The sequence below is a fragment of the Pan paniscus genome, chromosome 15 (assembly GCF_029289425.2).
Source record: "Pan paniscus chromosome 15, NHGRI_mPanPan1-v2.0_pri, whole genome shotgun sequence".
Lineage (NCBI taxonomy): Eukaryota > Metazoa > Chordata > Mammalia > Primates > Hominidae > Pan > Pan paniscus.
Genome location: NC_073264.2, coordinates 24,458,074 through 24,595,680, shown reverse-complemented (window position 1 = coordinate 24,595,680; position 137,607 = coordinate 24,458,074). Strand labels below are relative to the sequence as shown.

General features: G+C 48.8%; 9 protein-coding genes, 1 long non-coding RNA gene and 1 other non-coding gene across 29 annotated transcripts in view; 7 read left to right on the top strand and 4 right to left on the bottom strand.

Moving 5' to 3' along the window:
- The window catches only part of SLC7A8 (solute carrier family 7 member 8), a 58,543-nt gene extending 20,651 nt beyond the window's left edge, over positions 1-37,892 (top strand). The window contains exons 4-12 of one of the 4 annotated variants that reach the window (XM_034937291.3): positions 19,986-20,111; positions 22,561-22,714; positions 23,638-23,761; positions 25,162-25,265; positions 26,337-26,393; positions 31,651-31,747; positions 33,410-33,559; positions 35,014-35,191; positions 35,866-37,892. In XM_034937291.3, coding sequence (XP_034793182.1) covers positions 19,986-20,111; positions 22,561-22,714; positions 23,638-23,761; positions 25,162-25,265; positions 26,337-26,393; positions 31,651-31,747; positions 33,410-33,559; positions 35,014-35,191; positions 35,866-36,032 — 1,157 coding nt within the window. In that variant the 3' untranslated portion in view covers positions 36,033-37,892. Of the gene's footprint in view, positions 1-7,775; positions 8,003-8,710; positions 8,898-19,985; positions 20,112-22,560; positions 22,715-23,637; positions 23,762-25,161; positions 25,266-26,336; positions 26,394-31,650; positions 31,748-33,409; positions 33,560-35,013; positions 35,192-35,865 lie in introns of those variants that run through there. The other 3 variants (XM_034937293.3, XM_063596463.1, XM_003808091.6) reach the window with 3 other exon arrangements.
- LOC112437020 (U6 spliceosomal RNA) lies at positions 6,757-6,862 on the top strand. The gene has a single exon (XR_003025696.1). It is a non-coding gene; the product is annotated as a U6 spliceosomal RNA (small nuclear RNA).
- A 6,020-nt stretch (positions 37,893-43,912) lies between the features above and the next one.
- On the top strand, positions 43,913-45,825 carry CEBPE (CCAAT enhancer binding protein epsilon). The gene is made up of 2 exons (XM_003808097.6): positions 43,913-44,586; positions 45,308-45,825. The coding sequence occupies exons 1-2, from the start codon at positions 44,077-44,079 to the stop codon at positions 45,641-45,643; spliced, it is 846 nt and encodes a 281-aa protein (XP_003808145.2). The 5' UTR covers positions 43,913-44,076; the 3' UTR covers positions 45,644-45,825.
- An 8,766-nt stretch (positions 45,826-54,591) lies between these two features.
- Positions 54,592-59,040, bottom strand: LOC134729039 (uncharacterized). Its single transcript, XR_010109882.1, has 3 exons — positions 58,751-59,040; positions 57,511-57,603; positions 54,592-54,717 (listed from the first exon to the last, which is right to left on the bottom strand). It is a non-coding gene; the product is annotated as an uncharacterized LOC134729039 (long non-coding RNA).
- On the top strand, positions 57,661-63,728 carry CIROP (ciliated left-right organizer metallopeptidase). The gene is made up of 16 exons (XM_063596461.1): positions 57,661-58,252; positions 58,373-58,466; positions 58,557-58,608; positions 59,033-59,176; positions 59,298-59,375; positions 59,463-59,558; positions 59,794-59,919; positions 60,132-60,216; positions 60,356-60,501; positions 60,579-60,753; positions 60,934-61,003; positions 61,080-61,176; positions 61,281-61,553; positions 61,766-61,995; positions 62,164-62,343; positions 63,353-63,728. Exons 1-16 carry the CDS (start codon positions 57,937-57,939, stop codon positions 63,558-63,560), a joined length of 2,370 nt encoding a protein of 789 aa, XP_063452531.1. The 5' UTR covers positions 57,661-57,936; the 3' UTR covers positions 63,561-63,728.
- Positions 63,729-64,244: 516 nt separating this feature from the next.
- On the bottom strand, positions 64,245-67,419 carry C15H14orf119 (chromosome 15 C14orf119 homolog). The gene is made up of 2 exons (XM_003808103.5): positions 67,217-67,419; positions 64,245-65,186 (listed from the first exon to the last, which is right to left on the bottom strand). Exon 2 carries the CDS (start codon positions 65,183-65,185, stop codon positions 64,763-64,765), a length of 423 nt encoding a protein of 140 aa, XP_003808151.2. The 5' UTR covers position 65,186; positions 67,217-67,419; the 3' UTR covers positions 64,245-64,762.
- Positions 67,420-67,549: 130 nt separating this feature from the next.
- ACIN1 (apoptotic chromatin condensation inducer 1) lies at positions 67,550-104,613 on the top strand. 15 transcript variants are annotated; one of them, XM_003808100.4, is made up of 19 exons: positions 67,550-67,861; positions 69,289-69,354; positions 72,210-72,321; positions 72,744-72,863; positions 81,013-81,101; positions 82,046-83,305; positions 83,814-84,032; positions 84,586-84,701; positions 93,539-93,680; positions 97,154-97,196; positions 98,681-98,811; positions 98,945-99,061; positions 99,589-99,730; positions 100,092-100,237; positions 100,643-100,750; positions 100,891-100,998; positions 101,544-101,868; positions 101,982-102,082; positions 103,704-104,613. In XM_003808100.4, the coding sequence occupies exons 1-19, from the start codon at positions 67,550-67,552 to the stop codon at positions 104,028-104,030; spliced, it is 3,984 nt and encodes a 1,327-aa protein (XP_003808148.2). In that variant the 3' UTR covers positions 104,031-104,613. The 15 variants fall into 15 exon arrangements, with proteins under 15 accessions (XP_003808148.2, XP_054953307.1, XP_054953308.1 ...); XM_055097332.1 differs by having other exon boundaries at positions 98,909-99,061; XM_055097333.1 differs by having other exon boundaries at positions 98,678-98,811.
- Positions 104,614-104,748: 135 nt separating this feature from the next.
- Positions 104,749-107,169, bottom strand: LOC129393878 (collagen alpha-1(I) chain-like). Its single transcript, XM_055097998.1, has 3 exons — positions 107,131-107,169; positions 105,138-105,799; positions 104,749-104,895 (listed from the first exon to the last, which is right to left on the bottom strand). Exons 1-3 carry the CDS (start codon positions 107,167-107,169, stop codon positions 104,811-104,813), a joined length of 786 nt encoding a protein of 261 aa, XP_054953973.1. The 3' UTR covers positions 104,749-104,810.
- On the top strand, positions 105,649-116,081 carry CDH24 (cadherin 24). Its single transcript, XM_034937290.4, has 13 exons — positions 105,649-105,789; positions 107,334-107,658; positions 107,838-108,132; positions 108,324-108,443; positions 108,517-108,684; positions 108,862-109,049; positions 109,441-109,694; positions 110,581-110,717; positions 113,246-113,367; positions 113,451-113,562; positions 113,875-114,123; positions 114,671-115,688; positions 115,775-116,081. The coding sequence occupies exons 2-12, from the start codon at positions 107,458-107,460 to the stop codon at positions 115,168-115,170; spliced, it is 2,346 nt and encodes a 781-aa protein (XP_034793181.2). The 5' UTR covers positions 105,649-105,789; positions 107,334-107,457; the 3' UTR covers positions 115,171-115,688; positions 115,775-116,081.
- A 3,002-nt stretch (positions 116,082-119,083) lies between these two features.
- On the bottom strand, positions 119,084-121,216 carry PSMB11 (proteasome subunit beta 11). The gene has a single exon (XM_003808120.5). The coding sequence runs from the start codon at positions 121,049-121,051 to the stop codon at positions 120,014-120,016; it is 1,038 nt and encodes a 345-aa protein (XP_003808168.3). The 5' UTR covers positions 121,052-121,216; the 3' UTR covers positions 119,084-120,013.
- A 6,481-nt stretch (positions 121,217-127,697) lies between these two features.
- On the top strand, positions 127,698-137,100 carry PSMB5 (proteasome 20S subunit beta 5). Of its 2 annotated transcripts, none has more exons than XM_003808118.5 (3): positions 127,698-128,248; positions 129,260-129,566; positions 136,581-137,100. In XM_003808118.5, the coding sequence occupies exons 1-3, from the start codon at positions 128,051-128,053 to the stop codon at positions 136,865-136,867; spliced, it is 792 nt and encodes a 263-aa protein (XP_003808166.1). In that variant the 5' UTR covers positions 127,698-128,050; the 3' UTR covers positions 136,868-137,100. The 2 variants fall into 2 exon arrangements, with proteins under 2 accessions (XP_003808166.1, XP_034793179.1); XM_034937288.3 differs by having other exon boundaries at positions 127,702-127,820.
- The last annotated feature ends 507 nt before the right edge of the window (positions 137,101-137,607 follow it).

Below are 137,607 nucleotides of genomic sequence, written 5' to 3'. Positions count from 1 at the left end.
AGTCATATCAGTCACTGGGGGTGGGCAAGATGCTGGGGCCACTTTATCCTTGCATCCTAGCTGGATCCAGAGTTGAGATGGGGAGCGGGGAAGAGCGAGGGCGTGGGAATGCAGGAAGAGTGCTGTTTCTGCCATCAGATCAGCTAATGGGAGGGTGGGAAGCAAGGCCGCAGAAGTGCTGGCAACTGCTGTTTTGGTGTTTCTTTGCACACAGACAGCTTCCTTTTTCCTGCTGATGCTGCTAAAGTGTCTCAGACAAGAGGCCACCCTTACCCTTCTACTAGAAATCAAGAACCCCCGAGGCTGTTCAGTTTGCACCCTAGGAGAGGAGCCAGGCCACAGGTTGAAGAAGTTCCCAGGCAGCCAGACCCCATGGCTTTCTTTGCATTCCCCAAATCTGCCATGGGTTTGACCTCTTGCACAAAGACCCTCCAAAGTAGTGTAGCCTTTTTGGCGTCCCCTCGGACCAGAAAGGTCCAAACTCTCCTAGGAGATAAGAACGCCACCTGCCTGTAGGCCTGCTCCAGAATGACATGTTGCACAGTCCTCTCCACAGCCTTCCCCTCACCTAGACACTGCTAGCACCAAGCCAAGGAGAAATTTAGAAACTGGCTGATGACAAAAATGACAAGACCCCCCTCCTCTATTCCTGTAGTCAAAGATTCAATAAAGCTTATCTAAGTTTGGCCTCTGCCTTCTCAGCAGAACTGCAAGGAAATTATCTCCAACTTAACAGTAGCCAATCTTGTCCTCTAAAGACAGGAATTTTCAATGTCCTTGAAATATGGGTTCAAATATTTGTCTACCTTCATAAGCAGAAAAATCTTAAATCCTTCTTATTCCCAAGCGTATTCTTCCTTATTTCCTTTAGGGGAAATGGAAACCAGCTCCACACCTGTCCCGCTGCAGTGTCCCTTTCCTCCTAGCTGTGAAGGCCATGTGGAGCTGCCATCCCTCTGCCCGGCAGGGTGCACACGTACATGCATTAGCTATAACAAACTTCCTCTCTCCCTTTCCTTATGCCTGACACTCCCAGCTGCTTTGAGTCTGTGTACAGAGGTTCTGTTTTCCAGTTTGTTTTATACTTTTTTTTTTTAATCCACTTCTATAGGCCCCTCAAATCCTCTCTTTTTTTTTTGAATTTTATGGCAGGCCATACCAGATAAGCATCCAATCCTCTCATACGGTATTCAGTAAAACAAGAACCAAGCTGTCAGGAAGGCTTGGTAGATGCTTTTTTTTTTTTTTTTTTTGAGATGGAGTCTCACTCTGTCACCCAGGCTGGAGTGTAGTGGCGCCATCTTGGCTCACTGCAACCTCCGCCTCCCGGGTTCAAGCGATTCTCCTGCCTCAGCCTCCCAGGTTGCTGGGATTACAGGCATGAGCCACCATGCCCAGCTAATTTTGTATTTTTAGTAGAGATGGGGTTTCCCCAAATTGGTCAGACTGGTCTCGAACTCCTGACCTCAAGTGATCCACCCGCCTCAGCCTCCCAAAGTGAGGCCACTGCGCCCGACTGGTAGATGCTATATTTCATTAAATGCTGGCACTTTTTATTCCAGCACCCCTCCCACCCACCCACCTACCCCCACCATCATCCAGCCCTCCTCATCCTCTTAGCAGGTGCCCGGCAAGCCAGCTACATAAAATAAGCCCAGCCTGTGTCTCTTTTGAGAGACGCAGTAGAGAGTTCGGGTGTGGCATAAACATATGCACATGGGGAACTCTGCTTCCTGCTGTCCTGTGGCGACATGCTGATGACTGTGAAGCGAGAGGTTTTGAGGAAAGGCCACCCTCTGTGGAGAGGTCATTGGTGTATAATGGAGGGCACTGGAGGACAGGGCACAGGGCCCAGCAGGGAGAGCCTGTGTGGTAAAGCCCGTGGCGAGGGTTTGCTGGGGGAGGGAGGAGATGAGGCCAAGTCTGGTTCCATGGTGGGGCTGTTTTGGAGGAGAACTGATGAGAAATGAAGTTGGGAGGAGCCAGGTGGTGGGGGTGGAGAGGTGGAAAGAACCTGCTGAAACTGGCTTGCCTGCCTGATCCTGAGCGGGTTGGGGAGAGGAGAGGGAGAGGGAAGGAACTGCAGACTTGGATCACACTTATGCAACTGCAGCTGCCGCTTCGAGTTATTCTATTATTTAGGTCAAAGCTGATTACTCACTGCTGAGTCAGCAGAATATCCCTAGCCACCCAGCAGTAAAAAAGAAAAGAAAAAAAGAGAGAGAGAGAGAGAAAGTATTTTACATTTTAATTAAATAAAAAGCCTTTCTCTCTTCTCCAGAACAAGTATATTAGTGGGAGTGGAGGGAGTTAGGAGGGGACTGGGAAGTGTTAGAACTTGGTTTTGATACCTTTTGTGATTTGCTTGTGTGTTTTTCTCCTTTTGTATTATTTCATGAGTAAATGACTATATTCCCCATATAAAAGATCCAAGTAAGATATAGAGCCAGCAGCGATAGCCGCCCTTATCATCAGCCCCTGGCCAGTAGCTGCAGTCCTAGTGGATAGTTCTAAATAAAGTGCATCTATTACTGTACAACTCTGGCTGCATGGACCTATGTATCGACAGGTTATTCCTACAGCGTGCCCTTTTTTTTTTTTTTTTTTTTTTAAGACGGAGTCTCCCTCCGTCACCCAGGCTGGAGTGCAGTGGCGCGATCTCGGCTCACTGCAAGCTCTGCCTCCCGGGTTCACGCCATTCTCCTGCCTCAGCCTCCCGAGTAGCTGGGACTATAGGCACCCGCCACCACGTCCGGCTAATTTTTTGTGTTTTTAGTACAGACAGCGTTTCACCTTGTTAGCCAGAATGGTCTCAATCTCCTGACCTCGTGATCCACCCGCCTTGGCCTCTCAAAGTGCTGGGATTACAGGTGTGAGCCACCCCCACCCGGCCTACAGCTTGCCGTTTTATCCTGTAGCCACATCTTTTGGCTGTTACCTGGGTCTCTAGTTGTAAACAAAGCGTCCACAATGATCCAGAGGAAGCACTGGGTCCAGGGGACACCCTTTCCCAGGCTTCCATCTGTGCATCTGTGCAACTCTGCATTTTCCTTTGAGATCTGTTTGCCCCCCATTCTCTTGGAGACTGGATCACCTTTCATTCAGTCAGCTCCTGGCCTCCTTCCTCTCATTTGGGGTTGGAGTCATGTCCAGCACCTGAAGTGGAATCAATTCTTTTTATTCAAGTTCCCCACTTCTCCCTGAATGTCTTCACCTAAAGAAGTTCCTTCTCCTTCCTCACCCTCAGGAGAAAGAAATATCCTGTATGCATCTCTCAAGGAAAAAATGCTTCTAATCTTGTTTTCTATCTTTCTACTGAGATTCCTAAGAGGCTAGCTTTTTCCAGGGCTTCAGATAGCTCTTCTTCCTTGAGCTATTTGGAAAGGAAAGGACTTCATGTGTTGCTTCAAACTCCTGAGTTGCTTTGCAATTCCTCTGCAGAAAGCCTCCAACTGCCTGGTGCAGAATGCTGTCACAGAGAAACTCGTGAGTTGTTTTGCAAGTCTCTTGCAAATTTAATCAATCCCTTGACCTCAGAGCATTCAATAATCTTTCCTATCATCTAAATCCCTTAACCTCAGTTTATTTTCCCTTGAGCCTTCACATTCTCTACCCCCAAACTGCTCCTCCCCAGACACTAAACATTTTCCTTCAGATACCTGGGCAGCACTGCCTTCTTGCCCTTCCCTAGTCCCCAGAGAGTTCTTCGGGTATCCGATCAGCCTTGTTTATATGAATTCAGACAAATACAGACTGGCCTACATTTGATTCCCATATATCCAAGACTCCATTTTTCTCTGTACGCCTTCTAACTAGCCAGCATTTAAAATCTAAATGTATTGAAAATCTCTTGATTTTTACTCAATGGACAGTTTGACTAACATCTCATTTTTCATTTTTATGATGCATTAAGATGAAAATTATTCTGTAAGCAGATTTTTTTTTGGAAAAGAGAAAGAAACTAAAAAAATCCATCAGCTAATTACCATACTGAACTCCTACACTAAGAGGAGATAAGGTATGATTTATAGAGTCTTAGAAAAGATTAGTCTAGTGAAGAGAATCATATGCAAAAACACGTCATTACAATACAATGTGATGGGGAAAAAATGTGGGCAACACAGAGAAAGGGGCTTCAAAGTTGGGAAGACAGTGCTTGGAAAGGCTCCCAGCTTGAGCTAAATGTTGAAAGGTAAGTAGATTTTATCCAAGGAACAGGGAATCACTGAAAGATTTTGAGCAGAGGAGTCACATGATTAGGTTCACATTTGGGAAAGAAAAGACTGAAACTTGAAGCAGAGAGACAAGCAGGCTAGGCATTTGTCCAGGCCAGAGAGATGGTAGCCTGAACTAAGAATGAAGTAACAAGGATGGAGAGGTGACAAAAACAAGAAAGATTTAGGAGTAGAATCAGCTGGACATATTGATTAATTGACTACTAAGGGAAGGAATCAAGTTTGTCCCCAAATCAAAATGAAATACGTTTCAACTTAAATGTTCCCAGCATTGATGACAAGCAGTTAGAATGTGTTCTATGTCAGCCGGGCGTGGTGGCTTACGCCTGTAATCCCAGCACTTTGGGAGGCTGAGGCGGGTGGATCACGAGGTCAGGAGTTCGAGACCAGCCTGGCCAATATGGTGAAACCCCGTCGCTACTAAAAATACAAAAATTAGCTGGGTGTGGTGGCGGGGGCCTGTAGTCCCAGCTGCTCAGGAGGCTGAGGTAGGAGAATCACTTGAACCCAGGAGGCGGAGGTTGCAGTGAGCCGAGATTGCGCCACTGCACTCCAGCCTGGGCGACAGAGCAAGACTCCATGTCTGCCTTCCATGTCCTCCCTAGAGCCCCGAGGGGTGCTGAGCAGGTCTCTGGTTAGAATCTTCCCCAGGGTGGTGTTCCCAGGATCCTGCTCAAAATTTTGCCTGCTCTAGAGCAGTATAACTTAGAAAGGGATTGGGACTCTTGGGAAATGTTATATAAATGCAACACTTTAGTCACTCAACAAACATTTATCAAGTGCCCATGATGGGCTAGTTACTGTTCTTGGCACGGGGGAGACAACAATAAACTGAAAGACTCTCATTCTCATGTGAAGCAGCAGCAGCAGATTTAGCCTTCTTTCTTAACACGTATTATACTACACCCACCTGTGTGTCCTCTATTGATGCCGCAGGTAATACACAATCAGTCATACGTTATTAAATATTTGAGTGTCTGTTCTGCTCCAGGCACTGTGGCAGGCATGGGGATACTTAGTTTTTGTACCAAGGAACTCACAGTCCAGTGGATGTTCCTGACAAGTATACAGGGAATTTCAGTTCAAACTGGAGTTCCAGTTCCCCAGGAGGACAGCATCCAGGCAGCTCCTGCAAGAAAAGTGAGGATGGGACTGGGGTTGAAGAAGCTCTTGGAGAAAGTGACATGTAAATTGAGACTGAAAGACCCGTTGGACATAGTCAGGCAATATTCAGCATGGAGGGAGGGTGGAGTAGAATGGGGTGGGGAGAATGTTCTAGCAGAAGGAATTAACATGTGTCAAGGTCTGAGGACAGGAAAAATCACAGCTGTTTGTGGGAACTAAACGTTGTTCAGTATAGCCACACCATAGACTAGGAGGCAAGAAATATATAATAGAAGCAAGGACCCCATCATGAAAAGCCTCATGGGCCATAAAGAGATTGGGCTTTCCCTTAGGAGGAATGAGGTTTGAAGGGTTTCAGACAGAAGACCGACATGATCGTATTTGTATTTTAGGAGAGTCATGCTGCAAAGCTAAAGGATGGATTGGTGAGGGGAATAAGATCAGAGGCAAGAAAAGATTCAGTTGTAAGGATTCAGATTGCAGATGACTATCATGTGCATCTTGGGGCAGTGGGAGTAGAGAAAAGTAGATGCCTTTGGCATTTAGGAGGTAGAATTGGTAGGCCTTGGTGATTAAGGTTGAAGGAGTCAAGGACTGCATGGTCTTGTTGGGGATACAGGTGAAGTAAATCAAGGACAACACTGGGTCGTATTGTCTGTATGTATTGTTGTATCGTCTGAATTGGTGTGGTTCAGACTGGTCAAGTTGACCCCTCTGTCCTTGTCACCCTTTCTACTCACTCTTCAACACTTAAGACTTGCTGGGACTTGAGAAAGCATCCCCTGTGCTTTTGGACTCTATGTCTACAATGGCAGAGTAAGTAAGTTACCTGAGAAGTCAGTCTTCTTCGTTTCAATGTGCTTCAACTGCTGGCCCAGATCACCTCCTCTTTCCTGATTCCCATAGTGTCTCTTCTGCTCTTCAGCTTCTACTCTCAGACAGAAGTTCTGCTGTTCAGAGAGTGTGCGTGCCCACACCCTGGAAATGGAGGAATGAGGGGCTTGTTCTGGGAATATGTCTACTTCTGATTGGGAGAATAGTGAATGAGATTGAGGTTTCCTGAAACAGGAAACTGTTTTGGAGTTCAGCTTCCACCAGGTGTGGTAGAGATTTGCCTACTTTCTTGTACCAGCCTAGAAACTTAAATTCTCTGGCCTTTTGTTGCTGACTGTCAAGGATCACTTTGTTTTTCTCAGAGGAGCCAGGGCTCATGGTTTAAATAAAGTCACCCATTAATCGTGTCTGGTAAACTTTTAAGGGTTAATGTGACACACCAAATTTATATCACATACCTAAGAACATAAAATCAGAAGGCTTATGGGAGTGAGGCCCAGTGGTACTTGGAGCTTTGGGGGAAAGAAAAAAGGGCATCTCTGTTATAAGAGTTCAGCAAGTTGTGCTCACTTTAGCGGCACATATACTAAAATTGGAGCAGTACAGAGAAGATTAGCATGGCCCCATGTACAGATGACATGCAAATTCACGAAGTGTTCCATATTAAAAAGAGAAAAATGTCCGGGCGCAGTGGCTCGTTCCTGTAATCCCAGCACTTTGGGAGGCCGAGGAGGGCGGATCACCTGAGGTCGGGAGTTCAAGACCAGCCTGGCCAATGTGGAGAAACCCTGTCTCTACTAAAAATACAAAATTAGCCGGGCGTGGTGGCACATGCCTGTAATCACAGCTACTCAGGAGGCTGAGGCAGGAGAATCGCTTGAACCCGGGAGGCAGAGCTTGCGGTGAGCCGAGATTGTGCCATTGCACTCCAGCCTGGGCAACAAGAGCGAAACTCCGTCTCAAAAAAAAAAAAGAAATGAAAAAAGAGTTCAGCAAGTTTAAGTACAAGCTACCCTTGGAATTGGGTTATAACTGAACCGTTTTGGGGGAATTTTGCAGCCTGGGTCCAGGTTTATAGAATTGGGTGAACACCAACAGAGCCTACAAGCCTTCTGGTCCAAGAACCAACTAAACCTCACAGGATCCACACCCTGTCTTCCAAGACTGAAATATGATGGAGGGTCAGGCTAGCCCTCCTGGGCTCAGTGCAGACTCAACAGAACCCATTCTCATCCACCTTGCTCCATGTCTGGGGGGACATCAGCCCTGAGAATTGGGGTGTGAAACAGCAATTTTTCAGGCCCAGGCTGAAAAAGTAATGAGTAGGATTAAAATAGGGTTCCCCAGGGTGGCATGGCAGGCCACCCTGGATTTCTTGGTGTCTTCAGTTTTTCGCTTCTCCCCGATCCAGGCCAGCTGAGGAGCCATGTTTAGCTCATGCTGAAGAGAGAACTACTCAGCTCTTGGAAAATGCTGAGCTGGGTATTCCTGCCTCTTGGCTGAGCTAAATACTGGGTGGTGATTCAGCAGAAACCCCAGCTCCAGCAGCTGGCGCAGGAGCTAACAGGATAAGAAGGAAGGGGAAGAGAGAGCCAGGAAGGGAGGAGGGGAGGGGATGGGGCAGTATGGGCAGGAGCTTAGCTGGAAGTGTTTGGTAAAAGCTGTGTGCCTCCAGGAGCACTCACAGCCCTCACAGCTTCTCTGCACCCTCCTCCTCTGCTGGTGTGTCCTTGGAAGAGAGAGGCCCTTCCGGAAGGCTCAGAGCACCTCCTCTCCTTTGGAGGGGGTTCCGAGATTTCTAAAACGTTGTAAGTGCTTCGAGATGAAAAGGGCTGGAGAAGGGGAAATGTTACTATCGTGCGATAGGCAAGATCTGTTTCAAAACCACACTCCCCACTGTGCACTTTATAGAAGCTGGGATCAAAGCGCAGTTTATGAGGAAGGGCTGCTTTGATATTTTTTTGTCTGTTGTGTGGCTTTTTGTGGGTTTTTTTTTTTTTAACGTTTTTGTCTTTCACCAGTCAAGTTATATGTATAACTTCATCAGACAAGTTATGTTACATGTACAATAATCCAGGTGCGGAAGGACTTTATAATGTGGCCCCTCACCCGCTATAAAAAATGTCTTGAGGTGGGGGTGGGCGGGGAATAGAGAAGGATTCTAGGAGGGTTCTGTGAAGCTGGATCCGTGTCTGCCCACTCCCCCACACCTCCAGGCCTCTCTGGGTCTTTGACGAGGAAAGACTGTTCCGTGTGGCCTGCGTGGGCAGAACTGGAACCTTATCAGAGCCTTGGGTTGTGTGCGTTAGAGGTCAAACAGGCCTCCGTGTTTTCTTTGCCTATCAGCGCCTTTTGGCAGCCGGCACTGCTTACCTCCTAGATCTGGAAACGCCTGCGGTTGGACAGGCCAAGCCGAAGCGGCTTTTCCACAATTAGAAACACGTGCTCAGTTCCTTCCACAAGCGGGGGAGGCGGCCAAGGAGCTCGGTGCAGCCAATCACAGAGCCGAGCGTAGCCACACCCACGCCCCCACAGGCCCGGCTTCCCTGCCCAGCGGCTCCAACCTCCAGCCTGGGCACCCAGACCCAGAGGGCTGCTGGGAGGGACATGCCTCACCCCTTTTGCTCCAGCTGGAGGGGAGGGAGTCTGTGGGAGCTGGCCAGAGCGTGGCAGAAGGCAGAGAAGTGCACGCCCCAGCAAAAGGTGAGGCTGAGAAGCCAACCCTTCTGGCAGGCCATGACCCAGGTGAAATTTATGGCGTTTCAGAGGGCTGGGGAGCTCCATCCAGAAAGGTGCCTGTTTTGCAGGTTTGGAGAGGAACAGGGCGTTCTGATTTCTACAAAGTGGCGTCACTGCTTCCTTTTTCAGCAGCCCTCTGCTTAGTACATTCCATCTTGCTGTTTTCAGTCCTGGCCTCTCTCTGTTCTGCTCCTCTCAAGCCCTTTTTCTCTCCCACTCATCTGCATTGTCCTCCCCTTGCTCTCTCCCGCCCTGTGGTTTCTTGTGCTCTTTCCCTCTCTTCTTCACCATCTGTCTTTATGGACTTTGGCAAGTCTGGACATTTTTCCCCCTTTCTACTGCCTGTTTTCACTTATCTGAACAGACGAGGAGGAGTGGCCTGGTTCTGGAAATGTTAAAGGAAAACCAAGCCTTTCCAAGCCAGTCCAGTCCACTCCTGAGAAAGGTGCAAGCCAGCGAGACCGAGAAATCCAAATGGAGTTCCGGGAGTTTGGAGGGAACATGTGACTGTGACATTGATTAAGGGGGCTGGTGGGAGGGGACCCAAGGTGGAGATCCCTGTGGGAAATGACTTTCTAAAGCCCTGGGAGCAATGGATGCACCTTTCTTGGTTTCTGAGGCATAACTGTCAAAGTCTTCCCCTTTTGCCATATTGGCACCTTCCTTCCTGCTGCCCAGAAAGCAGTCCAGGCTGGGGCTAACCAGTGTCTTGGTGACAGACCCAGAGTCCCAAGTGGCACTGGCAGTAGTGACCATGGGTACCACTGACCCAAGCAGGAGGAGAGATGATGTGGGAGCAGCCAAGGGAAAGCAGAGTGATGTGTGTATAATGAAGGAAGGCGGGGCAGAGGCAGAACAAGCAACTGGGAATTGGGCTGTCCCAGTCTGGTCTTTGCTGCGAATTAGCTGGGGTCTAAATTCACTCACATATAAAATGAGGTTCTGGGGCCACCATGGTGGCTCACAACTGTAATCCTAGCACTTTGGGAAGCCGAGTCAGGCAGATCGCTTGAGCCCAGGACTGGGAAGCTGCAGTGAGCTATGATCATGCCACTGCACTTCAGCCTGGGCGACAGAATGAGACTCCCATCTGTAAAAGAAAAATAAAATGAGGTTCTGGGTCTCTAAGGTCATTCCTGCCTTCTGATCACCCATGAGGCTGGACACAAGCCTTGGGTGGTAGGGCGCAGGCTTCAAATATTTACCTCTAGGGCCAAGAGTTGACTATAAGGAGAGTCCCAACTGGTTCATTCTTCTTAGCACTGTCCTTACAACAACCAATCCAGCCCCGTATCCAGGTGGCCCTATCCCAACCTTTACCCTGTCAGACCAGAATAGTGTGGCTCATCGAGTGGCAGCTGGCTTAGTAGAAGAAATGAGATTGGTTCAGGGATCCATGTGGGAATGTTCATTGGCTCCCTGAGGAAGGCACAAAATGACCCCCTGCTGGCCCAGCTCAATGAGAAGCCAAAGTCCTGTATCCAAAGCAAGGGAGCACCTGAAAACAGTCATCACCGGGTGGGGCGGCTCACGCCTGTAATCACAGCACTTTGGGAGACCAAGGCAGGTGGCTCACTTGAGCCCAGGAGTTCTAGAGACCAGCCTGGGCAACCTGGCGTAACCCGTCTCTACAAAAAATACAAAAATTAGCTGGACCTGGTGGCACACACCTCAGCTACTCAGGAGGCTGAGGTGGGAGGATCACCTGAGTCTGGGGAGCTTGAGACTGCAGTGAGCCATCATCATGCCACTGCACTCCAGCCTGGATGACAGAGTAAGACCCTGTCTCAAAAAAAAGAAAACATTGGTGGCTCATGCCTGTAATCCCAGCACTTTGAGAGGCCAAAGTGGGCAGATTGCTAGAGCTCAGGAGTTCAAGACCAGCCTGGGCAACATGGCGAAACCCCATCTCTACCAAAAATACAAAAAATTAGCTGGGCGTGGTGGCACATGCATGTGGTCCCAGCTACTCAGGAGGCTGAGGTGGGAGGACTGCTTGAGCCCAGGAGGCAGAGATTGTAGTTTGCCAACATCAGGCCACTGCATTCCAGCCTGGGTGACAGAATGAGACCGCTCTCAAAAAAAAGAAAACAGTTATCAAGTAGTCTCTCTCTGGGAATAACATGTACTCTTAGTGAGCTTTTTTTTTCTTTGCTTTTGTTTTGTTTTGTTTTTGTTTTGTTTTGTTTGAGGTGGAATCTCTGTCACCCAGGCTGGAGTGCAGTGGCACAATCTTGGCTCACTGCAACGTCTGCCTCCCAGGTTCAAGTGATTCTCAGCCTCCCGAGTAGCTGGCATTACAGGCATGCTAATTTTTGTGTTTTTAATAGAGACAGGGTTTTGCTATATTGGCCAGGCTGGTCTTAAACTCCTGAACTCAAGTGATCTATCCGCCTCAGCTTCCCAAAGTGCTGGGATTACAGGTATGAGCCACTGTGCCCAGCAAGCTTTTTGCTTTTTTTTTTTTTTTTTTTAAGAGACAGGGTTACCCAGGCCAGCATGCAATGGCACAATCACAGCTTACTGCAGCCTTGAATTCCTGGGCTCAAGTGATCCTCCCACCCCAGCCTCCCTTGTAGCTGGGACTACAGGTATGTGTCACCACATCTGGCTAATTTTCTGTTATTTTTTAAGAGACAGGATCTTGCTGTGTTGCCCAGGCTGGCCTCGAACTTCTGGCCTCAATTGATCCTCCCACCTCAGCCTCTACTGTCACTGGGATTACAGGTGTCAGTGACTGTGCCTGGCTGTACTTTGTGAGCTTTCCTAGAGGAAGGAGAGACAGCCACAATATGTACCCTCTCCCCACAACTCTGTCTGGCATCCGGGGCACTTGCTGGCCTTGCTTCATGGGCCATCCTATGACATATTAAACCTGATATTTATTCCCTAGAGCAGCACGGTGGCTTCTATGTGCACCCTCCTTGAATTTTCTGTGTAGATGTATCTATCTGTCGTTTCCATTCAGTAAGCTTTAGCGCCTACTGTGTGCCAGACAGGACCTCAAGGCCACACCGGCCACCAGGGGATTGTTTATGGCTGCGTGTGCACCGCTGGCTGTGGACAGTCTCCGCAGGGCCTGAGGAGTGGGGCAGCATGGGCAGCAACCGCGCAGCTCTTCAGCTTTCTGCAGGGTGTTCCTCCCTAGCAGACAGAGGCACGTGACTTATAAGACCTGGTGGTATTTTCTTCACTAGTGGAAACTGAGGCACGGGAATATGTTTGACCATCTGGGCTTCTGGTCCAGTGCGTTAGCCTGTGCTCCCCAGCCCCACAGCCTGTACCTGTGACCCACTCCCAACTTCCAGACAGCTGGGTTGAAGGACCCCAGAGCAGGTCATTTGTGAAGGAGCATCCTCCAGAGAAAAAGATGAAACAGATTAGAAATTGAGAAGGGTCAGGGGCACGATGTACAATGTGGTCTGATGCATGATATGGTCTCTAAAATCCTTCAAACCATTCCCATTCCCCGCCACTCTGCTTTGCCTGTGAGTGTCAGCATGATCCTGAGCAAATCACATGCTCTTTTTGACTTTCTCAGTCTACAGTTTCTTAAGATGAACAATAAAAATAATCATTTAACATTTTATGCAACAATACACAGGATACAGAGTATCGTCACATGATTCAAATGGACCATAGGTTTTACATGGAGAAAAGGGAGGCTCAGAGAGGTTAACTGAGAGTACGTGACTAAGCTGGGAAGGGCACCATGGCCGCTGAGTTCCTCAAGTTCAAAAGTTCTGTGATTCTCAGATTCAGACCTGCCAGGTCCCTCTGAGAGAGTCGACTCTGCCTCCTTCCCTTCATGCTGCTGGTGATCCTCCTCCTCATTCTTACCACTTCACACCTTACACAAGCTCCTCTGAGCTCTGCTCACTTGTTCCACGCCCGAAAAAGACTCCAGAAACCCACATCATCCTTCACTTACCAGGTGCTACTAGGTAGAGTTGAGGGGAAGAGTGATAAGATCACAGCCTCAGCTCTGGACGATTGCAGGGACTTAAAACCAGCTCCACGACTCCCCAACCCATCCTTAAAACCTTCTAAATGAAGATTTATTTGTTTATGCTAATGATTCATTGGTGTTCTATTTCAAAAGGCACTAAAGAAATTAATTTTAAATTGTCTCTTTTACCTATAATCTATAGTACTGTCATGCATTGCTTAATGATGGGGATACATTCTGAGAAATGTATCCTTAGATGATTTAGTCATTATGCAAACATCATAGAGTGTACTGACATGAAACTAGGTGGCATAGTCTACTACACACCTAGGCTACATGGTGTAACCTGTTGCGGCTAGTCTACAAACCTGTACAGCATGTTACTGTACTGAGCACTGTAGGCAGTTGTATTTGTGCATTAAACATATCTAAACAGAGAAAAGATACAGTAAAAATATGGTCTTATAATCTTATGGGACCACCAAGGTATAAATAGTCTGTTGTTGCCCAAAATGTCATTATGTAGCACATGACTGTATATTGATTTAGGGTTAAAAATGGGTTGACTGAGCCCGGAAGGATACAGGACAAGCTCTTCCAAGGTGTTTTTGGTGGTGTCTACCACGGGACAGTACACGGTGGGGCCACTCTGTCCCCTCTGATGTGAAGAGTGTACTCAGACTCAGGACTCTTGGGATAATAATCTCGTAGCTTTCTATCTTGACTTCTTTTATGGCCTTTGATTGTGGCTTCTGGCCGGTGAAATAAGGAGACCAACAAAATCATGGGGGCAGAAAATAAAGGATTCGTGTCTGTGAACATCCTGGCACTCCACTCGCCTTGCAAGAAGTTTGTGATTCTTGGGCCAGTGTTTGCGTATCTGGGTTGTGTGGGTGGCCCTGAAGTTGTAAGGAATACAGGGGAGACTGGAGGAGAACCTGGATTAGATGAAGGAGGGATATTGTATCTTTTGCTCTGGATTTCTCTAAAAGGAAAGAGGAAAAACACTGCTAGAGTTACAAGGCAAGGCTGTTTGCTACTGTATTGAATTACCAAATGGAGGAAGAGGAAATAGGAACACTCTAGCTGTGGGATCCCAACTAGGGTTGGGAAGCTGGAAGAAGTGGGAAGTGGCTATGTGGTGTGGAACTTTGCTAACCAGGTGAACACACTAGTGACCTCACCTTCACTACCCTCTTCTAGAGAGCGCCATCCCTTCCCTCCATCTGGTGTCCCGCAAGGCCTGTGGACAGACACTCTTTTGGGCTCCTGGTGTGTGTTGCCTGGCTGCTGTTTAAAAGCTTTTCTCTTTAAGGGTATGTCCCTGCTGTCTGGTCTTTCTGCATAATGTCTGTCTGGTATCCATTTCCTATTGCTACTGTTACAAGTAACCACAAACTTAGTGGTTTAAAACTATGCAAATGTACTATCTTAGTCCTGAAAGTCAGAAGTCCTAAACTCTAGCATCAGCAGGCCTGAATTTCTTCAGGAGACTCTGGGGAGAATTCCTTGCCTTTTCTAGCTTCTAGGGACCTCCCACATTCTTTGGCTCATGGCCCCATCTTTCATCTTCAAAGCCAGCAGTGTAGCATCTTCAAGTCTCTCTTTCTTTCTGTCTGATGTTTCCATGATCACATGTCTTTTTGTAACTCTGACCTTCTTGCCTCCCTCTTGAAAGGACTCCTGTGACAACACTGGTCCCTCTGGATAATCCAGGATAATCTCCCCATCTCAAGATCCTTAACTTGGCTGGGAGCGGTGGCTCAGGCCTGTAATCCCAGCACTTTGGGAGGCCGAGGCGGGTGGATCACCTGAGCTCAGGAGTTCGAGACCAGCCTGACCAACATGGTGAAACCCGTCTCTACTAAAAATACAAAAATTAGCCAGGTGTGGTGGCGGACACCTGTAATCCCAGCTACTTGGGAGGCTGAGGCAGGAGAATCGTTTTAACATGGGAGGCAGAGGTTGCAGTGAGCTGAGACTGTGCCATTGCACTCCAGCCTAGGCAACAAGAGCGAAGCTCTGTCTCCAAAAAAGAAATCCTTAACTTAATCACATTTGCAAAGTTCCTTTTGTCATTTAAAATAACATAGTCACAAATCTCAGGGATTAGAACGTTGATATCTTGGATGGCCATAATTCTGCCTTCAACTGCCCCCATCCCAAAGAGATCTGCTGTCATTGCCAAGGGGAGGAAGTGAAGGAGAGACTTCTGTAATTCCTGGAGATCAAAGTCTGGGATCAGAGCTGGGATGGGGCTGAGGGCACCTTCTCTGCAGGGAGCCCAGCCCTCCACAGTGAGCAAGCCAGTTCCAGGTCTGCAGCAAGGACTCTGAATCCCTCTGCCAGTCCTGCAGAAAGCATTGAGCCCATCTCTCCTGCTTGGCAGCTGGGAGGCCCTGGACTCTGGGCAGTGTTCCAGGTTGCTAGAATCTGAGTTTTCCTCCTCCTGGCTGACTCATTATTTGTATCTCTTCTGTCACCTTGATGTTGAGTTCTTCGAACTGGGTGGATTAAGTAACCAGCCCCTGACTTCAGCATCTTCTTGAACTCTTGTCTTCTTAATAGTCTTTCATCTTATTTTTTACCCAGGAAGCAAGAAAGAAAGAGGGGAGGAAATGCCCAAAAAATACATACAAGCCTGGAATTCCATGAGGGCCTCTAAAGAAGCAGTAACCACTCCCGCAACTAGGTTACAATGGACAAGAACCAGTCTTATGACTTTTTATTTTGTCCAATTGGACCAGGATTATAAATTTCTCCATGTTGCCAGGGTCTCCTCCTCCTATAGAAGGCATCTCTGATTCCCTTGGGCTGAATTAGGGGTTCCTCATAGATGCCCACTAGCTTCCGTGAATAGCTTTGCCATCACCTCGTTGTTTTGTGGGCATCTCTTACTTCACCCGTCGTCCCTGTTATACTGCCAACTTCCTAAAGGCAGGGACTTGTGTCTTATCAATAACCTCCCCACCAGCTAGAATGCCTAGTACATGTAGGCCCTGCATGAATGACGGATGAGTAGATGGGTGGATGGATAGACAGATGGATGGATGGATAGATGATGGATGGTTGGATGGGTGGGTGGATGGATGGGAGATAGATGGGTAGATGGGTGGGTGGATGGATGCATGGATGATGGATGGCTAGATGGGTGGATGGGTGAATGGATCTATGATGGATGGATGGATGGATGGCTGGATGGATGGATGGATGGATAAAAAGCCCCTCACATTTCAAAGCTGCTATGGCCAATGATCCTCATCTACATGTGGCTTCCCTGAGGTCACTGTGTCTCAGGAATGCGGAATTCAGGGTCTAGCCGAGAAGAGAGGGTTCTAGAATATCATCGTCAGCAACACACAAGTGCCAAGCAGTAGCTAGCCAGCAGCAGGGCTCCTGACCGGGGCAGGAGCTTGGCGAGCACCCACTGACCTTTCCTCTCTGGGTGGAGGCTCAGGTTTCAGCCTGCTGTGAGGGAAGCTGTCTTGTGGTACCAGGAGACTGATACCCTCTTTCCCCTCAGTCACATGGTATGATCACCCAACTGCAGGGTGAAGGGCCAGATCTGGGGCCTGCAGCCATTGTTCCAAGGAGATTAGGTGTCACAGGCAGCCTGCCTATCCCCACCTCATTCTCAGAATTTCTTTTTGTTTCTGAAAGATTACTGTGAAGGTGAAAGGTTAAATATTAGTCAAGGGCTGAGTTCTTGGGAAGTGATGGAGATAAGGTTAGGCAAGACAGAAGATAGCCACAGATAGGTTATTTTACAAAGCATCCCTATCTCTGTTACCCCAGGAAGACCACAGAGCTGATAGTTTGAAGGTGTCTTTCTGTGACTCAGTAAGGTCCATCTTGTAAAGAGATGATTTCATGTTTTCTTTCCCAGCACACAGGGAGGTGGTCTGCTTGGGGGAGGAGGAATTTCTTTGAGTTGTCCTGCTCTGCCCTTATTTTCCTCAAGCACTTTCTGTCATTTCCTCGCCCTCCCCTCTCCTCCCCTTGGAGAAGGATTTTCTTCCCTGAGATCAAGATCCAGTTCCTTGTTGTGTAATCCTTACCTATCCCTGAGGCTTATGGGGTTTGTTTCCTAACCTTCCTTCCTTCCTTTTATCAATCTCCTTTATCCTTGAGTTACTGCTGTGTCTGCCTGAATTCCTGGGTGAAGGGGCCCAGCCTTGTACCTTGCATGCCTTGGGGCCCAGGGAAGAAGCTGAGATCACACACCCAGTTGTTTAGAGTGACTTAGGTTGGCTTGTCACCAGGCACATGATCCTGAAATCCTTATTGAATTGAGTAAGACAAACCAAATGTGTATTTATCAGGATGTCAGTCCATCTGGAACATTTGAGTATTTACAAAGTGTTCTCCCTGCTCGGGCACTTAAAATCCTTCCTCTGACAACATGTTTTGCTTCTCCTTGTATGACATCATCTTGGATAATAGCTCTTCCATCAGGAGTCAGGAGCTTCTGCTCTTGAAGTCAAGTTTCCTGTTGCCCTTTGGCAACATGAAGCCAACTAGGGATTGTGTCTCCTTTTGATGGGGTTCCTGGGGAGCAGAAGAGGTTGATGTGCATTGTGGAATGTGTAGACTGAGATGATATTGGAAGGCTAATGAATTGTGATATTTTAAAATTCATTTATTAAATACTTGCTGAGCATCTACTATTTGCAGGCGCCAATGATAAGTCCTGAGATTTAAAAACATGAAAACATTTACTTGCCCTTTAAAAACATGAAAACATTTACTTGCCCTTGGTGTCTTAAAAAAAAAAAAATTTTTTTTTTTTTGAGATGTGGTCTAGCTCTGTCACCCACGCTGGAGAACAGTGGCACAATCTCGGCTCACTGCAACCTCCGCCTCCCGGGTACAAGTGATTTTCCTGCCTCAGCCTCCCGAGTAGCTGGGATTACAGGCGCCCACCACCACGCCCAGCTAATTTTTGTATTTTTGGTAGAGACGGGTTTCACTGTGTTAGCCAGGCTGGTCTCGAACTCCTGACCTCATGATCTGCCCACCTTGACCTCCCAAAGTGCTGGGATTACAAGCGTGAGCCACCATGCCCGGCCAGAAGCAGGTCATTTTAATACAAAGAAATACATCCCGGCCGGGTGGTGGCTCCTGCCTGTAATCCCAGCACTTTGGGAGGCTGAGGATCACGAGATCAGGAGATCGAGACCATTCTGGCTAACACGGTGAAACCCTGTCTTTACTAAAAATACAAAAAATTAGCTGGGTGTGGTGGCGGGTGCCTGTAGTCCCAGCTGAGGCAGGAGAATGGCGTGAACCCAGGAGGCAGAGCTTGCAGTGAGTCGAGATCGCGCCACTGCACTCCAGCCTGGGCGATAGAGTGAGACTCCGTCTCAGAAAAAAAAAAAAAGGAAAAAGAAAAAAGAAATACATCCCAACATTAGATATAAACAAAGTGGTCTGGGATTGTTCTAGAGAGAAGGAACAAACTTTGTTCCTCGTCTACAAAACACAGCTGATATATCTTCCCTTGCAGGCATGTTGTTAGGAATAAATAACATGCTGAATTATAGAGATTCACAGAACAGGTGACATTTAAGCTGGATCTTGAAAGAGGAGAAGGGGTTTGCCAGGTGGAGACGGCGCACAAAGGAAGGTTACAGACGGTTAATGTCAGGACCATCCTACCCTAACCAAATGTTCTCAGCATCAAGTTAAGGTTGGGAAATACTTGGAAAGTAGAAGTACCATTTAAGAATACGGTATTGATAAAACTTGATCAGCCATTCAAGTGAAGTCAGAACGACCACACCACCCAGCTTATTTTTAAAATTTTTTGTAGAGAATTACAACTCCCCATGCCACCAAAGAAGATTTGTAAATGGATGGTAAATAAGCACATGAAGAGTTGCTCAACATCATTAGCCATTAGGGAAATGCAAATCAAAACCATAATGAAATACAACTACATGCCTATTAGCCAAAAAAAAAAAAATTTTGTGTTTAAACTGACAATACCAAATGCTGGGAAAGATACTGAGCAACAGGAACTCTGACATGAGAGTAGGAATGCAAAATGAGACAGCCACTGTGGAAGACAGTTTGGCAGTTTCTTATAAAGTTAATCACATTTACTCTATGGCCCAGGATCTCATTCCTGGGGATTTACTCAAGAGCAATGAAAACCCCACTCAAAGATCTCTACAATCCACAAAAAGAAAAAAGACATCTACACAAGTATTTATCACAACTCTATTCATAATAGTCCCACACTGTGAGCAACCCAAATGTCTATGGAAAAACAAACAGATACCTTTATATCATAGAATGCTATTTGGCAATAGAAAGGAACAAATTGTAATAAATGCAACAACATGAGTAGATCTCGAAAGCATTCTGTGAAGTGAAAGAAGCCAAACACAGAAGACCACATATTATATGATTCCATTTATGTGACATTTTGAAAAAGACAAAACTATAGGGACAGAAGTCAAAGTAATGGTTGTAGAGGTAGGGGAAGAAGATTTGCCTAACTGACTACAAGGGAGCATGATGCAAAAGGAAACTTTTTAGAGTGTTGGGAATGTTCTATATATGAAGTGTTGAAGTGATTAAGCCATTAAATGCATTTGTCAAATCTCATCAAACTGTACACTTTAAAAAGGTGAGTTTTAGTAAGATGTAGATTATATCTCAATAAACCTAAGTAACATAAGATTCCCCTAAGCCTCTGTTACCCCAAAATCAGGCTCAGGAAGGTGGCTTCCTGAATCCCACCAGCTGCTCACAGCTTCTCTTGCACAAATAATAACTTGAAGACAAAGCCCATACTTGTGCCCTGATCAGATGTGATTTTACCCCAAAGCCAGTGCCTACACTTCCATGCCTACTTCTGGCTTCCAGCCCTCAGCAGGGCATGCTGGGCCCAAGCTCTAATTTGGGACATATAATCCCCATTTGTAACCCATTAACCTAGCCAAAGTCTCTGGTCCCTGGGGTTGAGCTTGCTGGATGTCTGGCTCACCTACTACAACCTCATCATCAGGATGAGGGAGCACTTCTGCTTGTGTGCCTTGGGCATCATGCAGCCAGATACAGCCCCTGAAGGTCTGTTTGGGGGTCTTTCATTTCAGTGCTCCTCACATGGGTCAACTGTTCCAGTGTGCGGTGGGCCACCCGGGTTCAAGACATCTTCACAGCTGGGAAGCTCCTGGCCTTGGCCCTGATTATCATCATGGGGATTGTACAGATATGCAAAGGTGAGTATCACAGGAAAAACAGGTGCTGCCCAGCTTTCCTCCCCTTGCATGTACACACCCTCTCAGCCCAGCTTTGGAAGTATGCACACCCTGAGATTTCCCCAATCCTAGCCTTGAGTGACTTCTCTTCTTCCCTTGCTTGACAAAAGGGAAGGAGAAACCATTTTCCCCAAGGTGGCTGGGAGTAGGGAATGCTCCCTTTAGGCTGCAAAGGTCACCTCTCCCATGCTTACCTCAAGGCTGTAGCACAGCTAGGTAAAGACCCCACATATTGGCCGAGTGTGGTGGCTCACACCTGTAATCCCAGCACTTAGGAAGGATGAGGCAGGAGGATCACTTGAGCCCAGGAGTTTGAGACTAGCCTGAACAGCACAGTGAGATCCCATCTCTACAAAAAAATTTAAAAATTAATGGGGCATGGTGGTGCATGGCTGTGGTCTCACTTACTCTGGAGGCTAATGTGGGAGGATCACCTGAGCCCAGGAGTTTGAGGCTGTAGTGAGCTATGATTGTGCCACTGCACTCCAGCCTGGGCGACTGAGCAAGACCTTGTCTCAAAAACAAATAAACAAACAAAAACCCCAGATCTCTAGATTCCTATCGTCTTTTTGCCCCAACCCCAGGGAAGCTCCCTGCATCTTCTATTGAATCTTGTCCACATCTTAAAGTGGAGGACAGAGAAAGGTATTTTATGTTTCAAAATTACTTATAATCTCTGAGAGAGAGAGCTCTGCATTCCCGGGGCCCCTGCCAACATTCCCCACTGGATTTGGCCCTTTCCAAGCCTGAGGCTATATTTGGTTTCCATGGGACCCATGGCACCATGAGGCTCTGCCCAGCGTCACTGCCTCTTGGAGAAAGTCAGGTGACAAACAGGGAAATTTCCCACAAGCCCTGAAGGCAGTGTGGGCAGCCCGGACTTCTACTCCAGGAAACATAATTAAGTTTCTGCTATATAATATGCCTGATTATTTTAAACAGTTGGATTAAGTTCTTTAACAGGTTATATATTGCTTTCAGGCATTTAGACTTAAGGAAATCACTGCGCTATCTTGTCAAAAATAGTGAGTCCCTCCTAAGCTGGCCTCAATTCTTTCTCCTGGTCACCCTAATCTCCTTATTTCCTGTCCCAATGCTAAACTGCAGATGAATAAGTAACATATGATCAGTTACTCTCTATCTCATTGAAATTTTAGCCAGTCAGCAGATGATTCCAAGGGCCCACAGTCTGCAGCACACTGTGCTAGCGGGGCTGGGAAGGCAGTTTAAACAGCTCTTTGCTTAAAAATTCCTGTCCTTGGGGAATCTTGAAAAGAGAGACGGCCAGGCATGGTGGCTTACGCCTGTAATCCCAGCACTTTGGGAGGCCAATGCAGGCAGATCACTTGAGGTCAGGAATTCGAGACCAACCTGGCCAACATGATGAAACCCTGTATCTACTAAAAATACAAAAAAAAATAGCCAGGCATGGTGGCACATGCCTGTAACTCCAGCTACTCAGGAGGCCAAAGCAGGAGAATCACTTGAACCTGGGAGGCGGAGGTTGTAGTGAGCTGAGATCGCGCCACTGCACTCCAGCCTGGGCGACAGAGCGAGACTCCGTCTCAAAAAAAACAAAAAAGAAAAGAGAGACCAAACACACACCTCAGAAAGAGATAGGAGGATATCAACAAAGCAAGCAGCAAAACAAGCTTGAATTAATATAGCATTATGGAAACTTACGTTTAAGTGTTTGTTGTTCTGGATGCTTGTTTTTTTGTTTGTTTGTTTTTTTCTTTTTTCATTTTTGGAGACAGGGTCTTGCTCTGTCATCCACACTGGAGTGCAGTGGCACAATCATAGCTCACTGCAGCCTCAAACTCCTGGGCTCAAGTGATCCTCCCACCTTAGCCTCTCAAATAGGTGAGCCTATAGGCATGCACCACCACACCCAGCTAACTTTTTAAATTAGTGGTGGAGATGGGGGTCTCACTGTGTTGCCCAGGCTGGTCTCAAACTTCTGGCCTCAAGCATTCCTTCTGCCTTGACCTCCCAGATTGTTTGGATTACAGGCCTGAGCCACTGTGCCCAACCCTGGATGCTTCTTCATGAAAATGTAGAAACTTAGAGAAAGTGGTCAGAAGATTACCAATGACTCCAATCCTGTATTTCCAAAGCCCAATTTACCATGTCCTTTCCTTTTAAATAACTTTGCCTTTTACAAAAGGAGCATTCAGAACGGCACTTAAACCCTCATTTGGACTCGTAGTTTCTGGGGTCTCGGAAGCCCTGGACCTGAATTTCCCTGCTCCCTTTATCCCAATTTATCCAATATGTTGGGTTCACTGGAGACAAGACAGAGTTGGTGTCATCGCCACAGGGAGGGGTGAGAGGTGGGCCAGGGCAGGCCAGGGGCTGCTGGGCCCCTGACTTGTCTCACTGAGCAGCCTCCTATTGCTTGTGTCCACAGGAGAATACTTCTGGCTGGAGCCAAAGAATGCATTTGAGAATTTCCAGGAACCTGACATCGGCCTCGTCGCACTGGCTTTCCTTCAGGGCTCCTTTGCCTATGGAGGCTGGAACTTTCTGAATTACGTGACTGAGGAACTTGTTGATCCCTACAAGTGAGTTGAAAGAGCCTGGCTATTCCCTCTCCCTTGAAAGGCCACAGCACCTGCTGCTGGAAAGAGGGAGCAGGTGTCCATTGCCCACCTCGCCTTCCTCAGCCCCATTCTGACTGTGATTTGATCTATCCTGAAGTCGCAGTTCATTTCCCAGGCACTTAAACCATTTGCCGTTCACCCCACCAGGAGGAGGAAAGGATCCAGTGACTTTCCCAGAGCAGATTAGAAGCTGAAAACTGTCCTGCAGTAACACTACTGCCTTAGAGAACGAATTGTGCCCTGAGAGGCTTCTGGGAATCTTGCTTGTTTCCGGACAGGCCGGTCTTGGTGTCTTGAGGCAGGGGGAAAAGGTGCATTGTGGAGATTCAGGTCACGATCAATAGGTGTGGAGCGTATTTCCAACCTGAGTTGTTTTATTGCCTTCATTTTTTTAACTTATTTTTTCTTTTGTTTTGTTTTGTTTTTAGACAGGGTCTCACCCTGTCACCCAGGCTGGAGTCCAGCGGTGCAGTCATAGCTCACTGCAGCCTCAATCTTCTGGGCTCAAGCAATCCTCCCACCTCAGCCTCCTAAGTATCTGGGACTACAGGCACATGCCACCATGCCCAGTTAATTTTTTAATTTGTAAAGAAGAGGCCTTGCTATGTTGCCAGGGCTGGCCTCGAACTCCTGGGCTCAAACAATCCTCCCTCCTTGGCCTCACAAAGGGCTGGGATAATAGGTGTGAACCACCACGCTCAGCCTCATTTCCTTTAAATTATCCTGCCCATATTGAGACAAAGCCAACCTCCCAGGGAAAGGAAGCCTCACAGAAGGCTGTAAGGCTACACGCACGCAGAAAGACAGAAGACACCCCCTGGACTCCATGGCAAGGCGGGTGTCCCAGGTGCCAGCCCTTCCCCTCACCTCCTCTCCCTCTACAGGAACCTTCCCAGAGCCATCTTCATCTCCATCCCACTGGTCACATTTGTGTATGTCTTTGCCAATGTCGCTTATGTCACTGCAATGTCCCCCCAGGAGCTGCTGGCATCCAACGCCGTCGCTGTGGTAAGAAATGAAAGTCCCAGTCTCTCATACCAGGAATGCAGACATAGACTTGCCTGCTGTAGCCCCACTCACTTTTCCCTGATCCATGGCCTTGTGGAAGTGGAAATCACCCCCAAGTTCTCAGGGCAGAAACCACATATGTCATTGGCTGGGGTATCTTTAAGTGCCCAGGAGCAAACAGGTGGCTGGGTTGTACCTAGAACAGCTACAATGGCAGAACCGAGTCATTGCCACAGAGACCGCGTGGCCTGAGAAGCTATAAGACATTTACTATCTGGCCCTTTACAGAAAAAGTTTGCCAACTCCTAGTCTCGGGCACTTAAAGCTCTAAATGTGAGAGTGGTATGAAGCAGACAGGCCCCTCCTCAGAAAGACATAATCTTGCACAAGACATGCCTTTTCTCTCTGCCTTCACCTCCAGAAGCAGAAGTCAGGTGTGCTCTTTGGGGAAAGAGACCATGCTGGTGCAAGGGGTTGAGATCCTTGACATCTAAGAAGGACCTGGGAGGCACCTTGCTCCCTCACCTGGCATCAGGCTGGGCCACCACCCAGCCTGCCAGTCTCTTCACTGGCCTTATCTCAAAAGACTGTAAAGAAAGAGGGCCTCCCATCTCCTGGGGCAGCCTGTTCTTATGACCAACAGCCTTCTATTCTGAACAATCTCTCCTTGGTAATGTGCTGTAAACCTGGCTCAGGGAATATAGAAAAGGCTGGTCTCCTGCATTGTACAGTCCTTAAATACATGAAGATTCATCTATAGCTTCACAGCCTTTTCTTTCTCAGACTAAGGAGGGGCTCATTCCTATTATTTTACCCCCAACTCATCTGTTTTGATGAATTGAGAAATTCTCACCCTGTGATTCTGGATTAATCCCTATTTTGCAGTTGGGAGACAGAGGCTCAAAAATCATAAACTTTGCTCACGGTCTCACAGCTCCTAGCTGGAGGGCAAGGATTTGAGCCTGGATCTGCCTGACAGATCTGCCTGACAAGCCTGTGCCCTTCCCTGTGCTGGAGAAATCATATAATGTATGTAAGGCCTGGATCACACCACCTGGCTTCCAATGCTGGCCCCTCCACTCGCTGGGTGTGTAATCTTAGGCAAGCTACTTAATCACTATGTGACTCAGTTCCTCACCCATAAAACAAGATTAGTAAGTGTTAGTTCATTATTATTATTACCAGTGTGTACTACCTCCTTCAGTTAATTAGCCTAAAACATGCATTAACCCCCCTGTGTAGGGGTCCACCCTTGAGAGGGTGGGGGCAATTAAGAAACTTGGCGAGAGAGAATTAGCAAGGGTGGAGATGGGAGAAATGGTTTCCCAGAGTGAAGTGGGAGCTAAGGGGTCGGGGAGTGGTAACCTCTCCTTTGCTTATCTCCTTGTTTCCTCTCCCAGACTTTTGGAGAGAAGCTCCTAGGAGTCATGGCCTGGATCATGCCCATTTCTGTTGCCCTGTCCACATTTGGAGGAGTTAATGGGTCTCTCTTCACCTCCTCTCGGTGAGTGCTGCCTGGGCCCTTCCCCGGCCAGGGGCCACTCTGCTGTGCACTTTGCTCTTTGTATATGGTGGGCTTGTCTCTGTCAGCAGGGGTCTGTGTGGGCATCTGGATGTTGGGCTTGCAGAGGGGTGATTGCTCACATGAGGGCGTGTGTGTCAGTGTGGATGCTGAGGAGTGTGTGCTACTCACGTGGTCACCTGCGATGTGTGTGGCATATGGGTCCTAGGTGCTTCACATGTAGTGGCCTGTCTCATTTCAAAAGGAGCAGAAGACAGGAGGCCGCCAGCCTGCCTGACGCAGCCCCCAGTCAGTGGCTGTGGTTGGCAGCAAGACAGTATCTTGGCTGCAGTCCTAGAGCCCCCATTTCCACTTACCTGGAAACAGGCTGCTGCTGGCTAGAAAAGAACCCCATTTGGAAAGGGACCAAGAGGGAGACTTGTGCCTGGGGCCTCTGGGTCTGGCCTCCCATGAATGTTCTGGAACTAGCCTGCAGGTGGGGTGGCTTCACCCTGATTGCCCCAAGAATGCAGAGCTCCTCCCTGCTCAACAGAGAGGTGGCTGTAGAGGCCTTTTTGAGGCCACCCATGAGACTCAGGTGGAGAATGTGAAGTGAGAGGGTGGGGAAAAGTGGAAAGCAAACATTTGTCCAAAGAAAGAGCCTTTTATCCATGACCCCCACCCCAGAGCACTCTCAGAAGCCAGAAGTGCGAGCGGGTCCACGAGTCCCAGGTCCTGCCTCCATGCATCCAGGGACCCGGCCCTTTCTTTTGCTGTCTTCAGAAGGGGCTGTTGAGGCTAGCAGATGTTGAATGACTTCCATTTGTGTGGTTCAAGGGATCCTCCCAGGTTCTTAGAAAGCACCCCCTGCCCTCAGGGTACAGTCCTGCTCCAAAGATGAGTCCCTGAGTTCAGCTGCTTCCAAAGCCGTCGCATCAGGAAGAGTTCCTGTGAAATAACAAGGGAGTGCAATGTTTTTAGGACCCAGGGCTGGAAAGAGGTGGTGTGGGTGTCCCCTCTACCCCGGGACCCTATGACACTCACCCACAGCAACCTCGTGTGCATGTTACACAGGAGCAGTGGCCACACGGAGGCCCCCGCCGAGGCCAAGCGGTGGAGGAACAGTGACCCGTGAGGCTCCCTGAGATCTATTGGAGGAGAGTGACTGGCTACAGTCACTTTAGAGTGGGGTTTGTCCCTCAGGCAGGCCTAGCAGCGGTCTGCGTGCATGTGGTCTAGTCGTGTGTGCATGCAGGAAACGGTGGCGCATGGTGTGCTCCACCTCCGATTCAGAGGCCAGACCTCACCCACCCAGGCCTCCCCTGCTCATCTTTCCAGTTCCTTCTTCCTTCCTTCTCCTTCCCTCCTTCTTTATCTCTCTGTCACTCCTTTGTGTTCTCGGGTAGGGAGAGGATGATCCTTCCTGAAGAGTCAGAGTGTGTGGATGTGTGTTATGCTTAATGTCATCGTCTCCTCCGTTGTCGGCTAGCTGGGCAAGGACTGTCTCTTGTGAACCTGACACTTGCAAATGCTGTTGGATCTGGACAATTACACTTGGTCTTGTCTGCATGTGGAGGGGGGACGTGAATGCAGGACCCTGGCTATGTGCACGATGAGCCCCACAGAGCACCTGGTGCATGAGACTGCCCTGTAGAGGGGCGGTAGCATGGGAGAGGGGACAGGGATGTGTATGGCTGCATGAAACTAGTGACACCGGCCTAGGGAGTTCATGATGGTTACTGCTTATGGGTACTTGGGGATACAGTCAGCTCCCACACTTCTGATTAGCTGCTGCTGTTCGCTTCAGTCTACTCCATACACAAATTACAAAGTAAATGACTATTCTCCTCTGAACTCCCAGTGTGCTGAACATGTGCCTTTTTGTTCCTATCAAGCTGTACCCTGCCTGTCATCCCTTAGGTGGGCCTTTCCCCAGAAAAAAGAAAAAAGTGGTCCAATTTGCACTGACATGTAAATTACTGTTGACAGCTTCTAATATTCACTTTTCTCTTAGGAGAGTAAAAGGGAAGGAGGGCTGATTTTTATGTTCAAGTTTCATATTCATATGTATATAATAGATGTACATATTTTCAAGCTACAGATGATGTTTCAATACATTGATATAATGTGTAAAAATCAAATCAGAGTAATTGAGATATCCCATCTCCTTCAATATTGTCTTTTCTTTATGCTAGGAACATTCAAATTATTCTCTTAAAATTTTTCTTTTTTTTTTTAAGGCAGAGTCTCGCTCTGTCACCCAGGCTGGAGCGCAGTGGCGCAATCTTGGCTCACTGCACACTCTGCCTCCCGGGTTCACGCCATTCTCCTGCCTCAGCTTCCCGAGTAGCTGGGACTACAGGCGCCTGCCACCACGCCTGGCTAATTTGTTGTATTTTTAGTAGAGACGGGGTTTCACCATGTTAGCCAGGATGGTCTTGATCTCCTGACCTCGTGATCCGCCCGCCTCGGCCTCCCAAAGTGCTGGGATTACAGGCGTGAGCCACCGCGCCCGGCCTAAAACTTTTCTTTTTAAAAATAACTTTTATGTCCAGGCGCAGTGGCTCACACCTATAATCCCAGCACTTTGGGAGGCTGAGGCGGGCGGATCACGAGGTCAGGAGTTTGAGACCAGCCTAGCCAATATAATGAAACTCCACCTCTACTAAAAAAAATACAAAAATTAGCCGAGCGTGGTGGCAGGTGCCTGTACTCCCAGCTACCCAGGAGGCTGAGGCAGAAGAATCACTTGAACCCAGGAGGCGGAGGTTGCAGTGAGCCGAGATCGTGCCACTGCACTCCAGCCTGGGCAACACAGCAAGACTCTGTCTCAAAAAATATATATATATTAAAAAAATAATAACTTTTAGGGCTGGGCATGGTGGCTCACGCCTGTAATCCCAGTACTTTGGGAAGGCAAGGTGGAAGGATTGCTTGAGCCCAGTAGTTCGAGACCAGCCTGGGCAACAAGGCAAGACCTTGTCACTACAAAAAATTAGCAAAGAAAAATAAATAAAAAATAAAATTGATTTAAACATCAATATCCTAGCTGTGATATTATAATTGTGTAGCATGTTACCAATGGAGGAAACTGGGCAAAAGATACATAGGATCTCTCCTTATTATTTCTTACAACTGTACTTGGTTGTAAGATTCACTGAATGCAAATCTACAATTATCTCAAAATAAAAAGTTTCATTTTTTAAGTTAACTGAGCACGGTGGTATGTACATGTAGTCCCAGCTACTCAGGAGGCTGAGACTAGAGGATCACTGGACCCCAGGAATTGGAGGCTGCAGTGAGCTATAATCACGCCACTCTACTCCAGTCTGGGTGACAGAGCAAGACCCCATCTCTAAAAATTGGAAAAATAAAAAGTTTAATTTTTTTAAGTTAAAAAATCTTTATTCTGATTATAAATATTCCATCTATTTTAGAATTTTATTCATTTTTTCCTTTTCCTTATCTTTTCTTTTTTTTTTTTTTTTTTTGGAGACAGGGTCTCACTTTGTCACCCAGGCTGGAGTGCAGTGGTGCAAATACAGCTCACTGCAGCCTCAACCTCCCAGGCTCAAGTGATCCTCCCACCTCAGCCCCCTCAGTAGCTGGAACTACAGGCACGCTCTACCATGCCTGGCTAATTTTTGTATTTTTTGTAGAGACAGGGTTTCACCATGTTGCCCAGGCTGCATTTTGCGATTTTTAAAATTTTTTCTCTAACGTATAAGGAAGAAAATTAAAATTAACCATAATTTCACCACCCAGAGACAATCAGTTAGCATTTTAATAAATAGGCCCATAAATAATCTTAAAATTAATTGGCATTTGGGTGTGGTGGTGCACACCTGTAGTCCCAGCTACTTGGAAGACTGAGACAGGAGGATCATTTGAGTTTGGGAGGTCAAGGCTACAGTGAGCCATCATCGTGCTACTGCACTCCAGCCTGGGCAACAGAGCAAGACCATGTCTCAAAAAAAAAAAAATTAATTTGCATTATAGTTTTCAGTCCTGTTTTTTCATTTGATGTTATATTTTGAGCATATTCTCATGTAATCAAATTTTTTCAAAAACATGACTACATAATGTTCCCTTTTTTTTTTTCTTTGAGACAGAGTTTCACTCTGTCATCCAGGTTGGAGTGCAAGGGCATGATCTCTGCTCACTGCAACCTCCACCTTCCGGGTTCAGGCAATTCTGCCTCAACCTTCCAAGTAGCTGGGATTATAGGCACGTGCCACCACATCTGGCTAATTTTTGTATTTTTAGTAGAGACGAGGTTTCCCCATGTTGGCCAGGCTGGTCTCAAACTCCTGACCTCAGGTGATTCACCCACCTCAGCCTCCCAAAGAGCTGGGATTACAGGCATGAGCCACTGTGCCTAGCCCATAACATTTCATCTTAATGCCAAATTCATTTTATCGACCTCTTACTTTTAGGCACTTATGATATTTCCAATTTTTTCTTTCTTTCTTTCTTTCTTTTTTTTTTTTTTTTTTTGAGACAGGTTCTTGCTCTGTTGCCTAGGGTGGAGTGCAATGGCACAATCACAGCTCACTGCAGCCTCAGCCTCCCAGGCTCATGTGATCCTGTCACCTCAGCCTCCCGAGTAATTAGAACAACAGGCACATGCCACCATGCCTGGCTAATTTTATTTTTATTTTTATTTTTTGTAGAGACCAGGGTCCACTATTTTGCCCAGACTGGCCTCAAACTTCCGGGCTCAAATGATTCTCCCGCCTCAGCCTGCCAAAGTGCTGGGATTGCAGGTGTTACCCACCATGCCCAGACAGGATATAATTTTTTTTAACTCAATCCCACAAGACAGGATATAAATTTTTAAGTACAATTTACATACAATAAAATATGCAGGCTGGGCGTGGTGGCTCATGCCTGTCATCCCAACGCTTTGGGAGCCCGAGGTGGGAGGATCATTAGAGCCCAGTTCAAGACCAGCCTGGGCAACATGGCAAGACCCTGCCTCAATTTTTTTTAAAAAAAGCAGATCATAGGCTGGGCATGGTGGCTTATGCCTGTAATCCCAGTACTTTGGGAGGCCGAGGCGGGCGGATCACCTGAGGTCGAGAGTTCGAGACCAGCCTGACCAACATGGAGAAACCCCGTCTCCACCAAAAATACAAAAATTAGCTGGGTGTGGTGGCGCATGCCTGTAATCCCAGCTACTCGGGAGGCTGAGGCAGAAGAATCGCTTGAACCTGGGAGGCGGAGGTTGCGGTGAGCCAAGATCGTGCTATTGCACTCCAGCCTGGGCAACAAGAGTGAAACTCCGTCTCAAAAAAAAAAAAAAAAAAGCAGATCATAAATGTTCATTTTGATGAGTTTTGTGGGGGTTTTTTTGTTTGTGTTTGTTCATTTTTGTTTTTTATTGTTGTTTTTTAGAGGCAGAGTCTCACTATGTTGCCTAGGCTGGCTTTGAACTTCTGGGCTCAAGCAGTCTTCCTGCTTCAGCCTCCCAAGTAGCTAGAAATATAGGTGTGTGCCACTGTGCCTGGCTTCCATTTGATGAATTTTGACAGTTGTCAAAATTCAACCACTACCCAAAACAAGATAGAGAACATTTCCACCACCAATTCCCTACTCCCACAAAGACAACTGAACTACTCTCTGACTAGGACAAGAGTGTTTTTAGGCCAGGCGCGGTGGCTCACGCCTGTAGTCCCAGCACTTTGGGAGGCCGAGGCAAGTGGATCACGAGGTCAGCAGTTCAAGACCAGCCTGGCCAAGATGGCGAAACCCCGTCTCTACTAAAAATACAAAAATTAGCTGGGCATGGTGGCACACACCTGTAATCCCACCTTCTCGGGAGGCTGAGGCAGAGAATTGCTTAAACCTGAGAGGCGGAGGTTGCAGTGAGCCGAGATTACAGCACTGCACTCCAGCCTGGGCGACAGAGTCAGACTCCATCTCAAAAAAAAAAAAAAAAAGAAATAGAGTGTTTTTAAAGCTTTCCATATGCAGTTCAGTCCCAGTGTATTAGGGAATCTGCATCCTTTGAGGATGTGAGGAATGCTTTTAAAGAGATGAAGATTTTAGGCAACAGACAGAGGCTGCTCCTGCAGCCTTCCAGGCATTGGGAGCACCCCACTGAGTGACAGTACAATTATCAGTAACCCTGAGCCACTCATACCACATTCAGGGTCTAACATACCCAGGGTTCATCCACTTTTCCCCTGGCTGCCTCTGGTTTGCTTGCACCTGCATTTGTGAACACAGGTTCTGTGACTGGTGGGGTGGAAAGTATGCATGTGAAGGCGGGTGCCTGGTTGGAGTGGGGATGCCCCTGTGTGGGCAGAAGGTAGGCATGGATGAAGGAGCTGGGGCTTGGTGGTCCCTGGGTTATCCCAGGCTGACCTGCTTTTCTCCCTGACAGGCTGTTCTTCGCTGGAGCCCGAGAGGGCCACCTTCCCAGTGTGTTGGCCATGATCCACGTGAAGCGCTGCACCCCAATCCCAGCCCTGCTCTTCACAGTAAGGGCCCTTCCTGCTGTAACTCTCCACACACCTCCCTCTCTTTGTGCCTAGTCTAAGCTGGGAGTTCATGCTTTTCACACACACCCCTCTTACCCTTGCAGTCTGCTGCTAGGTCTCACTGGATCTTAGAGGATCTGGCAAATGATACTCATCATCTTTGTTAATATCAAGAGATATAGCAAGGAAAGATCCTGAGTCTTGAAATACCTAAGGCTCTCAGGCTGACTTATTTCCGTTCTCCCATCCTTTTGGGTCAGACTGAACTGACTGTCTCAGGATTCTACAGCCTCAAAAAATATATATCTCCCTTGGCTCTCCTCGCACCTGTTACCACAGGGTTGCAGCACTGGCCTCTGCTCCTGGCTGGTTGGTCCCTGCAAACACCCACTTCCCCCATCAAGCTTCAGGGCAGCCTGCCAGTCTCTTGGGAAACATCATTGAAATGAAGTTAGTGTTAACAGTACACCAAATAAGAAAAATAATAGAGGAAGACTGATAAACTGGAAACTGTGCAAAGGAAACTTGGGACAGGAAAGAGATGGGAGTAAAATATCCCCAGAGTAGAATCATTTTGAGAGAGCTATAGGAAGGAACAAAGACTTGTCCCCATTGAGTCTTTTGAGTTATTTTTATTTTCCTTCTGGATCCTGAATAAAACACTAAAAATGACTTTGGTCCACTGGTGAAGCAGTTAGAAATCAGAATAACAGAGCTCTTGGGAGCCAAGAGCATTTTACAGCATTGCTGTACAATTTCAGAATGTTCAGATGCAGGATGAAGGTCACCTTGACTGGTTGGTTGTCGAAGGTGGCTAGAGAAGACAGTACTCCCAGTGGGCCACACACATTTTTTTGTTTTGTTTTGTTTTGTTTTTTTCCAGTTAGAGCTATTGGTGCAGTAGTGTGACTAAAAGGCAGATGTAGCAAGAACCATTAAAATCTTCTCGATTATTTTAACCATCGGATCTCACAAGAGAACAGAACCTTTTGTTGACCTTCACAAGTTATCAGAGGGGAGGAGCATGGTTCCAAGAGAGCCACAGAGATGATTTTGAAGTTGGAAAGTAGACTCTGTCAAGAAAACCTCATAGGGATGTTATGAGGGTTAAGTGAGTTAATCTTTGTCAAATGCTAAACATAGAGACCTGGCACACAGTAAGTGCTATGTAACCAGTTTTGAAATTAATAAAGAAAAGGAAGGAAGAAAAATAGATGACTCAGCCAGGAGAAAAGGATGAGGGCAGGAATACAGCCTTAATCTGTTGTTAACAATCTTCCCTAAGGGATTTTAAAAAAATGAATTTAGCTTGAGCTATAACCAACAGAGGCATACAAATGAGACCGGGGCTGACACAGAGCCAGGTAATACCAGTGTGGCCAGTCTAGCTGCTTATGTCCAGTATCCATTCTAATTGGTTAGTGCCCGTGCCATACGAGTGGTTAAATATTTTGATCATCACCCCTGTAATAAGAAAGGACTTCCTAGCAATAAAGATGTTGTAACATCTTGGGTTACTAGGGGAGGTTCTAAAGTCTCCATTTCGAGACATCCATTATACGATGGCATCATCTGCCTGGAGGCTGGGGGACAGCCCCTAATCTGTAATACCAGTCTCTGAATATCTTTCGGATCACTGATGAGCTCCTCCCACTTTCCCAGTGCATCTCTACCCTGCTGATGCTGGTCACCAGCGACATGTACACACTCATCAACTACGTGGGCTTCATCAACTACCTCTTCTATGGGGTCACGGTTGCCGGACAGATAGTCCTTCGCTGGAAGAAGCCTGATATCCCCCGCCCCATCAAGGTGAGAGAACCTCCCTTTGGGGTCCCCTCCCCTTCCTCTATGGTTCTAGCTGCAGTTCAGATTTTTAAATCACCTCTGTTCTTAGCTGCTGACCACACATCATCATCTCTGATGGTAGCAGACCCTTTGGAAAGCAAGGGCCATTTGTGAATGGGACCACTATTTCCATTCTCCACTGGGGATGAGATCGGAGCAGACTGCAGCTGGGGAATAAGTCAGATCAAATGTGACTTTCATCATGACATTCCTTTGTTTCCTACCAGTCTAAGCCTTAAACTCCAGCTGACTTTTCAAGGTTCTCTTATCTCCCCAACACTTCCTCCTTGTCCCTCCAGATAGCTGGGTTCACTATGTGCTATGTCTCCATCCCAGAATGACTTTTCTCCTCCCATCTGCCCATCTACATTTTAACCATTTTCCAAATGCGCCTCAAGTACCTCCTCTTTCTTGAAGTTTTCCAGTCTACTGCAACCTTCCATGATCCTCCCTTTATAAACTCCCACAGTCCTACACATATAGGGTGCTCAGTGAACCTAATATTGCTACAAGATATAACTCTGTGATAGGAATTAAAGGGATTGCTCAGAACAGGACATGCTAGAGCATTATGAGTTCTCCTACAAATTAGAAGAATAGAGTGTACTCCAGAGCTATTTGAACAATCCTATTCTAGAAACAGTGACTAGATGCTTCTAGAAGATCCTTCCAGCTGGAAAATCAAAGGCTCTCCAAATCTCTCAGTTCCTCACTGGCATTTCCACCGCCATTTTCTACTCTCACACTTAGAAAATCTGTTAGAGGGAAGAGGAGGTAGAATAACCCCATGTCCCCACCACACACATCCCTTCTGAGCGAGGAAGACAAGGAAGAGAAAGGCAGCCGAATCAGGACTGCCCCTGGAGCCCTGAAGAGGATACTCTCAGGAACTCCCCACATGTGGCCCATAAGGAGCTGACATTTGCCATATTGTGCCCACATAAGGGCCCTGCATAGAAGTGGGCAAGGACCAGGGAGCCTGAGTGACTCGAATCGTCTCCTGCCTGCACCTTGTGCATTGCCACACCTCCCCTCCACCCTAGGACCTCAGCAGACACACCCGTGTGCCAGCAAGCTTCTCCATCCCTATGGGCTTCTCTGGCTGCCACAGGCACATGGCATGCATGATGAGGCCTTGTCTAATCACACCCAAGAGCGAGGACATGGGCAAGGAGGATGGTTTCCTCCCTAACTCCTCCCCATCCTCTTCCTGTCTGACCGACCATGTTCATCAACATTTGTTTATATAGCCCCTGCCCTACCAGGGGTGAGTGTGGGACCACAGAGCTGAGGGAAGCCCAGCCTTTGCCCTTGAGAATGTGTCTCTGTGGGTGAAGAAGAGAGAGAATGCCCCAGTCCCTAGTCCTGGGGGCCACGGGGCCTACACAGTTCATATGCCTCATGCCTCTGCTCCACAGATCAACCTGCTGTTCCCCATCATCTACTTGCTGTTCTGGGCCTTCCTGCTGGTCTTCAGCCTGTGGTCAGAGCCGGTGGTGTGTGGCATTGGCCTGGCCATCATGCTGACAGGAGTGCCTGTCTATTTCCTGGGTGTTTACTGGCAACACAAGCCCAAGTGTTTCAGTGACTTCATTGGTGAGTTGTTGGAGGCTCTGGCTGGCTTCAGGGCCTCCTGGGCTGGAATGCAGTGGTCAGTGATGGGGTTGGGGAGCCACCAGGGCCAGGAGATCTAGGCTCACCTTCTCCTCGTCCACAGAGCCCTGGAAGAGTCCAGAGCAGGGGAAGCAGATGCCTTTTCCCAGAGACCTCTGAGGGTGGAGAACAGCTGGCATTTCCACACAGACCTTAGACCCGCAAGAATAGGCAACCTGGGCTGGGCACAGTGGCTCACTCCTGTAATCCCAGCACTTTGGGAGGCTGAGACAGAGGATCACTTGAGCCCAGGAGTTTGAGACCAGCCTGGTCGACATAGCAAGACTCCATCTCTATTATTAAAAATTTTAAAATAAAATAGGCAACCTGTCAGCCATTCTGTGAGAGCTGCCCCAGGCTGGGTGGAGACCAGAGGAGACCCTGGACTTAGGGGTCAGTGGGCACAGGGAAGGTGGGAAGGCTGGGGCCTTCATAAGCAAAGAGTAGCCGGCGGGAGATGCAGGAGGCAGACCAGGTGGCGAGGATTCTCTTCAAGGCACTGACTGCTCTGAAGAGGCAGAACCTGGGGCAGGAGAGCCGGGAAGGGCCGGGGCCACTTGGCCAGGTTGGTGGGATACTCAGCATTGGCCTGGTTTCTGTGTGATCTCTTCCTACAGAGCTGCTAACCCTGGTGAGCCAGAAGATGTGTGTGGTCGTGTACCCCGAGGTGGAGCGGGGCTCAGGGACAGAGGAGGCTAACGAGGACATGGAGGAGCAGCAGCAGCCCATGTACCAACCCACTCCCACCAAGGACAAGGACGTGGCGGGGCAGCCCCAGCCCTGAGGACCACCATTCCCTGGCTACTCTCTCCTTCCTCCCCCTTTTATCCTACCTCCCTGCCTTGGTCCCGCCAACACATGCGAGTACACACACACCCCTCTCTCTGCTTTTGTCAGGCAGTGGTAGGACTTTGGTGTGGGTGGTGAGAAATTGTAAACAAAAACTGACATTCATACCCAAAGAACCAGCCTCTCACCCCAGGGTCCATGTCCCAGGCCCCACTCCAGTGCTGCCCACACTCCCAGCTGCCGGAGGAGAGGGTGCCCTGCAGGACCTCCCTCCGGGCCACACCCTCAGCTGCCTCTTCAGGAACTGGAGCTCATTACTGCCTTCCCTCCCAGGGAGGCCCCTTCAGAGAGGAGAGGCCACAGGGGCTGCATTGTGGGGGGACAGGCTCAAGCAATTCTGTCCCCATCAAGGGGTCAGCTGGAGAGACCCAAGATCCCATCTGTTCACCAGGGACCCAAAATCCAAGGGGATGCTTCCCTCTGCCCTCTTTCCTGCCCCTCCCCATCATACCTGCACCCACCCCAGCCAGGGCTTCTTGTCCAGAATTCGGTTCTCCTCAGGATGCCAACTCCCAGAGCTAAGGACCAAGGAGAAGAACAGCCTCTCCACCCCCAAGCCAGGTGGTTGAGGAACATATTGAGAAAGGCTCAGATTGCAGAAACCCAGCCCTGCCCCTGCCTCCTGCATCCAGCCCCCAACATGGTGCCAAAGCTTCCAGAAGCCAAAAAGCTTCTGATTTTTAAGGTAGTGGCATCTCTCTCCTAATGACGAAGCCGCTCAGCAACCCCACCTGCCCGCCACAGGAAGGAGCAGTCCCCTGCTATCCCTGCAGCCACTCCCAGCACACCCGCACACAGCCAGCACCACCGCCCCCACCGTGCACTTCTCCTCTCTGGGCCTTGGCTTGGGACCAGGTATGAAGGATCCCCAAGCCCTTCAGGCCTGAGATCAGAGCCAGATCAGCCTTAAGTCACCTCCCATCCAAGAACTTGGCCTAAAAATACTCCCCTATTTCTAACCCTCAGGACGGATCTGATATTAAATGCCTTCCCTGGGAGGAAGGGCGCTTTCCCCCTCCCTAGAGGTGCCCATTCCATACCCTGGAAGACTGAGGAGAGCATTAGCTGAAGCCCAGTTCCTTTCCCATCCGTCCCCAACTCCAATAGTCCCCCACTCCTCGCAGGTCTCAGTGTCTTGCTGTCTTGGGGCAGGGTGAAAGGGCAGTGGCAGCAGGGCGCCCACTCTGGAGATCCTCAAAAAAGGCCCTCCTCTGTGGCTGGCAGCCTCTGACCTTTCCCTGGGCTTCAAAGGAAGGCTATGGAGTTTGCTGTGGGCCCTGCAACCTTCCCAGCCACTCCTGCTGCACTAAGGACTTAGGATCCTTTTATCACAAATCGGGATTCTCTCCCCCACCCCGAATTCTGTCTGCTTAAACTGGAATACACAGGAGCCCTTCCTGGCCTGGATGGTGTCTCCCAGCTTCCCCGCCCAGCTTGCCCACCCCATAGTTGGTGAGATGCCAAGTTTGGTCTGAGTTGTGACCCCTTCAGAGTAGATGCCCGGCAGGCTGGGGTTGGCCCCTGGAGGGTCAGGGGACCATCTTCTTATTCCCTCTTTTCTCATTCCTCCAACTTCCTCCCCTCCTTCAATTATTTTTTTGTAAAGTTGATGCCTTACTTTTTGGATAAATATTTTTGAAGCTGGTATTTCTATTTCTTTTGGATTTTTTTTAATGTAAGGTTGTTTTGGGGGGTGGAGTTAGAACCTTAATGATAATTTCTTTCGTTTGGTGTAGGTTTTAGAGATTTGTGGAGAGGTTTTTTTCTTTTGATGTAATAAAATTTAAAATGGAAATGAAGTTGGTGGTGTCGGTAATTAAGTAACCTTTTGAGACAGAGTCACCAGGCATTTCCTCTTAGGAGATCTTGCCAGGTTCCTTCCAGAATGACATTCCTAAAAGCTCTCGCTCTCTGTAACTTCTAGCTATCCTAGGGACTCAGTGCCAGTGCATTCAAACCACTGACTCTCATTCTGAACCAAAAACATCAAAAGACAAAAGTACAACGAATTTACAGATCTCAATTGTTTACTGTAATTCTGGAATCAGGCAACACTTCATTCCATAAAATAGAATACATATTCCAATGAGTTGAGCAGAAGAGGTTGGCTTTACAGACAGGGAAGGGCTGAAGAAAGCTGGTTAGTCACTTTTCGAAGTTGCTTTTCTTGGCTGGGCACAGTGGCTCACTCCTGTAATCCCAGCACTTCGGGAGGCCGAGGAGGGAGGATCTCTTGAGCCCAGGAGTTTGAGACCAGCCTGGGCAACATAGCAAGACCTCGTCTCTACAAAAGATAAAATTAGCTGGGCATGGTGGTATGTGCCTGTGGTCCCAGCTCCTTGGGAGGCCGAGGCCGAAAGGAGGATGGGTTGAGCCTGGGAGGTGGAGGCTGCAGTGAGCTATGCTTGCCCTCCAGCCTGGGCGGAAGAGCAAGCCCCTGTCTCAAAAACAAAAACAAATTGACTTTTCTTGTAAGGTGGGGACAGGGAGACGGAACAATAGAAAAATAACTGATTAGTTCATATCAGGATCCTTCAGGCTGCCTTGTTTTGTGTAAAGATTAAAGCAGAGGGAACTTCATTATCATGTCCATTGAATATTGAAACTGGCCTGTTTTAATTGGCTGTTATGTCTCTCTCCTGATTTCTAGGAAGGTCAGATAACAACTTAGTTTAGATTTGGTGATGTGGAACTTTAGCATGGGTGATTCTATTTTGATTTTTAGCCTGGTCTGTGGGGCCTAGGGCAGGAGCTTAGTCCAAAACCATGGCCTTCTGTAATTTTTTATTTAACAACACTGTCTCACTCCTTCTTGGAGTCATGAAGTGTTATTAAGTTCCTGCTCTGTGCACCGTACTGAAAGCCTGCAGACTAACTGGGAAGAAGTCAACATTGCCCAGGGTGGGACATGGGCAAGGGAGAGATGGCATCCAGCCAAGTTGAGGGAGGCAAAGGCAGATGTCCTCCCAAAGCCTGATCAGCAAAGGCTTCTCTCATCAGCACAGCCTCAGCCGAGTCTGTGGAGAGAGTCAGGGTCTGAGGAGCTTGATGGGAGGGCCTGGGAGGTAAGGCTAGGTTCACTCAGCTGGACAGAGCCATCTGAGAAGAAGAGTTAGCTCTAGGAGGAAGAGTAGGAGGACCACTGGACTAGGACAGGGGAAAAAGGAAAAAGTGGTTAAGGTATGTATAAGTACTTCCTGGCATTTTGGGCTAACTGCTAGAGGAAGTTGAGGGGATTAGCCCCAGTCCTTGCTTTGTGTCCCTGTCTTTATGGGCTGCCCTCCTGGCTGCGTGTCCTGGGACAGTACCATTCCAGAGCCAGCACTGCTGGCAGATGTAGGGCAAGGGCGGGAGTAAGGGGGTGGTGGAGGGGCAGTGGTGTTAAGACATCACCCTTCACCATCTGGAACACTGTGAGGACACAGGCAGGCAAGATGCCGCCACTCCCAGTCCTGGCCTGACGCCAACACTCCTGCTTTGTGGCTGTCATTCTTCCAGACAGGCTGGAAGCTCGCCATTCAACAGGGACGCTGAGCTGGGAGGCGGGCCACTCAACAGCTGTGTGTCCTTGGGCAAGTCACCTCACCTGCTTAGCATTTTGAGAAAGAAAGAGAGCTGGACCTCATGTCAAACAGTTCCTCAATCTTCCAACTTTAGGTTGTCCCAAAAGGCAGAGGCGGCCAGTCTTGTCCAAGCCTCACATCTGCCCTTTGGGCCCCTCTTGCCCAGCACACACACCTTTCCTTTCCCTGGACTGCCCCAGGCTCCTCCCTGTTGCCCCATTTGAGCATGTCCTGTCCCTCATCCCTTCTACTCCATGAAGGCACTTGTCCTTCAGGAGCACCTTCGCTTTCTGTGACACCTGCTGATCTTTTCAACCTGGTCAAATGGGCAAATGTGGGTCTCCTCCTGGGCAACAAACATTTACTTTTAACCTGGCCATTTCCCATCTTAACCCTGCCAGTCATTTAATCCTAGGAGTTTCACATGCTCTGACTTCAGGGAATTTGGGAACATTTTGAAAGTCACTGAAATTGTAGCTGCTTATGCATTCATTTATTAATGTGGTCACACAACAAATCTTTCTGTGACCATTCTGTCAAAGACTTTGCTATATGCTGTGGAAATAGCAAATTTTTTCCTGATTTTTCTAAGTCAGCACAGACTTCAAATATTTTCTTCCATTGTCTCCATAAAGATATTCACATGTGTCAACCTGCCTGTCCTTCTTTTTTTTTTTTGAGATGGAGTCTAGCTTTGTTGCCAGGCTGGAGTGCAGTGACGCGATCTTGGCTCACTGCAACCTCTGCCTCCCAGGTTCAAGAGATTCTCCTGCCTCAGCCTCCCGAGTAGCTGGGATTGCAGGCACGTGCCGCCACACCCAGCTAATTTTTTTTTTTTTTTTTTTTTTTTTTAGTAGCGATGGGGTTTCACCATGTTAGCCAGGATGGTCTTGATCTCCCGACCTCGTGATCTGCCCGCCTCAGCCTCCCAAAGTGCTGGGATTACAGGTGTGAGCCACTGCACCCGGCCCTGTCCTTCATTTTAATTCAGGAAATATGGTCACCATAGTTGAAGAGGTCCAAAAGCTGTAACTGACCCTACCCTCAAAGAGCAAATAGTTTGCCAGGGGAACGAAGCCAAGGATACGCACGGCACACACATGTGTGCGCTTCCTGGCTCTACAGACCACCCGTGCCTTGTTGGAACCACTGCCCGTGGGCCTTCCTGCTGGGCAGTGAGCCCTACTGGCGAGGGCTAAACCCAACACATCCCCAGACCCCATGCAGTGCCCCATGAGTACCTATGTGCTCAAAAATGTTTGTCAAACTGACGCACCACACCAGGCAGCAGGTAGTGTCTGTTTAGGAGACACAGATAAAACTGCAATGAGAGGTCAGAGGAAGAGAAGAAGGAGACTTCACATTTACTAAGACCAGTTGCATGACGTACATTATGTTATTCACAGTTTAAATTAAACAACCCTATGAAGGAGGTATTACTACTGCCACCTTGCAAGGAAGATTAAGTAACTTGCCAGAGTCATGGAGCTGGTCAGTGACGGAGGCCAGATTTGAGCCCAGTTCTCTCTTAACACTTCACAGCCATGCTCAGTTACCTACCTACTGGGAAAGTCTTGATTCACCAAGGAGGTGGCACTGGAAGGAGGCCTGTTACAAAGTCACTAAGATAACAAACATGCATCATTTCAGTTAATCCAAAGAGGTAGTAACTTCAGTGGCCAAGGAAAAATGATCCTGCTGACCCGGGAGAGCTTCTTTCCTCTCCTGAGCAAGAATCCCCCAGCCGCTGACTGGCACTGCCCTCCCCACCTCCCATTCCTGTCCAGAGCTCCCCTTCCTGTCCAGAGCTCCCCCTACCCTACCCTGACATCCAGAGCCCTGCCTGCCCCAGCCAAACCCCTGTTACTGGGAAACACTGAGGTCAGCGTGCCAGCAACGTCAGCACTAGTCGGGGAGGCCGGGGCAGAGATTTATCTCACCATGGCTAAAGCTGCTGACTTTCTCATTTCCTGCGGCTCTGTTTGCATACCTCCCACGTCCTCCTGTGCCCAGTTCACTAAAGCTACTGATGCAGACTTCCCCCTCCCCACGGTGGCCAAATGAGGGCCAGGAAGGTTCTCCGAGTCACATAGCAACCCCTTCCCATCCTTTCAGCCAGAGATGAACCAGGCATCCTTCTTGGATGACCTTGGGCAGCTCAGCCTCTCAGCCTTGTTTTCCCTGTTTATAAAGTAGGAATAAAAATACTGTCTGCCTTGCCTACCTTCCCGCATAACCCACAGGGAAAGAGCATGAAAAAGTGTAGGTTTCAAGGATTGAAAAAGCGTTAATTTATCAGAAAGCACAAGCCCTATTCATTATCATTATTTCAAAGTAGGGGAGGGAACAGAATTTCTCCTCATGGAGACAAGGCCCTGGACCCAGTACTGGCAGGCTGCTCATTCTCCCTGGAACTGCACTGCAAGACCCCATCCCAGCCAGGTTTCCTCTTCCTCCTTCCAGATGCCCCGCAGGAGCCTGCCGAGAGCCAGCGCTGTGAGAGGCTGCCCTCTGCTGTCCACCTGAGTCCGGACCACGGCAGCCCTCCGAGTCCGAAATATTGGGGCCAATATTGCCACCTGGTGGTCAACACAAGCACTGCCACCAAACTGAGAGCTCAGCTTTGAAATGGAGAAATCTCCCTAATTCCTGACATCTGTCTCTGGGTTACACGCAGATCTCCCCACACCAGGTCACTGTGCTTTCAGATAAAGCATATCTGGCCATGTCTCAAGTCATGCACAGAGAGCATCTGGGGTAGGTGTTGGGGTAGGGAGGATGTAAGGAATATGCTAACCAGAATATGCATTTTTAAAATTTTAATGTTCAATGCGACACACATCCTCTCTGCACTTGTCCCACTGTGGCCCACTCACAGTGAACCACCCCTTGTTTGGCCCAACTTACAAAAACTTCTGGTCCCTCTGGGGCACCCATAGCACTTGCTGGTCATAAAAGAGCCAGTAACATTTCTATGTGTCCTTTTATCCCCCCCCCAACTGGACCTACAATCCCTTTTGGAGATGAAATTCAACAGGTAAAAGCAGTACCAGAGCAGGTGTCTCTGAAAGGAGGTAGTGGGGAGTTCCCAAAGGAAAGAGAAAAGGGAAGAGGAGAGCCAGCACAGAACCAAGAATTGCAGAGAGGGAGCCATGGGCTTCTCCTGGAGACCCTAAAACAGAGCCCCAGGAAGAGGTGATGACATAAGAGGCTTCTCAAACCTCATAAGAGGAAGTAGACCCAAGAGACACACATTGGAGATCACAGAGCGGCCATGCAAAAGGAAAGACAGCAAACGAGCTGCAGCAAGCTCCTAAGCCCTGCAGCCCAGGCACAGGAAACCAGAGGCAGAGCCTCAGGCCCAGGGTGAGGGGCAAAGCACCAGCCTGAGCCTCTTGCAGCACAGAGCAGCTGGAAGAGAGAAGTGCTGGAGCCACCGGAGGATTATGGCTGTCTACTCCGAGGGCAGCAACCTGCCTAGGCCTGCGGTGCAAGGCCCAAGTCCTGACCAGGTGCTTCGGCCAAGCCCAGGGAGTTAGGAACTGTACCAGGCTGCTAGAGGTAGCTAGGGCTGGAAACGCACTAATATTTGGGCTATTGCACAGCTCCTGTGCAAAAACCTAGCAAATGAGCATACTCTGGAGCACCACGCAGGCTCCCGTGTAGAGCTTGTTCCTAGGACCTATCACGACTCCCTAGACCCCTCAAAAAACAAACCCTGGCCTACACTCAGAGAATGCTCTGGGAGGTGGGGCTACAAAAGAAACTTTCTCTTGGGGGTAGGTGGAGCCCAGCAGCAGGGGAGAGCCAGAGGAAGGTGTGTCAAGGGAGGAGGTGAGACCCAACTGAGGGTTGGCACTGGAAGAGGGCTTTCTCTCTTCACTCTAACTTGGAACCTCATTCTGCATAGGACTTTTTCAAAGTCGGAGGGAGGAGGTTGCTCAGAGTGGGGTGTTGCCCTCTGCGAGGATTTGGAGTCCCCTGGGCTCCCAGCAGGGAGTGGAGAGGCATTCCCAGAAGCATCAGCTTCGGGCATCTCCAGAACCCTGGCTTGGTCCCTGACCAAGGAGTGTCCCCAACTGCTGAATAGGCCAGGAGTCGCCTTTCTCTAAGGCTTACATCTCTCCCTCTGGGGTGTGTCCTGCCCCTCCCTGAGTCACCCCAAGGGGAGAGAGGGGAAAAAAGGGAAGAGAAGAGAGGCATTGACTGCAGAGGAAGGAAAAGGAAGCAGAGCAGAGGGGGGAGAGAGGCCACATAGGAGTGGGTGACAGAGGAGACTGCAGAGGGCAGGTCTAGGGCAGGAGATCGAGAGAGGGCAGGCCCAGGTCAGGAGGAGGTAGAGAGAGGGCAGCCAGAGCACCCCAAGGGGTGCCTCAAGAGCAGGTGGGGGCGGGGAGCCGAGGGGGCGGGCCGGCCATGTCCCACGGGACCTACTACGAGTGTGAGCCCCGGGGTGGCCAGCAGCCACTTGAGTTCTCAGGGGGCCGAGCTGGGCCCGGGGAGCTAGGGGACATGTGTGAGCATGAGGCCTCCATTGACCTCTCCGCCTACATCGAGTCTGGGGAAGAGCAGCTTCTCTCCGATCTCTTTGCCGTGAAGCCAGCGCCTGAGGCCAGAGGCCTCAAGGGCCCCGGAACCCCTGCCTTCCCCCACTACTTGCCGCCTGACCCTCGGCCCTTTGCCTACCCTCCACATACCTTCGGCCCAGACAGGAAGGCGCTGGGGCCTGGCATCTACAGCAGCCCAGGGAGCTACGACCCCAGGGCTGTGGCGGTGAAGGAGGAGCCCCGGGGGCCAGAGGGCAGCCGAGCTGCCAGCCGAGGCAGCTACAATCCCCTGCAGTACCAAGTGGCACACTGTGGGCAGACAGCCATGCACCTGCCCCCAACTCTGGCAGCACCCGGCCAGCCTCTGCGCGTTCTCAAGGTAAGAGCAGGCCAGCCCTCCTCCCTCCTGCCCGGGGCTGGAGAGGCTGGTGTGGACAGGACCCTGTGCCCCGGCTCATGCTGCTGAGTCTGTGCTTGGTGTTGCTCTGTGAAATGGACCCAACCCACAGTCCTCTGTGAATTCATTCCCACCCTGAATCCCCACCCAAAGCCCCTGTGGCAAGCTGACCTACTTGATCTCAGGCCCCCCCGCCAGCCTCTCTGCTGCTCACCATGCCCCCTCCTCTTGTTTCTCTGCCACCTGCTTCTGTGAGAAATGTCTACTGGTCATAGAACGGGAGACTCAAGACAGACTGAGGGAAAGTGTACTCAGAAAGTGTGAGAACATTGGCTGGGTGTCGTGGCTCATGCCTGTAATCCCAGCGCTTTGGGAGGCCAAAGCAGGAGGTTCGCTTAAGGCCAGGGGTTGGAGACCAGCCTGGGCAACATAGCAAGGCTCCATCTTTACAAAAAAAGAAAGAAAGAAAGTGTGAGAATATGAAAGAGAGTTTTGGTCTCAAGCAGAGGACCCTGTGCATCTGGGTCACCATCTCCCAGAAGCAGAGCGATGATAGTTTTGACCTGAGAGACAGGAGCTGGCTCTGAGTCCTGTATTCCTTTGACGCATCAAGTGTGCCCTGGCTGCCGAGATTCCCGCCCCGCCTCTGCTCTGCCTCCTGGCCAGCCCTCACCTCTCCGTCTCTCCGTGCCTTCCCCTCCAGGCCCCTTTGGCCACTGCCGCACCCCCCTGCAGTCCCCTCCTGAAGGCGCCCTCCCCGGCTGGCCCCTTACACAAGGGCAAGAAGGCAGTGAACAAAGATAGCCTTGAGTACCGGCTGAGGCGGGAGCGCAACAACATCGCCGTGCGCAAGAGCCGGGACAAGGCCAAGAGGCGCATTCTGGAGACGCAGCAGAAGGTGCTGGAGTACATGGCAGAGAACGAGCGCCTCCGCAGCCGCGTGGAGCAGCTCACCCAGGAGCTAGACACCCTCCGCAACCTCTTCCGCCAGATTCCTGAGGCGGCCAACCTCATCAAGGGCGTGGGGGGTTGCAGCTGAGCCTGGCTGGTGGACTGTGGGCACCAGGCTCCCTGGCACGGCCTAACTCTGCGGACCCCCATCCTGCTGGGGGCCTAGAACCCTGAAACATAGACCATGGATAAATGGCAACCGGGGTGGCAAAGAAGGGCAGGACCCAGCATAATGATTATATGGCTGAATAAAGTTGCACTGTGACTGGGTGTTGGGACTGTTGGCTGTGTGTGTGTGTGTCATGGAGGACCCTGGGGACAGAGGATGCATGTGGCTAGGTCTGCACCTCTTGTTTCCATGACCAAGTGGACATGTGGAAACACAGACATGCTGTCCACAGCCCACCCCCAATATACCACACAGCCAGGCCGGGTATCTGTCACTCTGCTCTTCTCTCCCTGACATCCTCCATCACCCCCTTCTGTGAGCTGAAGGCACATCCCTGCCCCCCACAGGACCTGGAGCACCTTTGTATGCTCTGCTAACAAAGATCTTCAGCTTGTAGGGAGATCCCGGCACCACACAGTCCTTCATGCCCAGGCCTGCTGATCCCAGGCCCACTCTCTCTCACCTTGAGGTATAGGTCTGGGAGCTCCTGCCCCAGGTGACATGGGAAAATTCCTGATGGCTCTGCCATATTTATGGTCCCTTGATCCAGCCCGCCATCTCTTCTCTCCAGTTCCAAAGCCTCAGTCTACCAGATGGACACCCTCCCCACGCTGCTCCCACCCATTCATTTCCATCCTTTGTCCCTCATCCCTGAGGCTCCAGTTCCCTAAAGCTTGAGGATTGAGTGCATGGGACAGGAATCGGTTGGGAAAGACCTGGAGACCGGATTTGTGTATGAGAACACTGGTAGTGAGAAGGAGGATGACAATCTGCCCGTGCCAGGGAAACCCATCATTCCAAGCAGCATTTTCTTTTGCATTGGACTACAGCCTAAGAGACAGAATGGTACAGTAATTAAGAGCCTCAGTTTGAATCTTACTCTGCTACTTACTAGCTGTGAGCCTTGAGCCATTATGTCTTTCTGTGCCTCAGTTTCCTCATCTGCAAAATGGTTGCAATATTTGTCCCCACTCCGTAGTGTTGTTATATTCATAGAAAAATAAAACTTTGCATGTAATAAGCATATTTATTATGATTCCTCCATTTTGCTGGAACTGAAAGGACCTCAGAGATCTCATCTAAACTCATTCTGCAGGTAAGAAAACAGGCCGCAAAGAGGGGAAGGGACTTACCTGGAGTCACACGATTGTTTAGAGGTAGAACCAAAATTGGCTCCGTAAAATCGCAGATCTCAAGATGTGCTGGGAGAGACCTCAAGAGATCATCTGGTGGGCTCTGCCCTCAGACCAGCAAGATAGGGTGAGCCACATTTTACAGATAAAGCAGTTGAGGGCCAGAGGGGTAAGAGGCTTCTCCTGACACTCACTGAGTCCCTTTGCTGCCTCAGTACGTGGTACCTGTCTCTCTACTCCACGCTACACTCTTCTCACAGATCCTCAGTACGAGTGTCACATGAATCACATTCAATAAAGAACAGTGCCCAACAGTGTCAGGGACCCAGGGACAGATTACGGGCTTGTTAAAGTCTCTCTTAAGCCAATGCTGTGAAAGGCTGAGTCAGACATCAAGGAATAATTTTCTGAGAAGGTGAGAGACTGGTGTCTGGATCATCCCAGATCTCTCTCCCTTCTTCAAATCTCCAGCAGTAGAGCCCTCCCACACCTCGGGCATCCGTGTGCGGCATGTCTACCTTGCCCAGGACTCAGTCCTTTTCCTGCCTTTGCCTCTGTGTCTCTCGGGCACCTCTGTGTCCTGGAGGCCCGTGCCCCAGGTCTGGTTTGGAGGGAGAGATCTGAACCTTCAGTGGAGGGACCGATTGGAGCTTCCTGAGTTCAGAAGAAGGGGAGGTACCAGTCTCTGTGGGCACCTGGGAGAATCCTCACACCTTCCTTTCAGCCCAGGGGGATAGGTTGCATAAGGGGGGGTTTGTACAGAACATGGTAAATGACTCAACCTCCGGATTTCCTCCTCTCAGCTCAAGACCACTGTCCCTTGACTTACTTTCAAGGTTCTGGGTGATGGGACCTGGGTTGCTTCAGCATCAAGCCCAGGCTTTGTTCCCACAGCTCTGAATTGCTTCTCCTCTCAGGCCCCCGCTCACCCAGTCAGGTCCTCAGGGCCGGTGCCTAGTGGAGCCTTCCTGACTGGCACCCAGTCTGGGGGAGTCACATCCCCATCTCCCCACTGTGATCCCAGCGTGACGTGCAGCAGCTGAACACATCCCAATCCTTTGCATCAGATCATATTCCAGGGGTGTGAGTCAGAGCCAGAGGGCACACTTCCTGAAAGAGGCTTTCAATCTGACCTCAATTGGTTTTGGCCAACGTAACTTATTCAACAAGTATTTGTTGAGTATCTTTTCTGGGAATGAGACAAGTTCTCAGCAGAAGGAGTAGGAAGAAAAAGTCAATAAACAAGTGTGCTGAATGTCTTCCTTTGCCCCTCCAGAACCCTCTCCACCCTTCATCACCCTACACAGTCCCCAGGTGGATGCCTCCCTACATCAACCAGCCTCTCATGGGGTGGGGGTGAGACTGGCAGGAGGAGAGTGGTGGGAGCCCCCTGCTGACCGGCGCTCTCCACAGTCCCTCCCAAAGGATTCCTGGCCCTCAGGCCCCCCCGTGCTGGGCTAGCCCAGGGGACTTCACCACTCCAGGAACTTTCCCCAGATACTGTTGGTTCACATCTTCATAAAGCACCTTAATTAACTTCTCCTGCTTACTCCATTTGAATAGCCCATTGGGAAAACCAAATAAACCAACAGGTAGGGAGGCTATTTTAGCTGGGGTAGCCAAGAAGGGTCTCTCTGAGGAAGTGACATTTTAGTTGAAACTTGAAAAATTTTGAGAAGGAGGCAGGTATGTCTTTGAGTGTAAGGGTGAACAGAGGGAAGGGTAAATGCAAAAGCCCTAAGGTGACCGAGAGAAAGGAAGCCAGGAGTGGATGCCGAATGAAAGAAGGAAGGAGAGGATAAGTAAGAAAAAGATGCACCTTCCCTCCAGAATGGGGCTGCAGGGGTTGCAAATGACTATTTTCATTCCCTCTGTCAAGGAGGATGGTGCCTAAGAAGCCGGGGGAGGTGGAGAGCAGGGTTCTCTCTGCCCCTGGATTCAGCTTCCCTGCCCCTTGGTCCTCCTGTCACCTTTACCACAGTAAGGTTGTCCCCACTGGGGAAGGAGATGACAGAAAGGAGCCCAGGGAAGGGCAGTTAGCCAAACCCTGCCTGGGGAAAGGCACCAGGACCGGGGACTCGATAACGTTTGAAAACCAGCAAATCAAGGTCCAAACAGCACACGCATGCAGTCCTATTGCTTCAGCGCCCACAGCTCAGGCCCACTTTTCTTTCTGGAGCAGAACTGGGGAGCAGAATGAGACTCCTGAGCTGAGAGACAGGATCTTAGGCCACAGGGAAGCTGCAGAGGAGAAGACAGACTGTGGGGAGACACTGCAGAGGGAGGAAGCTGCCCAAGGTGAGTCTGCCAAGGTCAGTCAGCGGAGGCAGTGGCTTGTGAAAGCTGCCCCCAACCCCCCTGCTCGGTGCACACCTCCCCACCCCTCTACACAGATTGCCACATGCCTGGGCCCCCAGGGCCCCCATCCCAGTGTTGCAAGATCCCGGTTGGGGTTGTGGGTGGAAAGGGGCCTCTTCACCTCCACCCCCTACCGTGCTCCAAGCCAGTGAGAGGACTATGGGATGAAGGGGGCTGTTCAGGAGACGCTGAGGCAACAATAGGCAGGGCTGGCTGAGGGCCTGTGCGTCTCCTCTCGGACAGGCCAGTCACTTCCCATCACCCTCACCAGCACCCCCTGTCCCCCGCAGACAGACCCCTCCTCCCGACTCAGCCTGAGCTGCTCCAAAATGGGAGTGGCCCAAGCTGGACAGAACCCCTGGCTGACCTCTGTCAGCTGCTTCCATAAGCAGGCCTGGCCTGGCCTCAGAAAACCTCAGTGGCACATGAGAAATTCTCCCCAAGGGGAGAGGGTGGGGGTTTTCAGAGGAAAATGGCTACAACTTAACTTTATCAAAATGGCCATCAATTCTGACTTCAGAGAGCAGTGGAAAGGTCCCAGGGCCTGGGAAGGGGCAGGCTTCTTGATAGGGAAAGACCCACCACAGAGCTGTAGCCTCTTGCTTCTCTTTTATTATTTATTTATTTATGTATTTATTTTAGGTCCAGGGACAGACTAGATTTTTCCCTTAGGTTTGCTTCCCTTTTAGAAGAAACAGGGCTCTAGGGGTAGGTAGAGGCAAGCCACGCATAGAATGGATCCATTCCCTACGCCCCATGAGCTAAGCTTCACCCTGGAGTCCTAAACTGTCCAAACGCCTATTGCTCACCCCCGCCCCCCCGGCACCACACACACACCTAGCACTGTCACCCCTGGCCAGGCTATCCAACCTTGCTGCAATCGGGACGGTTTGCAAAACGCCTTCTAGCTCCCGCTTTGTCACCATCTGAGGTTAGGACTGTACTCAGGAGATAAGCTCAGGCCCCACCCGCTCGTCCCCAGCGAGACTGCTGGCCTGCTGCAATCGGGACGGTTTGCAAAACCCCTGCTGGCTGCAGCTCTGTCACCATCTGAGGTTAGGGCTGCACCCTAAGATAAAGCCTAGCTCCTCCCTCCAGCCCTGCCTTCAAACCTCACAGGCAGCATGGTCCCAAGAAAGAGAGCTCCTGGGAGCCCACTCAGGGTCTGGAAGCATTACACAGGTCCAGTGCAAAGACCCCTTCTCCTTGGTCCTCCCCTCACCCCTTCTCCCCTCCATCCCCAGCCTCACCTTTGCATACTGTCCTCATTACCATCCTCTCCTCACTCTCCATCTACTCACCTTCTGTCTTCTATCCTCACGCTTCCATCCCTCACCTCCCTCCTGCCTTCTCACCACATTCATTTACTCAAAAAAGACATACTAAACACCTACTTGAAGCCAAGCACTTTGTTATAGAAGCTATGGGACACATAAGGAGAACAGTCCCTGCCCTTTGGGGGTTTATAGATTAGTGAGAGTGACAAACATAAGACCACAAACAAATTGTGGGCAGTGTCATCTAGCAAAAGTAAAGGGGTGACTGATGGCCGATATTAACATGGGTACCTGATTTAAATGTGAGGGTCGGGAAAGGCTTCTTTGAAGGGATAACATTGGCGGATAGCTAAATGATGAGTAGGAATTCATCTGGCAAAAAGTGGGGGTTCCCAACAGAAAGAAAAGTACACGCAAAGGTTCCCAAGCAGGTCCTTCTCATTCACTGACTGAAGGCTGGGGGTGCAGGGCAAGATGCTGGGAAGAGGCAGAGAGGCTTGAAGAGGCTGAGGCCAGAAGCTCCCTTAGATGGGATTCAGAGCATCAGAGGGAGAACCAGCCTTCCAAGGGAAGAAGACATCTCCTCTTTTTTAACAAGAAACAGAGGAGATGGCAACAGAATCAAATACAAATAGGTTTGTAGCAAGCCGGGGCTGTTCCTATCTTATGGCTTTGATTTTCACCATGAAAGAAGAGATAACCAAAAGTCACTGAGCAGGAGGGGAGGCTGGAGGTTTGAAAGTGTAAAATCCAGCCGGACGCAGCGGCTCACGTCTGTAATCCCAGTGCTTTGGGAGGCCGAGGCGGGCGGATCACAAGGTCAGGGATCGAGACCATCCTGGCTAACACGGTGAAACCCCGTCTCAACTAGAAATACAAAAAATTAGCTGGGCGTGGTGGCGGGCGCCTGTAGTCCCAGCTACTCAGGAGGCTGAGGCAGGAGAACGGTGGGAACCCAGGAGGCAGAGCTTGCAGTGAGCCGAGACCAAGCCACTGCACTCCAGCCTGGGCAACAGAGTGAGACTCCATCTCAAAAAAAAGAAAAAAAAGAAAGAAAGTATAAAATCCTAGTTGGTGAGGGTAGAAGAGGGAGCTCACTGCTGAGATTTCTGACTTGAAAGCGCCCAACTGAAGCTGACGATGACCACTTTAGAGTGACCTCTCCTCTGGGATGATTTCGTCCAGTGGTCCTTAGGTGCTTGAGAGCAAGTGCGGAGAAGACAAATGTTAGGTCCATCTAGAGTTGAGACTTAACCAGGGAGATGAGATGGAAAGGACAGACAGGGGAGAGGCGTTGAAGGCATTAACAAAAGGGGATTGCAGTGGTGAGCCTGGAACCTAAGGCAGAGAAGGTGAGATGTGAAGATGGGAAGGGCTGTGGTTCCTCATGAGCTTAATAGAACAGCTGCTGGGAGCCAGCTTGAGCAAACCACCATAAGGAAAGGAGATTCTATCAGCGTGGGATGTTTGATTCCGTTATTTCATAGGTGCTGCAGTTTCTGGTGGTGATAAGGCTCTGGGTATGGCCCTGGGAGAGGCTCACTAGGAGAAATAGACGAGATTGTTAGAGACAGAGGGTGAGGGAGCTGAGAGGCCAGCCTGCCAGGGGGAGCATCCATATGAATGATGACCCCACCTGGACGACAGCTCTCCTCCTACCAGCCTCTCTCCACAGTCGATATTTCTCTCATCTCCACCCAGTTCCTCATCAACATCCTCTCTCCTTATCCCTAATTTCCTTCCACCACACCCTTTTTCTCTTCTTCATCCCATCCTCTCTCACTTCTGTTCTTTTGTCTAACCTCATCCTCTCTTATCCTTCCATCCTCTCTCCTTATCCCCATTCTCTCCTCATCATCTTCTTTTCTCCTCACCCTCTTCCTCTCATCACTACACACGGGAGAAGCAGGATTACACAGTGGGTTCAAGCGCATGCTCAGGTGCCTAACTATGTCGGTTCAACTCCTATACTGCCACTTACCACCTATGTACATTGCCTAATTTTGCTGTACCTTGATTGTAAAATTGGGATAATAATAATGCCTACCTCATGAGGTGGCTGAAGGAACTATATGAGTATAAAGCCCTTGGGCTGGGCATGGTGGCTCACGCCTGTAATCCCAGCACATTGGAGAGACAAGGCAGGTGGATCACTTTGAGCTCAGGAGTTCGAGCCCAAGCAATATGGCAAAATCCCATCTCTACTAAAAATACTAAAATTAGCCAGGTGTGGTGGCATACGCCTGTAATCCCAGCTACTTGCGGGGCTGAGGCTGGAGAATCACTTGAACTCAGAAGGCAGAGGTTGCACTGAGCCGGGATCATCCCACTGCACTCCAGCCTGGGTGACAGAGCAAGACTCTGTCTCAATCAATCAATCATTCAATCAATAAAATAAAATAAAGTGCTTAGAACAACATGTAGGCACAAAGCTGTGCCCCATAAAGTGAATATTATTCTCACTCTTTCCCTACCTCTTTGCTCCTTCCTCCTTCCTCATCTTCATCTTCTTACCTTCATTACTGTCCTGCAACTACTTCATACCTCTTTACAGAGGCAGAGACAAATAAGACTCAGCCCCTGCCCACCATCTAGCAGGGAAAAAAATACAAAAATAAATGTCAGGATAACATAATAAGAGAGCTCCTTCGAACATGTGAAAGAAATGCTATTGGAGAACAGAAGATTTGAGAACTATCTCTACCTGGGGGAGCAAAGAAGTCTCAACCAGCAGATAACCTCTGGGTTGGATCTTGAAAGATGAAGAAGAATTTGCAGTGTAAAGAGAAAAATGATTAAAATTAGCTGGGCATAGTGGCATGTACCTGTGGTCCTAGTTACTTGGGAGACTGAGGCGGGAGAATCGCTTGAGCCCAGGTTGAGGCTGCAGTGAGCCATGATCGCACCACTGCACAGGAGCATGGGTGGCAAAGTGAGACCCTGTCTCAAAAAATTAAAAATCTAAATTTTAAAAAGACAGGAAGGATTTATTAAAATGCATGAAGTTCTTCCACCCGCAAGTTTGAAGTTAAGATCAGCCCATACCGTGGCCAGAGCACACCCTGTCTCAGTACAGCCACAGGGGAGCAGCAGAGCATTAGGAGCTGCAGACTTAGGCCAGAAAAACCTAAGAAATCTGGGGGAAAAAAGACTTCAGACACTTAGAGAAAAAGACTAGGTTTGCCTTAGGGAAAAAACAACAGTCCTCTAAAGATTTATACACATGATCGCGCCACTGCACTCCAGCCTGGGCGACACAGCGAGACTCCGTCTCAAAAAAAAAAAAAAAGATTTGTACACATGGTGATAATAAAAAAAACAGGCCAGCTGTGGTGGCTCATATCTGTAATCCCAGTGCTTTGGAGGATCACTTCAGGCCAGGAGTTCGAGACCAGCTTGGGAAACACAGCAAGACCCTGTCTCTACAAAAAATTTAAAAATTAGCCAGGCATCGCGGCACACACCTGCAGGAGGCTGAGGTAGGAGGAGGGCTTAAGCCCAGGAGTTCGAGACTGCAGTGAGCTACTATCATGCCACAGAACTCCAGCCAGGGTCACAGAGCAAGACCCTACATCAAAAATAAAAATAAATTTTTAAAATATGCCAGGCATGGTGGCTCACGCCTGTGATCGCAGCACTTTGGGAGGCTAAGGTGGGCAGATCACTTGAGCTCAGGAGTTCAAGACCAGCCTGGGCAACATGGTGAAACCCTGTCTCTACAAAAAATACAAAAATTAGCTGGTCACTATGGTGCACACCTGCAGTCCCAGCTACTCGGGCGGCTGGGGTGGGAGGACTGCTTGAGCCCAGGAGGTTGTGGCTGCAGTGAGCTGTGAGTGCGCCACTGCACTCCAGCTTGGGACAGAACAAGACCATGTCTCAAAAAAAATAAAATAGTATAATAATAAATCTAAGTAAATAATAAAAGAACAGTTCTCCTCTGCATTGACAGTGTATACAATATGTATTCTTTTTTTTTTTTCTTTTTTAAGAGATGGGTGTCCGTCTGGGAGGTGGGGAGCGTCTCTGCCCGGCCACCACCCCGTCTAGGAAGTGAGGGGCGCCTCTGCCCGGCCGCTGCCCCATCTGGGAAGTGAGGAGCACCTCTGCCTGGCCGCTGTGCAATCTTCCAAGTGTGAAGTGACAGCCTTTCTGCAGGTGTACCCAACAGCTCCGAAGAGACAGCAACCATCGAGAATGGGCCATGATGACGATGGCGGTTTTGCTGAAAAGAAAAGGGGGAAATGTGGGGAAAAGAGAGATCAGATTGTTACTGTGTCTGTGTAGAAAGAAGTAGACATGGGAGACTCCATTTTGTTCTGTACTAAGAAAAATTCTTCTGCCTTGGGATGCTGTTTATCTATAACCTTACCCCCAACCCCGTGCTCTCTGAAACATGTGCTGTGTCCACTCAGGGTTAAATGGATTAAGGGCGGTGCAAGATGTGCTTTGTTAAACAGACGCTTGAAGGCAGCATGCTCGTTAAGAGTCATCACCACTCCCTAATCTCAAGTACCCAGGGACACAAACACTGCGGAAGGCCGCAGGGTCCTCTGCCTAGGAAAACCAGAGACCTTTGTTCACGTGTTTATCTGCTGACCTTCTCTCCACTATTATCCTATGACCCTGCCACATCCCCCTCTCCAAGAAACACCCAAGAATGATCAATAAATACTAAAAAAGATAAATAAATAAAAATAAAATAAAAAATAAAATAAAATAAAATAAAAAGAGATGGGTGTCTCCCTATGTTGCCCAGGATGGCCTCAAACTCCTGGACTCAAGTGATCATCCCACCTCAGCCTCCCAAAGTGCTGGGATTACAAGCATGAGCCACTGTGTATAATATGCATTTTTTTATTTAGTATTTACCATAAACCACACACTGTTCTCAGTGCTTTATAAATATTCACTTACTTCTCAACAACCCCAAAAGTACAGTCACCCCTATTTTACAGATGGGAAAACTGGGGCACTTGGTCAAATTTACATATACATTTCTACAGATAAAAAGTGGCAGTGTTTACCTCCAGAGTTTGGGTGCGTGAAAGCCAAGACCCTGGGCCCCTGGAGGGTCACTGAAAAATCAGACATGAGGCAGATCGAGTAATAGGAAAAAAGGCATACACATTTATTTATTCATTTATTTAGAGACGGAGTTTTGCTCTTGTTGCCCAGGCTGGAGTGCAATGGCGCCATCTTGGCTCACTGCAACCTCCACCTCCCGGGTTCAAGCAATTCTCCATGTACATATAAGAAACTCCAGAATGAAGACCTAACCCCACCCCCATGAAGTACAGCTTATATATCATCTTGAGGTTACAGAAAGAATGGTGCCTTGGATCCTAGCAAAACAGGTTATAGGAGGGGTGAAAAACAGGAATTCTGTTGAGGGGCAATAAATGATTACTAAGGAGAATGAATGGATCTGGGAACAGAGATTAACTTGTAAACAGTTCTAACAGTGAAAAGGCCTGTTCAGGTGTGGTTACATTCTTGGTCTTAAGGGAAGAAGAAAAAAACTGCTTTACTTGTTGAGTCTGGATCTTAGGCAGATAGGGCCTGTGCTTTGGGAGAGATGAGGGGTGTGGGTGTGTGTGTATGGGGGTAAGGCAGGATGGTCAGAGAGACCTTGAGGCTTCTTCTTCAGTTCAGCACGTCAATGCTGTATTTTGGGTTACGGTTTCTGAGCCCCAACAGGTGTCTCCCTTGTAATCAGTAGTTTCAACCACAGTTCTGGCATGTGAAAGTATAAAATCCTTGGGAAGTCAGCAGCCCTACTCTAAACTCTAGTCCATGTCGGTCACCAATTAGCTATTAAAATATACTACCTAAAACAGCTGTTTCTTCAAAAGTTAAATAATGGGGTTAGGTTCTATGTCTTCATCCACACACTGAAGACCAGGCCCGAAGGGCTGTGCTGAGTGGTGTGGACACAAAGACCAACAGGAAGCAGGCTTACCTTCAAGGACTTCAGGATGTGGAGGGAGAGCCACTAAGCCAACAATTATAACAGAGGATGACAGTGTTCTGTTAGGAGCTGGGAGGAGAGGCCCCTCCTGTGAGGTGGTTCCCCACCCACTGTGCCAGGTGTGGAATTTGGGCTGGGGGTATTAAGAAAGGCTTCCAAGGGTAATTACCAGAAAGGTAGGAATTAGCCAGGCAGGCCGGGGAGGGGGGGCGGGGGGGCGGGTATCCAAGCAAGGGAAACAGGATGTGAAAGCACAGCATGAGCAAAGAAAACAGAGTTCCTTAAGAGTATCTTTGAACATTAATGTCCATTTTAAGAGTTTCTTGGCCAGGAGCGGTGGCTCACGCCTGTAATCCCAGCACTTTGGGAGCCCGAAGCAGGTGGATCACCTGAGGTCAGGAGTTTGAGACCAGCCTGGCCAACACAGTGAAACCCCATCTCTACTAAAAATACAAAAAAAAATTAGCTGGGTGTGGTGGCGGGCACCTGTAATCCCAGCTACTTTGGAGGCTGAGGCAGGAGAATCGCTTGAACCCAGGAGGCAGAGTTTGCGGTGAGCCGAGATTGCACCATTGCACTCCAGCCTGGGTGAGAAGAGCGAAACTCAAAAAGACAAAAAAAAAAAAAAAAAAAAGTTTCTTTTCCCTCCTCTGCATGCCTATAAGCAGCATCTGTGAAACCTAACAGACCTAACACAACGGCCTCTTACAGGAGGTGTCAGTCAACTAACATGTATTTGTTGAGCACCCACTAAGAGCCCTACATAGATGTAGGAGATCCTAGAAGTCTTGTAGTTTAGTTAGAGGCCACCCAGTTCTGAAACCGGGGCTAGTGAAGTGCAGAAGCCTTGTTTGGCCATGTCCAGTGAGGCCAGCAGGCAACTACAAAGCAAAGAATATCTCTGTCCCCCACTTCCCCTATTATGGTGACACCAGTTTTCTAGTTCGGTGAAGGTTCCAAGGTTTTCTACTTAGAAAGGCACAAGAAATAGGATGAGGGATGGAAAGGATTAGGAAAGAGTTCCCAGCCACACACAGTGGTTCACACCTGTAATCTCAGCACTTGGGGAGGCTGAAGCAGGAGGATCACTTGAGGCCAGGAGTTTGAGACCAGCCTCGACAACATAGAGAGGCTCCATCTCTACAAAACAAACAAACAAAAAACAAGGAAAGAGTTTCATCATGGAAAAGGCAGGCTCCTCTTTGGAAAGGTCAGCTGAGGCCTCAGAATAACACTTCCCCTCCCCCAGCACTCCGCCTCTGGCACCTCTGGAAGAGGGTGGTTCATATCCAACCTCCTGGCAGGGAACTGTAGACTGAGTCAACAACATTCAAATCTTGAAAAAATAAGCAAGAGTAGTGGGGGGCATAGGTGAAAAATAGTAAAGAGAGGAAAGCCAGAAACAGTGAGCCAGGGAACAAGGGGACAGAAGACAGGATCCAGGCTGTATCTACGGAGAGACACAGAAGGGAGATGCTGCTGCTGCTGCTGCTGCTGCTGCCACCACTAGTCCTCAGGGTTGCTGCAAGCCGATGTCTACATGATGAGACACAGAAGTCTGTAAGCCTTCTCAGGCCCCCTTTCTCCCAACTCCCCTCAAAATCTCGCTCTTCCTCCCTCACCCTCCCTAGCTCCCGTGATCCTCAACCCCTACGAATCCAAAGCTGCTATCTAGGAGATCGTATATCAGATGGAGCTTGGGATCCTGAGGGAGAAGGGATGAGAGGGGGATCCCGAGCCCTGGCCGCAGTGAGAGAGGCCACTCAGCGAATCCAGGCTGTTCTAGCAGGTGAGTGAGGGAACAGAGGTGTCAGGGAGGGTTGAGGAGCAGAGAGGTCCAGGGGAGGAAGATCAACCCAGAAAGAGAACTGGAATTCCAAGATATGGGAGAAACTGACTTCTTGTCAAGTCCCTCCAGTGCAAGGACCCCTGCTTCTGAGTCGAGACCCTGCACAGTATTGCCACGCTGTCTGGGGAGACCCAGATATCCCAAACTACCACAGGTGAGTTCACGTCGTTGACAATGTATGTAATTCTTTTTCAGGGATACCTAGAAATGTCCTCAGCTCACCTACAGATATTCATTCTTATAGGTGCAGCCTCTTGAACCCAGGATACAAAGGAGAGAGTTGCCTGGGGGCAAAGGTGAGATTGAGTCAACAACACTGAAATCTTGAAAAAATAAGGGTGGTGGGGGGATACGCAGAGAGATAGTAAAGAGAGGAAAACCAGAAATAAGTACACCAGGGAAGAAGGGGACGGAAGACAGGATCCTGAGCAGGCTCACCTCTCAGTCTCAGGGATCTGGAGATCTGCAGCCTGCCATGACCATTCCAAGACCACCACCATCAGAGTTACTTAGTGTGCTTAACGATGTAGATTCTTGAGCTCCTCTCCCTGCTAAAATTTATTAAATCAGAGACTGGGGGTGAAGGGGCAGAACTCTATTCTAGCCAGCTGCCTAGATAACACAAAGACAGACCAAAGAGATTCATTCTCCCCTACTCCTCATACCCAATTTCCTACTGTTCCAGCCCATCTGCTAATGCAACATTTCACTCCCTGCCAGATTCCTGACACCCATCTTCGCGGTTATGCCTTGTGGCCGGAGCAGGGTCCCCCACAACTGGTCCAGCCAGATGGGCCTGGGGTCCAAAACACTGATTTTCTCCTGTATGTGCGAGTTGCTCACACTTCCAAGTGCCACCAAGAGGTGAAGTTCAAATCAAATTTCCTTTCCCTGCTGTCTCTCTCAATCTTAAATCTCATGAGGAGGGTTAGGGAGCATAAAAGCAGTTTTGTTTTGTTTTGTTTTATTTTGCTTTTGTTTTCAGACAGTCTCACTCTGTTGCCCAGGCTGGAGTACAGCGGCCCAATCACAGCTCACCGCAGCCTTGACCTCCTGGGCTCAGGTGATCCTCCCATCTCAGCCTCCTGAGTAGCTAGGATTACAGGCATGCACCACCATGTCCGGCTAATTTTTTGTATTTTTTTTGTAGAGACGGGGTTTTGTCATGTTGCCCAGGCTGTGTCTCAAACTCTTGGGCTCAAGCAATCTGCCCACCTTGGCTTCCCAAAGTATCAGGATTACAGGCGTGAGCCACCATGCCCAGCCAAAAGCAGTTTTTATTAAGTTGTGCTTATTTGGGATAACTTAGGGAATGCTAGTAACGTTTGGGTAAAGGCTACCCCCACCCACAGCCATCCCTTGATACCACTCCTGCAGAGTTCTGCAGAGTCCCCTGGTCCTCCATTTTCAGAGAACTTCTTCTACTTGTGCTACCCTATTTTTCTCCTTTCCGGCCCTACCCTGTCCTGGCCCATCCACAGCCCTCTGTCATAGCCTATGCTGCCTGCTGCCAGCTGGACTCAGAAGACAGGCCCCTCGCTGGTACCATTGTCTACTGTGCCCAACATCTCACCAGCCCCAGCCTCAGCCACAGTGACATCGTCATGGTGACTGCTGCATGATGAATAGGGAGAAGCAAACAGGTTGCAGGGTAGGGGGCCAGGTTACTCAGTTTCCCATTAAGTCAAAGAACCCACAGAGGATGGAATAGAAGGTGCCTCAAACTCTAGGAAGAGCTGATTGGGCAGAGGGGTTATAGAGTGTTTGGTCAATCCTGCTGCAAATTCGGCCCCCTTACTGGGCTGTCATTTGTCCTTAGGCCACATTACATGAATTGCTCCATGCCTTGGGTTTCTCTGGACAGCTCTTCAAGAAATGGCGAGACTGCCCCTCAGGATTCAGTGGTAAATGAGAGGAATGAGGTTAAGGACTTTCCACCATCAACCAGAGGAAATTCACTATCTCATAACCTCCTTCCTTCTAATTTTACTTCACCCTTCCTAAGTTTTCCTCTCCTCGTACTGCCTTCTTCCCTTTCTGCAGTTAGAGAGAACTGTTCTACAAGGCAACAAGTGACAAGGCAAGATGAGTGGGGACAACTGCTTCTCACCACCCCAGCTGTTAGCCTCAGCCTGGCCAAACACTTGGGAGTGTCGGGGGCTTCCCTGGGTGTTCCCTTGGAAGAAGAGGTGAGAATGAGAACACCTTGGGGTGATGGAAGAAAGGAGTAGCCAGCTAACAACCAGCCATCTGCCACCTCCTCCAGGAGGGCCTTCTGTCCTCGCACTGGGAGGCCAGACTACTCCAGGGTTCTTTAATGACTGCTACCTTTGATGGAGCCCAGCGCACTCGACTCGACCCAATCACCCTCGCTGCCTTCAAAGACTCAGGCTGGTACCAGGTCAACCACAGCGCTGCAGAGGAGCTGTTGTGGGGCCAGGGTGAGAAATAAGGGAGACCTGCAGAGAGGCACTCATGACCCAAGTCAGCTCTGGGGGAAGTGGGAGGCTGGAGGGGTGTCTGTTGCTGATGTATAATCGAAGCTGTGAGGATAGCTGGTGCTGAAGGATGTTTGGGCTTCATTTGCTGAGGGCTCTCTTTCCTTCTCATCTGTCAAGCAGGATCTGGCCCAGAATTTGGCTTGGTGACCACATGTGGGACTGGCTCCTCAGACTTCTTCTGTACTGGCAGGTGTGTGTGCTGAGTGGTTAGGGGACTGTATGGCTGCCAGTGATTCTAGTGTCACTCTACCATCCATTCCACACAGTGGGCTGGGCTGCCACTACCTGCACCTGGACAAGGGAAGCTGCTCCTCAGACCCCATGCTGGAAGGCTGCCGCATGTACAAGCCCTTAGCCAATGGGGTGAGTAGATAAGAGAGCAGACAATGAAACTGAGTGGGTCTGGAAGGCAGTCAACTTCAAAGGCATCAGAACAAACACTATTCTACTTCTGACCTGCCCTTCAGAGTGAATGCTGGAAGAAGGAAAACGGATTCCCTGCTGGGGTAGATAATCCCCATGGGGAGATCTACCATCCCCAGAGCCGTTGCTTCTTTGCCAACCTCACTTCACAGCTGCTCCCTGGTGATAAGCCCAGGCATCCTTCTCTTACCCCACACCTCAAGGAAGCAGAGCTCATGGGCCGCTGCTACTTACATCAATGCACAGGGAGGGGAGCTTACAAGGTGCAGGTGGAGGGCTCGCCTTGGGTCCCATGCCTTCCTGGAAAGGTTATACAGGTGGGTACCATGAGAGTAGTAGTTGCAGCATACTGGCAAAAAGAAGTCGGGAAATACTTGTATGGTGGTACTGTCCAACCTGTTTTGATGTGCATACAGTTTTCCTAAGTACCCACTGAGTCCATGACTCTGATCTAGAATATACATTTTCCTTAGAAGGAAGACTTGAACAGGTAAGGCAAAACCATATCCTGCTACCTATTTCCTTGCAGATACCTGGGTACTATGGTCTTCTCTTCTGTCCCCGGGGTCGGCTGTGTCAGACTAATGAAGATATCAATGCTGTTACTTCCCCACCTGTGAGTCTTTCAACCCCAGATCCACTATTCCAGCTCTCTTTAGGATTAGCTGGGCCTCCAGGACACTCTCTGGGGAAGGAACAGCAAGAAGGGCTAGCTGAAGCAGTACTGCAGGCTTTGGCGAGCAGAGGCGGCACTGGCAGGTAAGAGCTTGAGTATTTATACAATGGGCCAAGGAGAATCCCTAAGTCCTTTACTTTATGACTCTCCTCTGAAGACTTGTTCATCCCACTCTTAAGCCTGCATCTGTTTCATAAGATATACTCTGCCAGGAACTATATCTCTATTAAAAGATTCAAATGTCCATTTAGGTGCTATTTCCATGGCCCATCAATTACCACTAGCTTGGTGTTTACTGTGCATATGTGGAAGTCCCCTGGCTGCCAAGGGCCTTCAGTTGCTACGCTGCACAAGGCCCTGACTCTGACTCTCCAGAAAAAACCCCTAGAAGTGTATCATGGAGGAGCCAACTTTACCACACAACCCAGCAAGTAAGATATTCCAAGTACTTTCCTTTCAAATCCATGGAGTCCAGATGTTTGAAATTAAATTTATTAAGCACTCACTCACGTGTATATTGTCCTAGACAGGGTTGCGTTTCAGAGAACAAAGATCCCTAACACGATCATCCAGTCCCGTCACTACCTGACTCCCTCCTCCCATACAATAACACATTCCCCCATCTCTAGGACATAGGGATCTTAGTCCCCTCCCCCCACCTTTTTCTTCTTCTTTTTTGAGACAGGGTCTCGCTCTGTCACCCAGGCTGGAATGCAGTGGGGTGATCTCAGCTCACTGTGGCCTCGACCTCCCTAGGCTCAAGTGATTCCCCCACCTCAGCCTCCCAAGTAGCTGGGACTACAGGTGCACACCACCATGCCAGCTAATTTTTGTATTTTTGATAGAGACAGTTTCACCATGTTGCCCCAGCTTGTCTCCAACTCCTGAGCTAAAGCAACCCACCGGCCTCTGCCTCCCAAAGTGCTGGGAGCCACTGCCACCACTCCCAGCCCCCTTCCTTTCTTAAGCACTGTTAGGGATTGTGTCTAGCTACCTAAAGAACATAGACTGACTCTTCCCTTAAGCCACTTCCCTCGCTGCCAAGTTAGGTCTTCTTCCAATAATATAAGATGCTAGAAGACTTAGATCTTGATCTTATTTCTACTTTAAGGTTCGATAGTCCCTCTTAATGATTTCCTGTTTAGCTTAATGCTTGGATGAGGCGGGGCTTCATGAGCTCTATCTTTAAGGGTAAAGCCCCTTAGCCAGACGTGGTGGTGCGGCGTGCGCCTGTAGTCCCAGCTATTCGGAAGATTGAGGCTGGAGAATTGCTTGAGCCTGGGAGGCAGAGATTACGGTGAGCCAAGATCACACCACTGCACTCCAGCCTGGGCAACAGACCAAGACCTTGTCTCCAAAAAAAGAAAAAAAAGGTAATGCCGCTTTATCTACTAAGGCTAGGCATTATTCCATGCCAAATATTACCTTCTATGTTCCTAGGTTGCTGGTTACTTCAGACCATAATGCCTCCATGACCCACCTAAGGCTGTCCATGGGACTCTGCCTAATGCTGCTAATCCTGGTGGGTGTAATGGGAACCACAGCCTACCAGAAAAGAGCCACTCTTCCTGTGAGACCATCTGCCTCTTACCATTCACCAGAGCTCCACAGCACAAGGGTCCCAGTTAGAGGAATAAGGGAGGTGTGATGTTGCCCAGAACATGACAGGGGGTAAGGAAGAGAATAATTTCTTGTGAGACAACTGGATGGAAAATCTATTGTGTATACTTAATTTCTACTTTCTTTGGAATGCCTCTTTCCCTGGTTATCAATATTATATAGCCTGGCAATGAAAAAAGGGTGAAGTTTTACAGTTCTAAAGATCCATTCTTTATTTTGGTAGAAAAATAAACTGTTCAACCTGTAAATTGTCACTTATTTTCATATTGTTGTAAAGCAAACTTACAGAATAGGAACACCTGCTACCAGTTCCAAGAATATCACATACATATGCCTTAGAAAAAGGCCAGGTATGATGGTTCATGCCTGTAATCCCAGCACTTTGGGAGGCCAAGGTGAGAATGGATCGATTGAGGCCAGCAGTTCAAGACCAGACTAGAAAACGTAGCATGACCCCCGTATCTACAGAATAATTTAAAAATTAGCCAGATATTGCTGTGCGGGCCTGTAGTCCTAGATACTCAGGAGACTGAGGCAGAAAGATTACTTCAGCCTAGAATTTGAGGTTACAGTGATCTCACGCTCACTGATGATCATGCCACTGCACTCCAAACTTAAGTGACAACCCATGTTTAAAAAAAAAAAAAAAAAAGTCACCGCGAGTTCGATTCAAACAGTGTGAAGGAGGAAGCAACTAATTATCTCCCTCTCCTGATTTTTCATAATTTTATTAAATCATCACTAGGAAAACTAATGGTTTGGGTATCACACAATTACACTACAATCTGATAGGAGTGGTAAAACCAGCCAATGGAATCCAGGTAAAGTACAAAAACGCCACCTTTTATTGTCCTGTCTTATTTCTTGGGAAGGAGGGTTCTACTTTACACATTTCATGAGCCAGCAGTGGACTTGAGTTACAATGTGTAGGTTCCTTGTGGTTATAGCTGCAGAAGAAGCCATCAAATTCTTGAGGACTTGACATCTCTCGGAAAGAAGCAAACTAGTAGCCTGATGAGCTGGATTGCTTAGATTGATAACATTTACAAAGAGGAGTCCAGTTGACATGCTATTAATGTTGAAATAACCATGCCTGTACTGGTCAGTGAGTTCAGTCAGCTGGTTGGAATACCAGTTCCAGAGCTTTAGGCGACACATCTGAATTGAGTTATCATTGTAGAGAGTCATGGCTCCATCAGCTATGGTTATCTTCTTTGGTCTGAATGCCTATCAGTCCTTACCAGCTGTAGCAGCCACTGCTTGATAAAACTTTGCCACGAAGTCTGGCTCACTGAACTCCAGCTGTCTGACAAATTCATTGCGCTCCTGCTCAGCCCAGCCTCGAAACCACTGATCCCAAAGATGTAGCTGGCACTCAAAGATAGAAGGTGGTCGGTCTGCCCCAGACACACTAAGCTGCTCCAGACTATCCAGCAGTGGTTGTAATTTTTCTGGCACTGCCTTAGCTACCAGGTCCTCTAGGAAACGTTCACGCTGGGGACCTGACCAATTGGCAAACCAGTGAAGAATACACTTCATCTCCTGGGAGGTGATGTAAGACATCAGAGGAGGGGAAAGGTTAGTATTGTGTGGTACTGAGGGTAAGAGAGATGGGAAGGATAGTGGCATTGAAGAGGATGACTCCAGTGGCATCCTGAAACATAAAAGCACTGTTATATGCTCTCCAGGTAGAGCAACGAAAATACAACTTTCAAGCAACAAGACATCTTACCACACTCAATTAGCATCTACAGAGAAAATTACTTTTCATGAATTCAAAGACCCAAAATAATAAGTCCTTTATTTAGATTATTATCCAACTACCTTAGAAAAATCACCAAAAATAACTTCATTTCCTATTTGCCTGCCTTTTTCAAACCCATTCTTCCCCACCCACTGTCTCCCTCCATCTTTCTTATAAAGAACCTAAAAATAACCAATATATTTCTTGTTCATTCTCTTCCTCTTACTTCTATGTGCCAGGTTGGGTAAAGAAAAAAACAATGATTAATGTTGGTCCATCACATCTTCTCCAAAATGAAAAAGCACACATTTTAAAATCTAGTACGTGCAGCTGGTCAAGGCTGATGCTAATTGTTTTGCAGCTATCAACAGTGGGGGAAGAAAGAAAAAACATTATTTATGATGAAAGAGCCTTCAATGTGCATATAAGCCTCTGAAATACGCCAACAACTCCATAACATCCGTTACCTCCTTACATTTCCTGTAAAGCACCAGGAAAAGTTAAAAAGCAGAGTAAGGCCCTGCTCAAAATAAGGTAACGCATGAAAGAACCAGAAGCCCGGGTGTTTGAGACGTTCTTAAAAAAGAGTCCAGTTGGTTTGTTGGCTTAGAGATCTAACAAGTGTTATACTATTTTATGACAATCCATGTCTTTAAACAATTGTCCTTAATATTTAGTATGGGCCAGACGCGGTGGTTCTTGCACTTCCAAAGTAATCTCAGCACTTTGAGAGGCCGAGGCAAGAGGATCGCTTGAGCCCAGGTGTTCGAGACCAGCCTGGGCAACATGGCAAAACCTCATCCCTACAAAAAATAAAAAAATTAGTTGAGCGTAGAGGTGCCTACCTGTAGTCCTAGCTACTTAGGAGACTGAGGTAGGAGCATCACCTGAGCCCGGGAGGTTGAGGCTGCAGTGAGCCCTGATCGCGCCACTGCACTCCAGCCTGGGTCAGAGTGGAGGAACCCAGAGTGGAGTGACAAAAAAAAAAAAAATTTTTTTTTTTAGTATGGTATCTATTGGTGCCTTGCAATTTTTTTTTTTTTTTTTTTTTGAGACGGAGTCTTGCTCTGTCACCCAGGCTGGGGTGCAATGGCGTGATCTCAACCACTGCTTCCTGGGTTCAAGCGATTCTCCTGCCTCAGCCTCCCGAGTAGCTGGGACTATAGGCGTACGCCACCACGCCCGGCTAATTTGTTTGTATTTTTAGTAGAGACGGGGTTTCACCATATTGGCCAGACTGGTCTTCAACTCCTGACCTCAAGTGATCCGCCCGCCTCGGCCTCCCAAAGTGCTGGGATTATAGGCGTAAGCCACTGCGCCCGGCACCTTGCCACTGATTTTGCATCATGAATGCAACGGAAAGATCAGCCAATTTGACTTTAATAGTTTTCAGTCTCTTAAATCTCTAACGTATCTCTTAAATCTCTAAACTATTTGTCTGTGACCTATTTTACTGTTTGTGTTTCTTCTGCATCAAGTTGGAGGATTGGTAGTGACAAAGATAGAAGCCCCTAAACAATTAATATTAGTTCAAGTACCAAAAAAGTTCAGGGCGCTTGCATTTTCCAGTTCTTGCCCTACAGGAAGCAGTTCCTCCAAGGGAACTTACTCTCTTCTGCGGAGCAAGGAAGAACTTTCCCAGAATCTTGCCACATGGCTTCCAAGGCAAACTCAAACTCAAGTTCAGCGTCATAGATCAGTTCATAGTCTGGGTCCGAAGACACGGCGATGCCTCTTGCGCACCCCCACGGAGCTTGTTATTCCGATTCCGCACCAGCCCCCCGCCCCTCCCCAAAAAAAGCCTAAGATGGGAGTGGCTATGATTCAGAGGACAGAGGGCAGAAGCTGTTTGCGTTAAGGAGTGGGGGGCTTGCCCTATTAAGGTAATCCGCAAACACCGAGTCTGACCCGGCCCATAGAAGTACTTCTACCCCGCTTACCTCCCCTTTTCTCTCGGAGGGCACCCGAAGATTGTCACGAGTCCTTAGACTCCAACTACTGCCGCAGCTTCCAAATTTCCTGAAAACCCTAAGCTGGGCCAGCCCGGCAGCCCACGCACTTCCGGCCTCGGACCCGCCCCAAACACCCAAGCGCCCCAGCGCCTCATCTCTAGGTCCGGAAATAAACGAACATCTCCGATTATGGTTATACCAGGGTCGAGGGTTTCCGAATATATTCGATTCAAAGCTTCGGCAAGACGAAGAAAACCGAGCCTGAAAGCAGGGCGAGAAAAGGGGCGCTGCAGGGCGGATGGAAAGAATTGATTGGTAACGATGTGGAGACGGAAACATCCGAGGACATCCGGAGGAACCCGGGGAGTTCTGAGTGGTAATCGAGGGGTAGAGTATGGCAGTGGGCGGGGTCATCTCGGTACGTTCGAAGGGCGTTGGCGGAAATTACCGAAGATGCCCGAAGCCGTCGGGACGGACCCGAGTACCTCACGCAAGATGGCGGAGCTGGAGGAGGTGACTCTGGACGGGAAGCCTCTTCAGGCGCTGCGGGTGACCGACCTGAAGGCCGCACTGGAGCAGCGAGGCCTAGCCAAGAGCGGGCAGAAGAGTGCCCTGGTCAAGCGGCTCAAAGGGGTGAGGAGTCGGCGTTGCTGGGGTGTCGGAGGAGAGCGGACCCGGTAGAGACGAGCCTCTGCCGCGGCGCAGGCGCAGTATCCGGGCTCGGCGCGAGCTCGCTCAGGCCGCCAGCGCGAGCCTCTGGATCCGCGCGCACGGTGGTTGATGAGGTTCGCGCTGGAATGGAGATCGCGCCGGTTCCCGCCTTAACGGCAGCAGCGCGAGCCCAAATGGGAGGGTGTGCACTACTCTCCAGGAGTGTCTTAAGCTCCTTCCTCCTTCCCCCACCCCCTCCTTGTTTGTATCTGTGGTTTCGGCGCATGCGCTGCAGAAGGAGTTAAATCCCACTACAACCTACGGCGTTGCTGGCCTGAGGGGGGCGAGTTGGGCTGGGTCGGAGTTAGGGGTATAGTTGCGCGAAGGGGTGGATGGGGTTGGTATCGGTATCTGCAGGAATAGGACTGGGGTAGGGTAAAATGTCTGCTCGATTAGATGAGGAGATGAAGAGAGACCTTTATTTGAAGGGACTTGATGAGAGAGAGGTCTCTAATTTAGTGGCATCTAGTGGCAATTTGGGTGGTTAAGAGTTTGGTGAATATTGGTGAGAGAGGCGAGGCAGGTTGATATATATTGGGGATTTTGAATCGGTTTGAGTAGATTAAGGTGGGATTGTCATGAGGTAGGTGTAGCTCGATTCAAGTGTATAGGTTTGGTTTAAAGAAGGGAAGATGAGGATGTCTTGGTTTTAATTAGAGTTCAACAGGATACGTGGCAGGTTGTGCAGATTAGGTCTGGGTTGGCTCCAGGGTTGAGTTGGCAGACCGTTGCTTATACAGAAGCTGATAGTTTTGTGTGTGTGTGTGTTTGTGTGTGTGTGTTTGTGTGGATGGACTAGGTTAGACCACAGTTTACAGGGTCTGTGGTCATTTTCTTCTGTAGCTTCCTCTTTGAAAATTTTATAAATTTGATAAATCTAGGTGCCACAGTACTGGAAATTATACAAATTGACTCTGGTACTGGGTAACCCTTTGACCAAGTAATTCCGTCAGGCAAAAACCAGGAGCCCCATGGCTGGTTTGAGTATTTTAAGTAATTTTACATGCATGATCAGATTTAGAAGGGGCACTTGGCGAAAGTGCAGAAGATAATAGGGATTTTAGTACTGGTTCTATTACTGATATTATGACATAGCCAGGTCACTGATTCTGTGTGCCTGCATTTTATATCTGTACATTTAGTAACAGTAACCATGGCTACCTTTATGGGTCTTCTGAAGATGAATGAGAACAGTGTTAGTAAAGGGTTTTCAGGTCCCTGGAAAAGGAATACAGTTTAATTGTGTGTATTTAAGTCATTGCGTTTAATTAAGAGGTTGTGGTAGAGGTGGGGGTTTGTTTTTCTTTTTTTTCCTCATCATTTCTGACTTTTACCCTTCTCTATACCAGGCTCTAATGCTAGAAAATTTACAGAAACACTCAACACCCCATGCTGCATTCCAGCCAAATTCCCAGGTGAGAAAGAAGGTGTATTCAATGGAGTGGGCCCTTTGGATATCCAGACACATGGAAGGACGTGGTGTTGTATATTTGATGCTTAAGTCCTCATGACTGTTTTCCTAAGTTCTCTTAGTCAGAAATGTTCTCAAACCCGGACAGTTGAATTCTAATCAACCCAGTTGTATACAAGGGCCTGGAGTAAAGAACAGAATCAGAGGCACTGTTAGTTTATAATAATTGAAATGGCATGTGCAGAAAGGTGTGGCTTCCATTAATTACGTGTAGTACAGAGATCTGAAGTCATTTATCTGCCATGAATTTAGGAAAGGTAGTTGATGTCTTTGAGTATAGATATGAAGTAGATCACCAGTATGGCAGTGTAGGGAAATAGTTGCTGATTAAGAACTCTTGTTGATGTAGATTTTCCAAGGGTTCAATCCTGTGTAAGTCACCCACCATTACTAGTGTTAACTACTAACTCAATGCACTTACTCATAAACATTACTAATACCTCCTTTACTTAGGATAAGAAACAACCTTTGGAGGCCTTGGTCTTCTCCATTTCCTTATCTGTAATATGAGAAACAGACTAAACCCATGGGTTTATAACTGCTCTCTTAGGGTTTTGTGGAGCTGCTTTGGGGAGCTTCCTAGGGGAAATACCTTTTTCCCAAGTAAGCAAGGCTCATACTCCTCTCTTAAACTAGATTAGATCTACTTTTATCTGCTTTTTAACTATTGAGTTTCTGCATAAAATTTTTAAATTATTCCACAGTTAAAATCCAAAAATTATTAGGCTGCACAGTCTCTTAAAGTTTCTTTCAGCTTTTAAAAATCCCCTCATTATAATGTGTCATATACTTAAAGGAAAAATCCAAGTCTTTGTTAAAGCAATAGTGTGCAGCCTCAGTACTAGATGAAGTCTCAGGATACTGTGGAAAACAAGAGAGCCCTCCTACTCCTTTGTTATCACCTCATTAAGCTGTAAGTATCATAATCTAGCCAGCATTCAGAGGTTCAATTAAGTACTTTAACAAGCATAAGAAACTGCATAAGTTAATCAGCTTAATTGTATTCCTTTTACCCATTGCATTTTAGTCTTTGAAGCTTTGCTTGTATTAACACAGGGGTTGTGCAGCAAACTTGCCTATTCTGTAATACACATGCAACCCATCCTTCAACAATGTCCATTGAGTGCCAAGAGACTCATTTCTACTTTAGGTGAAAATAAACCTTTACTATGTTTAGGAAACATGACTAATAACATAGAAAGTATTCAGGTTTTTTTGCTTTTTCAGTTCTAAATAGGACTTGCTAAGCAAGAAGGTTCTAGGGAGGAGAACTTGTGAAGAGAAAGCTGGAGGTCAGAAGGGCAACTTGGGAATCTGTATTACAGAAAAAAAAAATAGGAAAAGGCATAAGCTCCTGTTACCAAGGATTTCCTTTCACCCAGACAAAATGGAGTTATAACTTTGTCTAAATGCTGAATGGATATCCCTTTTCTTAGTCTCTTGATTTCATACTTTTAAATACTATACTTGAATTTTGGAGTTGTTTGATAAAATGTTTCCTGGATATGAGGCCGGGCATTGTGGCTCACGCCTGTAATGCTAGCACTGTGGGAGGCCAAGGCGGGTAGATCCCCTGAGGTCAGGAGTTTGAGACCAGCCTGGCCAACATGGCAAAACCCCGTCTATACTAAAAATGCAAAAATGAGCTGGTTGTGGTGGCACATGTCTGTAATACCAGCTACTCAGGAGACAGGCAGGAGAATGTCTTGAACCCAGGAGGCGGAGGTTGCAGCAAGCCAAGATCGCGCCATTGCTCTCCAGCCTGGATGACAGTGATAGTCCGTCTCAAAAATAAATAAATAAATAAATGTTTCCTGGATAGGTAACGGTTGATCTTTTGGAGGAACTGGCTTTTTTTTTTTTTTTTTCTTGAGATGGAGTCTTGCTCTTTAACCCAGGCTGGAGTGCAGTGGCACCATCTCAGTTCACTGCACCCACCACCTCCTGAGTAGCCAGGATGACAGACTCACACCACAATATGCCCACCTTTTTGTATTTTTGGTAGAGACGGGTTTTGCCATGTTGCTGAGACTGATCTTGAACTGCTGAGCTCAAGCAGTCTTCCCACTTCAGCCTCCCAAAGTACTGGGATTACAGACGTGAGCCCCCATGTTTCAGTCTTGATACTACCAAAAGGAAATTTTAGATTACCCTTTAGATAATGTTCCACGTAATCTAGGAATTTAGCCTAAAAGATATAATTACAGGAATTTTAATTTAAGGTTATTTGTGGCTGGGCACGGTGGCTCACACCTGTAATCCCAGCACTTTGGGAGGCTGAGGCGGGTGGATCACTTGAGGTCAGGAGTTTGAGACCGGTCTGACCAACATAGTGAAACTCTGTCTCCACTAAAAATACAAAAATTAGCCGAGTGTGGTGGTGCACACCTGTAATCCCAGCTACTCAGGAGGCTGAGGCAGGAGAATCATTTGAAGCCAGGAGGCAGAGGTTGCAGTGAGGGAAGATCACGCCACTGCACTCCAGCCTGGGCAACAGAGTGAAACTGTCTCAAAAAATAAAAATAAAGAAAAGTAATTTGTATACCAGTATCACTCTTTGGGAACTGAATATTTAAATAAAAAACTTATGTGCAGCTCTTCTTTTTGCCCTTTTTTTTGTGTGACTCAAGGCTATTCTGTTCTTCAATATAGAACTAACTTAGAAAAAAGCCTTCCAACATTTTAGTTATCTTTCTTGGGCGCAACTATAAGGAGTGGACCTTTGCTCCATGGAATGTTCTTCTTTGCATTCTCCTGGTTTGTTTTCCTAGACCCTCTTTTTTCATTTCCTCTACACAGATTGGTGAGGAAATGAGCCAGAACAGTTTCATAAAACAGTATCTGGAAAAGCAGCAGGAGCTACTTAGGCAGCGTCTGGAACGTGAAGCTCGAGAAGCTGCAGAACTTGAAGGTAAGCCCAGATTGTCACTTTTAACAAGGAGTTCGTCATTCTTATCCCTGTCACCAAGTAGATAGGCCTGTCTAACTAGACAATTTCAGAAATAAGTGAGGCTGAGACTGCTACTTACTTGCTTTCATAGCCCATGAAGCCAAGTGGTTTATACTATTTACTTTTGTCAGGGAAGAGGACACTTAATTTGACTGTCTTGTTAGAAGAGGATTCCTGCCAACAGGAAGAGTTATAAGTAAATTAAGCTACCATTTAGATGAAGTAGAGCTGAATCCCAGGGAGTTTTTTCTTTTTATACGGTGCTCTTTTTGGTATGTATCTCTGTATCTGTGACTTTGCCTGACCTCCTTCACTCCTCTACATATTCCTACATGCTGAGTCCTTCACTCCCTCCCTGCCCCGACCCGATCTGTACTTTGCAGAAGCTTCAGCTGAGTCGGAGGACGAGATGATCCATCCTGAGGGAGTGGCTTCCCTGCTGCCTCCTGACTTTCAGAGCAGCCTGGAGAGACCAGAGCTGGAGCTCAGCAGACATTCGCCCAGTACGTATCTCCCTCCCCACTGCGCTGTTTTGTCAATCCTGCGTAGTTGGTGGGGGGAGGTAGTTACACCTCCTTTCATGCTAAGCCTCCATGAAAGTCCCAGGGAAATTCTGTGACATTGATATTTGACATCTGTTTCTCATGGAAAGTATACCCTTTTTGAAGTCTGCTTTCACCTATATATTGTGTTACCTTCTCAGTGTTTTACGAAGCAGTGTGATTTTTCTTCTCATCTGTACCTCTTCAACTCTTCTACCTCTGAATTTGGCAACAGTCAACTCTTTTTCATCTCTTCACCAGTTGTGTATATTACGTGTTAACACATTCAGTCACCCTCTGGAGTTGGGTATCTGCTGTGGTTTAATCAACAAATTTTTATTGTGTACTTGTTGTATACCAGGCACATGCTAGGCACGAGGAATATAGTAAAGAAAGAAACAAGTCTCAGCCCCAAGAAACTTAGTCTAGTGAGGAGATGGACATTAGTTACAGTTGTTTTGGCTACTGTGCAAGGCAACGCAGAGTATTATGTGAGCATATTATAGTAGGGAGCTCTAACCTCGTATATGGGATTGGTTCAGGCAAGATTAATTAATTTCTTCACATTATAGAAAATATTAAGCACCCAGACTGGGTGTGGTCGCTCACGCCTCTAATCCCAGCACTTTGGGAGGCTGAGGCAGGAGGATCACCTGAGGTCAGGAGTTCCAGACCAGCCTGGAAAAACCGTGAAAAAGCCATGGCAAAACCCTGTCTCTACTAAAAATATAAAAATTAGCTGGGTATGGTGGCAGGCACCTGTAATCCCAGTGACTCAGGAGGCTAAGGCAGGAGAATCGCTTGAACCCGGGAGGCAGAGGTTGCAGTGAGCCAAGATTGCACCATTGCACTTCAGCCTGGACAATAGAGCGAGACTGTGTCTCAAAAAATATATAAAATCATGATAGGCACCCAATTTTGCATAATATCTCAAGCAAAAGTCTATAAATATAGCCTTTGTCTTTTGGGAACTACCTTTCTAAGTCAGTATACTTTGAGGAAAATATGTACAGGTTGAGCATGCCTAATCCAAAGACCCAAAGCTTTTTGAGTATTCACATGACACTCAAAGGAAATGCTCATCAGAGCATTTCAGATTTTGGGTTTTCAGATTAGGGATGCTGAATCAGAAAGTATAATGCAAATATTCAAAAATGCAAAATCTAAAACACTTGTGATCCCAAGCATTTTGGAAAAGGGATACTTAATATGTATATAAGACGTGGATTGTTAGTACATATGTTAAACCAATGTGTAACTTAACAAGTATTTTGAATAATTAGTAGTGTTGAGGGGGATGCGGAATCCACCATAATCAGTGTTTTTAGGATGTATGGAAGTTTCCAGCTCTTCTGATTAATATAGAATTCCTTCATGGACTACACTTGATTTTAGTTAAAAGGCTGAGCAGCGATAGACTCTTCATGGAAATAGATTTTTTAGGAGATATTTAATGGTGGGAAAGAAATTTTCCAAAAGGCTAGAGAAAATAGAGAGCCTTTGAGTCTAGTTTTAAGGTCCTGTTTTACTCAGTCCCTGTTTTTCTTGATCCTAGTCTTAGACCCAGAAAGACATTTCTAGAAATCTTTTAGTAAGAAAATACTGGCCAATACTTTGGAATTATTAAGTTCCTTAAGGACCTCTTTTCTCCTGAAATATGAGAGTAGTAGACCCTCAGCTGATCCACTTTGCTCCCTGCGCCCTTTCCCCCTTGATTTTAAAGCCAAGAGGAAAGAGAAAGCTCTTCTAAAATTGTCGGTATTTCTTCTCACATAAAACAAAAAAAAAATTTATTGAATTCCTACTGCATACATATCTCTGTGAGAGTATATTGGGAGTTAGCACAGCATAAAGTCTGTTAGGAAGAGAGAACAATTACACATAAATCGAACAATAGAAGATAGTATGTGACAATGATACAGCAATAGGGAACCAAAAGAGTGGAAGAGCTCTGAGGACTACAGTGATTAGAGAAAGCCTCATAAGGAGATACAGGATTTGAGCTGAGCCTTAGAAATGGTTTGGCAGAGAGGATACAAGAAGATATTTTTAGGAAGGAACAAAGTCAGAGAGATAGGAATGAAAATGGTATTTTTAAAGGAGAGGTAGTAGACTAATCTAGCCAGAGTAGAGTATTTCACATTCAAGAATAGTCAGCAAAACAATTTAAAAGGTAGATGAGGGTGATACACAGAGGGCTTTAAATGCCAGGCCAGTAAGTATGAGGGTTTTTTTTTTAGTTCTATAGGTAATGGGGGAACCATTGAAAATTCTTAATAGGACCATGATTTGATAAGGACCTCTCTTTAAAAAGAGAGGCTGTCAGTTCTTAATATAATTCGAAATGAAAATGAGAAATGATTTCTGAAATAGATTTCAAAAGCAAAGATTTAGAGTAAGGGTAGCCAATCTTTTCAGTGCTTTATGTCATCAGTAAGACCCTGCCCATGGCTAATGATTGATGGAGGAAAAAAAAAACCCCAGACTTTAAAAAAAAAAAAAAGGTGAAAAATAAATTGGAAAATATGAATGTGGTAAATTGTAGAGTACTGCTCATAATTGCCGTAAATGCTCTTCAGTGTCCTTTATGCCATAAACTTTTCTACCTCTGATCTTGGCTTAGATAAGAATCCCATTATAGATGTTGTACAAAATTTAGTTAAGGTCCTGAATGGAGTGGCCATTTGGAATTCTATCAGTGCTTAGTTGAATCAGCATTAACCCTAGTGTTTGTCCAGAAATCAGATTCTTCCAGGTATAGAATCTCAGTCTGCCATATGCCAGTATGCCATTGCAATGGCAGCTTATTTGTTGGCTTTGAATGTTTTGCGGTTGTCTCTTGAATAACAAATTTTGATTAAGTTTCCTACTAACATTTTTCTAAACGCTACTGGCACCTGAGGGAGATTTTTTATTTGTTTTAATATTACTATGTTTAAGAATATGGATTCCTGGCCCCTACCCAAAGAATCTCAAGGAATGGGAGTCCTGGGGCTCTACATTTTTTAAAAAGTCCCTGAGTGGTTCTGTTGACCAATTCATTTTATGAATGACTAACTGAAGGAAGAGTTGTTCAGTGTTATAATTTATCAAGATCTTTGGTTTATATTCCAGCATCCTCCTGTTTATATGCTATTGGCAAAATCCCAAATAGGAAGGAAGAATTGGTTTGTCCAGGTGTGGTGTCTCACACCTGTAATCCTAGCACTATGGGAGGCTGAGGTGGGAGGATCTCCCAGGAGATTGGCCTGAGCAACATAGTGAGTCCTATCTGTACAAAAAAATAGAAAACATTAGCTGACTGTGATGGCACATGCCTGTAGTCCCAGCTACTCGGGAGGCTGAGGTGGGAAGATTGCTTGGGCCCTAGCAGTCAAGGTGGCAGACAACAGAGTGAAACCATGTCTCAAAGAAATAATTGGTTTATAAAATCCTGTCTGACTTTCCCTCTTATGTCTCCATCACTTTCTTCAGATATTTCTAAGGTGTTAGGACTCATTATCCACCTACCATAGTCATAAATTGTCTGAATTTCCTTCTATATCATGACTGTGTGTACAGAAATTCTTACCGTCCTTAATTTTTTCAAAAAGAGCTCAAACTAAGAAAATACATTTTAAAATGGATATTCAGAATATTGATTCTTTAACAAAGGTGATTTTAGCCAGCCTTTGGCTTATAGAGTATGCCCCTCATTCCGTTTTCTCCATATTAAAACCTGGATGCGGAAATTCTAGAGAAATGCTAGGTAACTTACTTACAGGTCTAACATGAGTCAGATTTAGGTTTGGCATTGTTTCCAGGTCTGTATTCTCTTCATTCCTGCTTCTTATTCACACCTAAGGTTACCTTTTAGCCACAGGCTTTTCTTCGATCTCTGGCTTCCTTACTTTGGTCCCACAAATCCTGCCCAGGAATTTGTTTTCTAGGATGAAAAACTATTTCCTCTATAACCCTTAAACATTCTGCACTTTAATATATCCTGCATTGTCTAGCAACTGCCTTTTCCTTTCTGTGAAGCCTTCTGGCTTTGGACTCTCGGAAATCTAATATTTACCCTGACTTGTTTTTCGAATCCTGAAATGTATTTATTAGCCTGTTATCAGTATCAGCTCCACCCTTATTTAGCTAAAGCGCTCACTGTCTACACGTGTTACTAACATCTGGCCTAAGACATTCATTGTGGCCATGTTCTTATAATAGAAGATATCACCTTTTTCAGAAGTTTGTCTGCATCACATCAGCTCTTTCCAAGGAATTAGAGATTCCTCATCTCTTTATATTTTGCATTGCTGACTAATTTCTTGTTTCATGTCTGAGGCGCCTCCAGTTTCTGCTTTTATTGCAAAACAGTGATGACCAGAACTTTCTGAACAGCCCTGTTCATTTCTCCAGATCTCTTTGATGACTTACTACAAGTTCTTCCAGAGGAGTAATCATCCAGAAATCCTATCACTGCAGTTTTACAGTATCAAAAATAACATTATAATTCAATAAATAGCATATAATTCACAGTAGGTAGGTAAAGAGGCTGTTTTGCTTGTACATACTAATTTTAAAATTGCAACTCAGTTATTTGACTTTCTTGTTGTTGTTGTTGTTGTTGTTGTTGTTGTTGTTTGAGATGGAGTCTCGCTCTGTCGCCCAGGCTGGAGTGCAGTGGCGCGATCTCTGCTCACTGCAAGCTCTGCCTTCCAGGTTCACGCCATTCTCCTGCCTCAGTGTCCCAAGTAGCTGGGACTGCAGGCACCCACCACCACACCCGACTAATTTTTTTTTTTGTATTTTTAGTAGAGACGGGGTTTCACCATGGTCTTGATCTCCTGACCTCGTGATCGCCCACCTCGGCCTCCCAAAGTGCTGGGATTACAGGCGTGAGCCACTGCGCCCAGCGTTGACTTTAACACATTTATCTCTGACCAACCTTGCACTTGCCTTTTTTTTTTGGTGTGTGTGAGATAAATCAGCTTCTTTCACTGATACTTGGGAAGGAACTTTGCCTAACATTTATGAAAACTTTTTATTTTGGTTTTACTTATTTTATAACTTAGCCTATTTCAGATCACTGAATTATGAAATGAGTATTTCATTTCACTGCACTACTGTCTTACAGATATCTTCAAATGTTTGCTAAAGAGTCTGGCCTTTCACTATATATTCTAATCATATATCCTGTATGAACAACCATAACACAAATCTTTCTTCACTTACCCAGATACGAAATGGTATATACTCAGAGGTCCTTTTAATCAAATGATCATGAAGTAAAGTTTTACAAAATATGTGTAGTCTTCTAATTGATTTCATTAGTTTCATTTTGGGTTTTTTTTTTTTTTTTCTTTTTTGAGATGGAGTCTCGCTCCGTCGCCCAGGCTGGAGTGCAATAGCGCCATCTCGGCTCACTGCAACCTCTGCCTCCCAGGTTCATGCGATTCTTCTGCCTCAGCCCCCTGAGTAGCTGGGACTGCAGGCGTGTGCCAGCACGCCCAGCTAAAAATTTTTTTGTATTTTTAGTAGAGATGAGGTTTTACCTTATTGGCCAGGCTAATCTCAAACTCCCGACCTCGTGATCTGCCCGCCTCAGCCTCTCAAAGTGCTGAGATTACAGGCGTGAGCCACCGTGCCCAGCCTCATTTTGATTTTTTAATTATTATTACAGAAGCATTCGCCTAGTTCATTTTAGATTGTAAGGATATAGAAATAAGAGAGAAGGCCGGACATGGTGGCTTACACCTGTAATCCCAGCACTTTGGGAGGCCAAGGAGGGGGAGGATGACGAGGTCAGGAGTTCGAGACCAGCCTGGCCAACGTGGCAAAACCCCGTCTCTACTAAAAATACAAAAGTTAGCCAGGCGTGGTGGCGGGCGCCTGTAATCCCAGTTACTCAGGAGGCTGAGGCAGGAGAATCACTTGAACCCAGGAGGCGGAGGTTGCAGTGAACCGAAATCGTGCCATTGCACTCCAGCCTGGGCGACGAGCAAGACTCTCTCTCAGAAAAAAAAAAAAATAAGAGAGGAGATCTTGGGTTAGAGCTGCATACCATCTGCTTTATTTGCGCTATTACTATACAACATGGTTTTGTGTACAGAACCTTTTGTACTTGTACTGTATTAACATTGAGTCCAATCTAGCTGATTAAGTATCTGGAATATAATTATCTTCCTGCTATTTTCTAAACTGGTTCTCATTGATGTTAGTATTGGTACTGTACATAGTTGATCTTTTTTGTTTTTTTGAGACGGAGTCTCGCTCTGTCGCCCAGGCTGGAGTGCAGTGGCGCGATCTCGACTCACTGCAAGCTCCGCCTCCCAGGTTCACGCCATTCTGCCTCAGCCTCCCGAGTAGCTGGGACTACAGGCACCCACCGCCACGCCTGGCTAATTTTTTGTATTTTTAGTAGAGACGGGGTTTCACCATGTTAGCCAGGATGGTCTCGATCTCCTGACGTCGTGATCCGCCTGCCTCGACCTCTCAAAGTGCTAGGATTACAGGCGTGAGCCACCGTGCCCGGCCGCCTAGTTGATCTTAATTCTGGTGGGAAATTTGGAAATCATCTAGTGCAGCCCCTCCTTTTTCTCAATCATGACATTTGAGACTCGGGCACAGTGGTTTATACCTTAATCTCAGCACTTTGGGAGGACCGGGGTGGGAGGATTACTTGAGCCCTGGAGGCTGAGGCTGCAGTGAGCCATGATCATGCCACTGCACTCCAGCCTGGGTGACAGAGTAAAACACTGTCTAAAAAGAAAGATATTGAGACCCAAATTACTTAAGTGATTTACCCAGTTACCTTCCTTCATGGAATTTGAGTGAAACTTTCAGTTTTACATGGATTTATTGTGCAGGATAACCTAGATTGGTGGTTTCCAAGCTTTTTAATAGAACTTTTTTTTTCCTTAAAAAAAAAAAACCTCACCTAGTCCGGGTGCGGTGACTCACGCCTGTAATTCCAGCACTTTGGGAGGCCAAGGCGGGTGGATTGCTTGAGCCCAGGAGTTCGAACCAGCCTAGGCAACATGATGAAACCCCATCTCTGTAAAAAATACCGAAATTAGCCAGGTATGGTGGCGTGCGCCTGCAGTCCCAGCTGCCCGGTAGGCTGAAGCAGGAGAATCGCTTGAACCTGGGAGGCGGAGGTTGTGGTGAGCCTAGATCATGCCATTGCACTCCATCCTGGGCAACAAGAGCAAAACTCTGTCTCGAAAAAAAAAAGAAAAACATGTGAGCTCATGCCTGTAATCCCAGCACTTTGGGAGGCCAAGGCGGGCAGATCACTTGAGGTCAGGAGTTTGAGACCAGCCTGTCCAACAGGGTGAAACCCCATATCTACTAAAAATACAAAAATTAGCCAGGCATGGTGGTGGGCACCCGTAATCCCAGCTACTCAGGAGGCTGAGGCGTGAGACTGGTTTGAAGCCAGGGGGCAGAGGTCGCAGTGAGGCGAGATTACACCACTGCATCCAGCCTGGGTGACAGAGTGAGACTCCATCTCAGAAAAAAAAAAAAAATCTTGAGCTCTAATACATAAAACCTAATAGACAGGACCCAATTCTGAAACCCCATCCAGTTGGCTTGAAGTAATTTCAGGAACTTTAGGGCGCTGAAAAACATTCCTCTAAGTATTTATTTCTTGAGTTTGTTATTGTGCAAATTCATATATTTCATCATAATATTTTGGTTGAAATTAGAAAGTAGTAGTAATAGGCAATCCAAAAAAATGGATACAGAACATAATGAAGTCTTAAACTTTATTCAGAGTAAGAACACTTTGTAGAAATAAGTATACTTCGTATTTGTACATCCCTGCTAGACAGTTTTGAAGCCCCTGGAAATTATTTTGCATTTATTTGAGTTATTTATAATATGTGAATTGGCTTCGAGGTGTTGAAAATATTCTAGACGTGCACACCAAGAATTACCAATAAGACCCTGACCTAGTTAGGGCTTTTTGTAGTCTTTTCTTTAGTGTAGAAGTCAAAGAAACCGATACAGATATGTCTTGATAGGCTCATATGCTATAATTGGTTGGATATTAGAAAGCCTGATTTTTAAAAAGCCATGAATGAGTCTTCACTTCATGAATCTGACTTGATTCTTTTTCATTCAATAGGAAAAAGCTCCTCAATTTCTGAAGAGAAAGGTGACTCTGATGATGAGAAACCAAGGAAAGGAGAAAGACGATCATCTAGGGTCAGACAGGTAACTCAGATACCTCCTAAAGCATTACCTCTTCAGTAATGCTTTGGATATCTTCTCTTCTTCAGACTTTTTTTGAGTTCGTATGTCTCTACATTTAGGGGTTTTGTTTTTCTTTTTTGGGACAGAGTCTGGCTCTGTCGCCTAGGCTGGAGTGCAGTGGCACAATCACAGCTTACTACAGCCTCGACCTCCTAGGCTTAAGCAATCCTTCCACCTCAACCTCCCAAAGGGTTGGGATTACAGGCATGAGCCACTGCCTGTCCTCTAGATTTCTTTGTGGTTATCTTCCTTCTCCTCTTTGTCATCTTTTTGTTGTTCGTTTTGTCTTTTTATTTAGATCTGCTCTGCCTTTTAGATTTCTAAGTGAATATTTTTTAAAAGTTTAAATTTGAAAATTAGCAGGCTGCTCTGTATTCTTAAAGCACATTATTAGACAAGATATGACATAATTAACCATTCAATCAAAGCTTTAAAGTTATATGATATAACACTAAGTGGGCAGAATACAAAAGTGTTATGTGTAGTGTAATTATGACTGTACAAAGGAAATGATTAGAGGAAAGAACAAAAAGAAATATACCAAAATGATAAAAAGATAATCGTATTAATTGATAGTAGGTTAGTTCCCTTCAGCCCCCTATCCATCCTTTTACTTTCTAGATGTTCTGCTAATATTTTACTGGAAAAAAAAAAAAAAGGGGTGCTTGAAGCTAAAATTTAAACTACATAGAAGTAGCTTCATTATGGTATTTCTTTTGGTCACTTTGTTTTGATTCCCCTAAGGGCCACGTTAGTCATGATTGTCTCCTGTCACTCCTGTTTCTGTTGCTGAAAGTATATATCATTGAATTTCTCCTTCCTAGGGGTGTCTTCATTAGATACTTTCTCTCCTCTGTTGACTGTGAGCAAATACATTTGGAGCCATTGTGTATCTGTTCTTTCAGGCAAGAGCAGCTAAACTGTCTGAGGGCAGCCAACCTGCTGAGGAGGAAGAGGATCAAGAAACACCTTCCAGAAACCTAAGGGTCAGAGCAGATCGAAATTTGAAAACAGAGGAGGAGGAGGAGGAGGAGGAGGAAGAAGATGATGAAGAAGAGGAAGATGATGATGAGGGACAAAAATCTAGGGAGGCACCAATCCTGAAAGAGTTTAAGGAAGAAGGGGAAGAGATGCCTAGAGTAAAACCAGAGGAGATGATGGATGAGAGACCCAAAACAAGATCCCAGGAACAGGAGGTGTTAGAGAGAGGAGGGAGATTTACAAGATCCCAGGAAGAGGCTAGAAAAAGTCATCTGGCCAGACAGCAGCAGGAGAAGGAAATGAAAACAACATCTCCCCTTGAGGAGGAAGAAAGAGAAATAAAATCTTCACAAGGCTTAAAGGAAAAATCGAAGTCTCCTTCCCCTCCTCGACTGACTGAAGATCGAAAGAAGACCTCACTTGTAGCGCTGCCAGAGCAAACTGCCAGCGAGGAGGAGACTCCTCCACCTTTACTAACAAAGGAAGCATCTTCACCACCTCATCCACAGCTCCATAGCGAAGAAGAAATAGAGCCCATGGAAGGCCCAGCCCCCCCTGTCCTCATTCAGTTATCTCCTCCTAATACAGATACTGACACCAGGGAGCTATTAGTATCTCAGCATACTGTCCAGTTGGTAGGAGGCCTGTCTCCTTTGTCAAGTCCTTCAGACACCAAAGCAGAATCTCCAGCAGAGAAAGTGCCAGAGGAGAGTGTCCTGCCTCTGGTTCAGAAAAGCACACTGGCTGACTACTCAGCCCAGAAGGATCTTGAACCTGAGTCAGACAGATCTGCTCAGCCCCTCCCTCTAAAAATTGAGGAATTAGCACTGGCCAAAGGAATCACTGAAGAATGTCTGAAACAGCCATCTTTGGAACAGAAGGAAGGCAGAAGAGCTTCTCATACCCTTCTCCCAAGCCACAGATTGAAACAGTCAGCTGATTCATCCTCTAGCCGGTCCTCCTCATCTTCCTCCTCCAGTTCTAGATCAAGATCTCGCTCTCCTGACAGTTCAGGTTCTCGGTCTCATTCACCGCTCAGATCCAAGCAGAGAGATGTAGCCCAGGCACGTACTCATGCCAACCCTCGTGGTAGACCCAAGATGGGCTCCAGATCAACATCAGAGTCCAGATCAAGGTCACGTTCACGTTCACGTTCTCGTTCAGCATCAAGCAACAGCAGAAAAGTGAGTATGAGAGAATCCCGGGTGTATTAATGTTCTGTCATATTCCAGTGGTTTTCATTTCAGCCCCTGGAGAGCCTGTCATGATTTCTGAAAGGAATAGGAAAAGCCTCCTTTACTCTCCTTCACTGATTACTTTCTCCTCATTTCAGAATCGAATTTTCAATTAACTGATTCCCGAAATGGGGTTCTTTTTCATTTTGAGTCCCTTGATAGAATGTTGAATTTATGTACTCATCTCCTCCACTAGATGGAAACTTCTTGAGGATGTGGGCATGCCCTTTTACGTGTGTGTCCCAGGATCTAGCATCTAGTTAAAACTTAATAATTTGTTAAATAAGTGGTCAAGGAGACCACTAAATGGGAATAAACACAGACAAAATGGGAGTAAACACAGACAAAAAGGTCCAGAGTATAAAATTTGGTCCATGGAAACTGGAAAACTCAGCAATCTACTGAATATATACCATATACAATAATTTTCCTTGTTATGTGTTTCATTTTGTTTTAGTCTCTGAGCCCTGGAGTCTCCAGGGACAGCAGCACCAGCTATACTGAAACCAAAGATCCCTCTTCTGGTCAGGAGGTTGCAACTCCACCAGTGCCACAACTGCAGGTCTGTGAGCCAAAGGAGAGGACTTCCACCTCCTCATCCTCTGTCCAAGCAAGGCGTCTGAGTCAGCCTGAATCAGCTGAAAAGCATGTGACCCAGAGGTTACAGCCTGAGCGGGTAGGCTATTGTGACCCCTCCCTATACAGAGATGGAGGATTAAGCAAGATCTTCCCTCTTGTCTTTGCTATAAAACTTAAAAGTTAAGTCTAGACAAGGTTCAGTAGAAATGTAGTGGGTACCTGTTAATCCTGCTTAACTCATTTCCAGCTCCCTGGTTCATAGAAGTTCTACATGAGGCTGAGCAGCAGGGTTATCTCCAGGGCCCCCAGGGTCAATTCTTCCTCATAACTCCTCCTTGTATCTGCCAAAAGGAAGTCAGCCTTTTCTCAGTTCTCTCAAAAAAGAATTCTGTCAGAACAAGGATCACCGAGGAAAAGGAAAAAAATTTTAAATTCTGATAAAATGATTACTGGCATAAATATTCTTGAAGTACCTATTTTTAAGCCATGTTCCTTTCCTTATTCTAAAATGAAATAACAGATACAGAGGGCCGTGTGTGGAGCTGGTACTGTGTATGTCCTGCCCTGCCTTTTTCAGGCTCCAGGTAGAAGAAAAGGAACCAAGCAGATCTAAATGTTTTGCTCTGTTCGTTTTTGCTGTCTCCTGACAGGGGAGCCCAAAGAAGTGTGAAGCTGAAGAGGCAGAGCCACCAGCTGCCACACAGCCCCAAACCTCAGAGACTCAGACCTCTCATCTGCCAGAATCAGAAAGAATTCATCACACTGTGTAAGTGATATATCTCGACCGGGGTATAACAAGGAACTATGAGTGTGCGATAGTTCTTCGCTCCCTAGGGTTCTTTGACTAAGCAGTCCTAGTTTCCTTTTAAAACATAAAGGCAGAGCTTTATCTGGACAAAGGCTAGACTTCAGTTACTATGTTGGGAGCTGCCACCTTTAAGGTAACCTGAAAAGTGGTCGTCAGGGCACAAGGAAAACTCACCTGGGATCATCCAGCCAAAATAGTCAACTCCTTTAAGATTTAGGCAATAGAAGCTTCTGCTTCCACACTCAAAACCATGTAAGGGAATTGACTCAGGGCATCTTAATCTTTAACTCATGTTTACCTAGGAACCCAGTTTAATAAAGGATATTGAGGGTCTTAATAAAGGCACAGCTGGGTGCTATTTTTTAGTTTGTGCATTTTCCCTAGTTCCCTAGTTACTACCTGTCATTAAGCTATCCTAGTTCTGCTAGGATATCCTAGTTCTTACAGCATATAGTACAGCAAATTATGAAGTTCTTTTCAAGTCAGAAGTTTGTTCCTGGGCCCTTAAGACCATTTGATTGAACTTAAAATTTATACAATTAATGTGAGTTTTTAAAATCTTTATATTAAGTCCTAGAGAAATACTCATATCAGGTTAAATTAGAATTAAATAGGTATGTCATTCATTCTTCTGAGATAGGTATTATAAATTAAGAAGCCAATGAGCCAGAATTCCTGGCTTCAAAGTCTCCTGGGAAATGAAAAAATGAAGCCTTATGGGAATAAGATTGCGTAGCTTTTAGACATCAGGAACCCTGAACTGCTTTGTAGAATGTCCTGTGTAGACTGTTAGCCTAAAGTTATTCTATACTTGTTTTTATGCCATATTAACACTAATGCTACCAGTATGATTTCCCCTATATGTAATTGTCTAATAATTTATACTCTTCTGAGAGCTTCAAACTGTACTTTAACTCTGACTTTTGGAGGGTAGTGGGCAGGTGACATGATTTATCTCATTTGCCTGTGACTTTAATGATAGTTTTATAGACCTTACTATATAGCTTTTACCTGGGGGTATACCCTTGCTGAGGGGTATAATCCTTGTCCATTCTGACAGTCTTACCTCTGCTGCCATCTTGTGGCTGTTAACATTTTTTGTTTGGCAGCCAAAAGTTCACTCTACTTCCTTTGAAATTTTTTTGTTTTTCCCTTCTGGAATGGGTACGCTATCCTTTGGAAAAGGGTTTTTCTTCTAGGACCATAAAGTGAAAACTCAGCGGATTCTGGAAGGTATTCAGGATTTCCCAGCTACATCATCGATGAGGAAATGGGGTGACATTTTCTCTTCCATATCCCTCAACCAGACATAATACCTGCCCCCCTCCTCCCAATTCCATGGAGGTACATTTTGCATTCCATTTTACAAAAGCATGTCCTTTGTGAAATGGCAGTTTTGAAGTGGGTATTGACAGCCTGCTACTAATCGGGCCTGAGGAACTGCTTCCGATGCACCTTGGGAAGAAAGTGATTTTCTGAAAAGCTCTTTGCTAGCCTTAAAATTCTGTGGGTTTATGAGATCCTAGCAACAGAAAGGCATTTTATTTTGTTTTGAAGCAGCTTTTTTTCTGGACATTCCCATGCAAGTCCAGGGCACATGAAGCTTGGAGTCATAGAGTTTCCTGTCCCCCCACTCCAGGTAAAGGTGGTTTTGATCTTCATTTTATGACTGAGATAATTTAGTCACATTGATTCTAATAAGATGATAGGCAAGTGGCATCTTGGGCAAATACTTAGATTGTCCATTGTTGCCTAGGCCCGCTTCAGTGGAGTAGTGTATAGAAGGGAAATGCAGTCTTCACTGAGGAGCAGTTCACACACATCACTCGTACCTGCTTTCCTTCTACCTGCCTGTCACATGGTTTGTTCAACATTCTAACAAAACAGCATGCCCAGAAGCCTAAACCCATAGGCATTGGATCTGGTAAATAAATCTTTGAGAAGGTTGCATACATTTCTGGAGGCCCTACCACAACTGATTAACAACACCCTTCCTGGTCTCTCACCCCTCCAGAGTGTTAAGTGTGCAGTCTGGCAGCCCTCTAGAGCTCTGGCCAATTTTGAAAGCGTAATCAACAATGCTAAATGGAAAAGACCATTTATGGCAAGGCCAGGCGTGGTGACTCATGCCTGTAATTGCAGCACTTTGGGAGGCCAAGGCAGGTGGATCACCTGAGGTCAGGAATTCGAGACCAGCCTTACCAACATGGTGAAACCCCGTCTCTACTAAAAATACAAAATTAGCCGGGCATGGTGTGCACCTGTAATCCCAGCTACTCAGGAGGCTGAGACAGGAGAATCGCCTGAACCCGGGAGGCGGAAGTTGCGGTGAGCTGAGATCACGCCATTGCACTCCAGCCTGGGCAACAAGAGCGAAACTCCGTCTCAAAAAAAAAAAAATGGAAAAGACCATTTATGGTCTAACCTTGGTTTTTCTGTCTGTCTCAACAAGAAGTCATATGACTTAAAAAAACAGAGCAGTAAAGTGTTAAAAAAAAAAAAAATTAGACTTCAAGGACCTGTCACCATTTGGAAGAGATTGACTGACTTTTTGCTGTGTTTGGTTAAATCCATTCTGATTCTGATTGTGCCTGAGGAATTCTAAATTTATGAGGTAAGGTGTCTTTTTCATTGCTTGGAGCAGGAATTTGTGGGTCCTCAGTCCTGTTTCCGTTGAGCGCTGTTCAAAACTCTGGTCTTCTGCCTTCTATGGGTATAACAAAAATGTCCCCATATAGCAGAAAATAATGGTATTCTCTTTTTACTTAAAAAAAAAAACAAAAAACAAAGGGGAAGAAAGAAAAGAGGGGATTTGTTTGTGTGGGCAGCTGTATCATTCAGCTGTAGTTAATTCAGACCTGGATTTCTCTAGATACAACCTTCCTGTATGCACAGACCTAGCAGGCAATAGCAGTTTTAGGCTCTTGGTACAATGCATGTTTGTCCTTCTGCCTGTGTAGGAGGAAGGTAATGGTTCCTTAAGCCAATATGATGGTGTAATTGATATTCCCCAGGGGACATACAATGCCAATATCCCAAATGATGCATGAAAAAGCAGAATTTGTTGTCATCAATAGAGTTTGCTCCACTGAGAAATTATCTAAGGACATATACCCCAAAATCTTACTGTTCTAGGTTATCTTGGGGCCAGTATGCTTCTGAGGGTATCGAGTCCCACTGTTTCTTATTAAATTTTCACGTCAGTTTTTCAGCTCCTCGTGAATTTTCTATAATAACTAAAATTTCAACATATATGCCTATAGGAATTTCCTTTTCCATTAGCTTCTCTGAATCTCATATTCACATATGAGTTGTAATGTGATATTATTAGCCTCCAAATAGTTGTACCCTTTTCTTCTGGGCTTCTTTGTGTACTGTTTACTTATGGGTAGATATCCCCACTGCTTATTCTGTGCAGTTTCACAGACTGTTAAGCTATGTTGGGCTCTGACACATGGTTAACACGGTTTTGGTACTAGTCCTGCAAGTAGATAGAGTCCATTTTGGGGACAGTTTCAAGGATTCCTCTTTATCTTTTTTCTTTTTTGGAGACAGAGTCTCACTCTGTCACCCAGGCTGGAGTGCAGTGGCCCGATCTCTGCTCACTGCAACCTCCGCCTCCTGGGTTCCAGCAATTATCATGCCTCAGCCTCCTGAGTAGCTGGGACTATAGACGCGGCTGCCACACCCTGCTAATTTTTCTATTTTTAATAGAGATGGGGTTTCACCATGTTGGCCAGGCTGGTCTCAAACTCCTGGCCTCAGGCAGTCCTCCTGTCTCAGCCTCCCAAAGTGTTGGTATTACAGGCGTGAGCCACCATGCCCGGCCCTCATTATTGTCTGAAAATAAAATGTTCGGAATTGTTGGGTCCCACAGAATTGATCATGGGGAAATAGAAAACACACGCCTCTTGTGTCTTAAGAGGGTAAAGGAGAACGTGGTAAGATTCTTATTCTTAAAAAAAAGAAATTTTAGGCCGGGCGCGGTGGCTCACGCCTGTAATCCCAGCACTTTGGGAGGCCGAGGCGGGCGGATCACGAGGTCAGGAGATGAGACCATGCTGGCTAACACGGTGAAACCCCGTCTCTACTAAAAATACAAAAAATTAGCCGGGCGTGGTAGCGGGCGCCTATAGTCCCAGCTACTCGGGAGGCTGAGGCAGGAGAATGGCGTGAACCCGGGAGGCGGAGCTTGCAGTGAGCCGAGATCGCGCCACTGCACTCCAGCCTGGGCGACAGAGCAAGACTCCGTCTCAAAAAAAAAAAAAAAAAAAATTTCGGCTGGGCATGATGGCTCACGCCTGTAATCCCAGCACTTTGGGAGGCCGAGATGTGCGGATCACAAGGTCAGAAGATCGAGACCATCCTAGCTGACACAGTGAAACCCCGTTTCTACTAAAAATACAAAAAATTAGCCGGGTGTAATGGAGGGTGCCTGTAGTCCCAGCTGCTCGGGAGGCTGAGGCAGGAGAATGGTGTGAACCCCGGAGGCGGAGCTTGCAGTGAGCTGAGATTGTGCCACTGCACTCCAGCCTGGGCAACAGAGTGAGACTCCATCTCAAAAAAAAAAAAAAAAAGGAATTTTCAATAACAAAATTTCTCAAAATCAGCCACTTCTGCAGAGGCATATTAGCAGCTGAGAGTATTTTAGGACAGTGGATAAACAGCATTTTATTTGAGGATGGCTGAAGGTAACATTTTCTGTGGTGTAACATTCTTTGTGGGGATTCTATTAAAAAATTTTTTTTCTTTTTTTTGAGATGGAGTTTTGCTCTTGTTGCCCAGGCTGGAGTGCAATGGCACGATCTCGGCTCACCACAACCTCTGCATCCTGGGTTCAAGTGATTCTCCTGCCTCAGCCTCCCGAGTAGCTGGGATTACAGGCATGCGCCGCCACGCCCAGCCAATTTTGTGTTTTTAGTACAGACAGGGTTTCTCCATGTTGGTCAGGCTGGTGATCCGCCCACCTCAGCCTCCTAAAGTGCTGGGATTACAGGCGTGAGCCACCACGCCCAGCCAAAAAATTTTTTTTTCAATAAGAAAACTTTTAGGTTAGCAAGCATTTAGTAAGTGTCCACTTGGTACCCACAATGATACCCTAATTCAGAAATAGGGAACATTACTTTGTGTTAGGCCCTGGGCTAGGGGCCAAGAGATGCAATCCCTACCCTTGAGGAATTATGCAGGGTAGAGATGGGGGGCAGATAAAGTAGCAGTTATTATACAGAGTGATAAGGGCATTGCTGAAAACCTGTCATGCCAATCACTGAATGGCTTTGCCTCAGAAAACAAGCAGTCTACTCTTTTGAGGAAACTCAGACCCCCAGAGGTGGCATCAGATGAGATAATGGCCTATTAAGTGTGCATGTATTTTACATGTATCTGTACCTTCACTTGGGGTGTCCTCCAAGCCAGACTCTTAAGAGCTAACACTTAACTACACTGTTCCATGAAATAGGTATTATCACTATGCCCACTTTGCAGATTACAAGACAGATATACAGAACCAGGAACTTGCCTACTATCACACAACTTTTAACAGAGTGGGGCTAGCCAGTCTGACTCCAGAGTCTTCACTCTTAACCCTGAGCAGACAGGGACCACTATGTGAAAGGAAACATTTAAAGTAATGTATAAATATGGCCACTTTAGCATGCAGTTGGCATTGTAAGTGTAAGATTTTAAGCAGCGGGGAGAAAATTTCATTCCTAGCTAAAAGCTCAAATGTTACACGAGACACTGAGCTTTGGTTCTCAGAAGTTTATCTTAGTGTAAACTTCTACTGCCACTAGGACACAAAAGGAACATCTCTGCAGTCAACAAATAAGCATTTTGAGTATCTACTGAGCACTTTTTGAATTATTAGCATCTGTTTCCCACTTTGGTCTAGTGAAGATTCCCATGATTAATATTTTCTGCTTAGTTCCCAGTCGCTTTCTGCCCAGCTGATCTCCCCCGCCCCATATAGCAGCACTCTCACTTCACTGTCTTATCTACTTTAGAGCCTCACCTTGGAGCCCTTGCTTCAAGAAGTGGCCTTCAAGCTTCAGCTACCCAAGGTCCCCTTGCCCTGTTTATCCTTTCTTTTTCTGGCCCGAGTGGACCCTGGGGCAGGGTGACCTTATTAAAGACTCTATAAAACAAAGTTGTCTGTCATCTCTTCAGAGACACCAACCCTGCCCCCCTTCTACTGGTATTTGAAAAAAGAACTCTCCCTGCTATCCACTTCCCTCCACCATCCCTGGGAAAAGGACATGTTGGAGTAGTAACACGTGGTCATTGCCAGGGTGAGCAGCCAGTTACTGTAGTGATTGGATAGTGACAATTCCCATCCCACCTCCCTACCTGCAGCATCTGACTGGTTGGTCTGGTTTCAGTGTTCCATGCCTAGATTACTGGATAGAGGATGGTAGGCACATAAAACATTGCTCATGCCCCACCCTCTATCCAGCTTTCATTACCATCCTTCTTTAATCACTTTTCAACTTTGGCTTTATCGTTCTTATTTAATCCTTTTTCACTCCCACCTCTACTGTTTGCCTGCCTTCTATTCTCTCTATTTTCTAGAATCTTCCAATCAAGCAGCTGTAACTTTACATGTCCTCCACCCAGCCCCCTCCCCTGCCCCCTGGGAAGACCAGGAGGGAGCACTCCAGCCCTGGGGGGTTAAGCCTCTGTAGCTGCTGTAACTTGAGAAAAGAAGGCCAGGCCTCTGGAGCCAGCAGTCAGTTCCCTGTGGCCTGCCAAAGGATAAGAACCTTGCTCACTCAGCTCCCTCCCTCTTTTCTTTCCCCTCCCCTGCTGCAGCAAGGCCCTCCCCCATCCGCACACACAGGCTGCTGGGTAAGTGGCAAGATGGCTCCCCTGCATGTCTCCGGCTGATCGCTGCCGCTCCGCCAATACAATAGAGCCAGCCACTACCAGCAGCCTGGCCCTCTTCCTCCTTCTCCAGAGAGACCAATCCAGCCGAACTCGGGGTTTGCCGTGAGGACTTAACGCTTATCTCTTAAAAGCCAGATCTGTTTTAGCCTCCCCGCACCACCACCACCTCCCCTTCCATTTACCATTTTTTGGATCCCCGGTTGCTACATCTCAATTTTCTCTCTCTGGATCGGGTGGCTGGGGAGGAGGTGGTGGGATCTTGGAACAAGGAAGGTGTGGTTTTTTTTCTTTATTTTTTTTAGGATTTTTTTTGTTTGGTTTTTGTTATTTCTTCCATTCCAGAAAGGGATAAACAGCACTTCCAGGGGGAGAAAAAAAATCATGTTATCAGAAAGCAAAGAAGGGTGAGAGCTTCACATTTCCATGTATGCCTTTTCCCCACCGCTCTAGCTCCCTTCATCTTCCTTCTCTTCCTCATGGCTTTCATTCCGTCTTTCGTTTTGGTTTGTTTTCAGTCATTCTGCTTTCCCCCTTTGTCCTTCCTGCCCAGTTTCTAATTGGCCCCACATGCCCTTTCTGTATGGGAAATAGATATTTTTTTTGTATAAGCCTTTTCTCTAGATGTAAGCAGCTAAATCTCGTGTTTCTGTGGGGGCCTGTTTAGCTGGGGGCACAGTTCCGATTTTCCCCTCCCCCTAACCCCCCTAGTGCATCCCTTCTTGACTGCTCTAGGGAGGTTCTTCTGACCTCTGAGTGTCAGTCAGTCAGCCTGTTGGGAATGCTGACTTTTCTGGTGGTGGTTATCGGCCTGGGAGGCTTGGTTTCCCCTCTCCTGAGCCTTAGGCCTCTGATCATCTTGATTTGATTTTTTTTGCTTGGTGTTTGGGTGGTAGAGGGGGTGAGATTTGAGATAGAAGTTGGGGCGAAGACAGAAATCAAAGGTGGAAAGATAGTTTATCTGAAGTGAATCTCTGGGATTCTTTGCCTGAAATGGGAGCTAACTTGTGAGATTAAGAGTGGGAGAGTGGGTTTGGTGTTCGTGGGGGAAGCTGCCTGTGTGGGGGAGGGTGTGTCCTGACTAGGAGGCCTGCTCTCTTTATCTCTTGGAAGTTGGAATGAGGGAGTGGGAGAAACTGGGTGAAAGCCGAATGTAGGAACAGTTTCTACACCTCTGAGCAGGTAAAAGTGGCCCTAATCTTCTCTGAGCTCTCATACTCAATTCAGCAGTTTTAATTTTTCCTTTTGAATGAGAGAGGGTCCTTGAAGCTTGAACCTTCACCAGGCCTGCTGCTTCCCTGCAGTTCCCACCCCCCGCCCCGCACCCCCCACCCCCCACCATTTTCTCCATTCTGGTGTCTCCAGATCCTGAGGATCAGCAGGCCTTTACTTATTAAGCAGTTGATTAAACACAGGTCAGGCTTTTTTGCCAAAGCCGTGGCCATTCTTTCTTGTCTTTTTAAGGGAATCGGGCTTCCCTTCGTTTCTCGTGCAATTTTGCCATATAAAGGTGCCTTTGGCCAGGGAGACTGAGGCCACAGGGTTGTGGGCAAATCACAGTCACTTTTGTGGGACTATTTTCAGAGGAGGGTTTTTCTCCTTTCATATAAGAGTACTCTGGTGAGTTATTACCTGAGAATAGTTGGAGTCCTAACCCCACAAAAGACAACTTTTAACTCATCTGGGCAATGGGTAGATGTGGTTGCTGTGATCCACGCTCTTTCCCCAAGGAAAATCTATTTCCCACTTTTCCCATTGGGACAAGGTCTCTAACCTTGATCAGAAAAGCAGCCCTCCTAATCCCACCCAAGTGATGAGGCAGGAGGGTTTCCTGACCCAGTAACTAACATCTTGCTCTCTCTTCCCCTTGGTTCTTTTCTGCCCGCCCCCCCACCACCACTCCCCCCTCCTGTCAGTGAGGAGAAGGAGGAAGTGACCATGGACACAAGTGAAAACAGACCTGAAAATGATGTTCCAGAACCTCCCATGCCTATTGCAGACCAAGTCAGCAATGATGACCGCCCGGAGGGCAGTGTTGAAGATGAGGAGAAGAAAGAGGTAAACATCCAAGCCACCTATTGGGGCGGGTGGGCAGGAATGGACCTAGGGGAAAGAGTAGAGCACTCTAGTGATCCCTCTTACATGGTGGGTTAACTTAAAGGAGGGATGAGGCAGGGACTTGGATCAGAATAGGGCCAAGGGAGAATTCGCTGGTTTAGCAAGGGAGACCCCTTGTGATGGGGACAGGGCTCATTCATTTTCCTTTCCTTGTTGGGGAAGTAGTGCCCAGACTCTAGACGTTTGTAACTAACGGGAAAGTCTGATAATGGCCCTTTATCTAAGATTTATGTTCAGCTTTTCCTGCTGTCTTCCCAAGCTTCTCCTGGTGGTAACTCCTTTAGCTTTCCCTCCTTTTTAAAAGCCTGATGGAGCCCAACGCCATCTAGTGGACATTAGTGGTTCTCACCAGACCAGCCATGCTGAGAAATTTTTGTTCCTCCTCTGCCCCCCAGTGGTCTGACTGCAGAGATGTAGCTACTTAGAAGCCAGCACTTGTGATCCGGAAGGCCCCTTCTCAGTTACCTGTGACCCCTTTACCTCCTTTTTTGGCATATGTTATCTTGTGTCCTGCACCCACTTCAGGGGGCTTCCCCCATCAGAGCCAGCGAAGTCTTCTTGGCTCTTAAAGTAATTGAGACAGAATGAGCTGGGTTTAGGAGAGGGGTAACAAGGTGGGAGGGACTGTTGTGTGTGTAGCCTTTTTCTGGTGTGTGTTGCGGGGGTGGGGGCCGGTGAAAGTGATTTGATGTGCAGAATATTATTTATTACAAGGTCCTTCTTCCCCGTAAAACTTTGTCCAAGTACCTCATGTACGGTAATCCGCCCGTAAAATATAACCCTGCCCAACTGGCCAATCGCTGATGCCGCCTCTTCCTCTGGACCCACCCGCTGCTACTGAGCTGCCCAATCAGAGCCAAGTCTGCTATCCAGGTGTCTTGGCCAGAGGGGGGCATGTATATGGGCTCCTGTGATGGGCCCCCTTTTGCCTCCCTGTCTTGCTTACATCAGGGGGCCAAGAAGAACACTGTTCTGGAGAGACTTGTATTGAGCAAGCAAAAAACATTTGGAAAGGGGTGGACTTGCATCATCTCCCTACTTGGGACACCCCAAGAAGAGCTTGTGCCAGTGCTGGGGCGCCTGCCCACATGCCCTTGCCCTTTTGAGGACTGTGGGTTGCCTTGTTTGCTACAGACTGTTGGGATCCCCATCTAGGGCACCAAGACCTCCTAAAGTTTGTGATCGCAGTGCCATGCTGTAAAACACTGAGTGGGACCCTCTACTTAAGCTGTGACGACTAGGAACCGTGCAGAGGAGTCTAGGGTCTGAGCCCCCGGGGATTTAATGCTGATGACAGCCCAGCCCATGTGTCACCACTTGCTCATCAGATGGACTTTCCTTTGGTCCCTGTTGTCCATGGTGAAGGGCAGCATGTTGGTTGCTCCAACTTCTCCTCCATCCCTGGAGGCAGGGACTCATTTCATCCACCTGACTGGAACCACTGTCTCAGCTGGAGTCCCTGAGGAGATGCCAGCCACAACTCTCCGAAGAGAAGTTTTCTGACCTTGCTGCTGAATGTCTGCCAGGTCCTGGGGTATTCACCTACCCCCAGGCTACCTTCATCAGAGGCTCCATGATCCCACTCGGTGAGAGGACCCCCTCCCCAGTTACAGGCAGAGGAGAAAGGGACTCTGGAGTCATCACCTGGATTCCAAGTATTGGGTGGTGTTATTGCTGCAGCTTGCCACTGGTGGACATAGGGTCCTGCCTGCCTCTCACGATAAAAGGCAAGGATCATTCCTGCTACTCACAGGCCATCTCATCAGGGACTGCAAGATGATGTCCCTACAGGGCCAGGACTGATGTCTCTGCCCCTTTCCCCCCTCTATCCCTCGCTGAGCCTGGCCACCGCCAGTGAACTGTCTTGACATCATGGAAACTGGGCAGCGTCCCCCCACACGTTTCCCTCCCGCCCCCCCTGCGCCCCTGGGAGGACTCTGGCAGTGCCGTGCTGACTACCACGCCGTGCGCCCACCTTTTTTGCCAACCCAACCCCCCACCAATTGCACAGCGCCTAGCAGGGAGGGCTCATTCTGATTGGACCGGCGGTTGACTAGATACAGTACACAGTGAGGTGCGATTGGCTGAACTGAAGATCCCAGGTGTGAGATGGTACCTGGAACATTTGTCATATTCCTAGTTTATTTTCTTCTTTATTTTCTTCTTCTTTTTTTAATATTTTATTTTATTTTTTTCTATATCTTTATTTTTTCTGATTTCTTTTATTTATTTATTTGGTTCATGTTTTTCCTGTTTTAATTAAGACCTTTTTTTTTGTTTTGTTTTTCTCACTAACTTACCCATCGAGAGCGGCCCAGCTAGGGGTCAGGCTGGCCCTTAACAGAGACCAAGGAGACTTGGTTAGACGACACAAACGGGGCTGCGGGTGGGGGTGGATGGGAAAGGGATTTCATCACGAGGTTTCTGCCCTACCCTTTAGAAGAGTGGTAGAGTGGTCTTAGTTTTTCCAGAAATAAGCACCTACACTTAAAAATACTCTATTCCCTTTTTCTCTCTCACTTTTTTTCTCCCCCCCCCCCCCCATTGTCTTTCGTCATTCACCCACTGAGTGTTTGGGGTAGAGACTTGTCCCAAAGATGTCTTCTGGTCTTTGGCAGAGCCCCTAAGGCTTGAGCCCTGGTTGGAGAGGAAACAGTAAGACTCTGCTGGAGCTCCCTGCGGTGGCTGGAAAGTCTAAGGATCTCCTTGGGGACAATCTGCCCTTCATAAAAACCTTCCTTTATCAAAGACACCTTTGAGTTTTTTTTTGCTAGCACTTGGCTCAAGAGCCTCATCTCCAGTGGGTCTGGTGCTGCCCTTTTCCACAGTGTGGTGGGGGTCTGGGCAGTCTTGACATGACAGTCTGCTGTCCAAGCATCTCAAAGCCATTGTCAGTGGGCATCAGTCTGGCCATTGAAGAAAGGAGGGTTACCTTGTTGAAGTTGCCATCCAAAGTTGGTTTTCCTTGTTTCCTCGAGTTAGCAAGGAAGGACCTGGGAGGACTAGAGGACCCAGTTTGGGGCACAGTTTGTTTGGCTTGGTGTCCTCTCGACTCAGACGGTGAAAGAGGGGGCATGACCAACATCTTTAAGGGGCTGAGAGGCTACTGAACTCCTCTTCCAGCTTATTTCTGGTTAAGCTAATACACAGGTGTGATACGGAGTAGATGACTTTTCCCTGCTCTGATGTTTAGTTTTATTTTTTTCTCTAACTTGCATTGATTCTGCTTCGTTTTTGCCGTTTGCCGCTTCTGTTTTGGTCTCTGTCTGTCTCTGTGTCTCTCTCTGTCTCTCTCTCTCACTCTATCTGTGTCTTTGGAGGCTAAGCTAAGACTGCCCCATCTAACCTCCTTCCCCCCTCTCTGTGGGGTGTCTCTCTTTCTCTTTTTTTTCCCCTTTTTCTTCTTCATACAGAGCTCGCTGCCCAAATCATTCAAGAGGAAGATCTCCGTTGTCTGTAAGTCTAGCCCCAAATCCCTGATAAAAGTCAGGAATACCATAAAAACCAGCATTCATTGAGAACCAGAATTTCATTCTCAGTGGCATTCTTGGGTCACTCCCTCCTGCCCCACCCCTTGTGCCTAGCAAATCTGAATCCTTTCCTATGTAGGGTTTCATTTTGGAATTCAAAACTTGAGACAATCCCCATCATATTGCTCCAGTCACATTTTAATGAGATACAGTGTGAGGTGTCTGAGACCATGTCCCATTTAGCCTTAGAGGCATTTATTCTTTCAGATACCTGAATACTCAACAAGGAATGAGTTTCAGGGACTCCTATGTGATGCTTAGCAGTTTATGAATTATTCTGGGTATTTTGTTGTTGTTTTTTTGAGACAGAGTCTCCCTCTGTAGTACCCTAGGCTGGAGTGCAGTGGTGCGATTTTGGCTCACTGCAACCTCCGCCTCCGGGTCCCAGTTCAAGCAATCCTCCTCAGCCTCCTGAGTAACTGGAATTAGAGGCATGCGCCACCATGCCCAGCTAATTTTTGTATTTTTAGTAGAGATGGGGTTTCACCATGTTGGACAGGCTGGTCTTGAACTCCTGACCTTGTGATCCGCCTGCCTTGGCCTCCCAAAGTGTTGGGATTACAGGCGTGAGCCATCGTGCCTGACCTTGTTTATGCGTTATTCTAAGAGAGCACCTGAGGAAATGAAAGTGCCCCACACCTCAAACTAACAATTTTAACATTTTCCCCAATGAGGAACTCTAGATTACAAAAGTATAATAGATGTTTATAACTTAAATATCAATCTGTAGTGTGAAAATTAAAGGAAGACCAGATCCCATCATGATCTTAGTTCTGCCTAGATGTTAGTATCACATAGTGTTCTTGTTTCTTCTGCATTTACATGTCCTTCTCAGTTTTTCTTCCACACTACTTAAGATATTACTGTCTACCATTAAAAGTTTAAACGGCTCATCAAACTAGCTACCCCTCCCTTACTGCTTTTAGATCAGTGTTCAGTCTGAAGCCATGGTTTCCCCAGTTCCCAAATATGATTTCTTTTCTTTTTTTTTTTTTTGAGACGGAGTCTCGCTCTGTCACCAGGCTGGAGTGCAGTCAGTGGCACGATCTTGGCTCACTGCAGCCTCCGCCTCCCGGGTTCAAGCAATTCTCCTGCCTCAGCACCCTGAGTAGCTGGGATTACAGGCGTGCACCACAACGCCTGGCTAATTTTTGTATTTTTAGTAGAGATGGGGTTTCACCATGTTGGTCAGGCTAGTCTCAAACTCCTGACCTCGTGATCCACCCGCCTCGGCCTCCCAAAGTGCTGGGATTACAGGCGTGAGCCACCACACTCAGCCTCCAAATATGATTTCTTTAAGTTAACCTTTTACCAAAACTCCAGCCAGAGGTAACCTGTAGGTATTATGGTTTGAACTAGCAGAGGTCCTGAGACCATCTAACTGTTGGGTCTATTTCTTGGGGACAGCAGCTACCAAGGGGGTGCCAGCTGGAAACAGTGACACAGAGGGGGGCCAGCCTGGTCGGAAACGACGCTGGGGAGCCAGCACAGCCACCACACAGAAGAAACCTTCCATCAGTATCACCACTGAATCACTAAAGGTGAGGTGGGAGGAGCCAGGGAAGGGAGGATGAGACCTGTTAAGGTGGGAGTAGACATGGGCCCAGTGTAACGGGGTGGGGGGTATCTGTGTCCCAGAGCCTCATCCCCGACATCAAACCCCTGGCGGGGCAGGAGGCTGTTGTGGATCTTCATGCTGATGACTCTCGCATCTCTGAGGATGAGACAGAGCGTAATGGCGATGATGGGACCCATGACAAGGGGCTGAAAATATGCCGGACAGTCACTCAGGTAAGGCTTCTGCACCCCAGTGTCAGGGGAAAGGTGGGAGTAGTAGATGCAGAGCAGCTAGCTGAGGAGCTGAGATAAAGTCTTTGGAGGGAACTTCCCTGTCTGTGCAGAGGGTTGGGTTGACTGACACTTTCAGGGGTCAGACTACCAAATCCAGCTGGCTACCTGTTACAAATAAAGTTTGATTGGAACACAACCACACGAGTTCATTCACTTTTGTCTGTGGCTGTTTGTTCACTACAACATCACCGGAGTTGAGTAGTTGCAACAAACTATGTGGCCTGCAAAACCTGAAGTACTGCTTTGCTCTACAGAAAAAATTTACTAACTCCTGCCTTAGTTTTCCTCAAGGCAAAGTTGAGGCACTAACAATCCCAGGATCTGGTAGAAATGAGCTGATAACGAAATACCCCTAGCGGAAGGAACATGCTAGGTTGACTGCTACTCTCACCAGGGAACCAGAGGCTGAAAAGAATATGCCAGTTTGGTGTTTAACAGACCTGCTGTGTTCTCTGACACCTTGATAGGTAGTACCTGCAGAGGGCCAGGAGAATGGGCAGAGGGAAGAAGAGGAAGAAGAGAAGGAACCTGAAGCAGAACCTCCTGTACCTCCCCAGGTGTCAGTAGAGGTGGCCTTGCCCCCACCTGCAGAGCATGAAGTAAAGAAAGGTGAGTGACATATTGTGAGAGAAATGTAATGCGGCTCCCTGAATTCTCAGAGCACCTCATTTGGATCGCTGAAAGCTTTGAATGTTTCCTGCCTTTGATTATATTTTTTCGTATATCATATCTTTCTCCTACATATTAAGTAAGCTACTTGAGGGCCAGATTTGACTCTGTTTAATCTTTGAATCTCCATGATGATGAGGTTAGCCTAGCACAGTACTTTGCAGATTATAGGTGCTCTGCACGTTTAGATTAAGGAGTGGCTGCTTGGTATAAAAGAAAGGGAACCGTGAGAGTTACATTGAGGGTGAAAAGAGCCAGTATTGCTTCCTACCAAAAGCTGTTCTTGTGGTCTTCTTGATAGTGACTTTAGGAGATACCTTAACTCGACGTTCCATTAGCCAGCAGAAGTCCGGAGTTTCCATTACCATCGATGACCCAGTCCGAACTGCCCAGGTGCCCTCCCCACCCCGGGGCAAGATTAGCAACATTGTCCATATCTCCAATTTGGTAAGTCATTGTTTCTCACCATCCCAGCTTGCTTAGTGGTTAAGTTTGAGCTTTAGGCTTATGCCTCCTAGGTTCCACTCATAGTTGAACTGGTCTACCAATAGATTAAGTTACTCACTGATCTTGAGTGAGTTACTTAACCTATTTACCCATCTAAAAATGAGGGGGAAAAGCTGTTGCCCTGCAGGGTTGTTTTGAGGACTTGCAGAAGTCCTCACATACAACGTCTCAATTAGTGCTGGGAAGCACCACCACTCTTCTCACATTCTTACTGCAAGGTTCCTAAACTCTCTGCCCTCCCCCAAACCTTGAAACTATACTCCTGTGACAGCAGCTCGGGAAATCTAAAGATTGGGTGGTGGTCTTGCCTTCTTCTAGACCCTGAAAGTCTATTTTCATTGGCAGGTCCGTCCTTTCACTTTAGGCCAGCTAAAGGAGTTGTTGGGGCGCACAGGAACCTTGGTGGAAGAGGCCTTCTGGATTGACAAGATCAAATCTCATTGCTTTGTAACGGTGAGGGGAAGAAGCTGATTCTATAGGTCATGGCATATATTTCCTTTTGTGACCAGTGTGGGCAGGTTTAAGGGTGTTGCAGCAAGTGGGAAGGGTTGCAGACACACTGTGACCCTCCATCTTCTCCCTTCCTCCACCAGTACTCAACAGTAGAGGAAGCTGTTGCCACCCGCACAGCTCTGCACGGGGTCAAATGGCCCCAGTCCAATCCCAAATTCCTTTGTGCTGACTATGCCGAGCAAGATGAGGTAAGAAACCTAGGGAGAGGAAAGAGAGGAGGGGCAGGGGAAGCCATTATCTGCTAGATTTCAGCTGAGATCCTTGCCAGACCTGCAGTCTCTGAGCTTCTGTTCTTTTCTCTTCTTCCTTGGCTTTGGTTCCTTTAATTGTACCATGGGCCTTCAAAGTGGTACCTGGGCTCCTTTTTTTTTTTTTTTTTTTTTTAAGACAGAGTCTCGCTGTCTCCCAGGCTGGAGTGCAGTGGCGCGATCTCAGCTCACTGCAAACTCCGCCTTCCGGGTTCATGCCATTCTCCTGCCTCAGCCTCCCGAATAGCTGGGACTACAGGCGCCTGCCACCACGCCCGGCTAATTTTTTTGTATTTTCAATAGAGACGGGGTTTCACTGTGTCAGCCAGGATGGTCTCGGTCTCCTGACCTCGTGATCTGCCCACCTCGGCCTCCCAAAGTACTGGGATTACAGGCGTGAGCCACCGCACCCGGCCATCCTGGCTCCTTGAGTGGGAGTGATATCACCTCTATCCTAACTGTCCTTGTCCCTCCTCTCCCCACAGCTGGATTATCACCGAGGCCTCTTGGTGGACCGTCCCTCTGAAACTAAGACAGAGGAGCAGGGAATACCACGGCCCCTGCACCCTCCACCCCCACCCCCGGTCCAGCCACCACAGCACCCCCGGGCAGAGCAGCGGGAGCAGGAACGGGCAGTGCGGGAACAGTGGGCAGAACGGGAACGGGAAATGGAGCGGCGGGAGCGGACTCGATCGGAGCGTGAATGGGATCGGGACAAAGTTCGAGAAGGGCCCCGTTCCCGATCAAGGTCCCGTGACCGCCGCCGCAAGGAACGTGCGAAGTCTAAAGAAAAGAAGAGTGAGAAGAAAGGTAGGTACTTAGCTATGGGGTACGCATACCCACTAGTAGGTGGGAAAGGGACCCAGATGGGATGGGACAGAGGGTCAGATGCATCAAATCTGGTTCACTTTTTTCCACCTCAGAGAAAGCCCAGGAGGAACCACCTGCCAAGCTGCTGGATGACCTTTTCCGAAAGACCAAGGCAGCTCCCTGCATCTATTGGCTCCCACTGACTGACAGCCAGGTGAGTGCTCTTCTTCGTGCCCTGCTCCCTAATGGCACCGAGGCTTGAGGTCAGGGTGAGGGGAGATTCATGTGACTGCGAGAGTGAGTCGGCCCAAGTACTTCCTAGCTTTAGGATAAACTAAGCATCACAAAAAGGCAGTTTTCAGTTAATTGGTATAACATAGAGAAACCAGACTCAGGAGGGTAAAGATAGACACGCAGATAGCAGCTGAAGTTTGTGGATGTCTGGGAAGCTGGCTGTGCCGACCAGGCTTCTTAGCACTTGATTTTAGGCCGTGCGTGGTGGCTCACGCCTCTAATGCCAGCACTTTGGGAGGCTGAGTCGGGTGGATCACCTCAGGTCAGGAGTTCCAGACCAGTCTGGCCAACATGGAAACCCTGTCTCTACTAAAAATAACAAAAATTAGCCGGGTGCAGTGGCAAGCGCCCGTAATCCCAGCTACTTGGGAGGCTGAGGAGGAGAATTGCTTGAACCCGGGAGGCGGAGGTTGCAGTGAGCAGAGACCGTGCCATTGCACTCCAGCCTGGGCAACAAGAACAAAACTCTGTCTCAGACAATTAAAAAAAAAAAAAAAGAACTTGATTGTATTTAGCTGAGAAATCGTGTTTTATAAATTCATTTCCCTGCTTTTAAGAGTTTTTGCATCTTTAATTTAGTTTCTTAGTAATGGGCCTTTTGGGAATTTTAGGCTTATGCTACTCAAAAAAGAGATTTGTTCACATCTACGCTGACAGTAGGGAGCTAGGGAAATACCAAGGGCCAGGCATGGATGGTGCCAGTACCTGTCAATGTGTGTAAAAGTTGAAACGTGGTGGCCAGGCATGGTGGCTCATGCCTGTAATCCCAGCACTTTGGGAGGCTGAGGTGGGCGGATCATCTAAGCCTCCATCTAAGCCAGGAGTTTGATACCATCCTGGCCAACATGGTGAAACCCCGTCTCTACTAAAAATACAAAACTTAGTGGGGCATAGTGGCAGACACCTGTAATCCCAGCTACTAGGGAGGCTGAGGCAGGAGAATCACTTGAACCTGGGAGTCGGAGGCCACAGTGAGCCAAGATAGCACCACTGCACTCCAGCCTGGGCGACAGAGTGAGACTGTCTCAAAAAAAAAAAAAAAAAAAAAAAAACTGGCCGGGCGCGGTGGCTCACGCCTGTAATCCCAGCACTTTGGGAGCCTGAGGCGGGCGGATCACGAGGTCAGGAGATCAAGACCATCCTGGCTAACACGGTGAAGCCCCGTCTCTACTGAAAATACAAAAAAATTAGCCGGGCGTGGTCGCGGGTGCCTGTGGTCCCAGATGCTCGGCAGGCTGAGACAGGAGAATGGTGTGAACCCGGGAGGTGGAGCTTGCAGTGAGCCGAGATCGTGCTACTGCACTCCAGCCTGGGCGACGGAGCGAGACTCCGTCTCAGAAAAAAAAAAAAAAAAAAAAAAAAGGCTGAAACTAGGAGGGAGAGAGGTGCTCTAAGAAAGACAGGATGCAGTTGTTGAGCCCCCAACCCCTTCCTGTTTAACTGAAAAGCTGACCCTGAGCTAGGAGGCAGGGTCCAGGCACAAATGGAGGCTGTGACCAGGACTGAGCTGCCTATTCTCTGCCTTTCCTACCTGGCTACAGATCGTTCAGAAAGAGGCAGAGCGGGCCGAACGGGCCAAGGAGCGGGAGAAGCGGCGAAAGGAGCAAGAAGAAGAAGAGCAAAAGGAGCGGGAGAAGGAAGCCGAGCGGGAACGGAACCGACAGCTGGAGCGAGAGAAACGTCGGGAGCACAGTCGGGAGAGGGACAGGGAGAGAGAGAGAGAAAGGGAGCGGGACAGGGGGGATCGAGATCGGGATAGGGAAAGGGACCGAGAACGAGGCAGGGAAAGGGATCGCAGGGACACCAAGCGCCACAGCAGAAGCCGGAGTCGGAGCACACCTGTGCGGGACCGGGGTGGGCGCCGCTAGGTGGGAAAACACTAGAGCTGCAGGTACCAGCCACTCGGCCCCAGGGGGTTATGGCCACAGAGGGATAGGCACAGTCTCCACCACCCTGGAGCCAAGGGTCTTTCACATCACCTATCCCTACATACATACCAAAAGGAAAAGTGGCCATCCTTTTCCCCCCAAACACACCCCCTTAACCTATCTCTTGGGACTTAGCCCGACCCTCCCTCTCATTTCCCATTAAGTCTGAGAGGCAAGAGCTAGGTTAGGCAAGGAGGTGGTTGGCCAGAGATGGGGAACAGCCAGGTGCCCCGGTCCTCTGATTTTTCCTCCATCCTGCTTACCACCTCCCTGGGTACTTACAGCCTTCTCTTGGGAACAGCCGGGGCCAGGACTGGGTCACCTATGAGCTGAATCAGCATCTCCTCCTGAGTCCCAGGGCCCCTGCAGTTCCCAGTCTCTTCTGTCCTGCAGCCCTTGCCTCTTTCCCACAGGTTCCACTTTATATCCACCTTTTCCTTTTGTTCAATTTTTATTTTTATTTTTTTTATTATTAAATGATGTGGTCTATGGAAAAAAAATAAAAATCTGACTTAGTTTTAAACTGTGTGAGTGGCTTTCGTTGGGCAGGTTAAGAAGCCACTGTGGATATCTGAGCGTGGACATCTGAGGATATCTGGGGTAGGAGTTGCTCTCATTCCATGTGTTCCTTTAGGCTGACTGCTTCCTGCTTATTGAACTTCCCAGGAAGTCTTTTATCCCCTGCCTTGGCCCTGACCAACCCAAAGCTGTGGACCTTCCTCATTCGGGAAGGCATGGAGCAACCTGTGTCCGTGGCGGCACCCCAGCAGGGCTAGGAGGGTGGGTCCTCTTCTGGTTCCTGGTCCTGTGCACGGTTAAATTAGGGATTTGGTCACCTGCCTGCCACCTTGGTGCCTCCCACAACTACCACCAGGGGGCGGCAGCTCCTCGCTCTGTTGGCCCTTGTAACCGAGCTTCCCAAGAAGGGCTCCACTGCCCGCCTCCGACCTCCCGCCGATGTCGTGCCTCTGTTCCCGAGCCGCTCCCTGGGCCCGGGCCTCGGACTCTCTGGACCCTTCTGCCGTCCTTAAGTGTCCCCCAGCTGACCTGCTACCGTGCTTTGCATGGGCTCTCAAAACGCCGCCGCCTCGCAGCTGGGATTCCATCCACACCAGTCCCAAAAGCCAGCCGGGAACCGGGAGCCCGGAGCCGGGTCTCTCCGCAGTGGGCTCCGAATTCCCCACCTCACCGCGCGCTCGCCCGTTTTCCGCTGCGGGCGGGGACTGGCAGCTTCGCGCTCCCGGGTGCACCCGCCCCGCCAGCTCTTCGGAAATGGCCTGGCGCCGTGGCCTGGACGTCCTCCCGCCCGAGTGCCCTGCCGGGCGCTGCGGGCCCGGTCCGGGAGGGGCGCCGCATCTGTATGCGCCCCGCAGCCCAGGAGCGCCGAAGGGGCGGACGCGCGGCACCGCCCCCGCCCCCGCCCCCGCCCCCGCCCCCGCCGCGCGGGCCCGGCTGGCCGGGGAGGGTCGGAGGCTGGGCTCTCCTCTCCCGCGCGGCGCGGAGCCGCCTCGCTCCTCCGCAGGCGGAGCCTTCTTCCCCCGCCCCCTCCGTCTCGCTCCCTTGTTCTCGCCGGGGCCGCTCAGACCTGCAGCGGAGCCGCGGCGCCCGCTCCAATCGGCTCGGGGCTGCGCCCCCGGGACCCGGCGACGGGGGCGGACGGGGGCGCTTCCCGCCGGCCTGGGCCCCTCGGCAGTGCCAGGTAAGGGCGCCTGCCCCGGAGCAGGGGTCGGGAATCCGCGGAGGGGTAGGAGGGGGCCCGCAGCCTGCGGGGGTCTTCGGAGGGGTGCGCTCCGTGGCTGGGAGCCCGCTGCCGGCTCCCTTCTCCCGCGCTCTGCCTCTTTCCCTTCTCCCCTCGCACCTCTCTCCCTCTTTCTTCTCTCGATTTCTCTTCACCCTTCCTTCTCTGCCTGTTTGCCTTCCTTATCCCTTCCCTCTGTCTCCCCAACCCTTCCCTCTCCCTCTTGTCCTTTTTCCATCTCCTCTCCCTCTTTGCCTTTTTCTTTCTCTACCTTTCTCCCCTTTCCTGTCTTTCTCTTTTCTCTTTCTTGCTCTCCTTTCCCTCCCTCTCCTCTCCCCTTCCTGCTATCCTGTTTCCCACTCCTCTATCCCCTTCCTTCTCGCCTCCTCATCCCGCCTTCTCTCTGGTCCCCAGCCTTCCTCCGGTTTCCCCCTTCCCTCGGGAGCAAAGGGACTGTCAGGTGTGTGTCTGCTCTGAGGGAGGAGGGGCAGAAGCCACAGCTACCTGAGGGGTCCTCCCCCCCGCCCCTAGGAGAAAGGAGAGCAGTGGGAAGGGTCTCCTCTCTAGCTCCCTTCCCGTGGCCCCTCCCTGCCTCCACCCCTCCTGTCTGCTCCTTCTCCCAGAATTAAGTTCCCGAGGCCTGGCTTGACACCCCCGAAGCTGAGGTCTGCCCCTGCCTGCCCGGAACTGCCCCGGGTGACCCGTTTCCAAGCCTGGCCCCTAGGACTCCTCTCTGCCTTCAGACACCCAGGCTGCTGCCCTGGTCTCTCTCATTCTGTCTCTTGCCACTGTTCTGTTTCTGTCTCTCATCCAGTCATTTCTCTGCCGGACAGTCCCTGAGTCAGTCTAGCCGTCAGTCATTATCTGTCTCTAGCCTCTGGGTGGACCTCTCTCCCCGGTCACCTCCCCCTGTCCCCCACCCTGTATCCTCTTCCTTCAGCTCTGGCTCCCAACTCCTGTCTCACGAGCCCAGTCCCCCTTCAAGGACTGCACTGGCAGCGTGGGCTGGAGACAGGGCCTGGAGAGTGGGGCTCCCCCTTGTGGGGAGGGACTTTCACAGACTCTCAGCCCTGCCTGAGGCTGCACTCCTTGTCATCTCATGCTGACCCTAGACACCTTAAGGCCACACCTCCATGAATCCCAACTCCGTAATTTTAAGCCCTTTCTCTGGTAGCCCCGCCTCCTCCAATACCTGGCTACGTGCCCAACCTGGGAGGACAGAGACCAGATTTGGGATTCCAAGCCCTCCCAGCATCCCCTCTCCTGTGTTCCTCCCCAGTTCTCTACTCAGAGTTGACTGACCAGAGATTTATCAGCTTGGAGGGCTGGAGGTGAATACATGCAGAGCCTGGGTGGAGGAAGGATCAGCCTCTCTGCTCTCTGTCTTAGTCTGAGTTCTGGGCAGTGGAGTGTCTGGTTCCTTGGAGGTCTGGTCTTCAGCATCTAATTTTGGGGGGAGGAGGGCTAGGGGTTTCCTTGAGCCTGAGCAGCTGCTTGTCCTGCAGGTGTGGATCCATGGGGTAGCCTCAACGCATCTGCCCCTCCACCCCAGCCAGCTCATGGGCCACGTGGCCTGGCCCAGCCTCAGCACCCAGGGCCAGTGAACAGAGCCCTGGCTGGAGTCCAAACATGTGGGGCCTGGTGAGGCTCCTGCTGGCCTGGCTGGGTGGCTGGGGCTGCATGGGGCGTCTGGCAGCCCCAGCCCGGGCCTGGGCAGGGTCCCGGGGACACCCAGGGCCTGCTCTGCTGCGGACTCGAAGGAGCTGGGTCTGGAACCAGTTCTTTGTCATTGAGGAATATGCTGGTCCAGAGCCTGTTCTCATTGGCAAGGTAAGGATGACCCCTCCCATGTCTACTCTGACACCAAGCCCTCAGGCCCTGCCCTGCAACTTCATCACTTCTGCAATGACCTTGGTCCCTCAGGACTCCCAACGCTCTACCCAAACCTAGACTCTTTAACCCTGTCTCTGTACTTGGAGCCCTCTGCCATCTTTTCCTGACCCCTGCAGCTGCACTCGGATGTTGACCGGGGAGAGGGCCGCACCAAGTACCTGTTGACCGGGGAGGGGGCAGGCACCGTATTTGTGATTGATGAGGCCACAGGCAATATTCATGTTACCAAGAGCCTTGACCGGGAGGAAAAGGCGCAATATGTGCTACTGGCCCAAGCCGTGGACCGAGCCTCCAACCGGCCCCTGGAGCCCCCATCAGAGTTCATCATCAAAGTGCAAGACATCAACGACAATCCACCCATTTTTCCCCTTGGGCCCTACCATGCCACCGTGCCCGAGATGTCCAACGTCGGTGAGCACCCCAGCTCTGAATGCCCCAGTTCCCGTCTTCTGGAGCTCTCTCACCTCTCCTTCCCTTCTTGTTGTCTGCCCCAGAACCTGCCCCCTTCAATTCAGCCTCCCTCGTATCTGCATCCCCCCCATCGGTTGTTCTTCCCCATCCTTCCCTGCTGCTGCTGAATGGCGTGCTGGCATCCCCCACAGGGACATCAGTGATCCAGGTGACTGCTCACGATGCTGATGACCCCAGCTATGGGAACAGTGCCAAGCTGGTGTACACTGTTCTGGATGGACTGCCTTTCTTCTCTGTGGACCCCCAGACTGGTGAGGATGGAGCCTGGGAGCCCGGTGGGGCAGCCAAGGGGACAGACACCCTCTGACCAGCATCTCTCCCTAGGAGTGGTGCGTACAGCCATCCCCAACATGGACCGGGAGACACAGGAGGAGTTCTTGGTGGTGATCCAGGCCAAGGACATGGGCGGCCACATGGGGGGGCTGTCAGGCAGCACTACGGTGACTGTCACGCTCAGCGATGTCAACGACAACCCCCCCAAGTTCCCACAGAGTAAGGGGCCATTGCTGCCACCTGAGCCATCCTTTGATCACCCCACCCCTACAGTGTCTGGAGAAACCTTCCCTCCTCGCCTCCTCCCCAGCCAGATCCTGGGAGAATAAAGTGCTGTGGGGAGGGAGGAGGGCTGGGGACCTCTCTGAGAAGGTGTCTCCCCTCTGTCATCCCAAGGCCTATACCAGTTCTCCGTGGTGGAGACAGCTGGACCTGGCACGCTGGTGGGCCGGCTCCGGGCCCAGGACCCAGACCTGGGGGACAACGCCCTGATGGCATACAGCATCCTGGATGGGGAGGGGTCTGAGGCCTTCAGCATCAGCACAGACTCCCAGGGTCGAGACGGGCTCCTCACTGTCCGCAAGGTTAGCCTCCTGCCTGTTAATGCTTTCTCTTAGACCTGCCTCCTGCCGACCCACAGGGCACATATTTAACTGTTCTTCTAGAACAGACTCAGGATCTCTCTGTTGGAGCTTAGAGATCATGGTCACCTCCTCATCCTTCAGATGAGGCCCTGGAGCTTAGAAAGAAGAAGTGATAGCAAGTCTATGAGGGAGCTAGGGGCAGACCTAGAGTTCCTAAGTAATCTGCTGTGCATCCTGACCACCAAGGCCACTGTCCCTCCAGTGCCACCTCTCCTCACATGAGGACTGAGCACTGCATGCATGTGAGGAGGGGACTTGTCACCTTCCAAGAGCCTGGGACCTGCCCTGGTTTCCACATGCCTCGCTTTTTCTCCCTCTCCCCTCACCATAGCCCCTAGACTTCGAGAGCCGGCGCTCCTACTCCTTCCGTGTCGAGGCCACCAACACGCTCATTGACCCAGCCTATCTGCGGCGAGGGCCCTTCAAGGATGTGGCCTCTGTGCGTGTGGCAGTGCAAGATGCCCCAGAGCCACCTGCCTTCACCCAGGCTGCCTACCACCTGACAGTGCCTGAGAACAAGGCCCCGGGGACCCTGGTAGGCCAGATCTCAGCGGCTGACCTGGACTCCCCTGCCAGCCCAATCAGGTAGGTGAGCTGGGGTGTGGGCTGGGGAGCCAGATGGCAGGCTCTTCCCACCCAGAGAATGAGTAAATGTGCCCCCTACCTTATAGCAAATCACTCATGTCCCAGCAAAAGCCTCCCTCCCTGCAGCTGGGCTTGCTGGTCTGCAGGCCTGGGTGCCAGGAGAGAGCCGGCGGGCCTGGCTGACCACTCCTCAACCGTCTGTCCACCCCTCTGGGTAGATGATGGTGGCCCCTCCCAGTGGCAGTGCAAGCGGATATAGTCTCATTTGATAAGTGGATCTCTATTGATCATTCCCAAAGTGCTTCACAGTTTACCCCCTTGCTGACACTGAATTCTCACAACAGCGCTATGAAGTGGGTGTTCTCATCACCACTTGTTTTAGAAGCCAGCCATAAGTGGTCACACAGTTGGTAAGTGGCAGAACAGCCACTCTTTCCCCCTCCCCGGCCAGCATCCCTGTCACAGCTCTGTGAGGGAGGTACTGGTGTCATTCCCACTTTTCAGTTGAGTAAACAGAGGTTAAACAATTTGCCCTAAGTCACATAGCCAGTCCAAGGCAGAGCAGGGCTGAAACACATGTCCCTGGGTTCTCAGAACAGGGCCCAGAAGTCTGAGAGTCAAGGCCTGTTTATCCCGCTTCTACTCCGTTCTGTGTCTTCTCCCCCTCCCCCCGTGAAACCCAGTGGCCCTGAGTCTTAACAGGTGTTTAATGGTGGTGATCCCCCAGGGATATATGCCTTTTAAGGGGACTCCAACCTGAATTATGGCTCTGCCCAGAGGAGTCATGAGGTCTGACAAGGTGAACAGAGGGAAGAAAGAAGAGAGGGGGTGGAACAAGCTGTGGTCCCGCCCCAGATCAGCCCCAGCATGTCTCTCCCTTCCCCAGATACTCCATCCTCCCCCACTCAGATCCGGAGCGTTGCTTCTCTATCCAGCCCGAGGAAGGCACCATCCATACAGCAGCACCCCTGGATCGCGAGGCTCGCGTCTGGCACAACCTCACTGTGCTGGCTACAGAGCTCGGTGAGGACTCCAGGGCCCACAAGGCGGCAGCAGCCTCCTGGCCGAGGAGCTGTCCCTGGGTGTGGGGGTAGAGAAGGGTGCTAACTGCCATTGCGTTAGCGATGCGGCCAGTGTGCGGCCACTGAGTCCTAGCCTGGATCTGAGTCCTAGCCTGGATCCAAGTCCTAGCCTGGATCTGGGTCCTAGCCTGGATCCTTGCTACCAGGCAGGGCGGGCCTCCTGGTCTCCTAGTCCCCTAGGCTGGGCTGGGTGGGCACAGTGGGTGTGCCTGAGCATTCTCCTGACCCTCAATTCATTCCCTTACCTGACTTGCCCCAACCCAGAAATAAACTAGACCTTACATAGCCCCCAACCTGTGTACTGACAGACCCCATCCTGCCCACTCTCTGCTTCAGGCTGGAGCTGGGGGCCAGAAAGGGGCTGGGTACCTCCTCTGGTTGCTGAGTGGAGTGCACCAGCAGCCCCACCCCAGAGAAGCCCTGTTGGAAGCCCTGTGGGAATCCCCCAGGTAGGGGAGTGGACACCATAAGGAAGGGGAGGAGTGCCAGCTCCATATGCGGTCTCCCCCATCAGTCAGGCCAGCAGCGGGTTCAGCTGCCTCTGGGCAGCCCTAGCCCATACAGACAGGGAGACCTCCCTCCCCATCTTCTGTGAATGGTCCCTTATACCCCTGCTTATGCCTCAGGGGCTCCTCCACCCTTTTGTCTTCATACTGCATATGAAAACTGCCCTTGTATATGTGGATATCTGAATGTGTCAGTGAAGGGCTATATGAATGTGTACATGTGGGTATGTTCTCAGCCATGTGTATAATTCCAAATGTGGGGAAAGTATGTAGATATACACAAATATATATTTGTGGGTGTATATCTGTAATGGATATATATGTGTTTACAGTTGAGTGTACAGAATTATATTTATATTAATTATGCATATGTGTGATTGATATATACAGTGGTATGCACATGTAGCTGTTTGTATGTGTTTTGTGTATGTGGGTATTTGTGGACAGATAATTTATTACTTATTGTTTATCAGGCACTATCCATCTTCAAAATGGATTCATTCATTTAATCATCACTACAACTTTATGAGGGAAGTATGATTATTTCCTCATTTTTAAACAATAAACTCAGGCAAAGAGAAGTTAAGTAACTTCCCAAGGTCACATAGAGATTAAATGGTAGAGCTGTGAGACCCAGTCAGTGTGCAGAGTCTGAGCTGTTATCCCCACCGTACTGCCTCTCAAATGTGTTTAATGTTATGTGTCTAGGTTTATGTTTCTATACATGCAACTGTGTGCATAGTAGATATGCACAGATACTACCTGGCAGTGCACGTGTTATCTGTTAGTGCATGGATGTCTGTGTGGATGGCCGTGTGTGTGTCCGTGTACACACAGTATGTTTTTGGCTGCTTGTATATACACAGCTTTGTGTGCGTGTGCGTTTCTAGTCACTGTCTTCTCATTCTCCTGCCAAATCCTGCTCCTACCCGCACCCAGACATCAACTAGCAGCGCTGGGCCCTTACTGCAGGGAAGAAGTAGACCCCCTCCCCATCCTGTCTCTGGGGTATCCCAATCCTTTTAGCCAGGCAATCCACTCAGCCTCCCCTGCCCATGCTGCATCCTCAGCCCCTTTCACCAGGCCTAGTCAGCTATCCCTCTGCCTAGGGGAAAGACTAAAGGAATTGGGAGACCTGGCCTAAGAGAGGTGACAGGGAGACACACTTTGCATTCTCTCTTGGAAGGCACTGGCAGTGAGAAGCAAGGTAGGGTAGTGGTCGGGAGTCACCTGATGAAGGGATGGGTAAAGATGGGGCCTCTGTCTGGCTGTGGTACCCAGGCTGGCCTGGGCTCTGCACCCTGTAGATCATGCAGCTCCTTTCTACCCAAGATAAGTGATGCTCACTGCTGTACTACAGCCTCCCAGACCTCTGATGGGATGTGTGTGTGTGTGTGTGTGTGTGTGTGTGTGGTGTGTATATGTGTCTGTCCACCCCACTGGTGCTGTGCATGGCCTCTATGCGTGAAAATGCATTCTATGGGCACTGGGTGTTGTCGGGGGATGTGGCACCACATTCACTATGCATATCAAACATCTGCTTCATGTACATTGCATTTGTTTTAAATGTTGAGTGTACATTGGATATATGGTATGAATGTGTTTTGTATATTCATGGCTGTTGTCTGCATGCAACTCGTATGCACCTTCCCTCTGTCTTTCATTTATGCTGCATGTGCCCTGCATGTGGGTTATTGTATATGTGTATCATGGGTGCGGCATTCCTGTTGAATGTCTATTGTGTATCGCACATATCTTGGGAACTACATGAATATTGTATGCACTTGGTATTGTTCCATTCATTCTGCAACATTGTTTTCTACCTGTACGTTACATGCATATTTCATGTGTTTCTTGTGCATGCTATATGCTGCATGTGGCATCCATGCCCATGCACCACATATGTTACGTGTAAACTGTGTGGTGTGTGTGTGGCGTGTATGTTTTGGTGTTCTGCCTTCAGACAGTTCTGCACAGGCCTCGCGCGTGCAAGTGGCCATCCAGACCCTAGATGAGAATGACAATGCTCCCCAGCTGGCTGAGCCCTATGATACTTTTGTGTGTGACTCTGCAGCTCCTGGCCAGGTGAGCAACTGAGGCAGAGGGGTTGGGACGTCCAGGCCTCCAGCAGCCCACTCCATACAAGGCCTCTCTCTTCTTCCTCCCAGCTGATTCAGGTCATCCAGGCCCTGGACAGAGATGAAGTTGGCAACAGTAGCCATGTCTCCTTTCAAGGTCCTCTGGGCCCTGATGCCAACTTTACTGTCCGGGACAACCGAGGTAGGTGGCCTCCTACAGCCATGTCCATACCTGCCTCTGTCCCCCTCTCCTCCTCCTCCTCCACCCCTAGCCCAGCCTGCCTGACCCCTGCCCCACCTGCCTGGGCCTTCTACCCAACAGAAGATGGGTGTGGACTTATACTCATTCATTGGCTCTTTGTAAACCTTCCCCATGGGAAGCTGGCTCTATGGGCTGGACCTATGGGCTGGCTCTATGGGGGGCTGGCTCTATGGGAAGCTGGCTCTATGGGCTGGACCAACCCTACCTGGAAGGTGTCCCAGAAGATACCTCAACACCTTCCCTCTCCCACAGATGGCTCCGCCAGCCTGCTGCTGCCCTCCCGCCCTGCTCCACCCCGCCATGCCCCCTACTTGGTTCCCATAGAACTGTGGGACTGGGGGCAGCCGGCGCTGAGCAGCACTGCCACAGTGACTGTTAGTGTGTGCCGCTGCCAGCCTGATGGCTCTGTGGCATCCTGCTGGCCTGAGGCTCACCTCTCAGCTGCTGGGCTCAGCACCGGCGCCCTGCTTGCCATCATCACCTGTGTGGGTGCCCTGCTTGGTGAGTCAGGCCACAGTGGGACATAGCTGTGCGATCTGGGCCTGCAGGGGTGTGGAGAAGAACCAGGCCTCTGGACACAGGGAAATCCACCTTAGGGCTTGAACGACCCTCATACCTGGATTTTCCCACCACCCGATGCATCCAAGAGAAAAGCTCTGGCCTCTATCCGTGACCTGCCAATCCATAATGACAATGACAAGCCATAACAATGGTTTATTGAGCCCCTACTCTGTGCCAAGTATAGTGCTGGGCACGTCACTTGTGATATTTCATTTTATTATGTCAACAACCCTTTGAAGTAGATATATTTTCCCTATTCTCCACATAAGTAATCTAAGGGGCAAATTGAGGCTTCAGAGAAGTCTAGCAACTTCCCATGGTCACATAGCGAGTAAGGGCTGAAGTCAGGATTCAATGCAAGGTTTGCTAGATGTCAGCCCCTAAGCACAGGGCTTCTGTCACCTGATGGGTCAGCCTTTCACATGGAGACAGGCCGCCCGCTCCCGGCCCTGCTGGCTCAGGGCCTGTGTGCGCGCCTCTCGTGCAGCCCTGGTGGTGCTCTTCGCGGCCCTGCGGCGGCAGAAGCAAGAAGCACTGATGGTACTGGAGGAGGACGACGTCCGAGAGAACATCATCACCTACGACGACGAGGGCGGCGGCGAGGAGGACACCGAGGCCTTCGACATCACGGCCTTGCAGAACCCGGATGGGGCGGCCCCCCCGGCGCCCGGCCCTCCCGCGCGCCGAGACGTGCTGCCCCGGGCCCGGGTGTCTCGCCAGCCCAGACCCCCCGGCCCCGCCGACGTGGCGCAGCTCCTGGCGCTGCGGCTCCGCGAGGCGGACGAGGACCCCGGCGTACCCCCGTACGACTCGGTGCAGGTGTACGGCTACGAGGGCCGGGGCTCCTCTTGCGGCTCCCTCAGCTCCCTGGGCTCCGGCAGCGAAGCCGGCGGCGCCCCCGGCCCCGCGGAGCCGCTGGACGACTGGGGTCCGCTCTTCCGCACCCTGGCCGAGCTGTATGGGGCCAAGGAGCCCCCGGCCCCCTGAGCGCCCGGGCTGGCCCGGCCCACCGCGGAGGGGGGCAGCGGGCACAGGCCCTCTGAGTGAGCCCCACGGGGTCCAGGCGGGCGGCAGCAGCCCAGGGGCCCCAGGCCTCCTCCCTGTCCTTGTGTCCCTCCTTGCTTCCCCGGGGCACCCTCGCTCTCACCTCCCTCCTCCTGAGTCGGTGTGTGTGTCTCTCTCCAGGAATCTTTGTCTCTATCTGTGACACGCTCCTCTGTCCGGGCCTGGGTTTCCTGCCCTGGCCCTGGCCCTGCGATCTCTCACTGTGATTCCTCTCCTTCCTCCGTGGCGTTTTGTCTCTGCAGTTCTGAAGCTCACACATACTCTCCCTGCGTCTTCCTTGCCCATACACATGCTCTGTGTCTGTCTCCAGCCCACATCTCCCTTCCTTCTCTCTGGGTCCCTGTGACTGGCTTTTTGTTTTTTTCTGTTGTCCATCCCAAAATCAAGAGAAACTTCCAGCCACTGCTGCCCACCCTCCTGCAGGGGATGTTGTGCCCCAGGTCAGTGCCCCTAGACTGTGGGGCAGGGCGGTGGATGAAGGCTCCCACTCCCCACTGCCTCTAACGTGGCTCCCCTGTCCTTACAGACCTGCCTGCATGGTTCCATCCATTACTCATGGCCTCAGCCTCATCCTGGCTCCACTGGCCTCCAGCTGAGAGAGGAACCAGCCTGCCTCCCAGGGCAAGAGCTCCAGCCTCCCGTGTGGCCGCCTTCCTGGAGCTCTGCCCAGCTGTCAGCTTCCCCTGGGCATCCCAGCCCTGGGCATTGTCTTGTGTGCTTCCTGAGGGAGTAGGGAAAGGAAAGGGGGAGGCGGCTGGGGAAGGGGAAAGAGGGAGGAAGGGGAGGGGCCTCCATCTCTAATTTCATAATAAACAAACACTTTATTTTGTAAAGCTGGAGCCCTGCTTCTGTTTTTGCACTCAGGTTTCTATACAAAGCTTCACCGTCCCAAAGGACGGGAGGAGAGGCCTAGCCTATTGCCTCCCAGTTCATTCTCCTTTCTCCTTGGGGGAAAATACACTTCACCTCCTTCTAGATAGGGGAGGACTTGGGTTAATTCCATGAGGGAGTAAGGAGATGATGACTCTACCCCACTCTCACCACCAACTTTCTGGGTCCTCTGTTGGTCTCCAGCGGTCCAAGAAAATTAAGATATAAGGATTCAGCCAGGCGCGGTGGCTCACGTCTGTAAATCCAGCAGTTTGGGAGGCTGAGGCGGGTGGATCACTTGAGGTCAGGAGTTCAAGACCAGCCTGGCCAATGGTAGAAACCCCATCTCTACTAAAAATACAAAAAATTAGCAGGGCATGGTGGCGCATGTCTGTAGTCCCAGCTACTCAGGAGGCTGAGGCAGGAGAATCACTTGAATCTGGGAGGCGGAGGTTGCAGTGAGCCAAGATCGCGCCACTGCGCTCCAGCCTGGGCGACAGAGCGAGACTCTGTCTCAAAAAAAAAAAAGATATGGGGATGGGTCAGAGGGCAAGATGGGCAGGAGAAGTAGAGGGTGAAGTGTGAGAGCTGCTGAGAAGAGGGCCGGAGGGATAAAAGACTAAGAGAGGAAGGGGGATTCTGGACTAGGAAAATAATGGGGGTGGCAGGCAGCAGCGGGGATAAACCAGCCTTTCCTGGGGCTCGTAGTGCCAAGTGGGGAAAGGGCGGACCAGAGTGAGACAGTCACATTGAATCTGGGCCCGCTGCTCCCACCTTTAAGTCTCCCCTAGGCCATGGTCTTAGTCTTTGCAGAACACAAAGGAGGAGGGAGAGGACCAGGGAGGCAGGCTGTTGACGGACAGAAGCAGTCAACTAGGTGGGAGCTGAGCCAGAACTGCAATTATCTCCCAAAGTCCAGAGAAGGCGTCCACCCAGGAACCAGCATGAGAGCTCAGGCCTCTCAACTCCAGGGCTCCAGAGGCACACACAGGTAGGCGAGGTAGGATAGGTCCTTGTGACTCCCCCTTCGTATGGGGTACTGGCAGCTGGGGAAAGCTGCTTCAATGTGAACATACCTTCCCTCATACCTTCCCCACCTGCTTGATAAGGACAAGCAGGAGGTAGGAGAACAAGGCCCCTCCCTCCAGTGCTGGAATTCAGGTCATTTACTCTGCTGAAGGCTGGAAGCCTGGACCTCTGACAGTCCAAGGGCTTGTGCAAGAGTGGGCTATCCCCCCGAACTCTCCAGAGACTGTGAGGAGGTAGGCACCACCCCAAGCAGGGCATCAGAAGGACAAGGTCTTCTGGTTCGGGGCAGGAAGGGCAAGATCTCCGCCCCTTTGGTCTCACCGTGATATCTGTATCAAGCCTTCAGGAATTAGTAGAGAAATGGGGGAAATGACTCATGGGCTACTCTTAGACAGTGAGGGGTGCATTGGAATGGGATGTTGGCCTTTGTCTGCCCAGCCCTCCCTAAGACTCTCCTAAGGTCCTCCCCCAAACTCATTAAAAACATAGCGGAAAATAATAGGGCAGAGGGAACCAGGCTTGTCAGCAAGACCCATGGGCTCATCTCTGGCCTCAACTACCTCAACCTCTGGAAGGACAGGACCTGTCAAAGGGAGTGAAGATGGGTGGGACTATGGAAGGAAAAGAGAGGAGGGTCCCCCCACCCTGAGTTCTGCCCTCCTGGTCTGGTTCTGCCCTCTTGGTCTGAGTTCAATTCTCCTGCTTGAGTCTGGGAATGGGGGTGAGGCGCCAAGCATCTCAGGGGGAGACAGCTGCACGCAGTTCACAGCCCACCTTTGGCTGCGCTCAGGTGGCAATCCCAGGCCCCAGGCCACCCCTCCCTGCCTGTCTTTTCTCACTTCCTGAGAGGCTCAGGATAGGGCTGGGAGGATGAGGAAGTAGAGAACTGCTGGCATGAGCCTGTCCCCCACGTCCTCTTTACTCTGGAGCACTCCCCAAAAGAAGTGATAAGGCCTGGCAGTCTTCCCGCTGAGAGGCTGATCTCCTTATTCAGGTGTTGCTCTTTCTCTTTCAGTCTGTTTCTTGTCTCTGCACACGGGAACTGCACACGCATCGCCTGCCACACTCATGTGTGAAACCCATCCTGTATCACTCACCTACACCTGGGCACAGAACTACATACACCTGTGGACATGAATATGCACCCTCTTATGCCGAGTCAAACACCTGAACGCCATGCAAAAGCTGCCCCTCCTCACATGCTTCCTCCAGGACTAGGCCGCTGGGAGCCCTGCCTCCCAGTTAGCAGTCCCAGAGTCCCACATCTCCTCCCCTGAGGCTGGGGAGTGAGCAAGGGGTAAAGAAGGGTGGCCGCAGAGGCCACTGGCCAGATTCCTTGAGCCTGGCTTGAAGGCCAGTCCCCCTAAACTGGACACCTTTCTGTGGTGTCCACCACAATTCCTCCCCACTGTGTCCTTTCTGGGGTTTTCCCTTCTGGAGCCCCCTGACCTTTCCTCCCCCACCCCAGTCACCCGCTCTGCACCAGAGTCTGGAGGTCTGTCTGCCCAGCTCCTGCCTGGAGGAATGCTTAATCTGGGGTGCAAGATTAAGGCTCGGGCCTAGGCTGGAGCCAGGGATGAGGGGTGTCCAAGAGGGAAGGCAGGCGGCTGTTATTCTTGGGACTGGAAGCTTTAGGATTGGATGTGAGGAAAGCAACTTCAGCACCCTTCCTTCAGGCCCTATCTCGTAGGTTAACAGTGCTTTCTCTCTCATTTGGCCAGGGGACAGCAGGGCAGTGGCCCTCCTGGAGGTGTTAGTCTGGATCTTCAAGTCTGGGCTTCTAGGGGAGTGAGAGCAGGGACAGGAGGGGCAGGAGAGGATGTGCTAGCCAGACAGTTCCCACTGGCACAGCCACCTCTCTCTTGTCTTCATTCTCCAGAGGGAGCATCAGGAAGGGGGGGCTGGAAAGAAGGCAAAGGGAAGAAAGGAGGAGGCGAAGTCTGGCAGCGGCACCGCCAGGCCCAGAAAGCTGGAGAGCAAGGGTGGGCTGTGGGGGATGGCTCCAGGCCTGGAAGATAAAGCCACATGAGCCACCAGGCAGGGGATTGGCCTAGCTACTTTCTCCCTCCACATCCCTCTCCGGAAGCCTGCAGGGAAGAGAGGAAAGGCAGGGCAGAGGGCCTGGGAGGGAGAGCTGTGCTGAAAGAGCATGGACCCTGGAGGAGAAGGCCTGGATCTAAGTCTCATCTCTGCCACTTACTGTGTGACCCTGGCAAGTCACATAACCCTTTGAACCTGATTCCTCTTCTGTAAAGAGAGACTCATTTTCACCTCAAAGGGTTGTGATGAGAACTGCATTCAGTAAAGGGATAATCATTCTAGTCATTATGGTCGTCAGAGAAGGAGAGCAGATAAGACAAGCCCATCACCATCCAAAGGGTGTCTATCACTACGCCTCGTTCTGCGAGGGGCTGCTCCCTTCCCGGGTGCCCCATCTTACCATGCTGACAAAGTGATCAGGAGAAAAAGACAAAGACGCTGAAGCTGAGACACATAAAGGACCGAAACTAAGAGAAACTGGGGATGAGATGATGGAAAAAAGCAGAGAAGATGGCAAGAAAAGAGGGTCTAGCACCTAGCATGCGTCTGGCATGCAGTAGGCACACTGCAAGTGTCGAATGAAAGACGGACTTGGTGCCAAGAAGGAGGCTGGACCAATCCACTGGGAGTCAATAGGAACTTGTTGGGCAGAGCCATAATAGCTCTGGGAGTCATGAAAGGACGGAGACTTGCAATAAATGAAGCCAGCAACCCATACAGGCTAGAGCCAGACGCTGTGAGGCTGCTGCCAGCGGGACCCTCCCCCTGCTGCCCATCCTCCCACCCACTCCCCAGGCCTACACCATCCCCAACCAAGTCCTGCTTCTCACACCATCTCAGTCCCTGCTGGCATCCTGGAGTCTCCTGGTGTCATCTCCCCTGGCCCCACAGAGAGCTCTCTATCTTCTGCAGCTCTGTGGGCAGTGGCAGGCTCAGGATGGGCATGGCTGGCATCCTCCTCTGGCTCCGGCTCCAGGAGCTTCTGTAACTCCATGTACAGCACACAGGCATCACTGCGTGACACATGCTCCCATCCACTCTCCCGCACGTGGAAAAGGTCTACAGAGCCCCCTGAATAGGCATCACGGTGGGTGGCGTGGGCCACGGCGCAGCGAGCCAGGGCGTAGGCTTCCTGGGTGCTCATGTCGTAGCGATAGCCACGGTCTAGCACGCCGTAGGCATAGGGAGATCCAGAGCCCACAGAGAAGATGTCCCCCTGCAGGCGGGTGCCGTCGCTATAGACGTAGAAGAGCTCAGGGCCAGAGCGGTCCCAGCCGCAGAGGGCAGTGGCCACACAGAGATCTAGTCCCCGGTATTGAGACATCATGGCTGACAAGAGCTTGGCAGCACTGGCCACACTGGGCAGCTGACCCTCCCTCAGTTCCCGAAGCCGCAGCTCCCGCTGTAATACCCGATACCAGGTAGCACAGTCGGCAGAGGTGCCAGAGGTGGTACCCAGGAGGTGCTGGTGCACAGGGATGACCTTGCATGAGGCTGGACACGCCACATAGCTGCCACAGGAGGAACGCGTGTCAGCTGCAGCAATGACTCCATGACGGAAGCGGAAGGCCAGAGTGGTAGTGCCGTGGGCCAGTCTGGGGCCATGGATCTGCAGGAAGGTTTGAGGGTCACAACCCCGGGGCACAGCCCAGCCGCCAGCCCGAGGCAGGTGAGGTGATGGTCCCTGGGTGTCAGGGGAGTGCCACTTGCACACATCCTGCAGAGCCATCCCTGGGGCTGAATGAAGTTTGGAAGAAGCAAGCCAGGAATTTGTGGCTGGGGTCTGGTGGGATAGGAGGGACGCTACAGAGAAGCTGGGCCACAGCCAGAACCGGCCAGGAAGGTGTGTGAGCTGACGCTTCATTTCTCCTCAACCCCCAATTCAGGCTTTGGGATTGGCTGATGGAGCAGTCCCCTTCATCTCAGAGGACAGCTGAAAGGAGACAGGATGAGGGCTGTAGAGTCTCCAGCACTAGGAAGACGCTGCCTTCACGGTCAGACCTTCACCTTCTGCTGCCCATGACGCATCTGAGAGTCACCCAAAGAGTCTCCTGTCTGTCATCCTCCAACTATCTGGAGTTGGGGGCGGGGGGCTGGGGTAATGCAAAGAAACATGGGCACAAATGGACGGAGCAGGGCTGGGCTCCTTGTTTCTCCCATGCGGGGCACTGGGCACGTAGAGACAAATAAGGCCCTGTCCCTGGCCTGAGAGGGCTCCCAGCCTAGGACGAGGTAGACAATTCAGTGGACTGATGTGGTCAGAATACAGCGCTGTAACCCCACTGAGGCCGGAGACCTTGGTGCTGGGGACTCCCTTCAGAGATATGGGAGCAAGGAACTCAGCTCATACTTCAAACTCAAGGGAAAGATGAGGAAAGAAAAATGGACTGAGGCTGGGCACAGTGGATCACACTAGTAATCTTAGCACTTTGAGAGACCAAGGCAGGTGGATGGCTTGAGCCCAAGAGTTCGAGACCACCCTGGGCTACATATCAAGACCCCCATCTCTACAAAATATATATAAATTAGCCTGGGACAGGCTCGGAGGCTCATGCCTCCCAGCACTTTGGGAGGCCGAGGCAGGTGAATCACGAGGTCAGGAGTTCGAGACCAGCCTGGCCAATATGGTGAATCCCCATCTCTACTAAAAATACAAACAAAAAAAAATTAGCTGGGTGTGGTGATGCACACTTGTAGTCCCAGCTGCTCAGGAGGCTGAGGCAGGAGAATTGCTTGAACCAGAAGGCGGAGGTTGCAGTGAGCTGAGATCGTGCCACTGCACTCCAGCCTGGGTGACAGAGCGAGACTCCATCTCAAAAAAAAAAAAAATTAGCCAAGCATGGTGGCACATGCCTGTAGTCCCAGCTACTTAGGAAACTGAGGTGAAAGGATCACCTGAGTCCAAGAGGTCAAGGCTTCAGTGAGCCGTGATTGTGCCACTGCACTCCTGCCTGGGCGACACAGTGACACCCTGTCTCAATAAAAAATAAAGGAAAATTTAAAAAAATAAAAATAAAAAAGGCCGCACATGGTGGCTCATGCCTGTAATCCCAGCACTTTGGGAGACAGAGGCGGGCGGATCACCTGAGGTCAGGAGTTTGAGACCAGCCTGGCCACCATGGTGAAACCCCCGTCTCTACTGAAAATACAAAAAAAATCAGCCGGGTGTGGTGGTGGATGTCTGCAATCCTAGCTGCTTGGGAGGCTGAGGCACGAGAATCGCTTGAACCCGGGAGGTGGAGGTCGCAGTGAGCTGCCATTGCACTCCAGCCTGGGCAACAAGAGCGAAACTCCATCTCAAAAATTAATTAATTAATTAATTAAAAGTGGACTAAAGCAAAGACAAGAGAAAAAAGAGCAAGAGAACTTTGTAACAGCGGAGAGGAGAAAGAGGCTGAAATATCTTCCACAAAGGCAGATTGCTGAGGAATGAAGGAAACTAGAACCTGAAGGTCTCTTTCTCCCTTGCTTTAGAGATAAATATGTCCTTCTATCTGTATACAGAGAAGGCATTCCTGACAGTTCTCTGGCAGTATGTCTTTGACTTGTGTTGAAGTCCAAAGGATCTAGTGGCCTTCTAGCTCCTGCTCCCCCTTCTGCCTAATAGTTCACAATGGCAACAGAGTGGCTTGTAATTCCAGGGCAGGAGAAACAACTGATCTTAACTCCATAATGTTGAGTCTATAAGTCTTAGACCAACCAGGGGTGTTAGAGTGGTGGGGTTGGTGGACCCTGATGGCTGACCCTTCAGAAAGTCGAAGTCAAGGCCAGGTGTGTTGGCTCACGCCTGTAATCTCAGCACGTTGGGAGGCCAAGGCAGGTGAATCACTTGAGCCCAGGAATTCGAGATCAGCCTGGGCAACATGGCGAAACCTCACCTCTACAAAAAATACAAAAAATTAGCCGGGTGTGGTGGTGTGTACCTGTAGTCCCAGCTACTTGGAAGGCTGAGGTGGGAGGATCACTTGAGCACTCACTGAATGAGGCTGCAGTGAGTAAGATTGTGCCACTGCACTCCATGCACTCTAGCCTGGGCAACAAAGTAAGACCCTGTCTCAGAAAAAAAAAAAAAAATAGCCAGTTAATTGGGGCAGAGTGACAAGCTGCAACTACTCCAGCAACATATGCCGTACATATATTATACTAAACATTGCAGCTCAAGGTGTGCTGTGGAAATGGATTTATTTGAAGAAACAGACCCACACACAAAGGAAAGAGTCTGGACCCTCCAGACATCAAGATGGTGGGGCTGTGGCATCATAGCTTTCTGGGGTCTCACTACTAAGGAAAAGTGTAAACCTGGTCATGGGAAAGTTGGAGAAACTCAAAGAGCATGCTAAGGTCCAACCAGTCCTTCTCTTCTCCTTGGTGTAGGACCACCAGGAAATCTTGCTGAAAGGTAAGAATATATCTTCTTTCTTTCTTTCTTTTTGAGACGGAGTTTCGCTCTTGTCATCCAAACTGGAGTGCAATGGCGTGATCTTGGCTCACTGTAACCTCTGCCTCTCAGGCTCAAGCGATCCTCCTGCCCAGCCTCCCAAGTAGCTGGGATTACAGGCACCCTCAACACACCCAGGTAATTTTTGTACTTTTAGTAGAGACAGGGTTTTGCCATGCTGGCCAGGCTGGTCTCGAACTCCTGACCTGAGGTGATCCGCCCACCTGGGCCTCCCAAAGTATTAGGATTACAGGCGTGAGCCACTGCGCCTAGCCTAGAGTATATCTTCTTTCTAAAGGCTAAGTCTCAGACTCTTTATAGATGGATTGCCACCTCCCTAGATCAAGCCATTATCAAGTCAGGTCTGGACAGTTGAATGACCTCCTAATTAAGCACTCACCAGTCTCCCATTGTAATCTTACCCTCTACATGGACATGTTTTCCTAAAGTATCACTCAAATCCTGTGTTTTCTCTGCTAGAAAAACTTGGAGGGTTATAAGATAAAATCAAAACTACCTCTTCTATCCCAAGCTGGCATGTAAGACCCACTATGGTCCAATCTAAATCTATCTATCACAGGCTCTTTTCTCTCTATTCCTAACACATCTCCCACCTCCCTTTCACCTGTTTGAATCCTATTCCACAGTCTGGCTTAAGTACCACCTATTGTGAAATTCCTTCCCAGGTATGGGCTGAGAAAGGAGAGGCTGTGAGTGGACCAAGTCAGATTTAGAAAAATGAATCCAGACCTTGACAAAGCCATCCTGGACCTACAGCCTCTTTCCAATCTATATTGACTCCCTCGCCCACCTCTGAACCACAGCACTTATCATTTGTACTTCTCCTTAATGAGGTCCCCAGGATTAGGGACCCCAGAGCAGAGAACGCATGTGAGGTAAGTTGGGAATGGATTATGGAAGGCCTTGAATGCTATGCTGAGGAGCTTGAATTCACAAAACTTTTTTTTTTTTTTTGAGATGGAGTCTCACTCTGTTGCCCAGACTGGAGTGCAGTGGCACAGTCTCTGCTCACTGTAACCTCCGCCTCCCGGGTTCAAGCAATTCTCCTGCCTCAGCCTCCAGAGTAGCTAGGACTACAGGCGCGTGCCACTACGCCTGGCTAATTTTCTGTATTTTTAGTAGTGACAGGGTTTCACCGTGTTAGTCAGGATGATCTTGATTTCCTGACCTCGTGATCCGCCCACCTTGGCCTCCCAAAGTGCTGGGATTACAGGCGTGAGCCACCGCACTTGGCCCACAGTACATTTTTAAGCAGGTGAGTGTTAAGATCGAGATGATGTTTTAGGTTGGGCGGGGTGGCTGACGCCTGTAATCCCAGCACTTTGGGAGGCTGTGGCGGGCGGATCACCTGAGGTCAGGAGTTCAAGACCAGCCTGCCCAACATGGCAAAATCTTGTCTCTACTAAAAATAGAAGGAAAAAAATTAACTGGGCCTGGTGGCGCACGCCTGTAATCCCAGCTACTCGGGAGGCTGAGGCAGGAGAATTGCTTGAACCTGGGAGGCAGAGGTTGCAGTGAGCAGAGATCGTGCCACTGCACTCCAGCCTGGGCGACAATAGCAAAACTCAATTTAAAAAAAAAAATGGTGTTTTAGGAAAACGAATCTGATGCTGTGCAGAATGAATTAGAGAGTGACAATTTAGACCCATAAATCAGTTAGGAGAAGGCCAGGCACGGTGGTTCACACCTGTAATCCCAGCACTTTGGAAGACTGAAGCAGACAGATCGTCTGAGGTTGGGAGTTCAAGACCAGCCTGGCCAATATGGCAAAATCCCATCTCTACTTAAAATACAAAAAAAAAAATTATCCAGGCAATTCATCCTGGCTAACACGGTGAAACCCCATCTCTACTAAAAAATACAAAAAAAACAAAAATTAGCGGGCATGGTGGTGGGCGCCTGTAGTCCTAGTTACTCGGGAGGCTGAGGCAGGAGAATGGCGTGAACCCGGGAGGCGGAGCTTGCAGTGAGCCGAGATTGTGCCACTGCACTCCAGCCTGGGTGACAGAGCGAGACTCCGTCTGAAAAAAAAAAAAAATTATCCAGGTGTGGTGGCACACACCTGTAGTTCCAGCTACTTGGGAGGCTACGGCAGGAGAATCACTTGAATCCAGGAGGTAGAGGTTGCAGTGAGCCAATATTGCGCCACTGCACTCCAGCCTGGGCGACAGAGCGAGACTCCATCTCAAAAAAAAAAAAAAAATAAGGAGAATATTTCAGCAATTCCAGAATGAGGACATAAGAAGCCAAAGGTGGTATCAGTTGTAATGAAAAAGAATGTGAGAAACACTGAAGTGGAAATAATCAACAGGACCATGCAACTAACTGGATATGAAGGAAAGAAAAAAGTTGTAAAAGATAAGCAAGGACTTCAAGCCTTTGTGACTAGAAGATCACTGCTGTCATTCTTTCAGGTGTTCATTTGGCAAATATGTATTAAGCATACAGTGGGTACAGAAATGAATAGTAAATACTTGTATTTAAAAGCTCACAATCCGGTAGGAGATAAATGTAATTTCTAACCAGGTAAAATGTAAAAGGGCCTTAAGAGAGGTACACATGCTATCAGTGGCAGAGTGAAAAACCACTGGAAGAAGGCAGAAAGACTAGTTGCACTGCAGGGGTGACTGCAAAATAATATATGCTCAGTAAACAGACGCACTCTGCATTTTCCACATCATCCAAGTGTGAAACACAAAGATCTCCTGTTTAATTCTATTCTGATGATTGGGCTTGGAAAGGGTTGCCAATTTCAGCATTAAAAATACAGCATAGGCCAGGCGCAGTGGCTCACACCTGTAATCCCAGCACTTTGGGAGGCCGAGGTGAGCGGATCACCTGAGGTCAAGAGTTTGAGACCAGCGTGGCCAATATGGTGAAACCCCATCTCTACTAAAAATACAAAAATTAGCCAGGCGTGAGGCCGGGCACGGTGGCTCATGCCTGTAATCCCAGCACTTTGGAAGGCCGAGGTGGGTGGATCACGAGATCAGGAGATCAAGACCATCCTGGCTAACACGGTGAAACCCTGTCTCTACTAAAAACACACACACACACACACAAATTAGCCTGTCGTGGAGGCAGGCGCCTGTAATCCCAGCTACTCGGGAGGCTGAGGCAGGAGAATCGCTTGAACCTGGGAAGCAGAGGTTGCAGTGAGCAGAGATCGTGCCACTGTGTTCCAGCCTGGGGGACACAGCAAGACTTGGTCTCAAAAAACAAACAAACAAACAAACAAACAAAAACAATACAGCATATGCAGAGTCTGCTGGGGGAAAGATGGGGCCGAACTGGGCATCAGAGGAAAGTGGAATTTCGGTGTTGATAGATGTTGCTGCTAGAATCCAACAAGGAAGGCCAGAGACTGACTTCATAGAACCATAAAGCAGGAGGCAACATTTCATACATATGCACACTTCCTGGTTTGTTATAGTTCCCAAAAGATTTGAAAAATGAAGGTGGGTGGAGGGAGGAAGAGGCAATGAAATATAGTATGTTCCTGAATAAAAGGCATCATCTTAGCAAGTTGAAGTTAGAGAATCTCTTGGTACATATTTATGCAGTCTCAACCGTCCTCCCGTCTCTGAGATGGTAAATTACTACTGACACTTATTCAGGTCTGAACTGAGAATCTAGTTTGTGGATTAACTGGACCCTTTGCTTTTTCTTCTTCCATCTGCCTTTTAGGCAATTCATTACTTATTCGAATCTCCACCAGAAGGTAGGAGTCAAGAGAACGAATATTGGATATTAATAACCGGTTACTGTTAAAGAAGGGTTGCTGTATGGCGACTGACAACAAGAGGTATAGCACTTTTATTTTGTTGCGTTTTTTTTTACCACTAATTGCTGTGGTTTAACTAATATAGGGAAATGGCCTCAGAACGGATCATTATTTTACCCAATTTTAGAAGGTGCCCTTAAACAAGATGGCAACCTCAGGCGCGTTAACAAGGTGCTGAAGCAGCAGCGATGTAACCTGTTGCTTGGACACCAGGCTGGAGTGGGAGGACTCACCGCTAAGGGTTCAGAACCGATTTTCAACCAGTCACGCCCTTCTCAAAGATGGCCGACCTCACTTCCCTTACGCAACATGGACGTTTTCAGTCACTTCCTGTGATTTTGAGGTTATTCTGATCCAGGACTACTTGCATGACCAAAGCCAAGATGGCAGGTACGTCCTTTTAGAATTTAAGGTTAGTGAAGCCATCTATTTCCCCGACCCCCTTCAGTTAAAATGGTCTTTCGCATCTGGCTCTTCTTTTTGGAGGCGTGCTTGCCAGCAGTCAAAATGGCTCCTTTCCGGAATAGATTTAATAGGAAGTGAAGCTGTGACGGCGAGGCGTTGCCCGGCCTATCTTTGCTAGGCGTTCTCGGAATTAGTTCTTTCTGCCCACACTAGACATGGCGCTTGCCAGCGTGTTGGAGAGACCGCTACCGGTGAACCAGCGCGGGTTTTTCGGACTTGGGGGTCGTGCAGATCTGCTGGATCTAGGTCCAGGGAGTCTCAGTGATGGTCTGAGCCTGGCCGCGCCCGGCTGGGGTGTCCCAGAAGAGCCAGGAATCGAAATGCTTCATGGAACAACCACCCTGGCCTTCAAGGTGTGGAGCCAGCCCCCTTGCCAGGCTGAGTACTGAACGCCCGCGACTTGCCTGGCCTCCCAGCCTGACCGGAGTTTGCGGTGGCCTTGGCCACCAACCCAGGCGGAGGCTGGGTCCTCTCGTTCGGACCGCAGCAGTTTTGCTGTCTCATTGGCCCAGGAGGCCCCTGTCTTTGCTCTGGTTGGAAAGGGTGGCGGTGGGGCCGGGGGTAAGTCGGGGGAGGAAGGTGAGGCCTCTTGGGTTGATTCCTAGGCGACCCCAGGTTGCTGCTGTTCAGGATCTTCTAGCTGGGAAAGGCCGCAACAACAATGAATCTTGGCCGAGGAAAGGCTATTGTAACCGTTTACCAAAGTTTTGGAAACTGGGCGGCCCCTCAAGGCAGGGGTAACTGAAACTGGCATGAAGGGGAAGCGTGGTGAGGGTAAGCATTGTACTAAGAATCAGACATTTGGGGTTCCTTGCCCTGCTCTGCAATAACTAGCTCTAGATTGAGAAATCATTTGATTTCATTGAACCTGTTTCCTCATCTATAAAATGATTTGTTTTGTTGTTTTTTTTTTTTGAAACAGGGCTTTTCCCTGTCGCTCAGGCTGGAGTGCAGTGGCTCCAGCGCCTCAGCCTCCAGAGTAGCTGAGACTATAGGCACACACCACCACGACAGGCTAAGTTTTTTTACTTTTTGTAGAGATGGATCTCCTTGTGTTGCCCAGGCTGGTCTCCAGCACCTGGCCTCAAGCGGTCCTCCCGCCTTGGTCTCCCAAAATGCCTGGGTTACAGGAGTGAGCCACCACGCCCATCCTATAAAATGAATTTAATATGGGTTATATCCATGTCAAGGGATTGATGTGAAGCTCGGGTGACATTAATATATGGTGAAGTATAGAAGTATACTGTGAAGTATAAAAGGACGGAGAAAGATGTGCTGGGTTTGGATTGATGCAAAAAGAAGTATGTAGGACTGTTTTTGTGGTCTTATGTGGCCTGTTCTGTGTTTTCCTCTGATCTTAACAGTTCCGCCATGGAGTCATAGTTGCAGCTGACTCCAGGGCTACAGCGGGTGCTTACATTGCCTCCCAGACGGTGAAGAAGGTGATAGAGATCAACCCATACCTGCTAGGCACCATGGCTGGGGGCGCAGCGGATTGCAGCTTCTGGGAACGGCTGTTGGCTCGGCAATGTCGAATCTATGAGCTTCGAAATAAGGAACGCATCTCTGTAGCAGCTGCCTCCAAACTGCTTGCCAACATGGTGTATCAGTACAAAGGCATGGGGCTGTCCATGGGCACCATGATCTGTGGCTGGGATAAGAGAGGCCCTGGTGAGTTAAGCTGCAACCACATGATCCTTGGGCTGCCACTACAGTGAGGAGGGGTTGGATGGACAGATGAATTAAAGGGCTTGGTGTCAATGCTGAAGAAGTGTAATTAGGTCCTTAGCCCTTCCTTCTCTCTTTTTTTTTTTTCCTGTTTTTTTAGACTGTGTCTCATTCTGTCGCTCAGGCTGGAGTGCAGTGGCATGATCTCAGCTCACTGCAGCCTCTGCCCCCAGGTTCAGGAATTCAAGACCAGCCTGGCCAACATGGCGAAACCCCGTCTCTACTAAAAATACAAAAATTAGCCCGGCGTGGTGGCGGGCGCCTGTAATACCAGCTACTCAGGAGGCTGAGGCATGAGAATTGCTTGAACCCAGGAGGTGGATGTTGCAGTGAGCAGAGATCGCGCCACTGTACTCCAGCCTGGGCGACAGAGTGAGACTCTGTCTCAAAAAAAAAAAAGAATTTAAGAATTCGTTGAAGGCCGGGCGTGGTGGCTCACTCCTGTAATCCCAGCACTTTGGGAGGCTGAGACAGTGGATCACGAGGTCAGGAGATCGAGACCATCCTGGCTAACAAGGTGAAACCCCGTCTCTACCAAAAATACAAAAAATTAGCCAGGCGTGGTGGCAGGCGCCTGTAGTCCCAGCTACTCAGGAGGCTGAGGCAGGAGAATAGTGTGAACCCAGGAGGCGGAGCTTGCAGTGAGTCGAGATGGTGCCACTGCACTCCAGCCTGGGCGACAGAGCGAGACTGTCTCAAAAAAAAAACAAAAAAAAGAATTCGTTGAATCCCACATGTGGCAGTAGTGCTATTTCAAGTGTTCATTGGCCATGTGTGGCTTGTGGCTACTGTATTGGACTCTAATATATGGTTGTCCCTCAAAAGTTAGTCATTTCTCTTCTGTTTTTTTTCTTTTTTTCTTTTTTTGAGATGCAAAGTTTCACTCCGATCGTCCAGTCTGGAGTGTAATGGCATTGTTTCAGCTCACTACAACCTCTGCCTCCTGGGTTCAAGTGATTCTCCTGCCACAGTCTCCCAAGTACCTGGGATTACAAGTGCCCACCAGCATGCCCAGCTAATTTTGTATTTTTAGTAGAGATGGGGTTTCACCATGTTGGCCAGGCTGGTCTCGAAATCCTGACCTCAGGTGATTCACCCGCCTCAGCCTCCCAAAGTGCCAGGATTAAAGGCGTGAGCCGCTGCACCTGGCCTCTTCTCTTTTTTTCTTTAGAGAGTCTTTGGCCTAGAAGGGGCCTTTTGGGCTCCTCTCTTTTTTGGGGGGGTGGGGATGGAGTCTCGCTCTGTCGCCCCGACTCGAGTGCAGTGGCGGGATCTCAGCTCACTGCAATCTCCGCCTCCCAGCTTCAAATGATTCTCCTGCCTCAACCTTCCATGTAGCTGAGACTACAGGCATATGCCACCATGCGCGTCTAATTTTTGTATTTTTAGTAGAGACAGGGTTTCACCATGTTGGCCAGGCTGGTCTTGAACTCCTGACCTCAGGTGATCTGCCCACCTCAGCCTGCCAAAGTGTTGAGATTACAGGAGTGAGCCATTGCGCCTAGTCCTGGGCTCATTTCTTTTATTTCTTTGCTGGTTATAATCACCCTTACAATCATGCTAGGTCCGGTTCTGTCATCTCTGAAAATAAGTTCCTTAGCCTGTTTTTCCTTTGCAGCATTTAAGAAACTTGCCAGACAGTTCAACTTTGTATTTAATGTCATTTCCTCATCAGCCAGTTTTGAATTGCCCATTTAGTAAAGTTGGAGTATAGCTAGTCACCTTCTAATTTTCCCTTCCATATGCTTAAAAATAATTATTCTTTCCTCCTTTTGATTTTGCTTCATTCATTTACCTGCTTACTAAATACCTAGTTATCTTATAGAACAATTATAGGATACCTACCACTTTTTCACTTGCTTTCAAACGAGAATAGAAAGGGCTCTAGGGAGTATCCGCTTACTACCCAATGGAGGATGAAAGGAAATTAAAAACCGGATGTGAGAGAGGAGCTCAGTTTGTTACTTTGGAAATTGAGATGCTTTTCTCTGAAAGGTGGGAAAAGACAGTTCCATACATTTTACGTGATCCAGGGAAGCATTTTGGAAATGTTGCTTTGAACCTTTAGCTGGCGGATTTGTTCTAAGTGATGGAAACAGTGTAAAAGAGTACAGGGACCGGGTAACAAGGAAAATCCAGGGAGATTGAGCATCATTTAAACAATACCTTCTTCAAGAGGCCTTCCTGATGACCCTGTCCCATTCATTGTGAGTCAGCCCCTTGCCTCATATTACAGTCGGCCCTTGAGCAACATGGGTTTGAATCACTCAGGTCCACTTATACGCAGATATTTTTCAACCTAATTCTGATTGAAAATACACATTCCCAGAATCTGAAACCCAAATATACAGAGGGCCAATTTATTTATTTATTTATTTATTTATTTATTTATTTATGAGATGGAGTTTTCCTCTTGTCACCCATGCTGGAGTGCAATGGCGTGATCTCAGTTCATTGCAACCTCCACCTCCTAGGTTCAAGTGATCTCCTGCCTCAGCCTCCCGAGTAGCTGGGATTACAGACACCCGCCACCCTGCCAGCTAACTTTTGTATTTTTAGTAGAGACAGGGTTTCACCATGTTGGCCAGGCTGGTCTTAAACTCCTGACCTCGGGTGATCCACCTGCCTCAGCATCCCAAAGTGCTGGGTGGCGTGAGCCACCATATCTGGCCAACTTTTCATATATGCAGGTTCTGCAGGGCCAACTTTGGGACTTGAGTGTGCATAGATTTTGGTATATGCAGGGGTCTTGGGACAAATCCCCTTCATATACCAAAGGATGACTGTACTTAACCCAAGGCTGAATAAGATAAATACCTTTTTTTTTTTTATTGAGATGGAGTCTCGCTCTGTCGCCCAGGCTGGAGTGCAGTGGTGCCATCTCTGCTCACTGCAAGCTCCGCCTCCCGGATTCACGCCATTCTCCTGCCTCAGCCTCCCGAGTAGCTGGGACTACAGGTGCCCGCCACCACGCCCAGCTAATTTTTTGTATTTTTAGTAGAGACGGGGTTTCACTGTGTTAGCCAGGATGGTCTCAATCTCCTGACCTCATGATCCACCCGCCTCGGCCTCCCAAAGTGCTGGGATTGCAGGCGTGAGCCACGGCTCCTGGCCTGATAAATACCGTTTTTAAAAGAACCAGTTGGCTGGGCGTGGTGGCTCACACCTGTAATCTCAGCACTTTGGGAGGCCGAGACGGGTGGATCACCTGAGATCAGGAGTTCGAGACCAGCCTGACCAACATGGTGGAACCTTGTCTCTACTAAAAATACAAAATTATTGGGAGGCCGAGGCGGGTGGATCACGAGGCCAGGAGATCGAGACCATCCTGGCTAACACGGTGAAACCCCGTCTCTACTAAAAATACAAAAAATTAGCTGGGCGTGGTGGTGGTCGCCTGTAGTCCCAGCTACTTGGGAGGCTGAGACAGGAGAATGGCGTGAACCCAGGAGGTGGAGCTTGCAGTGAGCCGAGACTGTGCCACTGCACTCCAGACTGGGCAACAGAGCAAGACTCCATCTCAAAAAAAAAAATACAAAATTAGCCAGCTGTAGTGGCACATGCCTGTAATCCCAGCTACTCAGGGAGATGAGGCAGGAGAATCTCTTGAACCCTGGAGGTGCATGCCTGTAATCCCAGCTACTCAGGAGGCTGAGGCAGGAGAATCAATCACTTGAACCTGGGAGGCAGAGGTTGCAGTAAGCTGAGATTGTGCCATTGCACTCCAGCTTGGGAAACAAGAAAGAAACTTTGTCTCAAAAATCAGTCAGTCAATCAATCAATAAATAAAAAGAACCAGTCAAATGCGGAAGGAGTTTTGAGGAGGAAGAGATTACTTATGATGGGAGGAATTGGGGAAGACTTCATGGATTGGTGGTGGTTGTCCTGGATGTGAAAAAGGGAAAGGGAACATAACAAAGAAAGGGAGGAAAGAAGCATGAGCTTTTGAGGAGTAACTGAAAGTCCAGTTTAATTGGAACTAAGTGGGTGAAGGGGAATAGTGAGCCATAAAGCCAGAAGGGTACTTTGGAACCAGATGATGACCCCCTTCTAGGCAAGAGAGCATGGCACTGGGGCTGAGAAGGGGCCAGAGAAAGGAGTAAGGTAGACATCAGAATCACCTGAACCTGAAAACCAATAAGGGCAGTGGTGCTCAAGCTGGCTTGCATTAAAATCACCTGGGGGACTTAAAAAACAAGTTCCATACCTGTTTCCCACCCCACACCAGTTATAAAAAATACCTAGGGTAAGTCCTGTGCATTTTTGAAAAAAATCTTTGTTAGATGACTCTAGTGCACAGTGAGATGTGAGAACCACTGAAACAGGAAAAAGAGTAGTGGTGCTATTGGCAGAATTTCAGAAGACAGGAGGAAGCGTGGGTTGGTGGTGCACAAGAGAGATGAGTGTGGTAGGTAATGGAGAACCACTGGTATCTAAGTTTAGGAAGTTTGAATCTGTACATGATGACAAAGACATCCAGCTGGAGGGATCCAGTAGGCAGTTGGGATTGAACACTTTGTCTAAATTTTCATCTGAACCAAAAGTCAGCTAGTTTTTTCATAAAGGGCCAAATAGTAAATATTTTAGGCCTGCAGGCCTAAATCTTTGTCTCAAATACTTAACTCTGCCGGTGTTGCACAAAACAACCATAGACAGTATGGAAACAGTGGCTGTGTTCCAATAACATTTTAATTACAAAAATAAAGGCAGTTGGCCTGGCCAAACCCTGGTCTATACCAGCAATAGAAATATAATGTGAGCCATATATGTAATTTTACATTTTATACTAGCTACGCTTTTAAAATTAAAAAAAAAAATTTCAATATATTTTGTTTAACCTAATAAATCCAAAATATTATGTTAGCAGGTAGTACTAGTTCATTTCAAATGCTCAACTAGTCCTATGTGGCTAGTGGCTACCATATGGACAGTGCAGGTCTTTACAATGTGATTACAAACTCTAGGCTTTATTATCCTCCTGTGTAAAGTATGTCTTGTTCTCCAGATAGTCTAAACTCTTTGAGTTCTGGCATTATGGAGTTTGTTTTTCTGTCACACAGGCTGCAGTGCAGTGGCATAATCACAGCTCACTGTAGCCTCAACCTCCTGGGCTCAAGTGACTGGGATTATGGGGTCTTTTGATGGGGGAGTGGGGATTATGTTTTGTTTGTTTGTTTGTTTTTTGAGACAGAGTTTCGCTCTTGTTGCCCAGGCTGGAGTGCAGTGGTGCGATCTCGGCTCACTGCAACCTCCACCTCCCAGGTTCAAGTGATTCTCCTGCCTCCGCCTCCTGAGTAGCTGGGATTACAGGCATGCGCCACCACGCCTGGCTAATTTTGTGTTTTTAGTAGAGACAGGGTTTCTCCATGTTGGTCAGGCTTGTCTTGAACTCCTGACCTCAGGTGACCCACCTGCCTCGGCCTCCCAAAGTGCTGGGATTACAGGTTTGAGCCACTGCGCCTGGCCGGGGATTATGTTTTAAATGTTATCTTTCACAGTGTCTGAAGTTCTGTGCTTGAAACCTAAGTCATTTGGAATGTACTTGTTTTGTGGGTGTGCTGAGAGGATCGGCAACATGGCAAGGTAGTTATTATAATATAAGGTGAGATGGGGTGGTATGTTGTAGAATCCTGGAGTCTTAATATTAAATTTTATTCCTTCAGGTTTTTTTTTTTTTCTGAAGACAGCATCTCAGTCTGTTGCCCAAGCTGGAGTGTGGTGGTGTGATTATAGCTTACTGCAGCCTGCAAGTCCTGAGCTCAAACAATCCTCCTGTTTCAACCTCCCACAGACATGCACCACCACACTCAGCTAGCTTTTAAAAAAATAATAATAATTTTATAGAAGTCCTATCTTGTATTTATGTTGGCTTCCCTGGGTTTCTCTTATATATATATATATATTATTTTATTTATTTATTATTATTATTATTATTTTTTTTTTTTTTTTTGAGACAAAGTCTCGCTCCATCTCCCAGGCTGGAGTGCAGTGGCGCGATCTCGGCTTACCGCAAGCTCCGCCTCCCGGGTTTACGCCATTCTCCTGCCTCAGCCTCCTGAGTAGCTGGGACTGCAGGCGACCGCAACCACACCCGGCTAATTTTTTGTTTTTTAGTAGAGACGGGGTTTCACCGTGTTAGCCAGGATGATCTCGATCTCCTGACCTCGTGATCCACCCGCCTCGGCCTCCCAAAGTGCTGGGATTACAGGCGTTAGCCACCGCGCCTGGCCTATTTATTATATTATTTTGAGACAGCGTTTCACTCTTGTTGCCCAGGCTGGAGTGCAATGGCGCGATCTTGGCTTACCGCAACCTTTGCCTCCCAGGTTCAAGTGATTCTCCTGCGTCAGCCTCCTGAGTAGCTGGGATTATAGGCATGTGCCACCACGCCTGGCAAATTTTGTATTTTTAGTAGAGATGGGGTTTCTTCATGTTGGTCAGGCTGGTCTCAAACTCCTGACCTCAGGTGATCTGCCCACCTCAGCCTCCCAAAGTGCTGGGATTACAGGCATGAGCCACCGCGCCCGGCCTATTTTTTTATTTTTTTAAATTTTATTCTAGGTTTTAAGAGAACTACTGCTGGCCGGGCGAGGTGGCTCACGCCTGTAATCCCAGCACTTTGGGAGTCCGAGAAGGGCAGATCCCCAGAGGTCAGGAGTTCAAGACCAGCCTGACCAACATGGTGAAACCCCGTCTCTACTAAAAATACAAAAATTAGCTGGGCGTGGTTGCGAGCGCCTGTAATCCTAGCTACCTGGGAAGCTGAGGCAGGAGAATCACTTTAACCCAGGAGGCGGAGGTTGTGGTGAGCCGAGATTGCGCCATCGCGCTCTAGCTTGGGCAACAAGAGCAAAACTCCATTCCAAAAAAAAAGAACTACTGCCTTGGCATATGAATTAGATATCAAAAGGGGTGATCTTTTTTTTTTTTTCCTGCTAACCTCATCTCCCTTTCCAGGCCTCTACTACGTGGACAGTGAAGGGAACCGGATTTCAGGGGCCACCTTCTCTGTAGGTTCTGGCTCTGTGTATGCGTATGGGGTCATGGATCGGGGCTATTCCTATGACCTGGAAGTGGAGCAGGCCTATGATCTGGCCCGTCGAGCCATCTACCAAGCCACCTACAGAGATGCCTACTCAGGAGGTGCAGTCAACCTCTACCACGTGCGGGAGGATGGCTGGATCCGAGTCTCCAGTGACAATGTAGCTGATCTACATGAGAAGTATAGTGGCTCTACCCCCTGAAAGAGGGTGGATGCAGCTGCTTGTGTTTCTTGGGGTGACTGTCATTGGTAATACGGACACAGTGACCCATCCTCCATCCTATTTATAGTGGAAGGGCCTTCAATTGTATCAGTACTTTTTTTTAAGCTCTGGCACATTGACCTCTATGTGTTACCAGTCGTTAATGAGCTGCTGCAGAGGTGACTATTTGTTTTACTTTCTTGGATGTTAACATTACACTACTCACTACTCAACCTCAGCCTGTGTTGCGTCTTTTGTCCACACTGTCCCTCCTCCAAGCACTTTTCAGTCAAATAAGCCAGGACAGTGGGAGGGAAGTGACTGTAATTACAGGAAACAGTGGTGTGAAGACATTGTCTAGTGAATACATTAATGTCCCCACTCATGAAGCTAATAACGGAGAAGGAGAGAGAGGCAGGGAGGAGGGAGACACTTCTCGATTTGGTTTACAAAGAGATGAAAAGTTGATGAGGTGGAAAGATGCACAGGGCTGTACCAGGCAGGGCTCCAGCGGAAAAGGCTGTCACCCTGTGGTGGGGGAAGGGAGGCTGAGGCTACATGCAGAGCGGAAGGGTGAAGAGGGTAAATCTTGACTCTTAAACCAACTGGGAAGGGAAGGCTTGGACCCTGGGAAGGGGAGGACAAAGAAGTGGCTGTGAAAGCAGTAGTAACCACAAGCTTGGTGATCCTTGTCCTTTTTGGTCCTCCAGTGCATATGTGTGGAGGGGAGAGGGTAGTGA

Excerpts from the sequence above, each read along its gene's own strand:
- LOC129393878 (XM_055097998.1), bottom strand. The coding sequence starts at position 107,169 with ATGTATTCACCTCCAGCCCTCCAAGCTGATAAATCTCTG. Across the intron at positions 105,800-107,130 it reads TCCAAGCTGATAAATCTCTG|GCGCCCTTACCTGGCACTGC; the intron begins GTCAGTCAACTC and ends GCTCCGGGGCAG. Across the intron at positions 104,896-105,137 it reads CATGCAAAGCACGGTAGCAG|GACCAGGAACCAGAAGAGGA; the intron begins GTCAGCTGGGGG and ends AACCGTGCACAG.
- CEBPE (XM_003808097.6), top strand. The coding sequence starts at position 44,077 with ATGTCCCACGGGACCTACTACGAGTGTGAGCCCCGGGGTGGCCAGCAG. Across the intron at positions 44,587-45,307 it reads AGCCTCTGCGCGTTCTCAAG|GCCCCTTTGGCCACTGCCGC; the intron begins GTAAGAGCAGGC and ends CTTCCCCTCCAG.
- CDH24 (XM_034937290.4), top strand. The coding sequence starts at position 107,458 with ATGTGGGGCCTGGTGAGGCTCCTGCTGGCCTGGCTGGGTGGCTGGGGC. Across the intron at positions 107,659-107,837 it reads AGCCTGTTCTCATTGGCAAG|CTGCACTCGGATGTTGACCG; the intron begins GTAAGGATGACC and ends TGACCCCTGCAG. Across the intron at positions 110,718-113,245 it reads TGTGCTGGCTACAGAGCTCG|ACAGTTCTGCACAGGCCTCG; the intron begins GTGAGGACTCCA and ends TTCTGCCTTCAG.
- CIROP (XM_063596461.1), top strand. The coding sequence starts at position 57,937 with ATGCTGCTGCTGCTGCTGCTGCTGCTGCCACCACTAGTCCTCAGGGTT. Across the intron at positions 61,996-62,163 it reads AGCAGAGGCGGCACTGGCAG|GTGCTATTTCCATGGCCCAT; the intron begins GTAAGAGCTTGA and ends ATGTCCATTTAG. Across the intron at positions 62,344-63,352 it reads TTTACCACACAACCCAGCAA|GTTGCTGGTTACTTCAGACC; the intron begins GTAAGATATTCC and ends CTATGTTCCTAG.
- PSMB5 (XM_003808118.5), top strand. The coding sequence starts at position 128,051 with ATGGCGCTTGCCAGCGTGTTGGAGAGACCGCTACCGGTGAACCAGCGC. Across the intron at positions 128,249-129,259 it reads CAACCACCCTGGCCTTCAAG|TTCCGCCATGGAGTCATAGT; the intron begins GTGTGGAGCCAG and ends TGATCTTAACAG. Across the intron at positions 129,567-136,580 it reads CTGGGATAAGAGAGGCCCTG|GCCTCTACTACGTGGACAGT; the intron begins GTGAGTTAAGCT and ends CTCCCTTTCCAG.
- ACIN1 (XM_003808098.4), top strand. The coding sequence starts at position 67,550 with ATGTGGAGACGGAAACATCCGAGGACATCCGGAGGAACCCGGGGAGTT. Across the intron at positions 69,355-72,209 it reads CATTCCAGCCAAATTCCCAG|ATTGGTGAGGAAATGAGCCA; the intron begins GTGAGAAAGAAG and ends TCCTCTACACAG. Across the intron at positions 99,062-99,588 it reads TATGCCGGACAGTCACTCAG|GTAGTACCTGCAGAGGGCCA; the intron begins GTAAGGCTTCTG and ends ACACCTTGATAG.
- C15H14orf119 (XM_003808103.5), bottom strand. The coding sequence starts at position 65,185 with ATGCCACTGGAGTCATCCTCTTCAATGCCACTATCCTTCCCATCTCTC.
- PSMB11 (XM_003808120.5), bottom strand. The coding sequence starts at position 121,051 with ATGAAGCGTCAGCTCACACACCTTCCTGGCCGGTTCTGGCTGTGGCCC.